Raw genomic sequence first — 131,511 nt, forward strand, 5'->3', positions numbered from 1 at the left:
TCAGGTGATAATGGCTGTTTTGAAATTTCAAGATTAACTCTTGCCTTGGATTCTAAACAGGGATTCCTGCCAAATACCTAAAGCACAATACACCAAGGTGGAAAAAAACAAAAACAATATAATAATTAAGCACTTTGAAAATCTAACATGGGTCTTTCACATTGTGCAAAAGCTGTGACGTGACAGACTACTCCTTTATATACTTATTTTTTGTCGCTGTAATCTATTTGGCCAAAAAGTGGCATTAGGCAACATTAAATCTAATATTCATGAACAGAAGGGTTGAGGGACCCAGGGAGCACTTTGTTGGTGAGTTTGAAAAACGTTTGCTCAGAAATCTCTTCATGTTCACAGTACTGTAGCTTAGTACAATTTGCATATTGTTCCTTCCTGAATGAACACTGGTTTCCTATCAGTCCTGGTGGCTCCAGAAATACAGTTCAAAGAAATATTTGATTTCTTTATATTTATTAACTTCTACAAATCTCTCTACAGCTGTGTGGGAGAGTCTGTTCTTGCTTCTCGCACCTCAAATGAAAAGTATAAATTCATGAAATTGAATCCAAAAATTGGCCTCAGCAGACCAATGTCTAATTTTAATATTAACCTAGGAGTGGGCAATATGGATGAAAAAAGATCATATCACAATTTTTTTCAGGCAGGATCACGATCGACAATCTTATTATATCTATCATTCTCTTAAAGCTATAGTGAGTAGTTTCTGTCGCCCCCATGAGGAATTCTAAGTAATGACAACAACACTGTCGTTGAATCAACATGAGGCAAGCCTTTCGTGATTGTGCCCCACTCCCACCACTCCTCCACACAGTTGCTACTTAGCCAAGGGGACACGGAGGATTAAAAAAAAAAAGAGGTAATTATCTTCACTCGAGCTTCTGTGCGCGAAAGTCGCTGGACGACACTAACAGCCATACTGAGGAATATAGAGAGAGCTTTGTGGAGTTGATAGTCTCATTTGGCAATGGCTTCAATGTAACGGACGTTGAATAATATACAATAGTTACGCACTATAGCTTTAAGACTATTTCTCTGAACAGTACAAACAAATTTCCCTATTTAAAAAAATATAGCCCTACAAGGTAATGGAACCAGTGTCTGAAATTAACTTTTTGACTCACCGGCCAAGTTGGTAGGTAGATGAAAAAATCCACAGGCCAAGCCTATTTCTTAACTGCTAATTAACTTGTTAGTCCTAACTTTGAACCAGCAAGTTGCGTTTTAAGCTCCTCTTTTTTCTGCTTGTGGAGAGCTACGTGACACATGTAACTATATTGATGAGGACGGGCGAGTTAAACCGGCCATCCGAGAGTATACCAGGCAGACACAAAGCTGACAACCTGCAGGTGGAGGCGCTGGAGACCGGCTCCGACATACACGCCACGGGCCTCTGTGGACTTGTGTCAGTCCTGCAAGCGGTTTCAGGAAAGTGGCTGCATGTGCATGTGCATCTGCACGACAATGCACAGAACATCAACATCGGTACAAGCCTACAGCTGTCCGCGGACACGGAGTGCAGAAAGTGTGTCAGAGCCTGTGTAAACGCTGTCTATCAGTAAACAGAAGACGTGGTGGCTGGCATCTGGTGTGTGCGCCGGTGTTCGTTAAGTTTCTTTAAATACTTCCAAATATTTATCATTACTTTTCGAAACCCACATGGTAAGATCCACTGTACAGCACTCATTTACTGTTACTCCCGTTATTTTCTTCTTCCAAAGCAAAGCCAGGAGTTGAGTTCAGCGCTGCTGCGATTAGTCAACTTATTCGACGTAATCGACCATTAAAATAAGTCGACGGCAATTTTTTTTAGTCGACGTCGTCGTTTTACTATTGACTGCCTATTTATTTTTGGTCTCCCGACTCAAACGGCTCGCTGTAATTCACCTCCACACTAGTCTGTGTGCTGTGCGCGCCCTGCTGGTTAATCGGCTCTCCTTTTTCTTCCCCCTCCACCCCGCCTGAAAAATGGCGGAGGCTGGTAAAAGAGTGGTCTGTAACTTCGCCGTACGAGTTGAGCAGAGGCTGCATAGTTTGACCAGCGGGCAGTGGCGCGGCCGCGGCACACCAGGCCGCCGGATGGTGCTGCTAAGAACTTGCAATGTATAACTATTATCAGACCGGCCCTTGTGGCCTCGAAACACTACCGGCCCACCGGGAAAAGTCCCGACTCCGCCTCTGAACGTAAGTATATGATTATTAATGAAACGGCGAGCAAGTCTGTACTGTTTATTAACTCTTGACAAGTACAATGAATATCTTTGGATGTTAAACAGGCTACTTAGACTTTTGCAGTAATGTTTTAAACCCTGCCATGCACGCAAGTGTAAACGCGAGCAGCTACACACCGGCTGCGTGGTGTTTCTGTTGTGTGGCTGCTGCGTGGATTTTTGTCTTTACACACCAGAAAGGTGTCTGATGCGGCGCTGCTGCTGCTAGCCTTGTCTGTACACATGTATGTTTCTTGATTTACTACACTCAAGCAGTAGTATACTTCATGTTAAACATAAATATATATGATTTGATTACAGCAAAGACAACGTCGGCAGTATTGACGGCAAAATAGGCTACATAATATTTTGTTCTGTATTGACAGGTGCAATATTTGAAAATCGATAATTATTATTATTTTTTTTAAATTACATTTATATCTGCATTTATGTCATTTTTTTATTTGGTAACATTTAAGTTATTTATATTGTTTATGGCACAAGTGACATTTTATGTTTTGGCCCTTCAGTTGAGTTCAAAATAAAACGGACGAAATAACAAACGATTTTTTTTCCACTTCATTTTTAAATTAGGCGTTAAGATTAGTCGACTAATCGAAAAATGAGTCGAAAGATTAATCATTAGAAAATTAGTCGTTAGTGGCAGCACTAGTTGAGTTCTCACAAAAACTTCATTAAGACTGGCATGTTAACTGCATGCCAAATTTATCAGAGCACACAAGGCCAAATTGCCTCCTAAGTTACCATCTGACCGGCTAAAAACAAACGATGTAGCATTTAAAAGGCTATTTTTTTTTTTTTTTTATGATTTTGGTGAGCACCAGTGCAGTGATCACTCAGCGCACCATGGTTACATTACATAACTTCCAGCAAACTTCACAGAGAACAATGAGGGCAAAACAGCATCACAGATCTGTTTTAACTGAATATTCTCTGGTCTAGCTCAGCTAAAAACACTGAATCGGTCAGCGTGTCGTTTTCCTCCAAGCCTGTTTGTATGTGCTCTCTCACGCGGATCTGTCTTCTTCTTTTTTTTTTTTTTTTTTTTTTTTTTTTTTTAAAAAGAGTCGGGAAGCAGACATCAACGCCTAACTTTATTTTTAATGTTATCAAATATGAGAGAACGGTTCTCTCGTCCTAAAATGGTCATAAATTGATACTAGAGTAGCATACTTCCTTGTTTAATGCTGTACCTGCAATGAATGAAATGCAGAGGAGAAAACTTTAACTGAGAACACCTGTCTCCAGAAAATCATCTGTTGAATAATTGATGGTTATTTATTTGTGTCTCAGAACGTAATCACTGTAAAACAATCAGGGAAAAAAGCTCTCAGCTCATCTTTCACAGCTCGTTTCGCTCTCTCTCTCTCTTCGCTTGCTGTAGGCAGAGAGCCTACTGTTCAATGACGAATTTAAGCACAAAACCAGGGTTGCGCCGTGGTTTTGTTTCGTTCTCCGCCGTGCATCATACCACGCCGGGAGCGCTTCAGAAGCAGAGTGTTTTGCCTGCTCGACTTGCAGGTTTTGGGGCATGCCCCTGGACCCCTCTAGTGGGATCGCATTGTCACCTTTTTCCCCCCTGATGTGTTTGCATCCCTGAAAACACTAGTTCTGGTGGTGTCCAGCTGACTGAAGTATGCGACAACATTAGCCGTTTCCTGAATATGACGAAAACCCCCCTACCCACTTCCAGCACGTGAGGTAGTTGGTTTGCATCGCTCCCGGGTTGTGAGCCAGGTCGCATTTGAATTGTCATGACAGGGGATCAAGCCTTGTTGACTGGTTTGGTTTGAATTGTTAAAAGAGAAGAGTTAAACAAGGGTCAGATAAACCTGGTCCGGCCCTGGTCATTATCGCATGAAGGAAGTATAAGTTGAAAAAAAAAAAAAAAAAAAAGAACGATAAAGTAGCACTCAATAAGTGAAGTTTGCCTTTCTCGTCGCATCCAATAGAAACCCATGTTAAATAGTGCACACGGCGAATGACGCATATCTATTCAGAATGCATGTCTTAACACATTTCTGAGCGGTTGTATCATCTCCTGATACCTACTCACAGATTTGTTCAGACCACTTTTTGGCTGGCACTGGCCTGAACCCGTACCTAATGTTAAAGGTCTTGAATTGCTTCTCGGTGGTGTGGGTCAGTGGAGACAGACAGCAACTAAGAATGTCCAAAAACATCACTTTCCTATACTTAATTTATTTCAGCCTGGCTGGTGCAGATGGCGTGTCTTCAGTGTCTGCGCTTACCCAGTTTGCAATGCAGCTTGGGCTGCAGTAGTTTGAAGACTGACATCCTGAGACTCTGTAGGTCCAGATTGGCCTTTTGCAGCACTTCATTTGGCACCCTCACAATGCCATCTAAACAGAAACAACACACACAAATGCATTGCATTATATTATTAAAACAAAAATGTTTCATCAGTAAATGAACTTAAAATGCTTTTTAGTCAATAGGATTTGCCATTTTGTTTTACTGATGTAAGAATTATTACAGTCAGACGGCACTAAGATATTTGTGCTCATCCGAAATATTTTCACTTCATGCAAACACATCAGGGTCAGTTCACCAAAATCACAAATGAAAAAAATCCATAACATGTTCTCATTTAACCCTTGTGGTATCTAGAAAGGCAGACTGTTTCACTTGTGCCCAGATATTGATGTATCAACCTGTCAAACCTCTGCTAACATCCCAGTACAATGGAGGAAAGTCATATTGCTGTAATATTTCAATGCTCAATGTTTTGTTTCAGTACAAGTACATCCATTATATTGAGGCAGAAGAAGAAATCTCAGTGATTATCTTAAAACCTCAAACGACAACAATCCGCATGACTAGATACCACAAGAGGTGCAGAAAAAGAGGAAAATATAGGTGACTTAGCAGTTTAAGTGGCATTTTAAGATTAGTGTATTTTTACAAACAAGAACAATAGAAGCATAGAGGATATTAAATATTACTAACGTTCTGCTGATTGTAGATGCACTACTACAAATTAAAAAAAATACCACACAGACTGTTGCAATATTACACTCACAGACATAGTGTAGATTATCTGTTTAACTTACCTCTGCCAGTCTGTTGATGGATTTGGATGGCAGTACAAATGTCTTCATATCCTGTCATCAGCTGCCAGACGGATGACCGCTGAGGCTCATCTTTATGTTTACACTTTCCCAAACTCTTACAGTTTACCAAAGCAACAAGCAGCGAGTCCAGCCAACACAAGTTGTCGCTGTTCCTCCAGAAAAGCCGATTCGGAACAGATACAAGCTTCTCCGACTCTGTTATCGTGGTAGTGGACAAACCCTCAGTTGCTGACTTAAAGCCTCCTATGTCCTTACATGTGGTGATGTCCGCAGACAGTGATTTCTGTTCCGTCCTTGCTGCTTGTTCGTTGTGCTGTGGCGATGAAATATTAATTTCAGTCGAATAGATGTCCCCATTTGTGAAAAAGGACTGACTGGAGTCCAGACGGCAGCGTCTGTTCAGCACCTCAGAAGAACTCACCACCTGCTTGAAGTCATCCTCTGCCTCTGATGTACCAAGAGCACCATGGTGAGGAGAAAGCTCAGGCTCATCCCCATCAGAGGTTAACAAGGCTTCTGATGAGCACTGCAGTTGTCCAGCTGGTGTCATGCATGTAGGAGATACAAAAGTATCTTTACAAGCAGCATTCTCTGGTTCCTGGTCCAAAGCATAACCCTTGTGTAGTGACTCCCATCCTGTTGTCTCTGTAACTGGAGAATCCCTGTATCCATTTACTTTTCCACCGTCTGTCTTGGGTGCTGCATGTTGGCCACTACTGACAACGTTTACAGCACCATGTTCTACTTGGCTGATAAGTGTGTCTGTAATACTTTGAGGCCCAAGACTGTCAAGTTCACTTGATCGCAAGCGTTTGTGTTCGGGTCTAATCAGCTCTTCCTTTTCCAGTGCAAAGGGATGTTTTCTTTTTTCCCCAACAGTGGGCTCCACAGGAGCCAAGCTCGCCAAAACATCCTCCAAGGACTGGCTGACAAGAGGGAAGAGGCACTATGGGAATGGATACAGAAAAGTTAGCATGGCACATAGCAAAAAAGACATGAAACACTGTTCATCTGTGTGTATGTGCCGCAGGGTTGTGCGGCAGTAGGAGTGTCAACTAAATGGTCCATTTGCATTTTTGTGTCGCCCTGTCATGTTTCTCCAAAAGTTGTATCTGTCTCATCTTCTTTTGCCGCAGGCTGCTGCTGTTTTTTTTTTTCCGGCACCCCCCCACTGTGGCCCCCATTGCTGCAGCCTTAACGCACTAGCCCAGTCAAAAGAATGCGTTTTTCGCCAGCCAGCCTGAGGGCCGCTGCAGGCTATGTAAACCGGGCCTTACCTGTGGGTTTGTGCAGAGCGTGATTGACTCCTGGAGGTTGATGCGGAAAGAGCGCAGAACATAGGTCAAGCCCTTCGAAGTACACCAGGGACAATACTCCAGTGAAGCAGCTCTTTGCTGAACCTTTAAAAAAACATTAAGATGATGTGGTATTAATAAAGACCACTGACCTCCACACAAAAGGCTGAGTTAAGTTATCAAACAGGTGAAAAACATGCAAAGCTGGGCAAAACAAATTTTCGCCATTCATGCAAACTTAAATTCTAACCTATATACATTTTCATCAGATGAATGGATTTTTTACTGCCACTTTTTAGCATCTCCATCTCTCCACCGCTGTCAGCAGCATTCATTATTAGATTCTTCCAAACACATTTAAATACTCATCTGTACACATGCATTCGAGTAACCAAAGACTTTAGGAAGGTTTTACTTGATTTACCTTGCAGAAGTGGAACATACAAGAGTAAGAACTGCTGAAAGTAATTGTTAGGTTTTAGTGTTTGCCTTTTTCCTCTCTAAACTTTAGCCTCAGGTTTCTGCTCATCAATATCAGTGTAAGTGACAGTTTAGTCAGGATGAATGTGGAGCAATTTTTTTCTATCAGTAGGTGTCAAGTACATATAAAAAGTAACTTTTCTATGTAGTACACAGTTTCTCACATAATGTACATAATATAACAATCTTTGATTCCACACATCATTATATGCTTCAAGACAACCAAAAACTTTCGCCTTTTACTACCAAAGATTTCCATTTGTGTTTTGTTTCTTTTGTTTGGATTGGTACTGCCCAGTCACAGTATTTTTCAAATATAATTCAGCTTTGCGCAAGTGACAACAGTTAGAGGAAAACATGAGCTCTACTGACTTTTCCCAAATACCCCACCAGTGGTGAGGCCAAAGCCCCCAAACCAGTGTCTTCACCAGTCATTGGTAAACCACTGCTGCTCTTCTGGTCCACAGCTGTCCGGTGCCATTCAAAACATATTACCATGTCACTGCAACCTGGCTCACCTCCAAAGGAGCTGAAGAGAACAATACAGCACCACATAGGGCAATGTTACTCAATGCTTACAAGTTATAGAGGTAAATGCAAATGCACTCTACTTTAGAGTAAGAACATAAGATTATACATACCGTGAGACTATAGAAATCTGTAAACCAAGCTTTTCTTTATTGTTTATACAGTGATAACTCACTTTAATAGCTCTAGTTATATTGGAGGCAATGCTAAAAAATAGGTATACATGCAGTTTAGTGTCCCAAATTCCCCATGCAATGTCCTTTGGGTTATGGTTAGGGCAACCTGTCTCAAATAAGACCCTCATCATTTGGGACACTCAGTTTTTGGAAAATAATTTGGGACACTAAACTGCACGTATACCACTACAACGTTATATTATGGTACAAGATTGTATTCATACTGTCTACCCCTACTCTACGTTTGTTCAAAAACGTTTTGGTCCAAATGTAGTTGTAATGGAGTTTAGGATTAACGTTACGTATGTTACATCAACAGTTTATGCTAATATCAACGATATTAGAGGAAATAATCCAGGACCAAAGCTGTTTTCCTATCCCTCTCCTATAGAAAGATGTTTGTAGGCACCACCTATGATAGAGCACAGGAGTCTATGGGTGTAACTGTTGAAAAGCACACTCGTAATATACGTACGTTTTAAGGGCAAAATGTTAAGATGCATCTGCAATGGCAAATAAAGTTACATTATTCACTCAATTTTAAGTCCATTGACAACCCTAACGTTACATGCAATAACTAGCTAACGTTAAACTATCAGCCTCTGCACCTGGCGGCTAGCATGCTAACATATTAGCCTAAGCCGGGCATTCATTTCAGTCGTTGGTCTCATTTTCAGCTTTCGTGAATAAAAACGTATACGTACCGACACCAAATTTAAATTATATTTTATATTACGATGCTGATCCGCGAAATTCATCCACACAGAGTTGTATTTGTTAATCCCTGCATGCAGAGTGAGTCCATGTGCATCCCTTTGCCAGTTCGTGTTAGAAACGTTCTGTTCAGATCGCTACCGCTTGTGTAGCGGTCTTTGTCTTCCCCCTCTGACGGACAATGGTTCCGCTGGCCCCCACTTGGTACTTCAAGGAAACTGCAATGGACTGCGCTCAAGTTATTGTTCATGTTGGTAGGCTACTGTAGGTTTGTGAAGCACTGCCCATGAGACGGGGATTAATCGGTGTACATGAACACGGACGCGATAAAAGATATGCTGCATTTAATCTCGTTATTAATTATCATAAATAGCAATAGGTCTAGGCAATTAGCATAATTATTTCTAGTCTTTTAAAGCATAATTTTAGAAGGGAAATATGAATCGTGAATTCCATGTTTTTATGAGTGAAATATAAACTACTTAAAAGTAGTCTTAAAATACGTAAATTTAATTGCAATTCTAATTTTCAATATCATTGTCAACGATATTATCACTATTATTATTATTGTTACTACTATTTTAATAGTAGTAGTAGTAGTAGTAGTAGTAGTAGTAGTAGTAGTAGTAGGCCTACTTGTTAATAGATAATCATTAAACTGGCTTAGATTGAGTTAATTGGGAACAGCAGAACTGGTATATTTTCTACTGATATGAAACAGAAGAGCAAGAAACCTTTCACATTTAACAAATTGATGGATTGACTCAAACTGATTAGCCTAATTTTCTGTTCTATTTCAGATGTAATTGCAGCAATAAGTGACCTGAGATACTTCTGTTTTGAAATACTAGTATACACTTATCCTTCATCAAGTCTGTAGTTTACTTATCTAGTTTTGTAAATAAGGCTGATATTATTTATTTATTTGAGAGGTAGAAGGGTGGAGTTGGTTAGGTGGGGATGTGATGGGGATTACATCCCCCTCACTCTGGTATTATAATACAGTCCAAGTCTCACACCTCCTGCTCTTGTACTCCCCCAACCCACATACACATTTACAGACGTGCACACACGTATTCCTCAACCCAATCCCGCCTCTTGCATGTGCCCTCCTCCCTTAAGCCCCTCCTGTATCTGCTGCTCTCCTGTCCTCTATTTTCCTCTTGATGACAAAATTAATTTGCATTTCTTTCTCAGGGAGTGCTCATTAGAATGCATGAACCGGCCGCCTCCTAGCCTCATAGCTTTCTGCCATGGCATCTTCTGATGCAAAATGAGACACAGACAGGCAGCATCACAGGCAGACATGTGGCCTGAGTCTGGGTTGTGATTGGCATTTGGAATCAGTTCACCCTTCCCATTCTTAATTCAAGGAATAAACTCTGTCAGCCATTTTTCTTTGTTTCTTTATTAGCTGCTAAGCAAACGGATATTTATTAGACTATTCATTAAATGCATATAGAACAATGCATAAAAACAATTAATAATTTCTTCAGCATGTATGATTATAATATTACCTTCAGTGAGCATATGCTGCAAATCATAATGAACATGGACATTTTCTTTATTTTAGCACCCCACCCTCCACCATCACATTTAAACACACAGACAAGCATTTAAAGTCAGATAATTGCATTATCTCCACTTTGGGTGAAATAAGCAAGTCATCTTGAGAAAGGCCCCTTTCACAGTCAGAAAGCATTGTCCTGAAATTTTTGCAGGCTGCTTGCTCAATGCACGCCCTTTTCTCCTCTGTTTATATGTGACATTTTACCTATGGTGGCGCTAAAGCTCAGGTCACTAGGTCACAAAAATCAGTATCCTACCTACAGGAAACATGAATTTAAACAGCAAAATACATGTGCACAATTCCTATATAAAATGTAAGTTATTGCCCCTAGTTAGGATATGTTCAATTAGTGCACAGCAAGTGTGGCCGTACATATTACGGGTCCGGAGATAACGACAGTTAAAGAAGAAAACAAATTAAATCAATTCTAGTCTTTGTCTGATGGTGGTGCTAGAGCAAGGTCACAGGGTCATCAAACACATCACAGTAGTTTCTTTGAATAGCACGAATGTGCACAGCAAAATGAATATCTATGCAACCTTTTGTTGATCAGACAAACAAGCAAATACACAATCGTATGACCTCTTGACATCTCTTGACTGAGCTAATGAGCCAAATTGTTCAACAGCAGCACAACAAAATGTAGTTTTAGAGTGTTGTTGAATTTGTATAAGATACATATGAGAGCAAAACAGGTGGAACAACTGTGAAAACCTTATGAGAGAAGATAGCTAGTATAAATAATGTAGGCAAATCTGTATGAAATTATCAAAAAGGAGGATATTGTTAGTGTTAAGTAAAATATTAGTTTTTAATCTTGTCCAACATGTAATTTCATAAAAAAAAGTCTAATCCATGAACTGTTTTAAAAGCCCTGATCTGTTTATATAATATGGCTTGGAACAATGGGTTGCATTAAAATGAATGGATTTTCACTATTGTCTTTTTCAATTTAAATATATTGTTATATTTAGGGCTTTAACCATTTCATTGCACAGAACAATGCATCTGGGGTTGGGAGTGAAAAGCCTACTGCTATGCTATCATACAGACCTGTTATTTCTATGGGACCTGCAATTGGCAAGTTTGAATATATTATTGCAAAACAACAGGCCTGCAAGCAATATGTCATTCTGTCTAATTGTTATAAAAGATAATAAAACATTCTGTAGCCCTAAATTATTGCCAAATTACTTCCTTCTAACTATAAACTGCTTTCTTCACTAATGTTGTCTTAAACTGTACAACAACTCTTTGATCTCATTAGTTTTAATTAGGGATGAGCACACTATCATCTTTCAATCAGCTACTGTATATGAAGCCCATACAAATTTGACTAAAAAGCATATTGTCCTGGGAAAAAATAAAAACAATTAATCTCAAGGCCTAGTATATACATATTTAATGTATTTATCATGATGTGATGCCTGCTGATACATTCATACTGTATATTAGAACACAGGCTAGAAGCAAACGTAGCACTGACTAAGTGCCAGCTAAAAGTAATTATTATGTATGCTATACTTGTCGGAAAGACTAAAACAAAGTGTGGTATAGTTAGCGTATTGACGTTTTCCTCAATAATGGCCTGGAAATGAAAATCGCGACTTATATTAAAAGGAGGCCATTAACTGAATCGTTATTGTGTTTTCATTCTAACTCGGAGCCAAATCATTTAAAATGTCATCTCCAGTGATTAACTATCCCATATGGGATGAGCAAACGCGTCTGCTATCTTTTACACGTGAATAAGCGAAGTTCACTTTATGCATTTATTAAGTCATAATTTGCAAATAAGATCACGTGTATTGAGGAGAATGTATGGAGCCGGTTGATGAAGAGGGGAACAGTCCATCTAACACAATCGCACAACTTTTACAGCTGACTCGTTCACTGACTACAAGCGCTCCACGTTGTCTCATTCATTTAACTTGCCTACTGTACACTGTGCTCAACGTAGTGAATTCAATACTATGGCAAACACACTACACTACTACCAGCTCCAGCATGCCGGGACAGGAATATTTTTGTATCCACGCGCCTCAGAAAACTTCAGTGACGTTTCACAAAAGGAAGCCAATGGGAACTCGTCTTCTATTAGGACAATGAAAAGCCTCTGTCCAATCGGATGAGCGCCAGACTGGGAGCCGGCCAATGGCGTGAGAGCCCCGCCGAGAGTAATGTTAGAGAGCTGAAGACTGAAGACACTGCGTATCGCCCTGTGTTCCCTCACACACAGCCATTGCAGAGCATTGAGATCCAGTGATAGTCCCTAGGTAAGTATCACATTCCGAAATGTTAAGTGTTCGTAATGATGATAATGAAGATAACATTTATACATATCTTACTTATGTGTTTTCTATGATCGAATGCGAAACCTGTTACTGTTTGTAAATGATTTGATTGCGGTGAAACGTCAAAAAACAACAAAATAGCGGCGCTAAGTAGGTAACGTTACATTGCCCTACCTGGGAGTGTGGACCAGACGCTCTATAAAAAAGAAGAAATGAATATTAACCTTGACGAAATTCGACGAAAAACGTTGATTTTGGTAAATGCTAATAATTTTGTATATTACTGTCGTATCATTTATACAAAATGGAGCCAAATCAAACAATAGATATCGCGTAAAAATTCAGGAATGTATAGCGGACAACACGGTTAGCGACAATGGTAGAAGACTCGCCGTTTGCTAGCCATTGCAGTGCATTGCGAAGCTGAACGCCTGTCATGTGAAGACTGGGAAGTGTCCGGGGTTTTGATACAAATTCAAATTTATAAAAACATAGGAAAAAGAAAGACCGTCTTAAAGTATACATGGTCATATGTTTGTTTGTCATAATTCGCGAGAGAAGACGGCGAAAAAATTACCTCACGATCTGCGCTTTACTGTAATGGCTGACTGTATTCGCATAGGAGGCAAGGCAGCGAGGCAAATGGGAAGCTAGTGACAGAGGCGCAGTTCAGTTCAACTTTTTCTAACCGTGTTTTCTAGAGAAACAAGCCCGTAACTATAAAATGTAACGACGGCAAAATAAAGTTCAATCTTTCGTGATTAGAACGACGCCATTGCGAGATTTTTCCGATGCTTTTAAAACCTTTTAATCGGGGGTTGAAATTAAGTGGTCGCCGCGGTCGCTCTGCCCTCTATTGCATGCAGTGCAATGGCTGTGCGTTGACACAAAGAGAAGGAGCCATATTCTCCATGTTAGTGGATGAAGACGAGCGGCCATTAGGAGCTCATAGAAACCAAGGCAGTAGCACAGCCCGCTCATAGACACAGCACAGACCCAATGTATTACTATACAAACCGGCTAGTGCAATAGGAATCAATCGGGGAAATATTTTGTCAAGATCGCCGGCTTTCCAGACATATTTGTCGTGTTGCAAAGCGAACTGAAGGGCGGGAGGAGACATTTGATGGGGACTTTCTTTCATGAAGAAGGCATTCTCACAAAATGGAAGAAGAAATATTGCTGTCGTTGTTGACCTCCTTTTCCTCAACGAAAGCCTATGCGCCATTACTACTTCGGTCGACACAGCTTAACTGGGAGTTACAGTAGCATTTAATAGGAACATGTATAGGGAAAATTGAGCAGTTTTAAACACTATTCGCAAATCTTGTGGAATTATTTCTAGATTAAGAGAAAATGAATACTGATAAAATAAGATTATCAAATCACATTGAATCGCAGTTTTTAAGTGTTATATTCAATAAATACGCCTTTATGTAAAATATGTGTCTTTTTTGTGTCAAAGTTATTTGTTTGATGAAACATGAACATTAATGAAACAGGGTGTCTCCAGAAGTCATATTAATATTGCTTATGAGGTTTTAGGTATTTTTTTTGTTGTCATTTTGTCTTAAGAGCCAGGTCCACTGTTATAGTCACACAGAGGGCTAAGGTGTATGTTATGCAGTTGCACTTGGGGAACTTTTGTAGTTTTCATGTGAAAGTGATACGGAAAGTGGGTCGTTGCATTGAAAAATATATTTATTTTATTTTTTGTGTTTTTTTTATTCTTGAATCCTTAGCGATGTGTTTAGCCATTTTCAAACCACCTCATTGGGAGTTGACCACTGCGTTTTATTTAAAGTCCACTGCGCAGATTACTTCAATAAATAAACTCCTTTTCATTGCATAGCCCCGTCTGTGCCGTACGGCTTTATTTCATCGGACTGTTTTTAACGGGTCCTAACTTAGTGCAGTTTGACAGCTAGGAGGGCGGGTCACCTAGGTAGCGTATCAATACTAGTGGTCAATAGAGAAAAATAAAAGAAGTGTCCATTGTTATGACATGCTAGTACATCTCACCTGCTATACAATGTATATTTAGAATTATGGATTTAAGATATAATTAATACACTTTTATTTATTTAAAAAAAAAAAAAAAAAAAATTTCGTCTATAAAGCTTTTAGGATACAGAATTTGGACCATTTAACACAACACCCCAGCCAGTTGTCCATCTGTTCATGTAAGCTAATTCTAAACCTTTGTTTTTAGATACTGCTGTCAAGCTGTCAAGATGGTGAGAGAGGCAGGAAAGCCAAGGGGCAAGATGTCCTCCTATGCATATTTTGTCCAGACCTGTCGGGAGGAGCACAAGAAGAAACACCCCGAAGCTTCGGTTAACTTTGCGGAGTTCTCCAAGAAGTGCTCTGAGCGATGGAAGGTAGGATGGATGATAAACTGTATAAATAAACTCTGTTTCTTAAATTTCAAATTTTATTCTTGAGATTGGAATCATTGCATCAAGATAATTCAGGTGCAGGATGTTGTTTGGTCATTTTACAGCTCTTGACTAGTTGCACTCAAGATGCCCACACAGTACCATCAGCAAGTAACCTCTTTGTTTTCAGCTGATGTCTGGCAAGGAGAAGGGCAAATTTGAGGATCTGGCCAAGCTGGACAAGGTACGCTATGAGAAGGAGATGATGAACTTTGTTCCAGCCCAGGGAAAAGGCAAGAAGAAGAAGTACAAGGACCCTAATGCCCCCAAGAGACCCCCGTAAGTACTGGAAGTCAACAGTTAATTTATTTGCTCTTGAAACAAAAACTGTTCAAATTCAAAACAATTTTGAATCACGAGCAGCTGTACAGTATGAAGCACATTTACATTGTATAAATGACAAGCTAATTTCTTTTTCTTCTTTTTTTCCAGATCTGCCTTCTTCATCTTTTGCTCAGAGTTTCGCCCTAAGGTGAAAGGCGAGACCCCTGGTCTGTCCATTGGAGATGTTGCCAAGAGGTTGGGTGAGATGTGGAATGGCACCGCTTTGGAGGACAAGCAGCCCTTTGAGAAAAAGGCAGCTAAACTGAAGGAGAAGTATGAGAAGGTAAAGACATGGTGATCTGTTGTATTAAGTCGTGTTTCCATTCACCTATTTTGATGCACGTTTTGTATCGCATTAGAAAAGCTGAATGCAAACTGCACAACTTAATAAACCTTCCTCAATTTTTATGCTTTTACTTCGTCGGAAAATAATTGATTCGCCAAATGGAATATGAAAACTCCTTTGCCATAAGTTCTAATATAGCGAACATGTAACTCACAGGACAAAACTTGCTCAATTGAACCAAATTCCTTAAGGCCTCTTCATTTTGTGGTTAGATGGCCAATGCGATGTTTTGTTTCCGATTAGCAACCTCTACTTCTTCTACTCCGTTTTCTGGCATGTTACAGCCATGCGTAGCCTATAGCACCAACCTCTGACCAAACTACGCTGTAGTCGAGTTCATTTGCGCCAAACCAGTTGATGATAAATGCACCTAATTCACTTTTTTTTTTTTTTTTGCAACGTTTCTAAAGTTCACTTGACAATTGAATGGAAACACAGCTATTGACTCTCACTTGTGAGCTATCATTAGAAATGACTGTATGGGTCTCTGTATTAGTTAAATAAAATGTCATTCCTCCATCGCAGGACGTCGCAGCATATCGCGCTAAGGGCAAAACGGGCGGTAGTGGCGGTCCAGCAGCAGCAAAAGCCCCGGCCAAGGTAGAGAAGAAGGTGGAAGATGACGATGATGACGATGATGATGATGATGAGGATGACTATGATGATGATGATGACGAGTAGATGCAGAGTGACATATGTAGTGGTCATTTTCTTGTTTATAAAGCATTTAACCCCCTTGTACACACTTCACTTATTGAAAGAAAATATGTTAGTATCCAAGGGGTAGGAAAAAAAACAACAAAAAAGGCTGTGTATATCGGTTGTTTTTATGCTGTACAGTTTTTTTCTCCTTTTTGTATAGTTGACACTACGCAAGTACTGTGTCTGTATCTTTCTGCCAGTCTTATTTTTTCAGTGATAGTTCCTAGACCACTATCTTGCCTGGTACAGTGTAAAGGGGTGGGCTTACAGTATTTACCCTAGCTAGAGGTGCACAGCACATAAAAAAAACTTTGAGTTAGATCTGAGTGTTTCTTCTTTTTTTTTTTTTTCTTCTCCTTGTGTGTTTTTATTTCAAATTACATGTTATCAAAATTGACGTATCACAGTTGTTTTACTGATCTTTATGTACCACTGTAATAGCAAGAATAAGAAAAGAAAACGCCTTGTTGAAATTTAAATTGCTTCTGATGTCAATAAACATTTTTTTTTTTAATAAATCTGTTTTGTATTGCTAATGTTTTGCAGGTTTCCTCCTCCCAATATTAAATGGGTCTTTTGGTGAGGGCAGACTGATTTTAGTATACATTAATACACAATTATTTTGAGTATAAACTATATGCGTGAAGAGTAGTGTTCAGATAAGAATGGGCTAAACAGAAGCCAAAACAAGCTGCTTTCTCCACTGGTATATCAGCATTGCCAAAATCAATGCAAACAAGTAAAACCTAGATGATAAAATATACAAGAATCTATACGTCTGCTTTTTTTCTTATAGAACAAGTGATTTTCATCTTTCTGGAGGTGAGTCTTGTGTGCTAACACCCATTGCTGTCTACTCATACAAGCACAATTTTATGTTACGTTATGATGTAGAGAGACAACTGAATAGAGTGGGGAAACGTCTAATGACGCAGGCCTCAATAAGCTGTTCCTATGAAGTGTGACTCGTCATCAAAACCGTTACCCATCATGCATGTTTTAGCCTACTCTGGTTGTATGCAAACAAGCAGTGTATTGAAGCTCCTTGGTGGAGGTACACTGAAAGTTGTAGCATGATTGCTCTACATGCATCACTGACTTCCTGTTTTATTTAGATACAGCTGCTTCATCTCTCACATACTCCTATTCAGGGTTAAAAAAAAAAGACCATTTATATAAGAAGGATTATGTGCTTTGAAAACCCAGTGACATAAGAATATGGCTGATGTGTACAAAGCACTGCAGTCTAAACCTAAAAGGCACACACATACTGTACATTGTGGTGTCAACAACACAGTTTTCCTCATGGGAGAGAGCTTCATTCAGACTGAGTTACCAACTGTCAGCCTGAGCACACACATAGAAATGAGCAGAGCAGCACAGACATATCTCTGATCTGTGGTGTAAATTACAAGGATGTGTCTTCTTCTGTGCTGCATATCTGCTCCGTCTCAGCACTAATGTCAGCCTTGGCCTGCTGAATGAGGCTTGGTATCAAGTAGGCTGGAGGACAGGCAGACACAGGGCAGCAGCTGACCTCTGCACTGCTCTGATAAAGCCCAGCCAGTCCCTGAAGGTGACATAGCCTCTTGCTATCCCTGATCATTCCTCGCACTTATTGATGATGCTTGCTTTTCCAATTAAATTTGAATCTAGCGGATGATGACAGCCATGGTGAAATTTCTTAAATCCCCAACCTTGAGTTATATCATGGATGTGTTGTCTACATCTGTTATTGTCCTGAAAAATAGAAAAGCTGCATGGAAAGCTAACTGGAGGCAATATACAATTACCAAACATGTGACAGCTGCAAGCTGCTGTCACTGCTGATTATTATTTCCCCACTGTTCCCGTGTGCAATGCCCTGCCTACAGTTACAACAGATTAAGGAAAGCAGTTAAAATGGTGAATGTTTACACTCACATCAACTGAATTGGCCATCAGATTGTCCTATTCATATCGCAGTGGATCATGCAGGATTCAGCAGGAAAAGGGGACACTATGCTGAAACAGTTGCAGCGCCTGGTGGCTGCACTCAGCTGTTGATCAGTGTCTGTATGGGCCTGAAGTGCGCATACAGTATAGCAGGTTTAGCTACACAGTGGCTCCAAAACCTTAATCCCAGCCACCTGGTGTCCACTGTACACACTGCGTTCAATCAATGGTCTCCGGTGACACCTAGTGGTCACATTACTGCAACAGCATCAAAACTGGCGATAAAGTCCATCATCAAAGAGGAGGTCAGAGTTGTTTCCAAACTGTAACTCATTTTCAATCCATATTTTACTTGAATAACAGGCCTTCGTTAAATTATCGGTCAGGGAATGACGTATTGAGATATTTTATATAAGTATAGTCCTGTACAAAAAGGGCCAAAGCCATCTCCCCCTATTGAGGAGGCTGAGGTCCTTTGGTGTGTGCAGGACTCTGTTAAAAACATTCTATGACTCTGTGGTTGCGTCTGCAATCTTTTATGCAGTAGCCTGCTGGGGAGCTGGGAGCACAGAGAGGGACAGGAAAAGGCTAAACAGACTGGTGAAGAGGGCTAGCTCTGTTCTGGTCTGCCCTCTGGACACCATAGAGGAGGTGGGGGAGAGGAGGATGTTAGCCAGGCTGGCATCAATCATGGGCAACACCTCTCACCCCCTACATGAGACAGTGAGTTCTCTGAGCAGCTCCTTCAGCAGCAGACTGCTGCACCCTCAGTGCAAGAAGGAGAGCTACCGCAGGTCCTTCGTTCCAGCAGCAGTCAGACTCTTTAATACAACATCATAATGTAGCACTGCTAGCTGTTTCTGCAATATGAGCCATCACTGGACACAGTTTATTATTTATTACTCTGTGTCACCTCCAACTGTGCAATGTGTCATGTCAATGTATTATATTACTATATATTAATATATTACTATTATATTATTATATATTATATTTTTTCGCCTATGTCTACTTAATATGTATTTGTGTTATTCTGATGTGTGTACATTTTTTCTTTTGAGCTGCTGTAGCACAGGAATTTCCCCAGTGCGGGATTAATAAAGTCTATCTTATCTTATCTTATCTTATGTTATGTTAGGGTTTTCTGGCACAACTTCACCTACTTCCAAGGCAAGTTGTTCTTTGTACTACGTGTTGCTGGAGTTTTTACCTCTTCGTATTTGACTTAAGTAAAAGTAGCAATACCAGATGAAAATAACCCATTAAAAATGTGTTGTTTTCACAATTCTACTAGAGTAAAAACACAAGAGCCTTAGTAGCAAAATGTACTTTACAAAAGTAAAAAGGCAGAACGGCTCCTGTATGAGAATAGTAGACTAATAGACTAGTATATGATATTACTGGATTATCATTAGTGTATTATTATGTAATCAGCATTTAAATGTTGTAGCAGGTGAAGGTGGAGCGTTATGCTTTACCTTACATATACACCTTTCAATCTATAACAATACACCATATTTTATAAGCTTAACAATTGTTTTGAGTGTAAAAGTTTAATCTGCAAAGTAACTATAGCTGTCAAATAAATTTAGTGAAGTAAAAGTACAATATTTCAACTAAAGTAGAGGTATAAAAGTACTGTGTAAGTTTGTTTTTTTTAAGTTTTCAAAGTTCGTCAAAATTGTAACTAAGTACGGTACTTGAGTAATTTTGTTCTATTTTCCACAGTTGATGTTAGGATCTACAGCTTTGGCTCTTCCCTTTGTTTTCCCCTCTATTTTGCCTGCCCCTCTTGTTCTGTGTATGTGTCTTGTCTCTCCTGTCTGTGCCAGTAAGAGAGGCTGGGCATGGCCAATCTAGTTCCACTCACCTGTCTGACCGACCGACCGACCGACCGACCGACCGACCCTCGCCAGTTTGTTGTTGAAACCTCAGTGATAACTACTCAGCCAACTAGCATTTTTGTATGTTGCTGCTTGTTTGAATTTTGTTCATTGCCTTTTTTCCTGCTTTGACTGACATTTTTGTTTTTTTTGTTCCCTCTAGCCCTGCCACGCCACGCTCAGCCTTATCTTTGTTTACTGCTGTCCTCACTCGGATCTCCGCTTAAATGTCTGACTGATTCTTTTGAGAAAACAGTTAGTTTTTAGAAATGTCTCATGATATATTGTCTCTAGAAGTGTACTATTCAACTTTTGTTTTTATTAAAGAAGGAAAAGAAAACCACAATACTCAATACCATCGAATCACAATACTTGAAATTGCAATATAAAACGATGTATTCATCATGTATCATGAACGAATTCAACCGGGACATAATTCATATACTCCCAGCCCTACAAATTAGAGTCAAAAAGCAGTGAAAGATCTGGGACATAATTCATATACTTCACAGCCCGATTTAATACTGATGAATAAAATAACCAACAATCAAAAATCACAAATTAAGTTTTTCTCCATTCATCAGTAAAGATAAAGTCAAGGCAAGTTTAGTTGCTTCAAGGTTAATGTTGATACTTAAAAATAACTAGTTTACAAGAATCTTAATATTTTTCAAATATTAAGATTCTTGTAAAATAGTTATTGATAAAAGCACGTTGAGAATCCTTTTTCAACAAGATGTATTATTGGTCATGAATTCTTGTATTCTATCACCACCTGGAGGTAATGTGAACTTTACAGATCATGCAAAACTGTCTTTATACTGAATCATTAAAAGTGATGTGTTTTCACTGTGTCCTTGATTTAGAGGGTATTTTTGTCAACAGAGCAATGCAATTATTATTCAGTCTTCCCAATCATATAACCCCATGTCTGTCACAACTCCAGCCAGATCACAACATTCATTCTGTTGCATTGCTCTGTTACTAACTCTCATGCTATTCCCGATCCAGCCATTCCTATCTGTCCTACAGAATCCCTGTCCCGCTGTAATCACCACCTGACTTCCCCACCCACTTACTCACCTGCGTCCCATTTCACCCAATCAACTACCGCTAGTAGGCCTATGTAGACCTATTTCCACTAGAACTCTGCCAGATTGTCTAGTAAGCATCCACCCTATTTTGCAGCCTTGATTGTCTGATTCTGTCTTCCTGAACCACTGCTTGTTTTTCAGATTGATGATTTACAGTCTGCCCTCTACCTGGTTAAGATTGTCTTTCAGGTTGATCTACTGGCTTTGACCTTTGCCTGTTTCTGTATTAAAGCTGACAAAATCTTTGCATTACTATGACTGTCTTTGTGTCGTGCTTTTGGGTTCTGGTCTGTTCTGTGCCACAAGCGTTACATTGTCACCTCCAGGAAAATGTGACGTTTATTGTAAACATCAGGCAATCATGCAAATGATTTGTAGCCCATTTCATATCTAACATCTGCTTTGTAAATGATATTGAGTCAAAGAAAATACTACACTTTCCCTCCTCCATGTTTAAAGTAGAATTATCATACATGTTCTGCCTTATTGTACATACTGGTGACTTGTTTTTGTTTTCTGTGTGCCATCAAATGAAGCCATTCTTTGTGTGTTGACACTTTTAGACCTCTGCCATACACCAATTTAGTTGTAACCTCCATGCTCCATCTCCTTCATATCGGCCTGCCCTGACAAGCAGCTATGCTGTACATTTGTCAACATTATTAAAACCATGTGCACATGTCATTCTCTCCACGTCTATCACCTTTTATTGGGACCAGGATTTAGTCCACTACAGATGATCAGAATTAGAATATTTAGAAAGTTATTATACAAATTATGATTAATACTAAACAAAAGAAAACATTATATTCCCTATTCCTGCCAGCTGTACTTGCCACACACACACACACACACACACACACACACACACACACACACACACAAATACACACTTTTGGTAACTGTTTGAGGTGTTTGAGGTTTCTCCTTTTGATTAGTTGTCATGTCTATTATTATAAAGATGTTGCTATTTCGTGTTGGGAATTTGATACCTGATGAAGGTCCATGACTGAAATGGAATTCAACTTTTCTTTCACATAAGCTGCACTGCTACTACTATTATTATTAGTCATAGTTCTATTATCTTTACTGTTACTATAATTGCCACTTTTCAACATGTCATTCCATTATACTCACTGCTATATGCCCACCAAGAGTCAGGTTCTGTCCAACGTTTCTGCCTATTACAAAAGAAGTTTTTCCTCGCCACTGTCGCACCAAATGCTTGCTCTTAGGGGGAATAGTTGGGTCTCTGTTAATTATAGTGTGGTCTAGACGTACTCTATCTGTAAATTGTCCTGAGATAACGTCTGTTATGTTATGATATGATAGAATGCAAATAGGCTCAGTTTGTAAGTGCAGAACCCTAAAGAGACCAACGCACTGATGATCAGTCATCCCCTAATGAAGACCCAGAACTGATGATAGTAATTTCTACTCAACAACAAATCTCTGGAAAACTACCACTTTTCTTAAAACACATTTTGCACAGCCAGGAGTCTGCAGCCAGCATGAGAAGCACACCATAACCCTGTGCCTATCCAGTTTGTGTTCACTGAAGTGAGCATATCAAAACTCTACAGAAGTATGGCACAATGCTTTGATTAATTGCTTTTTTTCTGGATAAGAGAAGCGAAGTCCCATTGGATTGTGAGTCAGTGAGTTTTTTCTTTCTTTTTATCATTTTTATTTTCTATGGCAAGTCCTCGTTATAACAATGTGTGGTTTTATCTCATAATAATAATGTGTGCATGCATGTGTCTTGGAGCAATGTTAAAATTATCCACATATTCCATATTAAATATTGGTATTATTAATATAGAGAAAAGGCCCACACACTGACTGAGTACTAGATAAGGCTTTTCAGATTTAAAAAAAATAGGACATTTTATTTACATTTTTAGATCTAAAAGGTGACACAGTGTAAAATATCTATATTTTTTTTACCCAATCTGACAGAATACTTGCAATGTATTTTTTTATTTTTCATTTTTTTATTCATTTCATTTTGTCAAATTGCAGTTTTAGTTTGTGTGTGTGTGTGTGTGTGTGTGTGTGTGTGTGTGTGTGTGTGTGTGTGTGTGTGTGCATGAGTCATCAGTATCTCCAATTAAAAAAGCATTTCAGTCATACTACTGTCTACATGTCAACGATTCGAAATGAGGGACCAATCAGGTTCTTCTTCTGAGTACCAGCCCACCTCTGCACCAATCATGTAAGGGCTGGTTCCCTCAGGCCTGGAGCACTGAGGGTGGACACTCGTTGACTGTCTTTGCAGAGAAACAACAGTTTTTATTTTAAAGAAATGTGCATGAGGAAATTATTTTACTGGACACAGTGTTCTGATTTGAAGGAATCAGCCTTTTAAAGATGGTTCTGCACCATCAATTTACTATAGACCATCAACTGTTATAAACCTCTTCCTCCACTGGGTGATGCTATTGGAAAAGAAAAGACTACCCTGTGTTTATATGAACCTTACACACCATAGTCACAGCCTCTCTAACGAATAAAAGGGTCTCACTTAGATTATGTAAATCTTCACTGTATTTATTTTCTTTCTCCTCAGAAGCACTAGAAATTTTTGTTTCTGTATTTATTGTCATATTAATGTTTACGTATGCACCAATCAAGTACACATAGAGATGGTTTACATTTATATCCTACAACAGGTGTAACAAATCAGCTTCTTTAATCAGTTCATACCCTCCGCAGAGAGGCAGAAAATTTAACAAAGGTTTCTTAGTGCGAGACAAGTCTAAGTTCATCTATGTTTGTCTATGAAAGACAGTGTGTTTGCATGTTCCTCTGTTTTTAAGTGGAGAAAGTGTTCCAAACACTTAAGTAGGCAGCTACACCAATGTTGAGTTCTTGTGAAATCAGATTTGTCATCCTGAACTCATGGTTGTATTTTCATGAGTCATCTTGCGCCTCTTTTCTCTGTGTGTGTGTGTGTGTGTGTGTGTGTGTGTGTGTGTGTGTGTGTGTGTGTGTGTGTGTGTGCGCGCGTGTGTGTGTCTTTTGTATGAGACAGTATGGGTATTGTTGCAGTGAATGTAGAGGTGTGCTTGTGTTATTATGTTGAACTATGTACGTACAAACTGAACTATGTGTACAAACTGTATGTTGACTTGTAGGCGGTAGGCAGGCGTAGGCAGAAAGACAAAGAAAGTGACTAACACCATGTGGAACAACACTTACCATGAAGTGTCTTCTGTTGAAGTAAAGTCACATAAATTACAGAAAAATACACTCTAATACAGAATTAACATACAGATGAGTAACAAATTTGTCACCATTCGTAGAATAAAAGTGATCACTCAGGCTTTTGGTTTTCAGTGGCCTTTCTCTTTAAGAGGACAAGTAGACCCTACTAACTAGGGATTGACCAATACTGGTTTTTCAAGGCAATACCGATTATTAATAGTTAATAAAATTGATAACCGATAATCGGTCTATCCCTACTACTCACCTTGCACGGCAGCTGGATTACCGTACTATCACGAGATCACACGGGATCACATATCACACAAAAACCTGTTCTGTGTTAACAAACCATCTGACGTGTCAGGTTAGGACCCAACCATACCATGGCACCGCCACTATAAACGTAAATATGGGTAGTAGTTGCTGCTAGAACAAACAACTTATGGGGGCGTTTTTCGGGGGACGACAAAAAACGCCATGGTGTAGTAACACAGCAGCTCAAGAGTGAAGCTAAACCAATGAGACAAAAGTGTTCTGCAATCTCCATTTTCAGTAGGCTGTATAGTTAAAATAATAACTTTGTCATCAGTTTCTTGCACTGTGCCTTTATGAATCTGTTCTTCTGCGTGTATCTAAGCCCCCTCTACAGATCTAAGCTTGGACCAAGGTCGTACCCCATTAACCATGAATCAATTCAACCTTAAGTCAGTAAGCTTTAGCAGACATGGAGAAATACAAGTCCTGGATTGATAGGTTTACATTTATACAAAGAAAATAAAAAATTTCAGAAGTAAGCATTACATTTTTGATGACAGACGCACAATAAAACATCTTATAAAACATCTGCACAAGTGTTGACAGACATGTCGAGCATTGTTTGTGGGATCAAATGTGAATAGTACAGCCTCATGCTTCATATCTGTCAAAGAAACAGATAGAAGTATTTACTGACTGGGTGTTATTTGTGTAGGTTTTGAGTTATATGCCAAGAACAATAATGACAACAAAGCTCAACTGTGACATTTTATAATGATGATGATAAACACTGTGAATAAAATGGGAGTGCTGTGATTATCACTGAAAAACTGGAGAACAGATTGGAAACATTGAAAAAGAAAGAAACAAAGAAATGTGCTCCTAACAGCAGTGTCAAACATCTGTTTATTGATACATAATCACTACCTTTGTCTGTTATATTCTCCACTGAGTCTCTACATCAGTTTGTATTTTGTGTGTGAGTGCTGCTGTTTCATTATTCAGACAAAAAATCAAGCTTGAGATGAAACTGAAATGTCAAAGGAGTTGCTCTGTATTGTCTTAATTTAATTTTGAGAGAACCATAAAAGATTACATTAACAGAAAGATGTGCAGGGAGAAAAAAAGTTGGAGAGGGAGGAGGGGAAACAGGATGTGAATACAAAAAACAAACTAGAGACCATCTTCCAATGGGATCACACGCAGCCGCAATGCCAAATTCAGGCTAGGCGCCCTTCCTCGGACCAAACCCATCTTCTAACTTGGCCTAGATTTTGATGTTAACTACTCACCTGTAGCGTTTCATGACTGCATCTTGCACGGTTGTGACCCTATCGTGTTGACAAAATCTGGCTTCAGAGATATAAACTCTTAATTTCACTTTTTTTTTATTACGAATTGCGACAGCAACAAACAAGTATGAGTGAAATTAGCTTTTGTTTGCTGCCGCCTCAGTTTGTGGAGAATGTTGAGACCGGAAAGGTTCAATAAGGTAATCGTAATCAGGTCATCAACATATTACAGGTTTGATTTACACTGATTATACTGTAATCACAGAGACAACATACAAATATTTCCCAGTTGGGAATTGCAAATAAGGCATTTTTTTTCTAGCTCAGCACTCAAAGTACTGGCTTTACCATACTGAACAAACAAGCCATCATGAGAAACCTTTTTATTGTGCCACTCTTCCATACAAAATCTTGCAAGAAATGTACGTTTAGACCAGGCAGTATAACCATTTACTGCACAGTACAAAGTGAATAGTAACACTACAAATTAAACATTGCAAAGACTTTATACACCATAAACCTGCATTAATTACAATGTTTGATACTAACACTGAAAGACAATGTATAATATGAAAGGGGTGTCTCGTTGTAACAGACCCACAGAGAATTATTGCCAAGCTCTGCAGCTCTACGAAACTTTGAAGCTTTTAGCTCTGACAAACACACTGTACGCTACCTTCCCAGCCCCAAACAGGAGGCCAAGAAGAGAGTTACAAAAGTGAGAGAAGAAAGTTATTGTTAGATTAAATATAGCATGCATATAGACCTTTTTGGCAGCAGATATTTTGTGTTCTCATAGTAGTTAACGTTACTACATTAATGACAGCTCTGTTCTATGTGCTGGCATCTGTCAGCTTGTTTTGATGTTGTACCGCCCCCTGGTGGCCAAAAATCAATTAATTGACTTTAAGGCCGCGTTGAGAACGCAGCCTCATTCATTTGAATGCAGCCACTCTTTTATACTCTCATGCTCATTGTTTACTGTGTGATCATCAAAATGAAAAATAGAATTACTCTTACAATGATAACTTTTCAGAATTGTAAAATCCTGTCTATTATAAACCACTGTGCTTTGTTTTGGTGTCTGATAAGCCTTCAAACGTGTGGATCTATTCCTCAAACCAACCTGGTTTCATTGTTTCACCACTACACAACTCCCACCAATGCAGATTTTTTTTTTTTTAACACAGGGATGCTTCCGGTCTACCAACTTCATGCCAGGCTGAAAAGCAGTTTTAACTGCCCTCTCTGGTTGAAAGTTTGAAAGCCTGTTGTACCTCTGAGCTCAACCAGCATCTGTTAAGTTGCTCTTTAAAGATGTAGTGACTGATTTTGTTGTAGTGCCTCAGGGAAACTTTCCTCCCAACTCACTGATGGTGGTGTTTTGAAACTTAACACAATTCACAGTTTAGTCCTAAACCCTCCAAAGTGAGCTGGGAGGAAGATTGAGGATTTGGGCACTCTAACAAAATCAAAGTGTGTACTTTCAAAGGGATTTCATGAGTAAATGTGCCAGTGGGTTTTTATTATCAGATTCTCATAACCCAATGTCTTCTTTGTAGGATTAGGACACAGATTTTTGGCACATTCATTAATGGAATGGTTATCAGCTAAAATCATCATACTGATTAAAATGTACAACATTTCCTGTACTTTTTGTCTTCAGGAAGTAATCATGTAGTAGAAGTAGTCATGAGGAAGTAATCATTTAATTCAGGATCTCTTTCATTAGTTCAACTCAAAAACCCTGAATCACACATAATTTTAGGCCATTGCGGCCTTATCAACTTTGTGAGTGTGTGTGTGTGTGTGTGTGTGTGTGTGTGTGTGTGTGTGTGTGTGTGTGTGTGTGTGTGTGTGTGTGTGTGTGTGTGAATTTCAGCTGATGGAAACCAAAGGAGGAAGTGAGGTGCAAACAGCAGAGGGAACACACACAACCCTCCCCATGCATAGAGAACTTATTGAAGGGGATTTAATGTAACGTATCGTGAGAATGTTTGTGCTATGTATTTAAATACATGTTTATGATACTGCTGTTTTATAGTGTAGTATACAGCATATAGGCAGAGAGAAGAAGGAAAAATAAAAGAAGTACCTGCATCAAATGTTTAAAAAAAACGCCCTAAATCACAGTTGTGTGACTGTAGACTAGTTTTTCAATACATGAACCAGGAGTTTGTTGACATACTGAACTCCCCTTGTATTACCCTTCAGATTATGTCCTTGTCACTGTTTGTGAGTCAGGCATGGATTTGTTAGTCATTCTCTGTGTTTTTTATTTTCAGCTTTGCAAACACTGTTCTGTTCTGTCGAAAAACAAAACCATGCAACAACACTCCCCCTCCCCCATGTGGCACAAAGCGACATCCTGGCACAAACACCAATCAAGTGACCACCTGAAAATCAACAGCTACTTGAGGACTGAGCCCAGCAAAAATAACATGTAAACATTACACATGCTCATTGAATGAAGACCAAATGAGGGAACTGCCATGGTCCTTGTATGATATAGAATATATTGAATGTGAGAATCTATTTTTCTGTTGTATCACAAATTTACATGACCAAACAGGATACCTAACCATGCGGAAGAGAAACTGCCACCGTCGATGCTGCTTCGCAGTCTTCTTGTTTTTGTTTTGAGCTCTAGGGAAGGCCGCTGCTCATCTAATCACAGCTACTGTATTTTGTTTCATAATAACTGCCTGACATCCACATCGTAGCTATAACACCATTCGTGCACTGCTGAAAACGCTGCCTCACCCTCTACTTTATACCTGCCTAGTCAGTATGAGAGAGGGAGGAATGGAAGAGAAACAAAAAAAAACAAAAGAGGGGGAGGTGAAGAAGGAACTGGAGGCTGACTCAGGTACACTGAGGTTGGCACTGCCGCTGCCTGAGGTTTGCTCTAAAAATGTGTTTGTGTGCCAACAATGTCTGACTATAATTACTGACGTGAAAAGGGTTGAGACATAATCACAAATGATACTGTGTTTTTGTTTAGTAGGCAGGTAGGGTGATAATAGTCAGTGCAAATATGTACTGGCTTGACGGTGTCACAGTGACAACTGCATTTCTTTTTTTACAATGTAATTTTAAAGGTTTAGTGCCTTCTTGATGCCATATGCCTATTCTATTCTGCTATATTTTGTTAGTCTCTGCAGAAAGAAAGAAAGACTGTCTGAACCTTTTTATAGATGAGACAACTCCTGTGGAGTAACTCTCATTAAGACAAAACTAAAATACATAACATAACATGAAAAGTTAAGGGAATCACTGTCTCCAGCCATGTTAGCAGCTGTGAGGCTGTATTGTTCATTGTTAAAAAAAAACAGAAATGGAAGTCGTGGTGAAATTAAGGTATAAATTGGCCAGAGGGTGCTGTCAGAGAAAAGGTCTTTGGTAACCTATATGTAAAGGGTTTATGCATAAAAGTGTCAAGAAAAATGTGTGACAGTATCACATTGTGTGAGGATGGTGCAGGCATTTGTGAGATTTTATGATCCTATCACCAAAGTTATTACAATTCATCCTGTGGGGAACATTAATGTCTGTACCAAATTTCTGCCAGTTTTTCTAAAGTGTTGAAATATTTCACACTGAACCAAAAACACAACAACCTCACGGTGGGAATAGATGAGATGACAGAGGATCATCATTAGAGAATACGTCATTTGGGAACCACGAATGTCTATAAAATATCACGGCAATCCATCAAGTAGTTATTGACCTACCCATCCGACCTGTTAAAGCAGCTAAAAAAACTCTCTCTCTTACACACACACACACACACACACACACACACACACACACACACACACACACACACACACACACACACACACACCATCCTTTATTAAAAAGACAATGACTGAAAAGACTAATACATCAATACATTTGTTTCATGTTCATATTAATGTAACCTATTATAGTACTAGTAGTCAGTGATTGTAAACATTATTAATTCACTATTTATAAGCACCGACAAGTAAGTCTTGTCTGAAAGTGGCGAAACATGTATTTTAGTAATTTCACCACGAATGTCTATAAAATATCACGGCAATCCATCAAGTAGTTATTGACCTACCCATCCGACCTGTTAAAGCAGCTAAAAAAACTCTCTCTTACACACACACACACACACACACACACACACACACACACACACACACACACACACACACACACACACACACACACACACACACACACACACAAACTAAAACTGCAATTTTAGTTAACTGCAAAGTTGTAAAGAGCCAGCTAATGTAGACTGAATAGAACATTCATGGAACATATTGTACAAACACAAACAGAGAGACACATAACATACTAAATGGATCCCACTAACAAGTAAACAGGAAGAGAACTATAAGTATCTACACTCTCAGGTGTGCACAGGGATGTACAAGCCTGTACTTTCCCCTTCTGTGTCAGACAGACAGATGGCAAGAATGTGAGATGATGACAAACTGTTTTCACAGCAGAGGAGAGGAGGCTTTTAACATTTTGTGAGTGCTGTTTCTCTGCTTGTATATTGCCCAACAAACCACCAACTGCTTTCAACAGTGATTCAAAAACACAAACACTCCAACGCAGTGACTTGGAATCACAGATACATCTTGTATCTCAGATTTAGCCTCCAGCTAAAGGTCTATCAGAGGGATCTCAGGACAAATCCCTGTGTATATTTACCACTGAGTGTGTTGACAGGTGGGCAGATTAGTGGAGCACCCACCTCCTCCTGATCCCAGCAATAACAGTTCGTTGTAGATAAGCTCAGGCTTAGGCTGTCTCCTGGTAAATCTAAACCAAATCCAACTCAGGTTTAGACTGTTGCTTTTGAGAGGGATGTGATCCTGAGTAATAGAGGCAGCTCTCTGAGGATTGGTGACATTGTACCAGAGCTGTCAGTCATAGAAAAGAATGGGTTCATGAGAGCTGAAGGTTGGACCCCTCTAGCTGATGATGGTAGATTAGCAATGTGGATAAGGATATTATTCAGACATTATTCGTGATAGCTTTGAGAGAAAGTAATGCTAGCTAGGTTAGTATTTACACCTAATTCATATCAATGTAATGGTAAAAGACAACAAATGCTAATGCTTGCCCATTACTACACTTTATAAATGGCCAGGAAGTGAAATCATTCCCATAGACTAGATAAGATTGACCTTCTTATACACCTCAGAGGAAATTTGTCTGTAACATTACTAGATGTGTATGCAAGTGAGATGCCACAGCAGTAATAGCAGCTTGTTTACTTCCCGTTACAGACCAGATTCCTCTATAGCTAAAAACAAGAGTCTACAGCCATGCTAGTGCTCTGTGATGTCGTACTTAGGCACAGCAGTGCTTTCAGCTAAATGCTAATGTTAGCATGCTAACATGCTCACAGTGGCTATGCTAACACAATGATGTTAAGCAGGTGTAATGTTTACCATGTTCACCATCTAAGTTTAGTGTGTTAGCATGCTAACATTTGTTAATTAGCACTAAACACAAAGCACAGCCGAGGCTGAAAGGAATGTCATTAGTTTTGCAGGTATTTGGTCACAAACCAAGGTAGCCTCTCTGACAATTTGAAAATGTGATGCGATGATGGCACTAGATTTAAAGTTTGTGGGTCCCCAAAGTCCTTACAATTCATCCCAAGAGGGACATAAATGTCTAAACCAAATTTCAAGACAACCAATACTTTTAAGACATTTCAATCGCTTTATAGAAGAAATAGTCCCAATTTCATTGACTTCTTGGGGTGATCGCAGAGATAATATTGCACACATAAAACCCAAACTCTCTGCATGGTTGTTTTCCACTAGAGAAAAGTGAGATTTTGTTTATTATTTGGGTGACCTTACCATTTCAGAATAATACTGCCAGTGTTCCTAATGATCTCTGCAGGGTAGACAAGCAGGAAGGGGACATAAAACAGTACTGTGGTTATGATGGGGAAATAATTGCTCACATCTCCTCTGGGAGAGGTGAACTGAATTGTCCTCTCAGTTGGGGGGTGTAAAGCATCACGCTGGGTGTTGTGTTTTGCGTCAGTGGCTACCAACACCAACCTTTGGGCTGTAGTCTGAGCTCAAAGTCTGCTGCAGGATCTCAGAATAGCTAATGGCATACACTGCATGTTAATAATCTGTGGGAAACATGGGGAGGCAGTGGAAGCAAAGCAGTGGAATGTTCGAGTACTGCTGTGCTGAGCGTCAGTGTTTATATATGGAGCAGTGGTAACCACCAAGGGTGTCGGGCACGCTGCCCTTCAAAGCCAAAAAGCAGCTTGTTTTGTAGTGACACTGGAAACAGAAATAGATCAGAGTTTATCTCTGCTCTGACAGCGTGTGCAAGTGGATACAATATACTGGTTAAACTCTAATCATGCCCTTTGAACTTTCAAACACTAAAACTCCTTTTCATGATCAATTTCTATATATGTGTTTCATTTGTACTATATGGCTGTGTGTGGTCTGAGCGAGACAGCTGGTGCTCAGATGAAAATCTAAATGAGAACATAGTCAAGAGGCTTAGAGGATTACAGAGTTGTACTGTCTTTACACAAAATGTAACATTTATATTTGATCAGCAGACCTTAAAGAGAGGAACTAAGGGACTGTAAAGGTGACCTGGTAGTTCATATTACACAGACCTGCACTGTCGAACAAGTACAGGCAAGTGCTGAGGAGGGAAACACACACACACACACACACACACACACACACACACACACACACTCACACACTCACACACACACACACACACACACACACACACACACACACACACACACACACACACACACCATCCTTTATTAAAAAGACAATGACTGAAAAGACGAGAGTCTAATACATCAATACATTTGTTTCATGTTCATATTAATTCACTATTTATAAGCACCGACAAGTAAGTCTTGTCTGAAAGTGGCGAAACATGTATTTTAGTAATTTCATATATGGCATGATAGAATAATACTGTATACAGAATATTGTTTCCACCTTTCATTCTTGTGTCACTTGAAATTGTATTTTATCAAAAGTCACAATTTGCTCTTATGTAATTTCTGTTTTACACCATCATTTGACTCATCATAAGAATGGCGCCCGTATACAGAGGTTTACTCCTCGACGCAGCGGGCCCGGGTTCGACTCCGACCTGCGGCCCTTTGCTGCATGACATTCCCCCTCTCTCTCCCCTTTCATGTCTTCAGCTGTCCTGTCAAAAATAAAGGCTGAAAATGCCCATAAAAATAATCTTTAAAAAATTGAAAAGTATCAAGAGATTATTTAATAATGACAATAGTCATTATTAAAAATCATACACTGACCTTAATTAATTACTTTAAAAAATAATGTTAAAAATACAGCCATCAAAAACACATTCACACCTCACTTTTGTTTGTGCAGGCATGCTTATGCTCTTGTGTGTGTGTGTGTGTGTGTGTGTGTGTGTGTGTGTGTGTGTGTGTGTGTGTGTGTGTGTCAGACTCACTACCCCCTCTCCACTCTCCCTTTATGGTGGGGAGATTAGGTAGTTAATCCTACAGATCTCAGAGAAAAAGCCACTCCTGATGCCACAATGTATTTCACTCAATCCACCAGAGAGAGGACAGACTTGCTGCCGATACGCATCTCGACCTCTGACGGAAGGGCCCACACACACACACACACACACACACACACACACAAGGCAGAGCACTTCACCAAGGACAGGATATTATATTGCATATGTATTAGATGCATGCTATAAATAACCCCACAACCATATTGAACTAATATTATGAAACTGTCACGTCTTTTTCCAACTCTTTATAATCTTAGCCATTATGTATGTATGTAATACTTATACTGTATGTAATAGGCTATATGTATTACTTATGCTACTACTTACATACATTAAATCCAGTATTTTGCCACTAAAAGTCTCTCAGGCTACTTAACAAAGGCCATTATTGTATAATTTTAACTCTGTAAGACATTCCTCACTCTCCATGACAGCACATGCAATCCTGGATACTGAATGGCTGATTTATTGATTAAGTTATTACAGAAGGATGAACATATGAACAGCCTTGTCCCCTTGTCTATCCTCTAAGTCACTGATCACTTCTAATAGACCAACTGCCACCATGCATGACTGCAAATATAACTGTAAACAGGTCAGTGTTGAGCACTACTAGAAATCCAAGATGGGTTGAAAGACATTAAATCCAGCTCTAGCAGTGCTATTCCGCAGCTGACCCTGACCTTTAACCTTCCCATACGTGACAGGCAGAAAATTAGTTTTCCCTTTTGTGGTCAATAAAGTAAAATGTTCTTACTTGTTAGAAAAGGTTTGATTTAGATTTTTCTACAGCAGCAAAACAGACAATAAAGCTTAATGATTGTGTTTAGATGAGGTGTAGCATATGTTAGAATATATTTTGTGAAAGTGTTGAGAAAAGGTTTTAGAGTTCATGGGGCTGACCTCAATGTCTCTGTTTCCCTGGGTCAAAGGAAGGGTGAGAAAGAAACTCTGATCAGGGGAGGGAACGAGGCAAAACAATGGTCAGCACTATACAAGCGCGGGATTTGTGACACTGTATGAAAATGACCTGGCTCTCATGAAAACTCCTTAAAGTTTGCTGGAGATTAAAACACAGGTGTTCAGAATCCAACAATAGCGGCTGGCTTCTTCTGAGCTGAGAATTGGAAGTCAAGGTCATGTTTTTTATACAGTGTTACAAATTAGTCAGGAGCCGGCTGGAGCCAGAAGATCTGGACTGGATCCAAACTGATGAGGGCACCACCAGGGATGGGACAGAAATGGATAAATAGACAGCATTTTAACTTAGCAGCACCTGATGCTAGGGGAAACGCTGTCGGTCCGTTAGGAGATAGACTTTGCCTTGTATCAGATCCATGTACATGTACTTGTATTTCTGCAATATCATTCACTAAACTTGTTATTAACTTTAACTGGACGAATCCTGGTCTTGATTTGATTCCTGAGTTTTATTTCTCTGATCTACCAGTAAACGAACACAAATAGTGACCAAAGAATTGGAGTCAGGTTAAGTCTGGCCTTTTTAGGGCCAGACCGGTCAAATCGGTCACATTTTAGATTAAAATCCTTCACATACTACCATCAGTGTGTCATGAATTTTCTATTTTCCCAGAAAGGAACCATTGATTATGCACACACCTTCTCCTCTCTGCGTGTCTTTCTACAAGAAGGAAACAATCGTCCATGCTTGTTTCTCAGGAGGTGTGTGCAGTCATTCCTCCACCCAAACTGTACTCTCTCCCATTCATGCTCCCACTACTTCCAGCACTCTCTCCCCCATCTGGGGACTACCGCCATGTTCTTAAAGGGGATGCATCAAGTGGTACGTTAAGAATCATTAAACCCGGATATAAAGTAATTCAGACTTCAAAATAAAACATAAACTTGACATGAAACATAAATAAACCTTAAACACGATGCCATTTAACAAAGTGTATTGGACATTTTGGAATACATTGCATTTTGTCCACCATGACAAACTAAAACATTCAAGTACAGTTTACATGTTAATCCCAATACATCAATAATAATTATTCAATAATATAATAATGTAAAACTGACAGAGGCCATTCTGCATACTTAAACTTTTGATACTTTAAGTACATTTTGCTACTAATACTTTTATATATATAAAATGTAATTTTGAATGCAGGACTTTTACTTGTAATGGTGTCACCTGGCTCTTGAGCCATGACAAATATGGTAGACACACTTCAATAGTTTAACTCTTTTCGTTGAGTTCTATAGCTTCAGCCCCTCAGCTGAGTCTGAAACCGGGTGAGCTGTGTTTTCCCCCCCCTCTATTTTTAATGGTTTAACAAAAGCAATTTATTTAACAAAAGTAAATTATTATTATTATAATTTTATATTAATATTGACAAGGCTTGGAGTGTGTGTCAGTAAAATCAGTAGTGTAAGGTGTGCATGAGGTGGTGTGTGAGTGTTGTATGGTGCACAAAAGGAACCAAAGGAAAACTGAGGTAACACTGTTGTCCTCACACGACTGTGTCAGTGTGCCTGCAGGAGAGAAGAAGGAGAAGGATTTTGAGACAGGGGTGAGCAGACCGTGTATTTATAGTGTGGTATTGCTACTTTCATTTAAACAAATGATCTGAATACTTCCTCCATCACTGTGAGGCTGTCACATGCAAGCCAAGTACTTCTCACTTTGCTTGTTAGAGACTTTTTTTCAGGATACAGCCATACAAAAGGCTATAGAGAACTTACTGATTTTAGATATTGTGATCATTTGATGAATATGATGATGAATATTTACTTTTGAGGATCCAGAGTTGGATTAATGCAACCCAATTTTCCTCATTGAACCACTCTGTTGTAAAAATGCACACATACCTGTTATGTGTTCAGACATAGAGTCTCTACTTTTTTGGTACATCTTTGTTATTATGGGAAGCACGGTAACCAATTTCATCATATTATTTGCTAAGATTGATATAAATGTATGCGGAAGTAGCATTCTTTTTTTTGGAAATGCATCTGATCTGCGGTTTATTCTGTAGTCTTACTATTGCCATTACTTATACTTGTACTATATATATATATATATATTGTGTCTACTGCAGCTGCTGGGCATGTTCATATGTCCATACTATATATATTTAAGGGTATTCATATTTATCCTTACTGTTTATTCTACATATTCTATTTATTCTATATAATCTTCTCTTTACTGCTTTTATGTCCTTGTTGCAAAATGACCAAAAAGAAATGCGCATACTGCGTACGTGAAGGATTAAAGTGTTTTTTTTGTTTCTTTTTTAGTACTTAACCGGAAGTCCAATGTCTGTTTCCGTTGCTAACTTGACGTTAGTTTTCAAAGGCAGGATGGCAGCTGAACGGGTCGTAAAGGTACAGCAACGCAGTTTGTAACATTACCAACAATCATCACAAACTCCCGTTTTAAAGAGAAGGACCGACAGATTTCGCAAAGGGACGCGTTTTGTACCAACCGGCGGAAGTGTTTGAGTTAATCGGCGGACGGTATTAACCTTGCGGATATTTTGTGTTCTTTTTCACCAAGAGAGAAAAAGATCCGTGTCCGGATGTGCCAGCAGTAACGTTATTGGGTTTTTCGCATGGCGTAGGCACCTTTTCTAAAGCAGGATATTCTTGATGTTTGGAGGATCGGAGGAGGCCCTCGGGTCGACAGCTTATCCCGCTAACATTAACTATACCTCAAAATTTCCCAATTTGTGTGGAAAATGATCAACGAAATGATTGTGCAATAGAGAGAAGGAAGCGTCGTAAAACGTCTTGACTACCTCGGTGTAGTGACTGTGGAGAGAGCAAGTCACCGGGATACATTGTGTTTTTGTTTCCTGCTCTAAACCATAAAAACGACGTTTGTTGAGCTCCGACAAGGAAGACGAAAAGAGGATATTTGTGTTCTCATCTTGTGTTGTGTGTGTGTGAACCCCGAGGACCGACAAAACCTTCACGATGACGGGCAGCACCCCAGCAGACATGGTGAGAGAATTTACTGTCTGTTTTTCACACTTAACCATTTACATCCATTTATTTCCTCAAGGTTTTGACCCCCATAAAATGCGGATGAGAGCAGCGAGAGTGTTCTTCAAGAGCTACTTCTGGTTTCATTTGACTTGAGAACGTCGCTGTATCTATTCCAACTTTGGTAATCACTAGGATGTATAGTTTATAGCCTGATCAAAATATCATACAGTATGATATTTTGATCAGGCTATAAACTATACATCCTAGTGACTTTATTCTTATCAGTGTTTGCAAGTTTTACCTCCTTAACTTAAACTCATGTACCTTTACATTTTTGCTGATCTTTTTTTTTTTTTTAATACATTTTCCTATAGTTCCAGGCAGCCATTGTCTCCCATTGATTTCTCCACAGTATGAAACTCTTTGAGCACACTCCCAACACTTCTTAATGTCCTGTAATCTAGCACAGTGAACATCAAGTCTGCATTATTTTGTGTGTGTAACATTATCTTTATGTGGTAGTAGCATTTATCCCCGGATAGATTTGAAAAGTTTGCACTAAATTGTGGTAATGGAAGCCTGACAAAGATGAATGTACACTTGATGTTCATTAGAGCAGTAGTGATCAAATGGTGAAATGATATATCAACTGGGAAAATGAATTGCCAATTTTGATAACTGACCAGTTAGTTATCAAGCATAAAGAAGGCATCAACTTTTTCTCTGGGAAATTGGGATGGGCTTCAGTTAGTATTTTCTAACATTTCGTGGACTAAATGAGTCATTGGAAAAATAATAGACAGTTTGATTAGTAATGAAAACAATAGTTAGACGCTGTCCTGATGCCCACTGCAACGGATTACAAAATTTGTGAACCTCCAGCATCACAGAAAGCAGGGTTGGAAATGAGTAATTACATCGCTGCTACAACCCTATTATGTCCACAGTACTGATGTAGTGGTGCTTTAAAAGGAGACTAAACTATAACCTATGAAGTCTGTGGTCATCATCAGGTGACTTTATTAGCTAACCCCCACCCTCTCAAGACACTATCCTCTTATGACTTATTCTACTCTAGTGTACTGACTGACTGCGGTGTGTGTTATGAACTCTCATCATAAAGATTTATGTCAGCATCTCGTGGGTAAGCTATTCCACAAATTAAAAGGCGTATAAAATGCGTTCAGTTGGGTTCACCCAGTCTTAGACATTATATTTCCCCTCTGTCTGGCAGCTTTATGTCTGTCATCTTTACGGCTAGTGCGTGGTGGCTCTAAAAATATTTCCAGGTCTATGTATAGAAAGGATAAACCACATAATGTGCCCCTCCACGCATAGATCAGCTGTGCCTGTACTCCTGCTGTTGAAGTTCAGCTGATCCCCTGAACAGCAGGTCCATTATGTTGTTGGGATAACACTGTCAGGAAGTTAGAGGTGAACAGGCTTCTATGTTTATGTCCGGTCAAAGCTAAAACATCTAAATATAGCAGAATTTCCATGGATTATAGATGTAATCATGAGCCAAATCTTTAATTTTATGACCTCTTATGACTGGTAGCTAAATCTAAATAACATTTATAGAAGGTCTTGTGTTATGTCACCATCTGTGTGGATGTGTGTGGCTTCGTATGAACTTCAGTTGCGGTGTTATGCAGGGTCAGTTTACATTTGTAATAGTGTTATTCTTGTGCATTATAGGATTATCATTCTTTGAAGAACTTTGGCTAAAGCCCCCAGATACCCTGCTGAAGTGTCTTTAAGCAACACACTGAATCCATGCCAGCTGGTTTATAGCTCAATCTGATATTTGTTGTGAGAATTTCCCTGTAGGGGAAGTATCAAATTATTTTCACAACATTTATTGCCAGTTTCGGGCATAAAGTTCAATGGAAAAGTAATAATATTTTTTACAACTGCCAACTCTCAAGCATTGTTTTAAATGGATTTTATTCCTGCCAGAGATGCTGTCTTCACGCTCATGTTATTAATATGCCTGCAGCAGGAACATAAAGGTCAAATTCTGCACATAAGTAAGACGTTTCAGGATTTCTGCCAGTGAAAATCTTAAGAGCAATTGCTTCCTTTTGTGGGTTAGCTCAATCTGTACACCAAACTACCTTATTGTGTTCCCCAAGGAAATTTGGGGAAATATCAGCTTTCTGCATTTAACTCATCCTGTGTGGTTGAAATCAGCAGCAGATGCACCCTTCGTTTTCCCCCTACCCTCTCTTAGTCTGGGGAAGGAGCAAGTGTATGCACACACACACACACACACACACACACACACACACACACACACACACACACACACACACACACACACACACTTATAAAGGCTGTGTAGAGTGGGAGTGAGAGTAGGAGAGGAGATTGTCGATGCCAAACATTGTGGGTGAATGAATCTGAGAGAAAGAATAGGAGAAGGAATAGTCATGCCCCCTTGATAATGGAGAATGGGATTTCTTTTCCATCTTGGAAAGGAAAAAAGGAGGAGGGGTGGAGGGCTAGGAAGAGTGAAGGATGAGGAGGGGGCAAATTGCCTCGCTCCAGGAAAACCTCAGAAGTGCTGACAGGGCTGAAATGGTCCCCATGGCAACAGTGGGACGCTTGTATCTGAGGTTTGGATGCCGGTGTGAGTATGTGGAAGGATTGGGCCGGGGCGCACTGCAGGTATGTGGGTGTTTGTAACAACAAGCAGACGAGAGAGAGTAGTACAGAAGCAGGACAAAAGCAGGACAAGAATAAACACACATATTTCTTTAAGCAATTCAAAAAACCCTTGGTTAGTAATCAGCTGAACCATTAATTAGTCAATTAATTAGCAACTATTTTAAAACAAAAATGCCCAAAAAAATGAAATGGTTCCAGCTTCTCAAAGGTGAATATGCACGTTTTGTCTACTTTTATTGATTTATAGTAAGCTGAATATTTTTGTAGTTTTGGACTGTTGGTCAGACAAAACAAGTCATTTGAAGACGTCCCCTTGAACTTGTGATTGATATTTTTTACAATTTCACTTGTTTCAAGTTTTTCACTTTTCTAAAATCACTTTTCCTAATTCTTACAGAGCAATTTTCTTTATTCTTTCTTGTGTCACGCTTCAGAAACAAGAAACTGTCAGAACAAACTCTTTGTTCTTATAACTGATGTATAATAGCAGTATAAATCATTTATTAACCATTAGCTAAAGCCCAAAGTGGTAACAACATGACTGTGTGGCTTCTCCTCCTGGTTGGAAGTGCTTACTAAAGGCACACACATCTGATCCTGATACCATATGAAGAAATAAACACTATTACCACACATACACACTCATACACACACTCAGTGTGTAGACACCCTGTCATTTGTGCAGTGAAGAGTATGTGTTAATTTGTGTTGGAGGTGGCCATCACAGCACTTATACTCACCCAGACCAGGACGTTCGATAGAAACGTCAGGTGAAATTACATATGAATTTTCTTGCACACCATAAGGTCTTATTGACAAGTGTGTAGGATCATAAACTCCTGACTGATAAGGAACCAAAAAATAGCATTGTTAAAAAAGTTAGATAACAATAATTATTGTGATATGTAGGTTGTTATTTAGGGCTGCAACCAAGACTTTTTTTTTCGGATTATCGATTAATCTGCAGATTATTTTCTTGATGAATTGATTAATCATTTAGTCTATAAAATGTCAGAAAATAGTAAAAAAAAAAAAAGTCCTGTTGCAAATTTCTTAAGCCCAAGTCTTTAAATGTCTTGTTTTGTCCGACAAAAACCCAAAGATATTCAGAAACCAGCAGAAATGTACATGCAGTGAATTGTTGACATTTATGCTTAAAAAAATTTCTGTCAATTGACTAATCTATGACTTATCATTTCTACTTTATTGTTATCTTTTAATTGGCAAATTAGGACCACAGTTAATAAATGTATCAATATATCTATAAACAAAACATCTATTTTGTGTTACTGTATCAGTATGTGGCTAAAAGCTAGATACCCCTGCTACCCTGCGTTTGGCTAATTGTAATTTTGATGCGTTGAAAGCAGTTTGTTGTTCATTCCCACATTTTTAAAGAGGCCCCTTGAGGCACACCCACAGAAACACAGACACACACCCGCAAACACACAAAAAGGAGTCAAAGGTTAGGGTCAAAGGTCAGTGGTGTGTTGGTCACGGATGAAAGAACAATAGTTGGGGAATCCTTGCTGCTGAAAACTGCAGTCTCTGTCCCATGTCTTACTCGAGCTTAGCTCAGCACTTATGACACCGAGTAGCTATAGACGGAGAGAGGTCCGCAGGCAGTCTTCAGCCTCGGGCAGGAGCTGCTGACGGGGCTTTGATTGACACATTCAGAGGAAAAAAGAACACTATTAAATATCCTGACAGTTGGATGAAGCATGTCAGTGAATATGTGTGTGGTTGCCGATGCCATGTTTTGTGAGTCTGAGTCACAAATCAGGATTACATCATCCTGCCTGGGTGCAGGAGTTGATATATCGACTCTGACATTGTCACATGTTGGCCTCGCAGCACCACGGAAAGTTCTGACAGCAGTTCTGAAGGTGCATGAGTTGTGCTCCATTCATATTCATTTCAAGCATTTCAGGAAATTGATGACTCAGAGTTGCAAGACTGACAGATAAAAAAATAAATTATCTGTTCGACTTCTAAGAATGACGTGAATACTTGATGGTATTACTGTACACCGTGGTTAATAATAATAGAGAAGTGAATGGTTGTTTAACGCCATTTTTTTTGATTGGCTGTGAGACCGTGCTTATGATTATAAAGCATTTTGTATTTGTATTGACACTTGCTCATATTAGCAAAGCTTTTGTGAATGTGTATGTGTCTCTGATTGTGTAGAATTAATTCAATTGTATTGATGCATGTCTGCCACACAGGAAGTCCTATTGAGAACCTCGCACCCATTGATTTCTTATGTAACTGTTTTTGTTTATCTGTGTATTCTTCCCATGTGTCTGTGCATGTGCATCCTATGTGATGCCCTCTATGAATAATGATACCTACTGTACCTATCAACACTACTGCTTTCCTCTTTTCCATTTTTTCCCCATGTCTGTTCCAGCTGATCATATATTTATAATATTCCAGTGATCTCAGTGGTGAAAAATATCAAATCTGAAATATCATATTTTCAGGAGGCAATAAATATAACCTTTTTTGCTTGACAGCCAATTCATTTTTGATCTTCTGAACCTGCACAGTGTGTGTATATTTTACCTGCACTAGGGTTATAATCAGGGTGGGAAATAAAAAGTGATGTGAAAAAAACCCTGCGAGACCATGGTAAAATTGTTTGGTCATATTCTACAGTAATTGTAAGCCTACATGTTTAATTAACAAAAAAAATATTGACTCATCTCTCAGTAACATAGCATTAATCAGTCTCTCCAGGATTTTGCAGCCTTTTTTTTAGATTGTTGCGGCCCAAAATGCCTGATTTTTGCGGGAGCTTTTGTAAAAAATGGCGTTTTTTGCAATTTGTTGCAATGAAGTTGCGAGAGACAGTGAAAGTTGCTTTTTTGTATAGTTCTTTTAAAAATAAAAAGGAAACGTATTTTGGGGAGAATAAAATTACTCTGGGCTGAGTTTTCCTAGTAACCTTACCAAAAAGGCTCAGGATGCTGCAAATGTTGGTATAATATGTAAATGGCTGGTGGATTTAAGACAAAAAATAATAATTTATTGAATGAATCAAATTGAACATACAGTATGTGTCAGTGGCTTGTTGATCTTTACATTGTAAGTTAATTTCCTATCCTGGCCTGGGACACACATTCATACGGTTTGATAAAGTACTTATTGGACTTTAACTTATCATTGCACTTGTAACGACCGTAGCTGTCTCATCTCCGTTTTTTCCTGCATCCACCGTGTGGGGGTGTGGGTGTGGGTGTGTGTGGGAGTGTGGCGGTGTGGGTGTGGGTGTGGGGGTGTGTGTGTGTGTGTGGAACTGAGCAGCAGAGAGCAGACAGGATTAAAACAGCAGCAGCTTTCAGCAACTGAAAAATCGTTACAGCGTACATTGATGTTTAATACAGGTTGGCAGGACGATCTGAAATGTTTTGCACGGTCTTTCTCTGTACGTTTTGTCATTGCGTCACTTGTTCGAAAAGTAGGCTACCTTCTCTTTTTCTTTACTTCACCCTCAACAGTTTGTACATTCATAGCTAATGCTGACTCCGCAGCGGGCCTCTTAACACCGGGGATATGTCGCCACATGTTTTTAACCGATAATTTTCGTTTCGCCTGTACCTCAGCTCAGCTACATGGTGTCACGGACGATCGCTGAAAACTACTGGACAAAAGTCTGGAGTTCATGAAAATATGCGAGGTCAAAGCCCCAGCTGTGAATGGTTTCATTTCCTATAAGTTCTTCACAATAAAAGTCCTCCATTATTTTGGTATTTGAATGTTTTTAGTATGAAGCAGCAAAATCCGGAAATGTTGGGCATTCATTAGCAGTAACGTAACGCAACTCCTATAAGCATTGTGCATTGTTTCTTAGCAACAGCATTCTTTGACAAAAGCTGTCCAATCCGTTACAAGGAATATTTTACAATCGACCCGCCACTGTGGCTGGTATACAAGGCAAAGTCACCCGCCACTTTGAAAAAGTACCCGCCATTGGCTGGTGGCGGGTGCTAATTTCCCACCCTGGTTGTAATCATAGTAGAGTTAGGCTACTATACTGTGTATGTATCCAGCCTAACCTGGTTGCATTTGCTGTTCTGTACATGTTTCCCTGTCGTCTGGAGCCTACTGCACACACTCTCAGACATTAACTAATACCTAAATGTGTTTGCAGTGGTTAACCAAGTTAAAACTTCAAGTTTACTAAAGTTAAGAGGTTTTTGTTGGCTGTAATGCTTATTATAATTTAGGCTAGAGACACACTTCACAGAGCCAACTGTAATAATCACCAAGATTAAATCTTCAGGATAGATTTCACTCGCCAGGCTTGAAAGTGAGACGCTATCTTCTTTGTTGTTGGTTTGTATTTCTGATCAGCCCAGCTTGAAGACTGAATTAGTTCTGTAAGTAACCCAGAGGGTTTCTAAGAAGAAGTCAGTGTGTGTGTGTGTTGGGATAAGAGCTTATTTTGCTGGAAAATCCCCCTATTTTCAGTCGTCACTGTTGGCAGGTATGGCTTTGCTCAGGAATGTGTTGAACTACTTCACTGTTTTGGGGGCTCCCGGGGTCCCGGTTTCAGAGGAGACTTCTGGTCTACACTATTGATTCTAGTCCTGATCTTTCTTGCCAGTGAATAGGCACTTGTTGTATGCTGCATGCCTTCATGTCCTTGAATATTATCATATCATATCATTATCATAGGAGCAGAGATAGCGACGTAATGTTCATAATATTAATTACCAGTTCCTGAGCACTGAGCTCACTGCAAAACAGTTATCTACAGTACATGCTGGACACCTCAGGACAAAGTAAGGACACACTTCAGCTTTTATGCTAAGTGTTACCGAGTCAGAGCATGACATAAATAAGTGGGTGTGAGTAATGTGCGAGATCTCAGATGGAGCTAACACGACAAAGTCCTAACTACTAACTACTCTGGATGTCTGCAGCCACTTTTGAAGTATAAGTGCATGTATTTTGTTTATGCATGAGCATATTTGCATGGTGAAACCAGCTAAAGCAGAACCTGTTCTTCCTGTTAAGTGTGACATGTTTGCTGTTGGCTTTGTCAATGGAGTAACACCCACTTCACAGTTCACTTTTGCTCCAGAGAACAGCGCAAATAGAGCTGCGCCTAAAGGCCATTGTTTGCATGTAGTGGTGTTGTGGCGTTGTGCCATTTGGTCCCTTATCTCTCGTTTAAGTCTGACTAGCCATCACAAAGTCAAGGTAATTCTCTGACTTTTTGTTTATTTGTTTCAAATTGTATTCGTCCAGTGATCCCTGACATGATGCTGCTGAAAGCCTTCTCCACAATGGCAGGGATATAATTCTGGTGGCCAGTGGTGGGCAAATACTAAATTCAAATGCAATTGTCTTTTTGCTTTAAGACACCCACCAAGTGTAGCTTGTGTATGAATGTAGAATGTTAAATCCTCACGTCATTAAAAAACTTAAATACTAGGGGTGTCACGATTCTCCAAATCCTCGATTACATTACATTTTCGATTCTAAGGTCACGATTCGATTCTCGATTTTTAAATTTTTTTTTTTTTAAAGCACAGGTTGCTATGCCATTTTTAGACTAGACTTTTATGCAATATAATATCTGACCTTTGTTCGCAATGTACCACACTACATTGTCAAATTTAAAACATTTATTGACAACATAATGTAACAATAACTTATATCTTCAGTCAATTGGAAATGTAAGCAAAATAGTCTGCCATCTAGTTTCTCTTTTGTAACTGCAGTCTTCTTCACAGAAGATGACATTCAAGTTCACAACAAAACAAACAAAAAACAATAAAACAGCCATGTCCATAGTCTTCTCTGAACAATTAAGTGTCTTAACAAATTATTTCCGAACGGTTGAACATATACCACACAGATTAACTGCCATGTTATTCGTGCTGCCAGTGGAAGAATATGGTACACGCACATAGCAGAGCTTGCAAACTGTGGCTTTTTTGTCGACAACACGAACGTTGTCAACATAACTCACTGGAAATCCAAAATACTTCCACACTGACGACTTCAGTGAAAGAGGAGGGGGTTCAAGTTCTGTCGATGGGTCTCCTGCATCTGCAGTTGCCATGCTATCTTTTGACTGGCTGTAGCTAAATTAGAGGAGGTTGACTGACTCGCAGCACTTCAACACTAGTGTTGACGAACTGATTGAAGAGCCGGTTAATTAACCCGAGTCTGTCACTGAACCGGCAGAATGAACCGACTCGCTCCTGTTTTTTTACCTCATTCGTGCCGGCAGCGCTTCGCTCAAGCTGAGTGCGATCGGTGTATGCTCTGTTGTGTGTAGCTGGTCTTCTTCTGCTACTGTGTGTGTAGTAATCTAGCTCATTAGCGCCTCCACTGGAGTGGTGATAGAATCAATCAGGAAATGGGCTACCTCGAGCAGGCTACACATGTTTTTTTTCCCCGCTTGGCAAGCTGACCGGACGTGACATGGGAGCGTGGCAGCATCGACGATTCCATTTTTTTATTCGAAATTCGAGATTGTGAATTAATTTCGGTCGACACCCTTATTAAATACTATACCAACAACATGACCCGATGTCCTCTGTGGTAGCTATAACCCTGACTTTAAGTTAAACCAAATGAGCAAAACAACAGCTTTTTGGTTAAAAGAAAAAGGAGAAAATGAGTTACTGCCTTCTGATACTAAAGAAAATGAAATTCATAGGATGCTGTGGGCTGGCTGAATTGAGAAACTGAAAGGAGGAAGAGAAACTTGAGTTGAGAAGAATGTGTCACTCTGTGACACGCAGAGAGGAAGAAGAACAGCCAACAAAAACTTATTTTACTTCAGAAAGATCTTATTTTACTGAATGCAACAGTGTGAAAAACCTTTTGCTCATTTCTCACATCAACTGAGGCAGTTGTGTGAAGCGGCATGTTAGCCTCATTTAAATATTCTACTCACAGACATTTTTTGCCAATCAGTAATGTGAACTAATGTGACTCATTAATGGAGACTTGGAGTTGCTTGCTTATGTGTTCCTTTTTAGATAATAAATTTCTAATTGAAATTTTGCATAAATAACGTGCATGCATACTGTATTGATTTCAGGAATTGATTGCACTGACAAACTCAGGGATCATGATGCAGTCTTTTGTTTTAATGTTATTGTGTTACAGGAGTAACAGGAGGGACTTTCCATTAGCTGTAATTGTTCCAAATTTAATTTAAACAGATGTAAAACAAAAGCTCTCGAGTGAGAAAAACACACTGTACTTGTGTGTGTGTGTGTGTGTGTGTGTGTGTGTGTGTGTGTAATAAGGGATGAGGAGGGGTAGTGTTTGACTAGCTCAATAAAAGGAGCCTTTCAGCTGCACTGGAAACAATTTCCAGCTGAGGGAACATTTATATTGAAGCTTCGCCTTTGCCAGCACAGACTGTTTGTGTATGTGCATCAGCTAGCTAGCAAGAATCAACTGTCACTTTTCCCTTACATTTTAGGACAGGCTGCCATTTCTAAATCAGTGCTTAAATCTGTCCAGATATTTGAACGTCCTGAGCCAGTGCAGTCAGACAGACTATACGTACTGAGGGAATTAGAGGGTCAGTATTGAGACTCATCGGGTCTCAGACAGGGCTGACATAGTCAAAGAGCAGTCATCCAAAGGTCAAGCCTCATCTACTGGATGTGCCAACAGGATCAGCTGGCCTCTAGTCCTCACACATATGCCTTTAAACCAACTTTTACTCTGTTGTGGCTGTCTGTAATTAAAGAATCACTTTCGCATGCTTTTAAAATGTAAAATAAACCGACAAGCTTTGTACTCAAACCCAACTCAGCAATGCGGCATATTTGTCTTCATGTTATCATAGCTAATAGGGGCAGCAACTTGTGATTGTTTTCATAATCAATTCATCTGTTAATTTCTGTGGTTAATTGATTAATTGTTTAGTCTTTCAAATGTCAGAAAATAATAACAAATCTCCACACTAATGGCTGACTTTCTCAGATTGCCTGTTTTGTCCGATCAACAGTCCAAAACCCAAAGATATTTAATTTTGTGCGATATAAAACAAACAAAAAAACGCAAATCATGACATTTGAGGAGCTGGATCCAGATAATTTTTGCTTGATAAATAACAATGGGTTAATTCAAAACCATGGGTATTTTAGTATTTAGAGCAGTCCACATGAGCCATAACATAAACCTATAGGCTCGTTTCAGCTTGCGGTAGAGTCCTGTGTTCATGTAAAGTGACATTGAGGACAAAAATTCGAGGATTAAGGCTCTAATTTAGTTCGTGCTTGGTATTTGTGACACACAAGCACGAACTAAATTAGAGCCTTAATCCTCAGCTGATTCTGTGAGCCAGCTTTAGTATCGAGGCTATCAGGGGTTTGCCACTATGTGAACAGTCTGTATAGACAGCTATTGTCCTGCTAATTTTTAATATTGATATTATATCTAAACCTTTTGTTTGTCTCAACCACTTTAAATCCTTTTCTACAACTTCAGTGTAAATACACTACTTTTGGTGTCCTTGTACTAAACTTACAAAGACAAACTCCTGTGTGTTTATTGTACACTGGATAGTGATTCTGAGCCTGATGCTGAAAGATTGTCAAGTTTATGTTGAACAGGACGTAACAGCAGTTCATTGATTGTGTACTTATGTATTTGAATTTGTGAGCTGTAATGGCAAGAGTGAAAGACAATTAGCAGGACATGTTTTTGGCTTGTTGCTTAAAGGTTGTTGTGATGTCAGATAAAACAATAGGGGAGCCTTTTTTGTGTATCTTTTCAGATTTTCTGATATTCACACAGACGCGCATAGAGAGATATGTCAGTGGGAAATAGTCACAGAAGAGTTAAAGATAGAGGTGTGTGTGTGTGTGTGTGTGTGTTTTTGTTTAACTATATTCGTGGGGTCCAAAAACCGTGAATACAGTATACTGGGGTCCGGACAGCTTTGTGGGGCCAAAATGCTGGACCCCACAACTTTAAAGGGCTATTTGAGGGTTAAGACTTGGTTTTAGGATTATGGTTAGAATTAGGTTATGGTTAGGGTAAGGGTTAAGGTTAGGCATTTAGTTGTGATGGTTAAGGTTAGGGTAAGGGGCTAGGGAATGCATTATGTCAATGACGAGTCCCCACAAAGATAGTGAGACGCACTTGTGTGTGTGTGTGTGTGTGTGAATGCTGTAGAGAGAGAGTGAGCATTGAGATAGGGTATATTTGGCCTTCATGCTATCTTGCACAAATTTGTCATTGCATGCTGGATGCTATGGAGTACTCTGACTATGAATATCTCTAATGATCCCAGCGTGTGTGTGTGTGTGTGTGTGTGTGTGCGCTATTGGAATGTGCTAGCAGTAATGAAGCATTGGACCTTGCACTAGAATGATTGAGAGCCTTTCATCTACTTTTTTCTCTCAGTTTCTTGTAATGAGGAAGCATTGGTTTATCTGGAGAGAAGCAGCAGAACTTTGACTCACACAGATGAAATTAGATATCAACCTATTGTTTAGTTTAATTACACATTTTAGTGAAGTGGCTACTCTGTGCAAGATATAATTTGGCTAAGCGTAGGGTTACCAGCGAAACAGCAGTGCTCACTGACTCTTAAATCTGTATTCTGGGCTAGTTGGTTTGAAAGCTCGGATGTTTGTGTGTGAGTAAAGCTGGAATGTTTTGGCTAAGTTTAGCTGACTTCCATTTAGCTTGCAACAGAATAGCTGAGTCAGCTGAACTTGGTACAGTTACAGTTCATAGTACAGTGTGGTTTAAGGCTCACTAGAACCATTAAGACTCAGAGAAGGCAGGTACAGTAATCCTGTTTAATTTTTAATCTAAATGTCACAGTGTTGAATAAACAGGGCAATATCTGTGAAGCCAAAGTGTGCTTTATTCTCAAAATGGCCTTGTGGAGTCAGGTGGATATATGAGGAGCAAATTCTTTATTATACTAACTAGCATGGTGGTAAACATCCTAATTATGGTCATGTAACAGTCAGCAAAACATCCCCTAAACCGCACCCCTTGGCTGATTATGTCATCCTTATTCATATTTTTTTTCTGCCTTGCGGTGGAACGATGTTTGTCAGAGATCTTGATTGGGTCCCCAGCCACCGCCACCCCATCCCTCCTCCCTGCTGCCCTGTTCCTTCCTGTTGTTGCTTGTGTAAGCGGTTGTCTCCACTGTCTCCCCTCTGAGGCTGCCTTTTTGCTGTAGTGCACAACACAAACATAACCAGTGGCTCAGATCTCTAACCAGACAACAGTGAAAAAGAAAACAAAAAGGAAACCCCTATAGATGCATCTCTTAAACACTGCAAACACAGACAGTCGCACACTTTTTGTAGTTTTGTATGTTTACTATAACACATGCTCACTTTAAGATATTATAAATGGCCTTTTCATTGCATGTAAACCTGCATCTATTCCTGTCACTGCATGCTTCTTTCCTGTGTGTGTGTGTGTGTGTGTGTGTGTGTGTGTGTGTGGTAGTAATACCCCTGGTTGTTTCTGTCTAGTGCCATCTGGTAAATTCCAGCACAGAGGGCATTTTAGCTTGCCAGCAGTCTCTATCTGTGTGCCTCTCTCTCTCATGCACACACACACACACACACACACACACACACCTATAGACACATTCTCTGCCACACACACATGGCATCACGTGAGTTGTGACTGCAGGCAGAACTCTTTTTCTGGGGGAGCAAAAGAAAACGCAGTGTGGTGGATGTAACTGCAGTCTCCCAACCGTCTCTCCTCTCCACTCTGATGTTTCTCCTTTAAATGACTGCTAAGCTTTTATAGTATCTGAGTATCTGATTAATCTCGATTAATCGATTAGTTGTTTGATCTATAAAAATGTCAAAACATGGTGAAAAATGTGAATCAGTGTTTCCCAAAGCCTAAGAGAACGTCCTCAAATGATATTCAGTTTACTGTCACAAAGGAGAGAAGAAACTAGAAGATATTCACATTTAACAAGCTGGAATCAGAGAAATCTTATTTCTTTTAATTAAAAAATGATTCAAACGATTAATCGATTATCAAAATAGTTGGCGATTAATTTAATGGTTGACAACTAATCGATTAATCGATTCATCGTTGCACCTCTAAAAGATAGTAATAGAAAGATAATTAGATTTGTCAATGGGGGTGAAAACCATCTACAAAAACAACAACAGGATTTGAGATACAGAATTGTATTTACCTGCCAATCATTCACTTTGATTTTTTTTTGTTATGAAAGGTTTTCTCAACTGACAGCCTTTAATTTCAGGCTGAAAACTCAACACTACATTTTCACCTGGCAGCAGCAGTAAACACAGGGTCATGACAGATGATAAAAAAAATGTTACTGGACCGAGTTACATTTATCTGTCTTCATCCAAACCCTTACCTGTAAATACCCATGTAGACAAAGAGGAAAACCAGCAAATGTTTGTTGATTTTAAAGCTGCAACTAATGATTATTCTCATTATTGATAAATCTGTTGACTATTTTACTGATTAATAATGAAACCTGTCCATCACCATTTCCCAGAGGACAAGGTGACCTCTCCAGATTGCTAATTTTGTATGACCAATGGTCCAAATCCCACATATAAATAATAATTACCATAAATAAACAGAGCAAAAAAACACATTTTCACATTTTAGAAGCTGGAACCAGTGAGTGTTTTTTGCTAAGTAAATGGCTTATCCGATTAATCAACTATCAAAATCATTTTCTGTCAATTGATTTTGATTAATAAATAATAATCATTTCAGTACTGTTTCACAAGACTGACTTATTTTTAAATTTCATGGGGGGCAGTTGTGAATGTAAAAAATTTTAAAATCAATGAATGTGTAAAGAAAAAAAGAGATTCCAAATATCCTAAACCTTCATGTTAGATGCACACAGGAAAGTGCTTAGAAAGAACAACCTGAAAGGTTACATGTCATGTAAATCCTGACTGCAGGGCATCGGCTACACACGGCTGGGGAGACCACCTAGGAAATAGGAGGGAGGAAGGGGGGAGACAGGGGAAGGCAGAGGTCACCATTTAGTTCTCTTGGGAGGGGGAGAACAGCATGGGGATGCTTTACTTGACTCCAGGGTTTTCACATAGCAGGGGGTTGTGAAAACACGGGGGAGGAAGTCACATTAGTGAGACACCCTGAGATGGAAGTGATGGAGAGTGAGAGGAGGAGGAGGAGGGAGCAGACAGGGCTGCTGCAGAGCAAATGGTAGGACGAAGGAAGTAAAGGACAGGAGGTCCTTTCATCACAGTCATCAGGGATCATCAACCCTCTGTGTGGTCCCTTCACACCAGCAGCATGACGACATGTGGCATGTTGGCCTTTGGGTTTGTGTCTCTGCTGGTAGCTGTTTTTTTTCCTCCAGTGCTTAAACAGACAGAATGTAGACACAAAGGCTGGACACATAATGTCCATTTTAGGAAACAGAGATGCACAGAAATTGAAAACAAAAAACAAAATCCATTCCAGTGCTAATTTAAACTAACAACACTTAATACAGATTAAACAGCTTCCAGCTTAACAGTATTTCATTGTACTTTTAGTATTTTCCTTGAAACACAAAAAAATAAAGAAGTTGCCACGGTGGCCTGCAAAGCTGAATACAATATAAAGCAACAATGAATGTTTCCAAAGTGGTTATGTATGACCAATTACCTCAAACTATTATTGTATTATCAACTTTGTATTATCAAATCGTTTTTGCTGAACATATTCTTGCTTCCTGAAGTAGTTAGTATTCTTTCTTTCTGCTTCCCAACAATCACTTGCACCTCCATTTGCCACATAGACCGGAAGTAACTATTCATTGTGCTCATAAATAAGAGACCTCCTCAGAGGGCATCATGTAAGTCTGCATTGAATGTCAGAAGAAAATGAGTTAAGAATGCATGCAAAAGAAAAGTAGTGCTGTCGGGCCGTAACAGAGGAGGGAATATGCAATGTTTATTATATCTGGGAATAACAGCACACACTTTTACATTTGCAGTGTTGCACTTGGCTGTACACACGAAAAGTGACAGAAATAATTCTGTAAAGAATGAAAAACTTGAGAGAGAAACCCAGTTTACTTTCTCACCCCCACACAGACGGTGTCAAAATGTACGCTGGGAAAGGTGTGCAACTGTCTCGTAAAAGTTTTAAAATAGCTGTTGCTTTCCTTTGCTTTCACACAGTTTGTATACGGAGAAGCAGGGTGATGTTATTAGCTGATATACCGCCCCTAAAATGGAGCATGTGGGTTTAAATCTCCATGTTGGCAAACATCTACCTTGCTGCAATCCTTATCAGCTCCAGATGTGCTTTCTCTTGCTAACCTTCAGACTTCTTGATCAACCAACAAGAGAAAACATTTCACTACCTGTATCACATTGTCAACTAATAATGACAACCACAGATACATCTTTATGTCACTGTCATCCAATTCTCTGTCTCATCTCTTGCCTTGTGTTGCGGAGAGAGGGACAGACGGTCTAGACGCTGACAGAGAGATGAGAGCGAAATCGATTGAAGCATACAAGAGCAATTTCACGTCTCGGCCCACAGCTTCAAAAGCAGAGCCTCAGCAGTCCTTCCCCCAGCAGGCATTTTGAGTGTGCACGCAAAGTGCATGTGTGTTCATATATGAGCAAATGTGTGTGAATGCAAAACACCAAATAGTTAGTGGATGACCAAAGGAACTAAGTGGATTTCACGTTCACGCTTCCTCTTCTCGCCGCCTTTCTCTGACCTTCGTTGTTCCCTCTTTGAATCCTCCTTGAGTTCCCTCTCTCGCTCTCTCATTTCCTCCCTCGGTCCCACAGGTTTGCCTCCAAAAGTGTCAGCGTTTCCTCTGTCCTCCTATAGTCTCAGACCTCGCCATCACTATCATGGCGTCTGTACAGCAACAGCACTTTGGAGGTGGTGTGTGATAGCACTCCACTTCTTTTTTTCTTTTGGTATCATGCCACTGTCTTTGCCTTGTGTTATGTTTCCTCTCTCCCTCTGAAAGTATTTATTGGAGTTTTGTTCTCTCTGATGAGATGAGGACAGCGGAGCTCCCCCAGCTGAGATCTGACGTGGGAAAGTAAAGCTGTCATCTTTTTTTCTGCCAAGTGACATCTCACTTTACTACATGTCCATCTACTTCTCATTCTCTCTGGCCAATTATGAAGCGTCTTTACTCCTTGTGTTGAGTCGGTAAAGATGTGGTGAAACTTGTGGTGTGTGGACGATTGTTGGACCTCAAATGTCAGAGCCCTGACACTAATCAAAGTCAAACCAAAAAGTCAGAAATAACCAGTGTCTGTGAAGCAGACATGATCTTTTCCGTTCTTGTTGCTCCTGATTTTCCCTTGAATATCTCCATAAATGGTTGTTATGCAGCTTGCATGGTTTTCCTGTTGTTCTGGTTTTTGCCATGAAAAAGGGAAGTAGCATTGGAATGAGGTCATGCTTTTGTGTAAATATTTAGCTGGGCTTGTTCCTTAACATCTCTTCACCAGGCTAGCTAACACTGCAGCGTGTGGTGTGTTCCTTCAGCTCTTGCACCATCTTCATCACAACTTCCACACACAGTGTCCCATTAGTGTGTGGGTTGCCAGTAGTTAATGTACAGTAATTTACTTCAGTTTTCTTACAGTTCTCATAGAGTTGGCATGCTAACTTATTTGTCCCTGGGTTGTTGAACAGCCATTTTGAAATCCTAGACGTAGAGTTGAGAGAGAGATAGACAGGAGGCAGCCATGCGAAGTAAACCTGCGTCGACCTCTTTGTGACAGCTCTGATCACAGAGACGCAGAGCGTGTGATCAAAGGCACCTACCTGGCGTCTGTCAGGAGAGAGGAATGCAGCCCTGGGTGTGTGCACGAGTTAAGCAAGGAGGGGAGATGACAGCATGAAAGGGAGCTCTACCTGTTTCTAGAGACGGGAGAAGCAGCTGATGGATTAAAGGGTTATCTGTTCGTAAACGGGGAGAAGGGAGGGATGAAGAGAGTGGACAGAGAGCGGAGAGCTATCAGGTACAGTGCCTGCTGGAGAGCAGGAAACTGCCTATCATGCTGGTGACAGGACGGAGAGGGAGGGAAAAGAGGACGTCCGTGTATCAAAGGATAGGTCTTTTTGAATGACAGTACAAGAGGACAAGGGCTTGGAAAGATATATGAGGTATGATGGGGTAACTGTGTAATGAGACATATGACTGATAGTTGTGAGAGCAACTAAAGGGAGATCGGAGTTTTGTCGCTCATTCTCTCCTGGATCCAAAACCAAGAGTTATAGATGCATCAGTGGATAAAAATGTTCATAGCTGCAGATCCACTATGCAAAAACACTTTTAGGGTCAGAGTTAAAGTCTGAAAAAGAACACGTTAAAAAACAAAAATCTTCAATGTCAAATAATGAGTTTTCCCTTAATAATTATAGAATATAATGTATTTTTAGTGTTTGCAGAGGAGCCGTAAGTTGAGGGTTTCTTTGCATTGTGCAATTAAACTGCCACATAATGTGTGATGCTATAATAAAGGAAATAAACCTTCATTTTATGACACTATTAGAATTGTAATGTAGCCATTAGCCGCCTCTGCCGAAGGAAGTTAGCATGATGCACCATAAAGTGCATCTGATAATGGTCTGTGTTGTTGGCCTTTACAATCTCTCTTACAGTAGAGCCTATCTTTAATGATTAATGGCCTTAATACAGTCCAACAGGAAGGAGGTCTGTGTTTTATGTCCAGTGCACAGGCTGCTCACTTTATACACAAACAGGGACATAAATGAAAAGAAAACTTTACTGGAAATTGATCCAAGGCCAGCAGGATCACATGAATGGCTTCAGAGTTAACCAAGGTTCAAGGTTCTTTATTAGTCATGTGCAAAACAATAACAGAAGTAGTCGATTAGGCCTCAGGCACCTCCAACAATGTTTATTAAATAAGTAAAAGAAAACACAAATAAATGCAAAATCTAAATCTAAGACACAAAAAATAGTGCAAGTTGATATAGGGCTAAAATGGATACAACATAGAATGCAACAAAGGCTTACGGAGCCGGACCCAAACGCAACACACTGTTGTTTATGCGACAGCGGCAGTGACCATGCTGTCTCAAAGTCTCCTCTGTGTCTTCAGCTGCAGACTGTTGTAACGTTACGTCCCGGTGTTAGAAGCCCTTCCAGTGAAATACAGTCACACTTTACAATGTTTAACTGTCAGCATTTTAACCGTGTTTGAGCCAGCTAACGTTACCGCAATGAATTCTTTTTATCTCAACCGGTTGTAATCTTTACACATTTAAATTGATTTGAACTGATTCACCATGCATCGTTACATCCCTACTGTCTAGCAGTCTTTGGGATGGTGTCGGTGTGGTGAATCCAGGTCAGATCATCGCTAGTCTCGCTTTGCCAGCCCATCTACACGCTGCGGAGCGGAGGAGGGTTTGGCTAGTTCCCACAGCATTCCGGGATGGGAGAAAAACATGCTCTGGTTTATTGGCATTTCTTTAAACCAATCACAATCGTTATGGGCGGTGCTAAGCTCTGCACGGAGCCGCTGTAAAATAGTCGTGTGGGCATGTCTTTAAACCAATCACAATCGTTATGGGCGGTGCTAAGCTCCACACGGAGCTGCTGTAAAATAGTTGTGCGAGAGAAAACTCAGATTGGAGAGATAGTCTAGTTAGCCGTCTCAATTTACCATGCAGAGATCTGAGGAGCAGTCAACTGTTAGTCCTCATAAATCCACCAGAGTTTAAAATACCAACACAAAGAAAGCAGAAGGAAACGGACATACATGCATCCGGTGGAATTTCAATTTCACAATGGTGTTGAATGCTGAACTATAGTCTATGAACAGTGTTCTCACATACTGAATGTGTTCCTCTTTCTAGAATCAAGCCACAGCCTCTGTTGATGAAAGTAAAATTTGTGGTTATACTGTGGTAGAGTCAAAAGATTGCTTTTAATATTGTGTCTAGAGATAAAGACATATTATTGTACTGTAGTGATTATTCAGGCCCTGCTGCTACGCCTGAATGAATGCAGCAGAAGTACCAGCCTAGGGGTTATTTGCATTTTCTGCAACAGACACAAAAAACACAGTATCCTATTTGCTGTTAAGACCAGTTTGCTTGTTAGACACATTACTTTATCACCCTCAAATTAAAGCTGACATTTCAAGCTTCAGCCACGTAGCTGAAGCATTAACTTGTGAAAGGAATTGTTGTCAAAGTGAACAGCTTTATGAAACGTTTATCTGTGAATGATGTAATGTAAAGATATAAAATTCTATGTAGATTGAAATATTTTTTTGTCTGTTGCCAAGATGGAACGTCTGTGAATGCTTTGCTGAGCAATGTACTGTAGTGTAAGACCTGTTTGCCTTTAAGCAAACACTGTTCATTTTGTGCAATGATCAACTAAAAATACAAACATGGTTTGAGAGAGAATGAGCAAATCTCTGCTAACTTTTCATGGAAGTGCAAAAGTACATGGTGTGATATGAAGTTGTCCAACTACTTGGACTGTGGAATCCATCAAAACAGTTGAAGTTACTGTCAAGGAGCAAGATATTAACGAGGATAATCTGCTTTGGCTGAAATGGTTGCTAAGACATTTCTGGGCTGATGTTGCAAGAAGAATCAACTTTTGTTTTCGAGCTGAAAAGAGCACTATGTTTAGCGCGTGTGTCACATTTAACCTCCAGCTTTGAGTAACGCACAGTTTTCTGACAAATGATAAAATGCTTTGAGGAAACTCTACTATTAATGGTGTTTTCCCAATGTAATATTGCCTGCTGGTACTGAGTTACTGTAGCTAATCAGGTTAGACATGTTTAATCTTAACTGCACTGAAGCATGACCGAAGAATCTGTTCCAACACAAATGTGCATATGATATTAAATATACATAGAGCATAGAAATTAATATTGTAATCACAACTTAAAAGACGCTCCTCAAGCCTTAACAAAGTACCTGTAACCACACTAAAGATCAGATTGATTTGTTATAATATGGTGCATTATTATTTTGATTATAAGAGCACTGTCTAACAGGGCTTCCACATGGTGTACATGCATAAAGACAGAAAAACAGGACAAAACGGCACTGATGACTAACTAGCACCCTGGTTACCACAAGTTGGCATGACAACCAGCAGAGCATGACTGTAGGCATAATCGGCAGTGTTGGAACAAATCTTGACCAGTCAGATTACAGTTAAAAATTAGCCGGCTGGCTAACACTGGCACATTTACAGAAATGTTGATTAATGTGTTGTCCTTTTATAAAATAAATAAAGAAAAGATTGCCTGGCTGGAGCTTTCTTTATGCTTCTGTGACAGTAAAAAAAGACAATTTGTCTCAAGAACAGGAGTTTTTTTCCCTCTCAGTCAGGCACCTGTTGTAAAGATTCTCACTGTGCCGCTTTTCCGTCGTTTGTTTGGCTTGACATGTGGTCTATATCCAGTATTGATTTGATTTTGGAATAGCTCACTTGTTGCCTTACTCTATTTCACAGTTTATATATTTGTTAAATGTTCTCGTCAACCTTTGTCCTTCATGGAAACAACAGATAGGCTAACTAATGTTTTGCATATTGTGCGTGTTGTGTAATACAAGCGGTCAGTTGAGTAGGTCAAAACAAACCATGACACACTAGCCATTATAGATAAGTGCCCTATAAAGATGGAAAAGTTAATAATAAAAAAACTTCAGCTGGGTCAAGGGTCTACTGTTTATTTCTAGATCTTTAGTGCAGTGTTGCATCCCTTAGCTGACTACAGTGACGCAGATGTTTGTGCTAAGCACATACAGCATGGATATGTGCCTTGACATCAAAGCTATATTTTGGTAGCCTACAAGCTTATCCTAACTTTGCTTTAAAATATAAACAATTCAAATGAATTACATGCAAGAAAAGAGCATAGTTATGATATGACAGCACTTAAAGAAATTATAATCGGTACAAAAGCATAGACATAGCCTCACCCACAAGTTTCTAAAGTGAAGATTTGAAGTGTCATACATTTGTTGATATATTCTGAAATAAGAAAAATATCTTTCTGTGTCTCTGAAGTTCTGTCAAACTTTCTTTGTAACTGCAATCAAACCTTCACTGATTTTATTTTGAAGATGCTGTCCTCTGCATATAATGTGGTGTATTTCTGCCCCTTGTCAGGATGAAAATAGCCAGCTGGTAGTCTCAGCTGGTATGGTTATCTCCAGTTAGTTATGTGTTAGCTCTTGAAGTAACATAAAAGAGAACACACTTTGAGGAAGGAAAAAGCACTGTGTGCATGGGTCTGTGGGTTTGTGGGTGGGTAGGGGAATTAAGGAGAATTGACATACTGTTTTGACAATGTTTCGTTCGCCATGGCCTCTGTTGTATGTCGTTTGGTGTGTAAATAATAATAATAATAAAAAAAAAATGTTTAAGAAAATAGCTTAAAACTGATTGCAGTAATGCTCTACCCCCAACACTGTAAAACACATACTCACAGATGCACTGAGATTATAAATCCTTGCCTTGCGTTATCTTTTTTCACAGTATCATCAGTCAGCCGCTGTTACGTAACTGCTCTGTCTGTGTTTTTGTGCACACACAAAGGAGAGAACTCACACAAAGAAGAAAAACTTTATTTATAATATTGTATAAAATATGTCAAACTCTAAATGAGCCTATTTGACAAATCAAAAGAGTTTATTTTCCTGTGAGCTCGCTTGCTATTGTAACATCTGAGGAAGCTGCATTCAGCCTGCTGTTCCATCATGTACTGAAAACACCCTTTTCAGTGTGTTTTTAATTAAAGAAAACAATAGCTCCATGATAGAATTTGTGTGCTAATAATTGCAGTAGCTCTTTATGTGTTTACAAAATCACTAAAAGCTTGCAAAGCTGTTTTATTTACTCAGTTTGGGCTAATTAAAAAAAAAAGTGACAAGTGTCTTTCAGGCTGCTCTTTTTCTTTGTATTCTTTAGGCTTGTTCACATTCAGTCCAACAAGCCGCAACATAGCCTATTATGTCTCCTATTTTGTAGCTGTTAATATTCATTAAAGTTTGTTGACAGCCGGGCCAGAAAGAAAAGCGCCTACCGGTAATTATCAATAAACTCATTCATACAGTTAGGAATCCACACTGACAGCAGCGGCTAACCTTACTGTGCAGACTACATATAAAGTTACTCTAATATATTCCCACAGGAAGGCTTGCCACTCTATAATTTTAAAACTGCTGCAGAGGGTCTAAAGAGCAGTGAGCCCCTGTGTAGTTTTTTTCTCTCCTCCTCCCTGTTTTCCCCCCCCCCCCCCCCCCACTTCCTTGCAGTCATGCTGTGTCCACACAGTGACATAAATACAACTATTCTTCTGGTACACGCACGCATGCGCGCACGCACACACACACACACACACACACACACACACACACACACACACACACACACACACTATTGCCTTGAAAAAGAGTTGAGAGTGATACTAGGAATAATTATAGATGGCATTGCATTGCATTCCCTGCTCTCCACCATGTGCAAACAGTGTTTACCCAAGAGGGTTTGCTTACTTCAAATGTTTACACCATGGCACTACTTGGCAGCAGGGTCACATTATTGCAATGTGTCTGAATGTCGGCAGTGAAGGCAGGCTTGACAATCAGGGAGCTGTGTCACAGAAATAGCCAGGAATAGAAGTCACTGTGCCAGGATGTTTCAGCATTACAAATACTTTCATGTGCTCACATTGAAGAAGTGAGATACTCACTAGTATCTTCCAGTTCTCCACAAGCTCTGCAAACTGCTGAAGCCTTCATACAGCTGATTTCTGATTTCTGTTAAGACCTTGATTCCGGTAAATTCATAATCAAAATAATAAGGGTGATGTGAGTAAAAAAGAAGAACAATGGGCAACTGTAGAGATACAGTTGGGTGTGAAAAATTCAAGGAGGAAACAACACAAAGTGTCCTAGTAAGGTTGTGCCCCACCATGAGCCGCCAGAACAGCTCCGGTGTTACTTGGCATTGATCCTGGATGTCCCTGAACTCTACTTGAGGTTTTAATGCTGGTGGAGAGCGCTGATTAGTAGCATGTTCTAAAATGTTCTGTAGGTGTCAAATATGGTGACTGCTAAGGCCATAGCATTTGATTCGCATCATTTTAATACTCATTAACCATTCAATGACCTTTCTAATTTGTATGGAAGCATATCTGCATCTGTTATGTATCATTCTATTTAGGTTGTTCTTTTGTTTTGTCACCTTTTTCTATTTTTAAAATAGAAAGTGACTTCTAAGAATTCTTAGAGTGACTTCTTCTAAGAAAGAAGGATGGAGAGGGGGAGAGAAGCAAGTGAAGAGATTGAAAGTTGTGCCGGTTGATGATAAGAGGAGACAGGTTGGGTTAATGTTAATGTTGTTGAATTGAAGCTAGCTTAGTGCCTCTTGTTATTCTGGCCTTTTGCATTCCTTTACTGTATGCTGTGCAAAGCGAGAGATTGGCAGAGTGGTGGAGAGAGACAGAGTCAAACAGAGCGATGGAGGGAAGGGATGCAGTCATTGCTCCAAGGAGAGGAAGACAATATGATGTGACACTGTAGGAAATGGGCAGGATAGAGAAGGGAGGAGGGGTAACGCTATCTTGTAGGTGTTATCAGGTTAAGCCACCCACCACTCGCTGTCGCCATGGTGACACCATGGTAACGATCAGGTGTTCAGCCAGGATGGAGCAAGACCTTGCTTATGTAAAGGGTATCCCTCTGTGTTTCTTCCTCATTATTTCCATCTTCGTCTGTCTCATTTAGAGTCATTCTCAGGTATTGTTTGTCTTCAGGGTGTATTTATTTGTAAAAAAACAACAACAAAAAAACCTGCAGATGTAATAACTTACATTTCCTATTCAGCCAGTCACTCATCAGCATTCTGCAAATTCTTACTTTATTATCTGTATTTCATCGGTATAGTTGAAACTGTCCCTTGTGAATCACAGCAGGGAATTCCAGTTTATTGTTGCTGGCGTTTTTTTCAGTAAAAATCCAGTACGATAAGTCCATACATATGAAGGAGCATTTGTATGTCTCTGTCTGGCTGCTTGTGTTTGCATACAGTGTATTTTTATGGCCCAGGGTATTCTGCATACATAAAAAAACAGAAGCTGAAAACTATATATATGAATGTTGTGTTTTGTATACAGTATTTGTACAGGATGTGTGTGGCCTATATGTCTCTGTATGCCTCTTCCATTCTTAAACCTATAAGCTGATTTGATAACGTGCTTACAGAGATCTCTGTTTCAATCCGCTGATGTCAGCTCTGTTACATCACTGCAGCCGGTTCTGTGTGTGTGTGTTGCTCAGCAGAGTGGGTTTGGTGGGGCAGGGGGAGTATAGAGGGCTAACACACACTAGAAACAATGACACACACGTGCTTTTGCCCTGCATGTACTGCAGGCCAGACACTCAAAAATAGAAAGCAAACACACACCACAGACCTTTTGCTCTGGCTCTTAAAGGCATACTGTACCACTGCTAAACACACATAATGCCAGTTAAGAGTTAAACTCGAATCTGCATAGTTCACCTCTGCATTTGGGTCATTTAAGGTGAGAGAGCACAAAGAGATGAGGCACTTAGCAACACACATCACACACAACACGTATTTAGTTTCAGCAAAGTTGCACCAATCAATGTAAACAATGAATTGGTCTCTCAGTCTTAATTATTTGTTGGCACATGATTAGCAGGGTAGTACAGTAAATAACATGAATGTTTGAAAGGTCGATAATTGTTATGATTTGGTGTTTGGAATAATTTGGAAATTCAGATTGATGTGTTGATACTCATACAGTGTGAGGCGTTTAATAATCAAGTCGCTGCTCATCGTTTATTCACTGTATTTTGTAAAATGTTTGTTTTTTCAACTGTTGTCAGGACCATTATCATTATGTGTGAGCAATAATAATAAAACAACTGTCAGTGAAGAATCAGTAAAAAAGGTGTTCTGTGAGTGATACTAATCCAGTTCCAACGGGTTTCAGTACACAGCCACAGCCAAGCTGAAGTTCACTCACCTACCACTCTCACTGAAGAGTTTACAGTCCTCCATGCCCTCATCTCTCCATCCACCATCTTATTTAAACTCTTTCCGATGGATGTCCCTTTCTGTTTTGGTACAGGACTCTGTGTTCTATCAAGATTTGGGGGGATTTTGACCATATTATACAATAGCCAGCAGGTTGTTGTCCTCTGTATTTTCTGTTCTGACTGTTGTGTTTCAGTAATCTAAATAACCTTTAAGACCTCTCCCCATCTTATAAATCATGTAGTAGACCCCATAATGAGTTGACAATTCCACACCATCTCTAGAGGTGCTGTTCAGTATCTGACAGGAAAGAGGACTTGCACACTATAGTAATTTATTATTATACTTGGCAGTCACCACTGACTACTGGGATAAGCTATTTTTGTGGGCTGTTTTACACAGTGAGAGCCAAGTTTGGTTGTGTTGAAATTACCCACAGTCTCATTCATAAATGATAACAATAAATGAAATGGCAATGAAAATGTCATTGGAAAATGCAGTTGGCTCTCTGAGTATAAATGGAGAAAAGTAATTGACAAAATATGCGTAGTAGTGCCTCCAACTTGCAGTTAAATGTGTAAACCTCGATTTTAGTCTTACAAGGAATATCATAATAAAACGTGTTTAAACAATTACCACATGGGGTTTGAACTCCAGCTAAAGGAACACGGTAAAGAAAAACAACTGACTTGTGAGTGCGAAAGTTGAGAGGTGACAAACTGTCAGTAAGTGACAGAATTGGGATCCAAAGACGAAGAAACAGAGTTAGAGGGATGAGAGAAAAGTGAGGAGGAAGTTGGAGAGACAGATGGGAGTTAATCCTGCGGAAGGACACTCCTCAGGGTCCTCATATCCTTCTCCTGTTTCCTATTAAATTACGTACTTACTTCACTTGAACCTGTGCGCTTCCTGTTTAATGTGACATATGGTATGGTTTCTTGTGTTATGTTCCATTTGATGTTTCTCATATACTGTTCTAATGTACATACTGTATCTTGTTTTTTTTAATCTCTGTTGCAGATAAACCTGCGGCTTATTTTAGTCAGCGGAAAGACGAAAGAATTCTTCTTCTCTCCCAATGACTCAGCAGCGGACATTGCCAAACACGTCTATGACAACTGGCCGATGGGTGAGTAGCTCCATTGAGATGCCTCAGTGATTGTTACTGGCAATGGCAGTTGATGAAGATGTAGCATAAGTTACATCTATATGTGTAGTCTCAAGGCAATAAAATCATCCTGAGGTGATTCAGCCATTTATTTTTCTTCACTCAGACATTGACTTCATATGTGACTATATTCACTATTATTTTATTTTGAGTCTGAAGTCACATAACCATACCTTTGGCAAACATCCAATTCAAATGGATCAGGGGAGAAAACTGTTCTGTATGTTTGTTTGGGCTTTGATGGCTCTGTATCTCTCTACTGATGGAAAAGGGACACACAGACTGTGACCTGGGTGGGTTGGGTCCTTAATGATGTTGCTAGCCTTTTTGTGTAGACGGCTAGCATACACTGTGTGCAAGTTTGGGAGCACAGAAACTATGTGATCTAACTAATCCTGGCTGTTTTTTCTATAACAAAGATAATGGCAGCTAAGGAGCTATACTGTGCATCCAGGGAGCTGAGATCACATTCAAACCCACTGCTAATTACTTGCATGTAGGTCTATATAGTAGTGTGGGAACGTGCCGATCTTTGGTGTAGGGTAATTAGAGTGCGCTCCTCCTTTCAGCCTGATTATCATTGCATACAGGAATGTGGGATCGCAGTACAGCCACCTCCTTTCTGTAATCTACCCACTCCCTAACTACTGCTACACTACTGTTAGAATTCATTTGATACTGCCGACCATACACCACTTTCAAATCTGAACACCTTTTCCCACGGTGCTGTGAATGTAGTCCAGCTTTGGAGAAGCCTACAGTGCATAGAAAACTATAAATTATACTTAAAGGACTCAGATTCTCCTTGACAAGAGCAGTTTTGCTTTCAGTCCTGTCAGTTTTGGAAGCGCCCAGTGTTCCTCCCAGACAACAGATCTGAACCCTGTGAAACCAAGAGCAGGCTCTCAGTCAGCACCAACACCCTCCGCTTAGCTGGAGACAAACATCTGGTGGCCAGACGCTGCTGCTGTGCAACTCCCGCCGCTCTTTTCTCTCTCATTTAATGCCTTCACTTTTGTCTGTAGCTCATCCCATGCCACACCTCATATTCTTCTCTCGCTTTCCTTCTTTCTCACATTCTGTAGTGCATCCCACAGAGCCCACATATTATACATTGTGCATATAATGATCTAAAATAAAGGCCCTAAATGTCTTAAAATATCTTCAGTGCGGTTGTTGGTGGGCTCTTTCTTTCACCATGCAATGATGATGATTTCTTCTCACTACATTGTTTACAGTATTTAGTCAGAACCTCCTAACAATTAGATTCCTTGTGTCCTTTTCTAAGTTGCTAAACTAAAACCTGGGAACTTTCTATGTTCAATAAAGAACTGACTTATTATCGACTTTATTGTGGTTTTTAAAGCATATTCAACCTCAGGTAGCATTAAAAAAAGGTTGTGAAATGTCGTTATTGAACCTGTTTGTTCTCAGATTATAGATTATACAATGATGATGTTTCATGGGAAAGAGATAAAATAATGTGGCAAAGAATTACAAACTTTCAATGACAATGAAGATGAAAACAAAGAAGAGATAAGCAGGAAAAGGAAAATATATGAAGCTCGTCCTCTGTTTATCTCTATGTTAATTTCTCTCTTTAACTCTCTCTTTCCATCTGCCTCTGCCCTTTTTTTCTTTCAGACTGGGAGGAAGAGCAGGTCAGCAGTCCTAACATCCTGAGGCTGATCTACCAGGGCCGGTTTCTACATGGCAACGTAACACTAGGAGGTGAGAAAACACAGAAAGTACACCTCCCAAAAAAAAAGTATTGCGTGCTCATAGACATGCATATGAAATCACAGCAGTGTGTTGCTGGAAAGTTCTTTGCGGTTCTCATCTTTTTCCTGAGCCACAGAACAGAGGTACCTCAGTGCTCCGGACAAGCCTGCTTTGATGGAGAGAGGGAGGAGAGAGGAAATACAGAAAGAGAGGGGAAAGAGACTGGTCAGGAAAGGGCAAGACTGGCATTAGAGTAGACCTTAAGCAGCACAATGAAGAGACAGGAAGGGAGGGGGGCGTGAAAATGAAAAGCGAAGAGAGAAAGAGGATGGCAGCCCACTTCACTTCTCCCTGCCTTTCAGGCTTTTTTGTCTACTTAACCCAATTTTGATTGGACTGGTGTTTTGTGTGGCTAATAGGGTCATGCTATTCCTAACCCTTTTACTCATCCAATCACTGCCATCTATCTGATAATTCCCTGATCATTGGTTTAACGTGTTTTCAAGCCGACACAGAATCGTCTACAAGTCGAGCCAAAACTCGCAGTTCATTTTATAAGGTCAAAGGTCAACTCCACTGTGACATCATAATGTTCTGGCCATTATTCAATGTCGGGGGTGGGGGGGGATTGTGACCATATTCCTCATTTGGTCAGATACTGAATAGGTGACAGTAATCTTGAGTGCCCACCTTGAAACTGGTGATTGTATAGAGCTTATGTGCTGCAGCTGTATAGATCTTCTTTTTGAAGCAACATCCATATTTGAAGCAGCGTCTACTGTCATAGCTACAATTTTTATTTTTTTTATCAGAATACTCTTTATTGGCCAAGCATGTGAACAGATACAAGGAATTTGACTTTGGTTTTATTGATTTGGACCCCAAGGTACTTATTGTTATTATATGAGTCCACCCTCTTCGCTTTCTCTCTCTGAATGTCAACCAGGAAAGGGGATCTCCTGTTCCTCTGGTAGTCCAACACAAGCTCATTGGTTTTGTTGATATTGAGCTTCAGGTGATTGGCGTTGCACTCTGTAAAAATAGTCTCTAAGTGAAGACAGCATGTTTCTCACTGGAAATTATTCACTGGAATCATACATGTCAATATTACATTCCTTCAAAGTCTTCACTACATATATTATGAGTCTGGACAGACATGGATATAAACTGCAACTCACCTGGTGGGCTGAGGCATACAGCCACGAGGCTGTAATTCTAGTTTCATCAAATATCACAGTAGGACTAGTGTTACTTGTTATATTACAAAGCATATAATATATGAGTAGAATGCATTTTACCTATTTTCCTGGCAGCCATTGATTTTCATTAATTTTGGTATAAGAATCAACTGCTAAATAGCTTCAAATAGGTAGGTAATCCTTCATAGTGACGATTATGTTGTTGTTATTTTTTTTTAAATCAAAGTTACAATATTTTTTGCATTGTAATGGAGTTGATAGTAGGACATGACGATGTATTTGAAATAGGATATTTTCTGATATGCTGCATATAAAAATCACAAATGATCAAAGCAATTGCTGTGTTTCAATTGTATTCTTTACATGAGATCAAACTCTTCCTGTGTGTGAAATAAAACTGTCAATACCTGATTCTGATAACCATTGATTGGGACATTGGACAACGAAAATAATGTATGATCACATACTGTATACATATTATTTTGCTCCCAGTCCTGTTGAAAGTAAATGTATTTGAAACTTTTCTTTTCTCTCAAGAGTGATTTTATTAGTGAATTGAGCAGGTGACAAATCAGCTACTCAGAGGGAAAAAGAAACATTTAGATTTTCTCTCTTATATAGCTTAACTCTTTCCAGTGTAGCATGATTTGTACTCTACAAGTTTAAAAAGCTGTTAAAGATGATATGATGGCGAGTGACTTTGTAAAGTCAGATATGTTGTAGCTCACTGAATAACCTTTGCATCCTCTCTAACTCTCTGTCTTTCTCTCTCTTTCTCACTTCTCCCCTGCTAGCTCTCAAACTGCCCTTGGGGAAGACCACAGTGATGCATTTAGTTGCCAGAGAGACTTTGCCTGAGCCAAATTCCCAAGGTAACCAGCCCCTTCTTTCCTTTCAATAGGCCTTTTCACACACTGAACAACTCCAAACGTTCTGCTCCCAGCCATTATTTATCTATACATGGCTTCTGTTTTAGGAACAGCCACTGGTGCAAATAATTGGCTCCCTTAAGTGTATCCCCAAGATACAGCACATTGTGTAGAATAAACAGCTGATATAAATCATATTAGGTGACAGGTCTCCTTTTTGTGACTGTGTAGTGGAAGGTATGTATGTATGTACTGTATTTATGTATGTATGTACAGTATGTATGTAGAGACAGAGGCTGATTTCAACCGAACAAATAGTCAGAGTTCAGATGAATATCTAAGTAGACCTGCAAAAATATGAATCACAATTTTTTAGCTTAGAATTGATATCACGATTCTCTGCCACGATTTTTTTCTGACAAAGTGTAATGTTTATTGGACACATGAACCATGACAAAACAAAACAAATTGGCAGTACCAAACATAGATTTTTTTATTTGGCACCTATAGCACATTGCGCATCACCACAAGCCTGTAAACATAGAGGCTTCAATGAATAAAGAAAATAAAATACATACTGGCCATTTAAGTACAGTAGGCTACCAAAAATAGTGACATATAACACATTGAACTAAATATGGCCCAGATACAGGCTCTATCTGAACCCCTTGAACATGTCTTTACATAATTAAAACATGTCAATCAACATGCTGCAGCTACAGCTTCAGTCTCTAGAGAAATGAAGTTTGTCAATTGCCAATTTAAATACAGCATCAAAAACAGAATGATTTCTTAGCACACTCTTTTAACTGCTTGCCTTTCATGTCTTCACCTGTCCTATCAAAATAAAGGCCGAAAATGCCCGATAATAATAAAAAAAAAAATTCAAAGTAATTTAAAAATTAAATTGTGAACAGGGGTGAATCGAGATTCTGATTTTATAACGATTAATCGTGAAGGCCTACACCTAAGGTCGCACAAACTCTAGTTATTGACTGTGCTCAATTTGCTATGCATTCTGGGTAAAATAAGCCCAAGGAAACGGTCCGACTGTTTGTTTTGTTGCTGATGTTGTTTTTGTAAAAGCCTGACTAGGGACAAGGACTGCAAATTAGCAGAGGCTAGACATCCTAAACACCTTTCATATCTGGATGTGATAATGTTATAGGTATTGTTCCTGATAAATAAACATTAAAAAGAAGAAAAAAAAGGTAAAATAAACAATTACCTTAGTTTACTTCAGAAGAAAATCTGTGCATTGTGGAAGAACAATTACACAGCAAAGTTTAGTTATAAGTACGGAAAAATCAAAAAAAAAAAATTCAAATGGTTACTGTGTTCTAGAAAAACACAAGACAATCAACATTGCTAGCACACCACAAATACAGCCATATTTTCCCTCTTTTGTCAGTAGCAAGGAAGTGACAATGTTAAACACACCTCTAAATTCTGAGATTACCTGGATGTTTAGTGGTAGAGTTTTTGTTATCTTTATATTTCTGAAACCGTCTTAGACAAGTCTAACAGAACAACTAAGTTGGCGTGTTGCTTCAGGTATCGGTGAGACATGAAATTCAATCCAGGAAGTCCAGTTTGAAGGCTCATCAGACACCAGAATGCTGTACCGATACGATACTCTGAGAGCTATTTTGTCTTTCAATCGCGAGCTAAACAGTAGAAATAAAGCATTCACGTTACAAAGTAATCTACCAGGAATGTGTACTTGAATGTATTTGATTGGCCAACATAGCCACTTGTTGGATGATGACCTTGTCTGAATGTGTAGAATCAGTTTTTGAAGATGATGATGATTTTGTGTGTGTGTGTGTGTGTGTGTGTGTGTGTGTGTTTTCAGGTCAGAGGAATAGAGAGAAGACCGGGGAGAGTAACTGCTGTGTCATTCTGTAAATACACACCACCGCCACCTGCCCTCCATCTTTCTCATCCATTCTCACCCTCAACATCCTGGACCGAATGAGCTTGTCCCCTGTCCTGGAACCTGTCCACAATGCATATGGACGAACTCATACTCTTCGCTTATTTTTAAAAATTTTTTTTTCCCTCTCTCACACACACACCTAGAAAGACAGCAGGCTCAACCTGATTTAAGGCACAGAGTTGGGAGCAGGAAATTGATTAATGATAGCGTTGATTTCTTTGTTTTACTTGATTTGTTGTCATAACTGAAAATTAGTGGAAGGAACTGGATTTGCATGTGGGTATTTTTTTTTTTTTTCTTAATGCGTACCTTTTTAAGCCTTCTGCCACACACACATACTGTACAATAGACACACACCTTATCTAGCTATCCTCAGCCAGTCTGTTAAAAGACAGTTTCTAACTGCCTCCCTATTCTAGCTAGTTGTCATATTAATGCAGTGCCCAAGTTTGTGTGTGTGGCCTTGTTTTCTAATACAGACCGCTGATCATTTTAACCACTAACGACTCACCTCCACACACACACACACACACACACACACACACACATACACACTACGACATCTTGTCCACACATCCAACCATATGTGCTTGTGGGATCTCCCTCGGTGCAGTAGACAAAGCTTAAACGTGCCTGATCATAGAACTGAAAGCAGGACACACAAAAAACACACACACACACACACACACACATACATATATATATATATATATATATATATATATATATATACCTACCTGTGTCCTTTTTACTGCCCTCCTCTGTATGTGCCCTTAAAGGTCACAAGAGAGAAATTATTATTTTATGTCTGCAGAGCGCTGTAGAGACCGAACTCGTCCTACTCTCAGTCGACACATTCTTAGCCAATCAAAGCCTAACAAACAAACAAATAGACAAACAACCAGTGTTGGTGGTTTTGTTTTGGTTATTTGTTTGTCCACGACATTTGTGACTGTGTTTTGACAGTCCACGCATATTACTGACCGACCAGTGTTGTGATTAATAAAACGTCATGTCAGTTTTCTTCCCTCCCTGGTGCACCATATGCTCATTGTGCTTTTTTTTTTTAACAGTGTTGTGCAGGATCTCTCTGACTGATTGCTGTCCAAGCAGAGAAATGAACTATTTGTCTTAATTTGCTTCCTACTCTCTCCTTAATTCTCTCTCTCTCTCTGCATTAATAAATCCATTTTGCACAACTGAAGCATGTGGTCCCTTATCAGATTTAAAAAAAAAAAAAATGTATAAAACGTATTATTGTTTTATTTTATATTTTTCCAATGGAAGTAATGCTCCAAACTAAGGTAACGTGTAGAATATATTTAATATGAATCTTATATAGAACATGATGACTCTAGATTCTGTTGATATACAGTATATTGGTGTTTAGTCTATGATTGTGTGTACGGTTAGCTTCTAGCCAGTTCACAGTCACTCGCTGACAATGTCTTGTGCTTAACAGCAGCAAAACCTCCCTCATCATCGACAGACTATTTTTATTCTCGCTCTTTTATTATTATTTTTTCATTTGTTTATAATTTCATGTAATCCTTTTTTCCCTTTGCTTTAAAGAATCGCTTTGTAACAGCACTAGGTCTTAAAAGAAATATTGTTTATATTGATCAGGGTTCAAATCTGTACAGAGATAAACGTTTTCAAACCAATTGTAAATAGCACTAATGCTCCCTCCCCCCTTCAAACTTCAAAATGGAATACATCTGTAAACTAAATAAAGGTTATTGAAGTGCACTGCCTTTTTGTCATGACTTAAATTGAAAAACTCTCGAGCATCACCTGATTTTGACAAGATTTTTAGTAGACAGCTAAATCAGATGCCATTGAATGGTAACACCTGGGTTTTCTCTACAAGTACGTCAAAATGTGTGCTGTGAAATAGGCCTATCATATTTTAACTTGTCTGGGACACGTCCTGTCATATAATAATATTAACAGTTGCATTGGTCTTGTTCATTTGCCAGAAATACTTCATAAAAGCCCCCTTAAAAGAGCCTCAGAGAACCTCAAAATATACAGTGACGGCGATGCAAATTTGTATATGTGCATGTGCTTGCAATCTCTCACAAACAGAGGAAGTAGCAGGCTTGTTTGCAACTCTCTGTATTAAGCCAGAGCATCATTTACATAAAGAGGAAGCCACAAACGAATGTGTATGTAGAATGGAGGTGGGATGGGGGAGTACATGATGTCATAGAGGGAGAGATCAGGCTTATGTTCTACAAGCTGACAGTAAAGACACGTTGAAGTATTCCTGCTGAAATAATTCTTGATATTCTTCTGGGACGCTGTCAGCAGATGAGGTCAGGAAATAAGCTGTTTGAAGTTAGAATTAAGGCTGCGTTTGATTTTATACACACGTAAAACCCCTTGTTACAGTTACAGTACAGACTTATTGACCAGTGATGCATTTGAAATCATTTGATTTCATTTGATTTGAAGTTATAAAGTACTTGGATATTTTTCTTAACTTAAAGCAGAACCACTATATAAAAATACTCAATCACAAGTGAAAGTACTGTAAACCGTTAAAACTATCAAAAGTAAAGTACTAACTATGCAAAATTATCCATTTTAGAGTGGTCAATTATATTTATTGTATTATTCATGCACTAACATGTATCATTCTAATGTACCTGGTTGTGGTGGGGCTTATTTTTTTGTCCTGTTAAGTGTGCTACCTGTATACCACAATTATTTTGGTTCTCCTTTTACATCTACAGGAACAAGGGAACTGATAGCTGCTGGGTAGCTATAACAATGCACCATATTTTATAAGATTAGTGGTAAAAATGTAACAAAGTTCATACCCAGTTACTGTACTTGTATATATTTTTAGAGGTGCATTTTAGAGTTTTTTTGTTAGTTTTTTTTTTTTTTAGTTTCCATTTTATGTTACTTTATACTGTACTTCTGCTCCAGTACATGTTAGGAAATATTCTACTTTTTTTATATCACTACATTTATCTGACAGCTGTAGATTCTAGTTACTTTTCAGACTAAGAATTTGCATACAAAACATTGCATGACCTTATGAAATGTAATGTACTGTCAAAGATTAGTGGCTCTCAACCTTTTTGGATGTGATCCCTTATTAGAAAGCAGTGACTGGTTGTCATGTTTCTCATTAGCAGTTCCACCAAAGACACATTTCCCCTTCAAGCTCCTCAGATAGCTTCATTTAAGTAGCTGTTCAAAGTCCAAAAAGGTTAAAATATCCAATATATTCCACAAAAGGAATTTGAGAAAAGTCCCAAAAAAATTTAAATTAATACAAAACATTGTTTCTTTTCTTCTTTCTTGCCCAAATAATCATCTCACAACCCCCAGATTTACTCCTATTGGGAACCACTTTTTAATCTTAATCTAGAAGTAGTTAAAACTAGCTCAGAAAAATTATGCTTATCCCTTAATGTATCAGTATTGTAACAATAACAATGTATTAACTTTCTGCAAAAAGAGCACTTTTACTTTTGATGCCATTACCGTACATTTTACTAATAATACTTCTGTACTTTTACTTGAGTAGAATTTTGAATGGACTTTTTAAGTTGTTGTATTAGTACTTTTACTTGAGTAAAGGATCCTTTAACAAAGTTGAAACTGTCAGTTAAGACTTGTTGACAGTCAATTTACAGGAAAGAATCAGACTTACCAATGTTTGTCTAAAGAGGAAGACATTGCTTACTTTCCGCTCACTCAACATTCAGTAAAGATGATAGACTGGTAAAGTCTTAATGCAAGAAAGAATAAAATAAAATTGCATACTTTTTCTGTGACAACCATGTGATGCTGTTAAGTCACTTGTCCAGTTTGCACAACAGCCAGTAGGCCAAAGTGCAGCAGGAAGAACAGAGTGGAACATACTGTATCTTGAGAGCACTTTTTCAGATGTGTTTTGCCTCACACACTTTCACTGAACAAACAAAATATGTTACATTACTGTGGGGACAGTTTCAGATTAAAGAAATCAAATATTAAAGTTTTGGTAGCATCGTATGAGGGGCGTTCTGATTTGCTTTAAAAAAAACAACTTTATTTTAATAAAAGATGATGACTGGACTTCTGTTGCCTGTGTAGTTTTTTCCTCTCCTCCCTGTTTTTATCCCCCCCCGCCCCTCTTCTCTCCTTGTAGTCATGCTGTGTCCACACAGTGACATGAATACAACTATTCTTCTGGTATATATATATATATACACACACACACACACACACACACACACACACTGCTGCTTGGCCTCTGAACAATACTCCAGTCTCTTTATACAGACAAATTATTGTTTCAAAGGTAGTGCGACAGTCTGCATGAACAAACATCTTTGCAGTGTCATTTAAATAGATGTGACATTTACAACAGTTTACAAAACCTCTTTACAAAGCCCATACTGTTTCATGCGTCTGACTACAACAACTGGCTGTAAAAGAATAGGACAGGCAGGGTGGGCATGTATGGGGAACCCCTTTCATAGAGCTACGCTCACACATTCATTATTCATCTTTGGATGGATTATATAGGCACAAATATAATTATGGGTTAACATCTACCAAACATAAGCCAAACAGCACAGAGGCAAAACTTTTCTTTGCTCAGTGTGTGACCCATGACAGGCCGCTGTAAGGTTTGAGGATGTCGCCATCTTCTGGCAAAATATTTGTATAGCAACATTTTAAAACCACCAGTGCTAGATGCACAGTAGAGGGTTGCTTTGGATAAAATCTTCCACCAAGTGGCGTGTGTTATTTTAGGTGGATGATTCTGACAAAGTACTTAGTTGTTTTTGTTGAGGGGAAAGTAAAGTTCTTTCTTTTTGTCCCTAAATAGCTGGAGATCTTTACCCTTTTGTTTCGCAATATTTGTATGTATATGTGCAATTTTTATAAATCTACTTTCTGTTGTTTTGGTTTTGACAGGCTGTATCTAATATGTCTGCAGCTTCTCTCTTTCTCTGTGTTCTGATTAATAAGGATTAAAATATTGTCTGTCTCTTACAGTATGTCCAACCACAGCAAGCATATTTTGCTACAAAATTATGACTCAGACAAAATGGTGCTTCCAACTATGTAAATGTCATCTGTGACTATTAGTCCAAAAATGCCCAAACTTTCACCCTCGCCACATCTTAACAGTTGAGTTTGCAATAATAGGACTTATAGAGGATCATGTTGTTTTTGTTGTGGCATATATTCACATTTTTAACACAAGGACTTGACACTAGTAAATGCAGAATGACTTTCTATTTTGGAATTAAAGCACTATTGGTACACATACAGATTAGGTGAGTAAAAGCAGGACAAAACAAAGGTACACAAATGTATGCCTTGGTTTTTCCACTGAAACAATTTCTTTTGTATAAGTATGTCTACTTAACCTATTTTCATACATATTATCATATTGAATCATAAATTATAATGCAAGCGTTTATAAACAACAAAATCATGGATCACTTGTCAGTGTGGTTTGGTGACAGCTGCAATTTGGCCATGCTTTGAAGAAATAATGCTCTTACATCTCCGGACCCAGTCTGTTAATATTCGCCTGATCGCCTTGGTTCTCAGACAGTAGATGAACGGGTTGATCAGTGGAGGGAAAAGACTGTAGAAGAGGGTGGTCACTATACTCTTGTCAGGGGTCATCTTCAGGTTAGGAAAGAAAGGTGTAGAGTAGACGAAGAAACGTGGTAGGTAGTAGATACAAATGATACAGCCCTGGGTGGCACAGGTAGAGAATGTCTTCATTCTGCCCTGAGAAGAACAGCAGATGAGGGTTAAAAAGAGAGAAGATAAAAAGACAGAAATAACTTTCAAATTTAAAATGAACATGTGAAAGTATCTGTTAGTCTGACAAATGTACTAGATGTAAAAATACACCATTATTTTAGAATAAAAAGAGATGAACCACACCTGTCCACTAGCCATGTGCAATACTGAGATGATGATGCAAATGTAGGAAAAGATGATGAAAGCTAAAGGAACATAAAGAATAAACATCGCTGAAGCATAGGCGGCGTTGAATTGTTGGCTGGGGTTCCCACACACTAGAGCTGTAAGAGACAAGGTGTCGCAGAAGACCTGTATGATTTTGTTGGGCCCACAAAACGGCATCATGGTAAAGTTGATGGTGCTGATGACAGTAAAGATGTGTGCCACCGCCCAGCAGAAGAGCGTGAGGCCTGTCATGGTTTGGTTTGTCATCCACATCGGGTATCTGAGGGGAGAGAGGGAGGTAGAAAGAGGAGGAAAGAAAAAAAGAGAATCATTTGTTTTTAGTCTTATTCCAGAGCTTAGAGGGGAAATTAATCAAATTGCTTGTTTTTCACCTAAAGGGAAAACAGATGGCCAGATATCGGTCCAGGGCCATTGTCAGTAAAATTAGTGAGTTCAAGGAGCCAAAATAGTGGAGCATGTGCTTTTGGAAGAGGCATGTATGAAAGCCAAGACTCCCATCATTCCACCAGTAGCGAGCGATTAGTTTGGGTAAAGCCACTGTGGTAAAGCCTGTAGGAAAAAAGACAGACAGTGGAAAAAAAAAAAAAAAAAGACAAGACAAAACAGGTCATGACAGCTGCTGTTCTATATGAATAACTATATGTAGAAGACTCATGCAATTTCAGGATCACATTCATTTCAAATCTATGATTTATTGTCACACTTAATGCATTAATTAAAAATAAAGGGCAGACATACATACTTTTGAGTATACACTCTTTTTGTGTATTGTCTCTACTATACTCAATGTCAACAACAATAATGTGTACCATGAATGTCTGTTTACCTGTAAACAACCATTCATGGTACAAAATAGCCATAGTTGTAAAAAACTACCTTAAAACTAGCTACTGAAATACTGGCCCGCTGTAGGGTGTCCGGTAAGAACTGGAATTAGATGTCTGACTTGAGATCCAGGAAGATTTATTTATCGTTTGAACATGAAGTTAAGTTGGATGTGGTTGTTCTGGGCTACACACATCACTCAACAAGTCCGAAAACTGAAAGAAAAGATAAAGAAAAAGTCCGTTTCACAGCCGTTGCGGTCTGTGCCCTTCTCCTGCCTGAGTGCGAGTGTGAGAGATCAAAGCGATGACTCTCGTCACTGATTGGTCGATCATCTCAGGAGAGAGAGCAAGTGTTACTATGGCCTTTTTACAATAGTAGTAATACTTTTTATGAAAGCAGTAGCAAATACACTAGGCCCTGAAAGCAGATGATGTCTGGCTGGCCACATAAACGATAAAATAGGGAGTTGAAACAGTTGAAACACTTTTTAATTAAACGTAATTTACAAAGCGATCGTATCGCACTGAAACAGCTGTTTCAATCGTCCCGACATAGATGTAATTGTTGCAATAGACATTATGCCATTATAGCTTGTTTTGCTTTCCATGTAAACAAGCATGCAATATGAAAGTCTGGGATTGTGGAGAACACTAAATGGTCTACTGAATAAGCATGTAATCGAACCTTTAAATGAAAGGCGGGGACGAGGCAGCCGGCAGCTGCCTTCAACCTCCTACCTAACAGTCGGCTCTATCGCCTAGTTTTTATTATACTAATAAAGTGTTTTTAAAAAAAACCAAAGATACATTTTTACGTGTAAGTAAGTATTAGCCTCACGCTAATTTATCAAGACTAGGCCTACCGGCTAAACTAACGCTAGCTTCATGGCAACCTCTACACCTGGCGAGTCCCCACTCCCCCTCAGGATTTCCTCGTTGTTCAATAATACAAACAAAGAAATTGCTGACCTCAAGGAAGATGTTCGTCGGCTTTCCGAGGACTTAAAAACCAAAGATGCTTTGTTAACCGCCTGCTTGGACGTGGCTCATAATCAGTCGCTCCGGATCTCATCTCTCTCGGCGGCCTTCCAGGATACCGCGCCATGGGACCCAGCTGCCTGCCCACGCCCATCGTCCTGCTCGACACCGGTTATCAAGCCACCCTGGACTGAGGTGGTTTGCGGCCGAAAGAGAGCCTCGGGTAGGGCTCCATCGCCTCCTGCCCTCAGCCTCTGCAACCGCTTCAATGCCTTGTCGGAGTCTGAGCTGGTGGCGGCCAATGCGGCTCGCCCCGCTTCAAAGCAGACTGACCAGCCGTCGTCACGGAAGACGATTGCTACCGCGCGGCGAAAGCTTAGGGATGCGGTAGTCAGACGGTCCGGTGGCCTACACTGCCTGGATCGGCCAAATGACAACGTTCCTCAAAAACAATCCCCACAACCGAACGGTAAGCAATCTTCCTCTTCTTTTCCCTGCCCATCTGAAACCGACACTGACTGTTTTGCTCCTGTCACCGGCTATCCACACCCCCCCACTCCTCGTCCGCTCTTCCCCCTAACCACAGTAATTATTGGGGACTCCATCACTAGAGACCTACGGTTTCATAATGCTGTCACACACTGTTTTCCCGGAGCCAAAGTTGCAGACATCCTGGCTAAAGTTATGGACCTGATACCCTCATTTCCGATCTCTATCAAACGCATCGTGGTCCATTGTGGACATAACGACATGTCCACTCGGATTCAGGAGTGTGAGCGCACAAGGCGAGACTTTACCACTCTCATTGAGGCTTTAAAAAGCACTGGGAAGTCGGTTTTTATTTCGGGCCCACTTCCATCTCTAGGTCGCGGATCATGCCTCTTTAGTAGACTACTCTCCCTTAACACCTGGCTCCAGCTCACATGCAGCATTCACAAGATAGGTTTTATTGACAACTTCAATCTGTTTTGGGAACGTGACTCCCTGTTCAGCAGGGATGGGATTCATCCCAATACACGCGGAAGCCAGATGCTACGTGGAAATTTGCATCACGCCCTGCATACTGTTTACATCCCGTAAACACTCCCACAAGCACACTGACCAGACACACTCTCCCAAAGTCAATAATCAGAGATACAGCGCTACACGCCCCTCTGTGCTCCCTTCAGAGCAATCACCCATTCATAATCCCATAACCACCGTGTCTGTCCCCCGACTGAGACCGTTTAAACAAAACACTAACAAAAGAGGTGCTATACTAAACAACCTAATTGGAATTAAAACAACCACTGCAACGATAGAACAGAATAGGAAAATCAAATGTGGACTATTAAATATTAGATCTCTGTCATCGAAAGCATTATTGGTAAACGAATTGATATCAGATAACCACATTGATTTATTCTGCCTCACCGAAACCTGGCTGGGCCATGACGAATATGTTAGTTTAAACGAAGCCACTTATCCCAGTCATAATAATACTCAAATTCCACGAGGCTCAGGCCGAGGAGGGGGAGTTGCAGCCATATTTGACTCAAGCCTGTTAATTAATCCTAAACCTAAACTAAATTATAACTCGTTTGAAAGCCTTGTTCTTAATCTTCAACACCCAACATGGAAAACAGTACAGCCAATTATATTCGTTGTTGTTTACCGAGCACCAGGTCCATATTCTGAGTTTTTATCATGTGTAGTCCTTCAATCAGACAAAGTACTTATTGTAGGTGATTTTAATATCCATGTGGACGTTGACAGCAATAGCCTTAGTACTGCTTTCAATTCACTGCTAGATTCAATTGGTTTCAGTCAGAGGGTGCATAAGGCCATGCACTGTTTTAACCACACCCTCGACCTTGTGCTAGAATATGGCATCAAAATTGACGATTTAATAGTATTTCCGCAGAATCCTTTATTATCAGACCATTTTTTAATAACTTTCGAATTCCTACTACCAGACTATACGAAATGAAATAAAAGTTTCTACACTAGATGCTTATCTGACAGTGCTATAGCTAAATCTAAGGAAGATATTCCAACAGCACTTAACTCAATGTCATGCCTTAATATAACAGAGGACCGTTATGTTAACTTTAGTCCCTCCCAACTTGATAACTTTGTAGACGCTGCTACGGCCTGCCTACGGACTACTTTAGACTTGGTTGCTCCTATCAAAAAGAAGATGATGAAGGAAAGGAAACTAGCACCTTGGTATAACTCCCAAACTCGCAAATTAAAACAAATCTCACGAAAACTTGAAAGTAAATGGCGTTCCACCAAACTGGAAGAATCTCGTGTGGATTGACAAGATAGTCTAAAAAATTATAGGCGGGCCCTCAGAAATGCCAGATCAGACTACTACTCAATACTAATAGAAGAAAATAAGAACAACCCAAGGTTTCTTTTCAGCACTGTAGCCAGGCTGACAAAGAGTCACAGCTCTGTTGAGCCATCTATTCCTATAGCTCTGAGCAGTGATGACTTCATGACCTTTTTTCATGATAAAATTATAACAATTAGAGAAAAAATTCATCACCTTCTGCCCACAGCTTCTAACGACTCACCATTGGGCGCAGGAGGGCTAGAGAGAGCGATAAGACCTGATACTTATTTAGACGGCTTTTATCCTTTAGACCTCCAACAATTAATGTTAAAGGTCTCTTCAGCTAAGCCAACTACCTGTCTCTTAGACCCCATTCCAACGAGGCTACTTAAAGAAGCACTACCCGTGGTCAATACCACATTACTAGATACGATCAATATGTCCTTATTAACGGGTCACGTACCGCAGTCTTTTAAAGTAGTTGTGATAAAACCTATTCTGAAAAAACCCACCCTCGATCCTGAGGTCTTAGCAAACTATAGACCTATATCTAACCTCCCGTTTCTCTCCAAAATCCTTGAGAAGGTAGTCGCTAATCAATTGTGTGACTTTCTGCATAGAAATAGTCTATTTGAAGACTTTCAGTCAGGATTTAGAAAGCATCATAGCACAGAGACGGCACTGGTGAAAATTACTAACGACCTTCTAACTGCTGCTGACAAAGGACTTGTCTCCGTACTTGTCTTATTAGATCTTAGTGCTGCATTCGACACTATTGACCATACCATCCTCTTACAGAGACTGGAACATTTAGTTGGCATTAAAGGAATCGCACTAAGCTGGTTTAAGTCCTATTTTTCTGAGCGATCCCAATTTGTTAATATTAACGATAAACCATCCAAATACGCTAAAGTTAGCCATGGCGTTCCTCAAGGCTCAGTGCTTGGACCAATTCTATTCTCTTTATATATGCTTCCTCTAGGCAATATTATTAGGAAACACTCAATTAACTTTCACTGTTACGCAGACGACACCCAATTATATCTGTCAATTAAGCCAGATGAAAGCGGTCAGTTAGCTAAACTTCAAGCGTGCATTAAAGATATAAAATCCTGGATGACCCACAATTTTCTGATGTTAAACTCAAACAAAACGGAAGTTATTGTGCTGGGAGCCAAGCACCACTGAACTTCATTATCTAAAGATATAGCTACCCTAGATGGTATTGCCCTGGCCTCCAGCACTACTGTCAGAAATCTAGGAATCATTTTTGACCAGGGTCTATCCTTTAACGCCCACTTAAAACAAACCTCAAGAACAGCCTTTTTCCACCTTCGTAACATTGCCAAAATCAGGAACATCCTCTCGCAAAACGATGCTGAAAAACTAGTCCATGCATTCGTTACTTCCCGGCTGGACTACTGTAATTCCTTATTATCAGGCTGCTCAAATAATTCCCTCAAGACCCTCCAGCTGATCCAGAATGCTGCAGCACGTGTTCTGACAAGAACTAACAAAAGAGATCACATTTCTCCTGTATTAGCTTCTCTGCATTGGCTTCCTGTAAAATCCAGGATTGAATTTAAAATCCTTCTCCTGACCTACAAAGCACTAAATGGTCAAGCACCATCATACATACCTTATTGTCCCACTAGAGCACTGCGCTCCCAGAACTCAGAGCTACTTGTGGTTCCTAGAGTCTCTAAAAGTAGAATGGGAGCCAGAGCCTTCAGCTACCAGGCTCCTCTCCTGTGGAACCAGCTCCCAACTTGGGTTCGGGGGGCTGACACCGTCGCCACATTTAAGAATAAACTGAAAACCATCATCTTTGATAAAGCTTATAGTTAGGGAGTGAGCAGTTGCAGCATAGTAGAGTAGAGTAGAGGGAGGCAGGAAGTACAAGCCCGTTCCGGCAGGGGAGAGTACGAGCCCGGTCCAGGGCCCCTCTCTTTAGCCTGCCTCTCTTAGTTATGCTATTATAACTCTAGACTGCTGTGGGAAGCTCCTTCCAAGGACACAATGAGCCGCTCCCTCTTCTCTCTTTTCACTTGTCTCCTTTTGTGTGCATCTTAGTCCCAGAAATGCCTGTTACTAACCTAGCTCTGGGGAGTTTTCTCCCCGGAGTCCCTATGCTTCTTCTTCACCCAGAACATCGCCTTGGAATTGGGTGGCACCTACACCGGGGTCCTGGGTGCAGCTGACGCTATGGACTTACTACACCCTGCTACGCTCTGCGATTCCCCGCAGTGTCCGATTGCGTCCTGCCGCGTCCAACCGCGTCCACCCAGGCTGCTGTGCCACACTACACCCCGTAACGCCCTGCTGTACCCTACTATGACATGAACTACTACAACTACCATTGTGATCACTGTTTCACTATATTTATTATGACTATTATTGCCACCATTCACCACTCCCCCAACTGGTGCCGTCAGACACCACCTACCAAGAGTCTGGGTCTGTCCGAGGTTTCTTCCTAACAAAAAAGGGAGTTTTTCCTTGCCACTGTCGCAATAGCTACTGCTAATGCTTGCTCTTGAGGCAACCACTGTAATAGTTGGGGCTTCGTAAACTACAGAGTTTGGTCTAGACCTACTCTATCTGTAAAGTGTCTCGAGATAACTCTTGTTATGATTTGATACTATAAATAAAATTGAATTGAATTGAAAAACACTCAATAATCGAAAAAATGTAACCGCTAATGAAGTTTACTTTCGACCATCAAAACTTGTTTATCGTCTGTAACTCCGTGTTAAAATTAAATGACAGGAATATATTTGGCTGATAGAGGGAGGTTAACATGCTCTATGTTTTGACCTAAGGAAGTCTGTCATCATTGCACTCAGAGAAAACTGGAATGTTTAATTCGTCCTGCGTTTCAATCGTCCCGGCTCTCCCTACCAGAGGTGTATAAAGTACTAGAGACCCATACTTGAGTAAAAGTACAAGTGCTCTATCAAAAAAGTGACTTGAGTAGAAGTAGAAGTGCTCTTTAAGCACAACACTTAATAGAAGTACTAAGGTATTCAACATTTTTTGTACTTAAGTATTGCAAGTAGTTTATTTTAAAATGTACTACTCAAGTACTGAAAGTAAAAGTACAAGTATTGTGTTATTTAGTTATTGAAAGCAGTCAAAAGTTTGAATACCATATTGTTTATATTATGTCAAATGTTAAGCCTAAGGCTGTAGCCAAAGGAATTAACAAATATTAAATATATTATATTAAAAATAACAAATATTAACAAATACTGAAATAAAATGTACAATTATCACTGTGCAAGTAAAATGATCCTCTCCAGCACAGTGACGATTTAAGCCCCCAAAAAACGTATCACACACTAGCTAGTAACGTGTGATGAACAGGAAAGTTAGCAAGCTAGCAAAGTACAGATATAACAACTTCACATCACAGGGTCAAACGGTTAACATTCAGGACTCACTGCAGACTCAAACAACTCAGGAACAGCTTCATCTGCTGCAACAATAGCTCAATAGAAAGAGTACAAACTTACATCGTCTCTGACTTCTGAACGGGCAACCGTAATGAAAAGAAACACGACGCGATCTCGGGGATTTCTTACGTGAATTAGTAATTAGCGTACGTAACTAACGTACACACACTGTAACCTACACAGTCTCCGTAGCGTGAGGAATTCACAACAGTAACGAGTAACGATGCAGCCCTATGGATGCAGCACATAAAAAAATCTATCGGGAGTAAAAGTATTTCATTAATCGAAAATATGTACTCAAGTAAAAGTGGAAGTAGGAGAACAAAATAATACTCCAATAGAGTACAGATACAGCCTTTTAGTAGTTAAGTAGAGTAGCGAAGTAGTTATACTTCGTTACTATACAGCTCTGCTCCCTACTTACCAATGTCTGAGAGGGCCAGGCTGACCATGATGATGTACATGGGCTTCTGGAGACTGTGCTCCAAAGAAAACAACACCACCAGCAGAAGGTTGCCCACCACTGTGGTCACATAAAGGAAGAAGAAAAACCACGCCACTAGGTCAAAATACTGCGGTTGGAGACTTGGGAAGCCCACTATAACAAACTCTGACACTCGCGTGTAGTTCTCATCCACTTGAAACATACTGAAGGCAGAGTTATTAGGCAGATAATACAACTGGTACAGTACAGCACACAATTGAGAGCAGTTGTGATTGCTATGTGTTATAAAATGAGTAGTGGACATGCATATCAGTCATTACCTCCCTGACAGCCTTGACAGTGTGACTTAAGCAGCAGCCGCTCAGTTTTATAAATGTTGCGCTGTGCTGTTGTCATTACCACTCCCATGGCACCATAAACTGTAACCATCATGATATGGTAGACACAACATGAAAATGCAGGGTAGGCTCTACTTTATCTACTTTATATTTAGCATCTACAAAAAGTAAACACAGGAACATCTGTGGAAAAGTTATGAGATATTGCTTTAAGTACAATGGGCAGGGTGAGGAAATGTTTCTACATTTCATTTGGATAAAAACAAACAAAAATCCAACTACAAACAAATACACAGAGCAGGATTTACATAGTGAGTGCAGCACAAAATACACAGTATATATATGCATACAGACAGTGGGCTATAGTGTGGACAAAATATACTGTGACAGTAATAAACTGAAGGTAGGCCTACACTGCAAATGTGGGCACACACTAGTACTGTTAAAAAAAGTATATTATATTGTTAAATATGTCAGTCTAAGTTCAAGTTCAGTGTGCCTGTGTCTTCCCATATAGTAAAAACATAAGAATATATACATACAGTGTCATGGAATAATAGCATATGCTACAAAAGATTCCGACAACAAAATGTCAGATGGTAACGTTTTTTGGTCAGGGAACCTTTTCGACCGTTGGACAGGATAACATAAAAGTAAGTACGGGACTGAATCAATCAATCAATCACTCAATTAAAAATACTTTGATTGCTGGGGAATTTGATTCGTTACATTTGCTTTATTCTAGAGTATAGGAATATATAGAGAAATTATCATAACAAATAGAAATAAAATAGAAATATTTAAACAGAATAAGAAATAGGCTAAACAAATATAGAAGACATGTATGCACATTATACTAAAATGTATAGATGTGTGTAAAAATAGAGGTATGAAATATGTAAAAAATATGAATAGGCTTCTATAGCTATACAACTGACAGTGTAAACTTGAATTATTAATTATCCAAGTGTCTTTCACTGAGGGTGGATGAAAAACAGAGTTAAGGAGTGCCGGCTTGCTGACATTAACATTACTAGCAGCATAAAGAACATACTCGGAGACACAAAAAAGGTCTCCAAAAATGCTTCAATGATTAGAACTGACAATGTTGTCAAATGTAGCTAACGTTACTAGGCTAACTTAATGCTCTCATACTGCTAGCCTAGCCTAGCGTTACGTTTTGCCTTAAAGCATCCAGAACTGATGGGGCTAACTTTAAAGTATTCCCTGTGCAGTTATTTAACTGTAAGCTCTTTGTAAATCACCAATTAGCTGATAACCAGGTGGTTTCTGACTGAACTAGCTAAGATACTTTTTTGTGATTTAGGTAGTTAACCAACTTTATGCAGATAAAAAAACAAAAACTTAATTTTGAGGCTGAAGTTGTGCTGCATTCAGTGGTGTCGGAATAATCGGAAGAAAGAGTTCCTGACTGGGAAAATCCACGCGAATCAAACCGGTCGGAACAACAACTGCGCGGTATATTACGCAGAAACATGGCGGGCGAAATGGCAAGAAACTTTTTTTTAATCAGTTCACGTATTGCATATACATCTTTTTGCTCATATGTAATTTGTAATATGGTATAAGGTTGTAAGAGTTAGTTGCTGTCCAGAGTGATCTAAATTAGTTAGAAAACCTATTTACGTTATTAGCATTAACCCTGATAACAAGTCAGGTAAGTTAAAGCAATATTTTAGTGGTTTGAGGGAATGTAACGTCAACGTTACTGGTGCAGCAACAAGGGAAAAAGCACTTATAACGTTTTAAACTGGAAATAAAGTCTCCGTAGAAAACAGATATAAACGTGCTGTTTTAAAAGCTCTGAGCAATAAAATACATCACATCTTGTAGCGTCCATGTTGTTTCCACATGTCGACTTAGAGCTCACGAACAACCGAAAGAACGATCAGTCCATTAAACAATTAGCTAGTCAATCAATAGAAAAATTATCGGCAACTATTTTGATAATCAACAAATCATTTAAATATTTTTTCAAACAAATATGTCCAACTTAAACTTGTTTTAGCTACTCTGTTGTGAAGATGTCAAATATGGCATTTGGCTTGATATTTGACAATAGCATACTGTGATAAATGCACAGGTGGTGGTATGTTCCACTCAAGTGCAAAGTGCACAATAGGAACAGAACAGAGTCATCATTTATGTTAATATTAAACCTGTGCTTTTCATGTAATGACAAGTCAAAATGTCAAAATGTAATGGGAAAGGCCATTACCACATCACATGCATACAGCCAGTCATGACTTAATAAGCTGGCATTATACTGTGACTATCTGTAAGCTATTTCCTGATATATTTCTTTCCCCTTGTGGTCAAGATTTTATTCACCGTTTAATAAATTAAGGCATTTTTGAACAGCAGGGTTCTGACACAGTGAACTGTTAAATTGTTTAAGCCTATTTGAGTCAGACCAACACACTGAAGAAAATAAAAAAGGCCAAGCTGTGTCATCAAACATTCAGTCAAGGTGAGTTGTGATTTCCAACTTTTCAGTGTCACCTGGAGTTCTCCATGAATGACCACTAGAAATACTAAAAACTGCTACTTTTGATTATTCACTTAAACTGGCTGACTGATGTATCACATTGTCTTTGGTTGAACTAGAATGCATTAATTTTGTCCTCCATTTCTTACAGTGGGCTCGGGTTGGGGAGTCTGTAGGACCAGAATGGAGACGTGGATCGATCACTGTGACCAAAGACCTCCTGAAGCACATATTGGCAGTGAGTACAAAATCAAGATATACTTAAGTAATTGCAAACCTATTCTTGAAGTCTGTGACAACTTTAAGGGGATTTTGCAAAATCTGCTTCATTTAAATTTCAGGTTTGTTTGTAGTGTCAGCAATAGCTCATGTTCACTGTTAACAAAAGCTAAGGTTTGGTTGCCTAAATTAAAAATGAAATCACTAAATGAATTTAAAACATTTGCTCCATATTCAACAGTATCAAGAATACCCAAAGGCCGTTACGTAATGATGTCTTGTGGATTTCCGACATCTAACTGGCAGATCATTTGTCATTTGACGTTAATTTTTTTTTGGGGGGGGGGTTGCCTGAAGGATCAACAATCCAATGAATTTCTGGCGTGCCAGTTGTTTGTGTAATACGACTTGCTGTGAACATGGATATAGATGTATATGGCACAAGCCTACCAACATTTGATAAATACCAACTTTGTTTTTAGAGTTGCGTTTTCTTCTAGAAGTTTATTGATGTCCTTTGCCAAACAGTGTTAAGGGGCCCTGTTTCAGGGCTTTCATGTAAATGCTAACCACTGAGACACAATGTCTCCTGTCGTAGAATTTTGGAGAGCCAAAATTCAGAGACTTGAAGAAGTTTCAGGAGTCTTGATGACTTACATAGAAGCATTTAATGACTCTCGATCAAGGAGAATTGGGATTAAGTAGTACAATTTAACCACAGTGTAGGTAGTATCATGTAGTGTCATGCTGTAGGTGTTAAATTAAGCTGTTTACCAAATACGGCTTTCTCTGACCTTTAATGCAAACAAAGATATTACTGTTGCCGTAAAGACATATGCTTACCTAAATCATGAACCCAAACACCTCAGCACTGAAACCAATGTCAGCCTGACTATACTGGCCTATATCCTTAGGTGTGGCGTTTATTCAACTGTGTCTTCCCTGTGTTATCTAATACCGGGGACCTTGGTAAACAGAATCACAGGCTCAAGCCTTTTTGTTATCATGCAGCTGCTGAACATCCCTCATCTCTGCAGACAGAGAGTTGTCCTACTGCCTGGCTTATGTAAAACAGGTTAGAATGAAGGGTTGCCAAATTGGTCATGATGGGCCTGGAACTGTAGGTGACCTGAATGTGACCTAGGGTACCACTGTCTCAATTTAGCAGCATGAGTTTATAAGCTGGAAACTCCACCACCTCACCCATTTTATTACCATACAGAAGCTACACTAAGTTCTCCCTTGCAAAAAAGGACACAAGCTGCTATATTATGGCACAGTAAAAAATGTCCACTAAATTTCCAAATTGAATTTCCACTATAGACTGAATCAAGATAATGAAGAAAATACAGCTCTATCAAAGGCCAGAAATGTCAGAACGCATAGTGTAAGGAAAACCCTGTGGAAACTCCTGTACGTCTTACATAAGGCTTACAAAAACAAAAGTACTTTAACAACAATAAGCTGCATCATTTGTGTGATAAATATTTGTGTCTCTCTGTGTTGGAGGCTAAACCCTCTCAGGATCAATTAATCAGTTTGGTCATAACATGTTTAAGCAAGACTGTTGTCCTCTGGGAAACAGCCGGGTTTGTGGAGAAAAACAGATCAGGTCTCTCCTGAGGGCAAATGTGAAGGTACAGTAGCATTGTGATGGGATTCCCCTGGGCCACCCTGCTAGAGGGCTGACAGACCTGTTTGTAATAGAGGAAAGTCAAGCTTACTCTATAATTCATGATGATTGTTTTAGGATCTCTTTACTTTTGAAAGTATTCAAGCAACATAGGAAATGTAATGTGCTAGCAACACCTATTACCAATACTACTTCCACAGCACTGTTACTTTTACTGTTACAACTACTACTACCACTACTGTGCTATTACTGCTACTATTGCTAATACGATTATGACAACTGACAACGCTCTACTTTGTTATGCTAATCTATATAGACCGAATAACAGTGACATCTCGCTAACACAAAAATCACTTTAGGGTAGACAAATGATAGTTGATTTGTAAGAATTTACACAATAAAGTTGTGAAAAAATAAATATAAATACTGGGAACCAAGCGATCGACCCGTTCCGAACAGGCACACGCTCCAAACGGGCACTGCACTAGTTTCACCAAAATGAATGAAATTTCATCAAATGAAATTGTATGAGGTACAATTTCAGTGAAATGTTATCCCATCAGCATGATTCATCATAAAGCAGAATGTGGCCGCCAGATCGGCACAAAGAAAAAGAGTCACCTGCTTGAATGGCGCCGGTGTTGCACCGAAATCTGTGACCCGTCGTGATCTGTGTCCCTCCTGTTAAAAGCGTAGCGCCCCCTTCCGTGGTTAAGGTTAGGGACAGGGGTTTGGTTCAGGTTGAGGTAGGGGGACACCGATCTCGATGGGTCACAGATTTCGGTGTAACACCGGCACTCCAGGATCCAGCTAAGTCTCAGCGAAAGGACACCACTTCTACCGATATCCCGCTGGAAACCGACGCCTGCACACTGGCTAGCAGGATGGCCAGCAGAGAAGTCGCAGTCAGTGTTCAATTCCTCCATGCTTGCCTTGGTGCCTCCTCTGATGTAGAGCAGGGGAAATGGTCTTGCTTGTCCACGTAGTTGGGATCGGAGTCATAGGTCGTAGCTGATAGCCATCTTCACCTTTTCCTTTGTTTACTCCGATGTTTACATTTGAAAACCTGAAGCGGCCAGGCTAGAAGAGTCAGCAGGACTGGTGAGTTGATTTCCCTATCCTGGTGAGCAACTCGTAAATGACTCATGATATAGCTGCAGAGATGGTCTTGCTAGCTTGAGCTCTTCTTCTCCACCTTTTCTTTGGTGTTTACTCTGATGTTTACATTTGGAGAAAAAAATGGCAAGCTGGCCAGCTAGCCCAGGCTAGCAGAGTCGGCAGGAGACTGGCAAGTTGATTTCCCTATTCTGGTGAGGGACTCATACCCACGTCATCACCATCCAATGTCAACCACATAAAGCACAACTAATATTTGTAAAATAGGCAGTTCAGCATAATTTTTTTGGAGCTGATGGAGAGGCGGGGTCCGCGCCTTCTAGAACAGATAATTGGTTGAGTGACAGAAAATTACTAATCAATTGTCTTGTGTAATTTCTAAAATAAAAATGCCAAGCATTTGTAGGTTTCAGCTTGAGGTGTGTGCATTTTCTTTCTTTTCTTATTTACTTATGAGAATAATTACTTGTTTTCTGACATCTTGTAGAAGAAACAGTCAATTGATTTGTTGAACATATTAACTGAAAGATAAATTGATAAAGAATAAAAGCATTAGTTGCAGCCCTACTGTATATATTGGTGGTTGATTCCCCCAAGAGGCTAATTTGTGAGCTTTTCTTTTGCAGAATGTAAAATAGTGTAATGAACCGTTCCCTGCAGGCAGTGGATGGATCTCGCCATTTTGCCCTCTGTTATTTATTTTCAGAGGAGATCTGTCTCTGTGGGAGATTCTAAAACACCTGTAATATACCCAGGGAGCTAATGTCATTAATTTGGCGACCGTCTTATTATATCTTAATAGTAAATCCCTGTGGATAATACTCCATGTAATCGTTTGAGTTTATATATCTCGTTACCCTGGAGCTTCAATAGTCTCTTGAGTAGGTTCTGATATTGTTTTAGTTAATTAAATAATAATAAGAATTATGAATGTGTGTGTCACAGGAATTTAGAATGCACTTTCTCAAAGGCAGGAGTTAGGATTTAGTCTATCTCCCTCTTGCTTTTACCTGACTTGAGTGCAGTTGTATTGCATATAAAGATATTATGTCAGAATTGTCTAGTTTTTATTATAAATAGCTAAAGGATCATTGGTGCATACAGACAGAAGGACTTATTTTGGATTTGAATTAAAACACATTTTAGGGATAAACAGCTGAATATACTTTCAATGTATTTATTTTTGCCAATTCATTTCTGGCTTATTTATCCATCAAAATACAATATGGAACTTAAAATATATTGTTTTCATAGAATATTAAAATTGATAGAGAAGATTTTTCTATCAGTTCATGGACTGAATTCAGTTGTGTTGTGACACCTGGGGAATAGAATAAGTGTACATTTTACAATTTCTTCTAAATAAATGTTTGCTCCATTGATGAAGATTTAATGCAGTGCTGTCTTCTTATGATTCTGATTAGTTTAACAAACAAGTAATGCAGTTGCTCAACTAAACAAGCATTTATTATATGCTTGTTGTTAAAATAATCCAGGTCATGGAAAGTTCCTAACATACCCCTCACCCCACCCTTTCTCTCGTGGGTGTCCCCTGCAGTTTGGGACAAAGTCTCTACCTAACTGTTTTGGATGTGTCATCATCCTGCAAGAGCAGTGTCAACAAACAACTCATTAACAGCCTCATTAGGCAGAGTTGTTTCAACTTTTAACAGGGGAGTAAAGAACAGTTCAGCGGTTGACTTCTTACTCATAATGACTGCAAGAATCAAACAGTCATAATTAAAGTACAAAAAAGCAAACAAAGACTTTATGAACATATAGTATTTATTAGAGAGGAACCCTCTGGGCCTTCAAGATGTTCAGTGAAGGCCTAAGAAAAAATTATAAAAACTAATTTTTGTACTCACATTATTTATTTATGTATTTATTCACTGAAATAATATTAATAATGTATAGATTATTGTTAACTTGGACTCACTTATTTTTGGCAAATAGTGGTTCAATATAACGGTCAGGGAAATAGACCAATCACAATTTTTGTGATTCCCCCTAGCGAGGCAGGGCCTTCAGTAGCTGGACTGAATGCCCGTGTTATGCAAGTGAATGGGGGCATGCATTTGATAGTGACATGTGTCTTTAGTAGAGCAGATAAGCATAACAATTGTGCATTTTATGAGAAAAGCATGACATTTCTAACATAGTTAGAGCATACCATAAGGATTATTTTCAGATTTGGAGGGAAGTGAGATTTGACCTCTGAGGGCCATTAGAGGTCAAAACCAAGATGGCCGCCAGTCCCTCAGGTTTAATGTTCAAAAGCGTCTAATTTTGGAACCAGTGTAGATAAACATTTAAGGTGTCATTTTCAACTAAGTTGGGGGTGCCCATTCATTTGGTGATACTTTTGAGATCACCAGAATTTAAGAAAATGCATTTAATATCAAGGTCAAGGTCAAATTACGTTAAAAACGTCACTTCACAATCTTTTGTTACCACGTTTATTTTACCTTGGACATTGGACTGGAACTATGCAATATAGTGAAACTTCACCTCCAGTTTAACACTATAGAGATAAAACAAAACAATGAAGGATTAGCCAATCATATTGTGATGTGTGTGAGTTGTGGGTGGGATGATTTCCCCAGATCTTCCGGGCATTCGCGTATACCTTCCACATGGGTCCTAGTTGAAACGGCTCGCTAAAGTTGTCAGCGAGTGAGAAAGGAGACTTCAGTTCCTTCAACGATAGGAACAACAACAAACGAGTATTGATTAACAGTTAGAGCAGTAGATGACGGCAGTTAGCGAAGAAGACTGTGTGGCTGGATTGACTTAATTTTCAAGATCGCCTTTTCAGGAAAAACTTGAAATCATCCAGAAAGGCCAACAATCACCCACTTTGCCAGGATTAATACAAACTAGCAAGAGCTACGAGAGGCATTTTCAAGCTAGCAGCTAATCTTACAGTCGCTATCCGCTGTGCTGTTTTGTATTGCTTATATTTCTTTGTTATATTGTGTACTTGTAGAGAGAGAGTAACATTTGTTACGTTTTGCCTATTTGATGAATTTTGCATGATTCTTGTAATTTTTGAGTGGCATCTTCATGGTTGAATGCACTTATTGTAAGCAGCTTTGTAAAAAGCGTCAGCTGAAAAATGAAATGTAAAGTAAATGATAGTATTTTAACAGATATTAGTGGGTCATACAATTCTGCTTACAGCTGTAACTGTTTTTGCATATGACTGTTAAGCTGTGGTCTTTGTAATTAATAAGCTACGTGTTAAATTACATGACGATGATGATGATAATTTTCATCCCAGAAACCTAAAGGATTCCACAGCAGACAGTGTTGTTGAGTATGGTGTTGAATTAGCTTAACTATGTGTTAGCAAGCCAAGGCACTTGCAAACATAATACTGCATAGAGCGCAACAGTCCCGCCCACAGCGGGTTCCGGAAGTAAAAATACAATGCAATTTCTCCATTGATAGTTGCAGTATAAGCCATGAAATCGTAACCGTCGATGGTAGACTTAAAACCAGCTTGCCGACATGACTAAGCGATTTTATATGCTCATATAGACGCCAAAAATCATGGGGCACTAACCTTGTTTTGAGATAAATGTCTTTTATTCGTGATGTCTTGGATAAGTACTTCATTACCCACAATCCTGAACAATCCCACAATCCCACAGTGATGCCTCTGATTGGTGGAACTCATGCTGGTGAGGAGGGGGAGGAGGGGGAGCTGCCTGCACGATCCGTCAGCCTCCACCGGGAAGCTAACGTTAGTTTAGCTAACAGCTAATTCAGCTAACCGCTAGCTGACAGCTTGATTCAGTCTAAAATAACGTTAACTCAAACTTAACACTGGGTAAAGCAGGCTACAGCTGACGTAACAGCCGTTATATATGTTAACGGTTATTTTCAGGTTTATTTTGAGGGTCTTTTAAAGTTATTACATGCTGTCTCAGCTAGCAGTTAGCCGAATTAGCTGTTAGCTAAACTAACGTTAGCTTCCTTTGTTCAGTGGTGCGCGGTGGTTTATGGGATGAGTAGTTCCTTCGCTCTGAGATGACGATATGTACACAGTGTTGTACCTTTGACTTTTTTTGAATTTTCTGAATGATACGTTGTATGTTTATGAGTCACGTCCCATCTGGTTAGCCTAAAGCATGGTCTAAAACTCTTTATATACGGATCTTTCCAGACGCCTATGGGAAAAATGAATGGGAATTTTACTTCCGGAACCCAAGGTCTCTCGGACGAGGGGCGGGACTGTTGAGGTCTATTGCTTTCTGATTTATCCACATTCCACTATAACACAAGTTGTATACTGTCAAAAGGCTTTAGCTTAACATACAGAAATATAGCAAGCCTAAAACCAGTCTGGATCAAAAGAAGTACATTTCCAGAATAATTGCGGGCCATGCGTCGGATGTGCCTCCGCTTCCGCTCTCTGTGTGTTGCCGTTCTCAAAATCTCTTCGCTTCGGGAAGCAACAGCAAACTTCGAGCTAGCAAGCTACACGCTGAAAATGGCATGTTTTGAAGAAAATGTGTTTAATAAGGCAGGCCTACTTGGTTTTTTTGGGGAATGATTGTAAAGATTTACAAAGAATTTGTTTATTTACTATCTAACTTGGACGTTTTGGGAGCTATTGGCGGGGATTACTATGGACGAAGTACACACGGCAATACACTGGTAAAAGAAAATACGTTTAAACAAGTATCCAGCTAATTTAAATAACAGTTAACTTCATTTAATATTGTATGTGGCGTTTTCTTTACCAGGGTGTAAATGTTCCTTCCCGAGACTATTTTGTAGAGTCACCGTCGCTGCGTCCGTAGCTTAGCATCGCCAAAGACGATTGTGATTGGTTTAAAGAAATGCAAACAGACCAGAGCGTTTTTTTCTCCTATCCTAGAATGTATGTGTGGAGGGGCCAGACCTTACTTCACAGTGCTGTGGAGATAGGTCTGGCAGTGCGAGACTAGTCTAAAACTGACACATGTGATGACAAATGTCAGTGCACACATAATTTTAGGCATACAGAGTGTCAGGATCTCATCCTGCTGATGCCACACGTTTTATTGCCTGTATTCAATTTTTGTCTTCCTAAAAGCTCCGTTTTTTAGTTCGGCAGCTTATAAAAACTTTGTTATGGTTCTTTACCCTGTTGTTAGTGCATTCAACCACACCGCAGCTTTTAGGCATTTTTCTGTTGTTTGTTAGACGGAATTGACAAGGAGGCACCTTCACACATTACAAAGTCAAGGTAAAGTGATGAATTGTTTTCTCCATGTGTGGGCAGGACTTAAATGCGCTCTGTCTCTATGGATTGAAAATGTTTTTTTTATGCTTACATACAATAGACTCAATGGATCGACTGCCAGAACAGTTAAAGCTTGTCAGAGCTTCATCATCAGAAAGAGCGCTAGAAAGAAGAGCTTACCTCTGTCTACATAACAGAACACAGTGCTGACGTGGAGTACGGTTCTCTACATTAAACACTGTGTTTAAGACAATATAAGTTTGAGATTATTTTTACAATGGACTTTTTCAACTCCGCTCTTGGAAAAAACATCACTTTTGTGCGTCCCGCATACTTCATAATAAGTGGATTTATTGGCATACCATATATTACGTATATATATGTCTTTCTCTTTTTTGTTTATCTTGTTTCAGTGCTGGGAAACACAGTTGTAATGGCCGTAATATACTTGGATCATAATCTGAGAACTCCAAAATATGTTGCTGTTTTTAATTTAGCTTTTGTGGACCTTTGTGGTAGTTCTGCTCTGGTGCCAAAGCTTCTTGACATCTTTCTGTTGAACCATCCCTACATCCCCTACAACGACTGCTTGGCATTCCTATTTTTCTGCTACACCTGCCTTTCTATGCAGTCATTTAATCTGGTTGCACTTTCCTATGACAGACTGATAGCTATCATCTTCCCACTGCACTATCAAGTGAAGGTGACCCACAGGTTTATGCTGTCGTTGATTGCCTCATTCTGGGTCTTTGTTATTATTGTTGTACTTATTGCAGTTGGCCTTCTTACAAGACTTTCCTTCTGTAAGTCTGTGGTTATTAACAGCTATTTCTGTGACCATGGCCAGATATACAAGCTGGCCTGCAATGACACAACTCCCAACTCTGTCATTGGTGTGTTGTTGCCACTTCTTATTATTTGGCTGCCACTGACATTTATCTTGTTTAGTTATTCATATATTGGCTATGCATTGTCTAAAGTAGCCACAGTTCAGGAAAGAGTAAAGGCCTTTAAAACCTGCACAGCTCATCTTTCATTAGTGACAATTTATTTTCTCCCAATAATAATCACATTTACTATGAGTTCAAAAATAGATCCAAATGCCAGGATCATAAACTTGGCTCTGAGCTCTGTCTTTCCTCCCATGCTGAACCCAATCATTTATGTTCTGCAGACGCGAGAAATCAAAGAATCTGTAAAAAAAATATTAAAAATCAGAAAGAAATCCCAAATTACGGTGAAGAAATGAATCCTAAAGTGACCATTTGTGTATCTATTTTAGGCTTTGTGTTTAGGACATTATGTACATTAAAGTAAAACTTGTTGATAAAATTCAAATAAGCAACAGCTATTGTACATACTAGATATTTTTTTATGACATCCCACAAATATTAACATAAATTCATTTATTTCATAAAATTTAAATTACAGTAATTTATCTTGAAATAAAATAACTATTTTAAAGATAACACAATACAGTAATAACTCCAGTTTACAGTATGACACACCTGCAATAAGAGTTTTCTGCTAATTGGTTTAATTTATGCTTATATGCTTGTGTAATGCAAACAAGTTCTTGTGATCAAAGTTTGTCTCTGCACATGTCTTGATGGAGTCTGCTGTATATATATAGAGTGTTCATTTTCATCTTTTGGTGCAAAATCAAAAAAAAAATTGTTATTATTATTATTATTATTAAAGATTTATTGCAATCGAATGTTGTAATATTTTGCTTCTTTATGTTCGTCATATTGAAAAAGAAATGAGACCCATCTTGTTTTCTTGTTTTTTTTTCTGAATTAATCAACTGATTTCTAACTCAGCACTACTTAAACCTCTCTGGTCATTCAGGGACATACCGACTTTTCCTGAAAAACTTTTTTGTAGAGCAGCTACAGAAAAAAATTGCTTCTGTGCAGCTGAATGCTTGAATTTCAAAATGTTGTGAGATAAACAATGCAGATTTGAAAAAGAAGTGTTTGGGCATGTTTATCCAGAGTGAGGTTATCATAGGTCCAATTTAGGCCACTTAAACCAATCCTGAGGCTCTGTGTCTTTTTGAATGTCATTGCAGCATGCCTTAATGCATATTATTATGGTTTTAAAGACACCAGACTTTTATAAAACTTTTTCGTTGCTGTTCATGTCGTTTGTGTTATATGTATACAGGTATAATGTTAGGGCTGCACGATTATGGCCAAAATGATAATCCCGATTATTTTGATCAATATTGAGATCACGATTAATTATCACAATTATTTGTTAATTTTTAACCAAAAGAAATGTATTGTCACATAGACTAATTATAACTGCTTTCACATCCATATTGTGCTACTTTCCTGCTAATGTACAAATATGTGCATCACCACGGTAAGATTTTCTCTGGCTGTTTGCATTTTTAGATGGTGTAATATCTCCATGACAACGCCTCGTACTTCCGTTCTACTTACGACTTCCAGGCTTTTTGTAGCTGGACATATAATTTGTTTCGTCTATGTATGAATGTGGATAACGTTAGTGATACTAAGATGCTTGCTACAGTTACACTACTATTGATGAATCGTCGAAAACACGTCACGGCTTTGTTCTAACATTATTTTTTTATTAACGAATTTCTTGGCCTTCATACATTCATTGTATTGAACTTTATGGTGTTTTTTGAAGTGGTTAAAGAGGTTCGTTGTGTTGCTTTGTGGCGCCAACACAACTTTACGGCACTCTTTGCATATGACCTGTTCTTGTTTTGTGTCACTTGCCTTGAACCCAAAATGCTTCCACACAATGGATGACAATCCGATTCTTGGGACAAGCCCCTCGGCCTCGCCCTCTGCTACATTAGACATTTTTTTATTTTCTTTGTTAAGGGACTGTTCGTTACTTAATTAAGGGGCCACCGGAGTTTTGTGGCCTCTTACCTAAAAAGACTTGACCCTCCCCTCGTCAGTAATAATTTTCCTATGACCCTCCAAAACGATTTGAAAAAAAGGCATGACCCTCCCCTTGCGTGCAAGTTTGCACTTGGCAAAGTACAGATACCATTTGGTTTTTATAGCCATGATGTATAGGAGTTAACCTCTGCATTCTCATCTTACACATCACACTCCTCTGTTATGGTGTGGTGGCCATTTCAGTAGATTTACTTACTAACATTGTTGTGGAAACACAATAAGCATGGAAACTAAATGCACACTTCATGCATTACTGCATTACTTCAAATACTAAGTTATTCCTCTTGTAAACTAGTATTCACATGAAATAAAACAATAAACCATTGAGACCATTCAGCAAAGGACGCTGGGAAATCACCAATTCAACACTGGTTGCTATGGACGTCACTATCGTCATTGTATATTTTAGCACATAGGTAAAGCTGCCGAAGCTGAACATTATATTCCAAAACACATATGTTTATTTTTAAAGTTTTTAAGTTACATTGTAACAATTTAACAATTCGCCCTTATGAAATCCAATCGCGGCACGGCTGTTCAATAGACAGACGCTTAAATTCAACTAAAATGTAACAGTGAACAATCAGTGTTGGACCTACAGTCTGTTGAGATGCCTCTCCAAACACAGAAACCAAGCGCAGTCACACCATAAAACGTTAAGACACGTTGAGAAAAAAGATCCGCATTTTGCCGTAATCCAATGACACGGAAAAAAAGTAATCCACAGCGATCAGTAGATCCACAAAAAGGTAAATGATACGGTGTATCCAGCAAGGCCGATACGAGCGTCACATACGAGGCCTCTCCACTTCGCCGTTTAAACAAAGTGGAATAAACTTATAAAAGTCCAAATCTACACAAAACCCGCAATCAATTAGTATGCTGACATCACATTTATATACATGGCATTTAGGAAACCTTTATTGCAAGGTTGGCACAGCAAGATGTCCAGACTAGTGCAACAGTAATTTTCGTTTTTTTGCGTCCTGCTGCTCCCATCGTCAGCCAGGTAATAATTTTTTTTACTAAAGCAGTATATGAAATCAGATGTATATGTATCACCATTTAGTTGTTTTGTGTTATTTAAGATATTTATTTAATATCTGGTCATGCCAGATGTAATTATTCCACGAATTTTTTAAACAATGCAATTACCCGTTTGAGCCACCAGGGGGGCAGTGCTCCTCCTGCCCCCCCCCCCCCCCCCCAGCAAACTCCGCGTATGCGGTCAGACCATCTGCTAGGGGGCCGAGACTGAGAGCTACATGGATAAATATGCACCAAACAAGCCACTTTGAAATTTTTCTCTTTTCATGAATAAAAATGTTGGGTGACCCCCCCACCCAGACTAAAAAATGTTGGATGACCCTCCCTCAGCAGAAAATAAAAAGACATGACCGAACGGTCCCTAAGACAGTTTATAACCTTATGACCGACTGCTATCTGTTGTGGAACTTTCCTCACGTTACTCTGTTTTCTGTGACTGTCTACATCAGGGGTCACCAACACGGTGCCCGTGGGCACCAGGTAGCCCCCAAGGACCACATGAGTAGCCCTCAGGCCTGTTCTAAAAATGAAAATTGAATATTGATATTATCTGTTTCCCACCTTGTTAAGTCATTGTTGATAATTATTGATAATGAAAAATCATTAACGTGATCAGTGTCTTCACATAGATGACTATCATTAATCAATAATCATATATAACTAAAGGCAAACTGAGCAAATTTGTTATTTCAGAAGAGTGTATCAAACTGGTAGCCCTTCGTATGACTCAGTACCCATGAAGTAGCTCTCACTTTCAAAAAGGTTGGTGACCCCTGGTCTACATCTAGAAACTAAGCTGCGCGGTGCAGGGAACAACTCTGATTGGCTCATGGAGGCACGTGATCAGACAGTGGTTTACGGAGTGCTAGATTGGCTTTGCAAAAAGTTTGATACGGAGACGGAGTTCTATGAACGGAATGGGGCATTTTACAGTCCCTCCAGGATTTCGCAATGTTGCGATAGCAACAATTCACTCAAATTCAACCAATTGCCGTGAATTTTCCGCAAATTTGACTAAAAGTTTCCCGTGACTTCAACCAATCCCAGCAGTCCCACGTGACAGACTTTGTATCAGTATGTGACTCTGAGAGCCACTGACCAAGCGAGAGTAAGAGCTGGGTTGACGTAACGTCACCAAATTAATTTCTTTGTTTCTGATATGAAGACGAGACGTGTGTGACTCGAACATCTCACATTACCAACAAAACGTACAGCGAAAGACCGTGTAAAACATTTCAGACCGTCCTGCCAACCTGTATACATTTTAACATCAATGTACGCTGTAATGTTTTTTCACTCTAAAGTCGATAAAAGCTGCTGCTGTTTCAATCCTGTTGGCTCTCTGCAGCGGGTGGGGCACACACACACACACACACACACACACACACACACACAAACACACACGGTGGATGCAGGAAAAACCGCAGATGTGACGTACAGGATGACCTAAATTGAGGACAGCTGTGCTCGTTATTTAAGTGCAATGATAAGTTAAAGTCCAATATGTACTTTATCAAACCGTATTAATGTGTGTCCCAGGCCAGGTTAGGAAATTGACTAACAATGTAAAGATCAACAAGCCACTGACACATACTGTATGTTCAAATTTGATTCATTCAATAAATTATTTTTTGTCATAAATCCACTTGCCATTTACATATTATACCAACATTTGCAGCATCCTGAGCCTTTTTGGTAAGGTTAGTAGGAAAACTCAGCCCAGAGTAATTTTATTCTCCCCAAAACAAGTTTCCTTTTTATTTTTAAAGAACTACACCAACAACAAAAAAATCGCAACTTTTTTTTTCAACTTTCACTGTCTCTCGCAACTTGACATTGCAATCTTTAATATTTTGGTTATTTTTAGGCCTTTATTGACAAGACTGCTGAAGAAATAAAGGGAGAGAGAGGGGGGAATGACATGCAGCAAAGGGCTGCAGGTCGGAGTCGAACCCAGGCCCACTGCGTCGAGGAGTAAACTTCTATATATGGGCGCCTGCTCTACCAACTGAGCTATCCAGGTACCCGGACATTGCAACTTTTATCGCAATTTTTTTACAAAAGCTCCCGCAAAATCAGGCATTTTTGGCCGCAACAATTTCAAAAAAAGGCAGCGAAATCCTGGAGGGACTGATTTTAAATATCGCTCGATCACACGAATTTGATCGTGGGAAGCCAAAATAGTGATCGTGATTAAAATTCGATTAATTGTGCAGCCCTATATAATGTGATGTGATTAAAGATGTGAAAGAGGCAGCATAACAATAACAAGATTGTGGTAGAAAATGACTGAAGTTGTACATGTACATTGCTGAATAACTGCTAAAGTTAATCGTCTGTTGAATAACTCAAGAGGGGCGTAGCGACCTTTGACATCAGAGGAGGTTCAGACTGTCTATTTGTAAAGATTAGAAGAACTTGGGGTTTCTAAATTTCTTGAGATATGCTTGTTTTGGTAACTGGTTCGGACTGGATATTGGTGTTCAGAGCAAATGACAAGATGTAGCTAAGAAGAGTCATACACACCCCTCTGTGTCACCTTGTTTTGTTTTATATCTAGCTGAATGACTGTAATCTATGCAGCAACTGTTGTGTTTATTTTATTCATTAAAGATTAAGCACAACCCTGTGAGACCCAACAGAGGACCTAGAGTTACCATGGCCTATAGTGAAAGTCCTGCCAGAGGTATAACTTAAATCAGTAGAAATCTGTTCCGGTTACAGCCAGCCAATGCTCAGGTTAGCTCTGAAGTGTGTCAAATTCTGTTTTCAAATAAGAGGCAGAATGGAACGGTGAATGTGTGTATCACAGGAATTTAGAATGCACTTTCTCCAAGGCAGGAGTTAGGATTTAGATCTCCCTCTTGCTTTTACCTGACTTGAATGCAGTTTTATTTCATATAAATTTATTATGTCAGAATTGTCTAGTTTTTATTATAAATAGCTAAAGGATCATTGGTGCATACAGACAGAAGGACTTATTTTGGATTTGAATTAAAACACATTTTAGGGATAAACAGCTGAATATACTTTCAATGTATTTATTTTTGCCAATTCATTTCTGGCTTATTTATCCATCAAAATACAATATGGAACTTAAAATATATTGTTTTCATAGAATATTAAAATTGATAGAGAAGATTTTTCTATCAGTTCATGGACTGAATTCAGTTGTGTTGTGACACCTGGGGAATAGAATAAGTGTACATTTTACAATTTCTTCTAAATAAATGTTTGCTCCATTGATGAAGATTTAATGCAGTGCTGTCTTCTTATGATTCTGATTAGTTTAACAAACAAGTAATGCAGTTGCTCAACTAAACAAGCATTTATTATATGCTTGTTGTTAAAATAATCCAGGTCATGGAAAGTTCCTAACATACCCCCCACCCCTCACCCCACCCTTTCTCTCGTGGGTGTCCCCTGCAGTTTGGGACAAAGTCTCTACCTAACTGTTTTGGATGTGTCATCATCCTGCAAGAGCAGTGTCAACAAACAACTCATTAACAGCCTCATTAGGCAGAGTTGTTTCAACTTTTAACAGGGGAGTAAAGAACAGTTCAGCGGTTGACTTCTTACTCATAATGACTGCAAGAATCAAACAGTCATAATTAAAGTACAAAAAAGCAAACAAAGACTTTATGAACATATAGTATTTATTAGAGAGGAACCCTCTGGGCCTTCAAGATGTTCAGTGAAGGCCTAAGAAAAAATTATAAAAACTAATTTTTGTACTCACATTATTTATTTATGTATTTATTCACTGAAATAATATTAATAATGTATAGATTATTGTTAACTTGGACTCACTTATTTTTGGCAAATAGTGGTTCAATATAACGGTCGGGGAAATAGACCAATCACAATTTTTGTGATTCCCCCTAGCGAGGCAGGGCCTTCAGTAGCTGGACTGAATGCCCGTGTAATGCAAGTGAATGGGGGCATGCATTTGATAGTGACATGTGTCTTTAGTAGAGCAGATAAGCATAACAATTGTGCATTTTATGAGAAAAGCATGACATTTCTAACATAGTTAGAGCATACCATAAGGATTATTTTCAGATTTGGAGGGAAGTGAGATTTGACCTCTGAGGGCCATTAGAGGTCAAAACCAAGATGGCCGCCAGTCCCTCAGGTTTAATGTTCAAAAGCGTCTAATTTTGGAACCAGTGTAGATAAACATTTAAGGTGTCATTTTCAACTAAGTTGGGGGTGCCCATTCATTTGGTGATACTTTTGAGATCACCAGAATTTAAGAAAATGCATTTAATATCAAGGTCAAGGTCAAATTACGTTAAAAACGTCACTTCACAATCTTTTGTTACCACGTTTATTTTACCTTGGACATTGGACTGGAACTATGCAATATAGTGAAACTTCACCTCCAGTTTAACACTATAGAGATAAAACAAAACAATGAAGGATTAGCCAATCATATTGTGATGTGTGTGAGTTGTGGGTGGGATGATTTCCCCAGATCTTCCGGGCATTCGCGTATACCTTCCACATGGGTCCTAGTTGAAACGGCTCGCTAAAGTTGTCAGCGAGTGAGAAAGGAGACTTCAGTTCCTTCAACGATAGGAACAACAACAAACGAGTATTGATTAACAGTTAGAGCAGTAGATGACGGCAGTTAGCGAAGAAGACTGTGTGGCTGGATTGACTTAATTTTCAAGATCGCCTTTTCAGGAAAAACTTGAAATCATCCAGAAAGGCCAACAATCACCCACTTTGCCAGGATTAATACAAACTAGCAAGAGCTACGAGAGGCATTTTCAAGCTAGCAGCTAATCTTACAGTCGCTATCCGCTGTGCTGTTTTGTATTGCTTATATTTCTTTGTTATATTGTGTACTTGTAGAGAGAGAGTAACATTTGTTACGTTTTGCCTATTTGATGAATTTTGCATGATTCTTGTAATTTTTGAGTGGCATCTTCATGGTTGAATGCACTTATTGTAAGCGGCTTTGTAAAAAGCGTCAGCTGAAAAATGAAATGTAAAGTAAATGATAGTATTTTAACAGATATTAGTGGGTCATACAATTCTGCTAACAGCTGTAACTGTTTTTGCATATGACTGTTAAGCTGTGGTCTTTGTAATTAATAAGCTACGTGTTAAATTACATGACGATGATGATGATAATTTTCATCCCAGAAACCTAAAGGATTCCACAGCAGACAGTGTTGTTGAGTATGGTGTTGAATTAGCTTAACTATGTGTTAGCAAGCCAAGGCACTTGCAAACATAATACTGCATAGAGCGCAACAGTCCCGCCCACAGCGGGTTCTGGAAGTAAAAATACAATGCAATTTCTCCATTGATAGTTGCAGTATAAGCCATGAAATCGTAACCGTCGATGGTAGACTTAAAACCAGCTTGCCGACATGACTAAGCGATTGTATATGCTCATATAGACGCCAAAAATCATGGGGCACTAACCTTGTTTTGAGATAAATGTCTTTTATTCGTGATGTCTTGGATAAGTACTTCATTACCCACAATCCTGAACAATCCCACAATCCCACAGTGATGCCTCTGATTGGTGGAACTCATGCTGGTGAGGAGGGAGAGGAGGGGGAGCTGCCTGCACGATCCTTCAGCCTCCACCGGGAAGCTAATGTTAGTTTAGCTAACAGCTAATTCGGCTAACCGCTAGCTGACAGCTTGATTCAGTCTAAAATAACGTTAACTCAAACTTAACACTGGGTAAAGCAGGCTACAGCTGACGTAACAGCCGTTATATATGTTAACGGTTATTTTCAGGTTTATTTTGAGGGTCTTTTAAAGTTATTACATGCTGTCTCAACTAGCAGTTAGCCGAATTAGCTGTTAGCTAAACTAACGTTAGCTTCCTTTGTTCAGTGGTGCGCGGTGGTTTATGGGATGAGTAGTTCCTTCGCTCTGAGATGACGATATGTACACAGTGTTGTACCTTTGACTTTTTTTGAATTTTCTGTTCGTTTTTTCACTCAAAATGATACGTTGTATGTTTATGAGTCACGTCCCATCTGGTTAGCCTAAGGCATGGTCTAAAACTCTTTATATACGGATCTTTGCAGACGTCTATGGCAAAAATGAATGGGAATTTTACTTCCGGAACCCAAGGTCTCTCGGACGAGGGGCGGGACTGTTGAGGTCTATTGCTTTATGATTTATCCACATTCCACTATAACACAAGTTGTATACTGTCAAAAGGCTTTAGCTTAACATACAGAAATATAGCAAGCCTAAAACCAGTCTGGATCAAAAGAAGTACATTTCCAGAATAATTGCGGGCCATGCGTCGGATGTGCCTCCGCTTCCGCTCTCTGTGTGTTGCCGTTCTCAAAATCTCTTCGCTTCGGGAAGCAACAGCAAACTTCGAGCTAGCAAGCTACACGCTGAAAATGGCATGTTTTGAAGAAAATGTGTTTAATAAGGCAGGCCTACTTGGTTTTTTTGGGGAATGATTGTAAAGATTTACAAAGAATTTGTTTATTTACTATCTAACTTGGACGTTTTGGGAGCTATTGGCGGGGATTACTATGGACGAAGTACACACGGCAATACACTGGTAAAAGAAAATACGTTTAAACAAGTATCCAGCTAATTTAAATAACAGTTAACTTCATTTAATATTGTATGTGGCGTTTTCTTTACCAGGGTGTAAATGTTCCTTCCCGAGACTATTTTGTAGAGTCACCGTCGCTGCGTCCGTAGCTTAGCATCGCCAAAGACGATTGTGATTGGTTTAAAGAAATGCAAACAGACCAGAGCGTTTTTTTCTCCTATCCTAGAATGTATGTGTGGAGGGGCCAAACCTTACTTCACAGTGCTGTGGAGATAGGTCTGGCAGTGCGAGACTAGTCTAAAACTGACACATGTAATGACAAATGTCAGTGCACACATAATGTTAGGCATACGGAGTGTCAGGATCTCATCCTGCTGATGCCACACGTTTTATTGCCTGTATTCAATTTTTGTCTTCCTAAAAGCTCCGTTTTTTAGTTCGGCAGCTTATAAAAACTTTGTTATGGTTCTTTACCCTGTTGTTAGTGCATTCAACCACACCGCAGCTTTTAGGCATTTTTCTGTTGTTTGTTAGATGGAATTGACAAGGAGGCACCTTCACACATTACAAAGTCAAGGTAGAGCGATGAATTGTTTTCTCCATGTGTGGGCAGGACTTAAATGCGCTCTGTCTCTATGGATTGAAAATGTTTTTTTTATGCTTACATACAATAGACTCAATGGATCGACTGCCAGAACAGTTAAAGCTTGTCAGAGCTTCATCATCAGAAAGAGCGCTAGAAAGAAGAGCTTACCTCTGTCTACATAACAGAACACAGTGCTGACGTGGAGTACGGTTCTCTACATTAAACACTGTGTTTAAGACAATATAAGTTTGAGATTATTTTTACAATGGACTTTTTCAACTCCGCTCTTGGAAAAAACATCACTTTTGTGCGTCCCGCATACTTCATAATAAGTGGATTTATTGGCATACCATATATTAAGTATATATATGTCTTTCTCTTTTTTGTTTATCTTGTTTCAGTGCTGGGAAACACAGTTGTAATGGCCGTAATATACTTGGATCATAATCTGAGAACTCCAAAATATGTTGCTGTTTTTAATTTAGCTTTTGTGGACCTTTGTGGTAGTTCTGCTCTGGTGCCAAAGCTTCTTGACATCTTTCTGTTGAACCATCCCTACATCCCCTACAACGACTGCTTGGCATTCCTATTTTTCTGCTACACCTGCCTTTCTATGCAGTCATTTAATCTGGTTACACTTTCCTATGACAGACTGATAGCTATCATCTTCCCACTGCACTATCAAGTGAAGGTGACCCACAGGTTTATGCTGTCGTTGATTGCCTCATTCTGGGTCTTTGTTATTATTGTTGTACTTATTGCAGTTGGCCTTCTTACAAGACTTTCCTTCTGTAAGTCTGTGGTTATTAACAGCTATTTCTGTGACCATGGCCAGATATACAAGCTGGCCTGCAATGACACAACTCCCAACTCTGTCATTACTGTGTTGTTGCCGCTTCTTATTCTTTGGCTGCCACTGACATTTATCTTGTTTAGTTATTCATATATTGGCTATGCATTGTCTAAAGTAGCCACAGTTCAGGAAAGAGTAAAGGCCTTTAAAACCTGCACAGCTCATCTTTCATTAGTGACAATTTATTTTCTCCCAATAATAATCACATTTACTATGAGTTCAAAAATAGATCCAAATGCCAGGATCATAAACCTGGCTCTGACCTCCGTCTTTCCTCCCATGCTGAACCCAATCATTTATGTTCTGCAGACGCGAGAAATCAAAGAATCTGTAAAAAAAATATTAAAAATCAGAAAGAAATCCCAAATTACGGTGAAGAAATGAATCCTAAAGTGACCATTTGTGTATCTATTTTAGGCTTTGTGTTTAGGACATTATGTACATTAAAGTAAAACTTGTTGATAAAATTCAAATAAGCAACAGCTATTGTACATACTAGATACTTTTTTTTTGACATCCCACAAATATTAACATAAATTCATTTATTTCATAAAATTTAAATTACAGTAATTTATCTTGAAATAAAATAACTATTTTAAAGATAACACAATACAGTAATAACTCCAGTTTACAGTATGACACACCTGCAATAAGAGTTTTCTGCTAATTGGTTTAATTTATGCTTATATGCTTGTGTAATGCAAACAAGTTCTTGTGATCAAAGTTTGTCTCTGCACATGTCTTGATGGAGTCTGCTGTATATATATAGAGTGTTCATTTTCATCTTTTGGTGCAAAATCAAAAAAAAAATTGTTATTATTATTATTATTATTAAAGATTTATTGCAATCGAATGTTGTAATATTTTGCTTCTTTATGTTCGTGGATATGTCATATTGAAAAAGAAATGAGACCCATCTTGTTTTCTTGTTTTTTTTCTGAATTAATCAACTGATTTCTAACTCAGCACTACTTAAACCTCTCTGGTCATTCAGGGACATACCGACTTTTCCTGAAAAACTTTTTTGTAGAGCAGCTACAGAAAAAAATTGCTTCTGTGCAGCTGAATGCTTGAATTTCAAAATGTTGTGAGATAAACAATGCAGATTTGAAAAAGAAGTGTTTGGGCATGTTTATCCAGAGTGAGGTTATCATAGGTCCAATTTAGGCTACTTAAACCAATCCTGAGGCTCTGTGTCTTTTTGAATGTCATTGCAGCATGCCTTAATGCATATTATTATGGTTTTAAAGACACCAGACTTTTATAAAACGTTTTCGTTGCTGTTCATGTCGTTTGTGTTATATGTATACAGGTATAATGTTAGGGCTGCACGATTATGGCCAAAATGATAATCCCGATCATTTTGATCAATATTGAGATCACGATTAATTATCACAATTATTTGTTGATTTTAACCAAAACAAATGTATTGTCACATAGGCTAATTATCTAGAAACTAAGCTGTGCGGTGCATTGAACAGCTCTGATTAGCTCATGGAGGCACGTGATCAGACAGTGGTTTACGGAGCGCTAGATTGGCTTTGCAAAAAAAAAAGTTCTATGAACGGAATGACGCATTTTACAGTCCCTCCAGGATTTTGCAATGTCGCAATAGCAACAATTCACGCAAATTCAACCAATCACCGCGAATTTTGTGCAACTCGCAATTTTGACCAATTACCGCAACTTTTCCGCCAATAGTTTCACGCGACTTCAACCAATCCCAGCAGTCCCACGTGACAGACTTTGTATCAGTATGTGACTCTGAGAGCCACTGACCAAGCGAGAGTAAGAGCTGGGTTGACGTAACGTCACCAAATTCATTTCTTTGTTTCTGATATGAAGACGAGACGTGTGTGACTCGAGCATCTCACATTACCAACAAAACGTACAGCGAAAGACCGTGTAAAACATTTCAGACCGTCCTGCTAACCTGTATACATTTTAACATCAACGTTTTTTCACTCTAAAGTCGATAAAAGCTGCTGCTGTTTCAATCCTGTTGGCTCTCTGCAGCGGGTGGGGCTGTTGCCCAGTTCCCCCTGCGAATGACGGGCGCGCACACACACAGACACACACACACACACACACACAAACACACACGGTGGATGCAGGAAAAACCGGAGATGTGACGTACAGGATAACCTAAATTGAGGACAGATGTGCTCGTTGTTGTAAGTGCAATGATAAGTTAAAGTCCAATAAGTACTTTATCAAACCGTATGAATGTGTGTCCCAGGCCAGGATAGGAAATTAACTAACAATGTAAAGATCAACAAACCACTGACACATACTGTATGTTCAATTTGATTCATTCAATAAATTATTATTTTTTTGTCTTAAATCCACTTTCCATTTACATATTATACCAACATTTGCACCATGCTGAGCCTTTTTGGTCAGCTCAGAGTAATTTTATTCTCCCCAAAACAAGTTTCCTTTTTATTTTTAAAGAACTACACACAAAAATAAATTGCAACTTTCACTGTCTCTCGCAACTTCATTGCAACAAAAATACAAAAGACATTGCAACTTTTATTGCAATTTTTTACAAAAGCTCCCGCAAAATCAGGCATTCTGGGCCGCAACAATCTCAAAAAAAGGCAGCGAAATCCTGGAGGGACTGATTTTAAATATCGCTCGATCACGCAAATTTGATCGTGGGAAGCCAAAATAGTGATCGTGATTAAAATTCAATTAATTGTGCAGCCCTATATAATGTGATGTGATTAAAGATGTGAAAGAGGCAACATAACAATAACAAGATTGTGGTAGAAAATGACTGAAGTTGTACATGTACATTGCTGAATAACTGCTAAAGTTAATCGTCTGTTGAATAACTCAAGAGGGGCGTAGCGACCTTTGACATCAGAGGAGGTTCAGACTGTCTATTTGTAAAGATTAGAAGAACTTGGGGTTTCTAAATTTCTTGAGATATGCTTGTTTTGGTAACTGGTTCGGACTGGATATTGGTGTTCAGAGCAAATGACAAGATGTAGCTAAGAAGAGTCATACACTCCCCTCTGTGTCACCTTGTTTTGTTTTATATCTAGCTGAATGACTGTAATCTATGCAGCAACTGTTGTGTGGAGTTTTGGCATCCTGGTGCCAGATCTGTAATAAAGTACTTTCTTGTAAGACAACAGAGACTGACCACGGTGTTTATTTTATTCATTAAAGATTAAGCACAACCCTGTGAGACCCAACAGAGGACCTAGAGTTACCATGGCCTATAGTGAAAGTCCTGCCAGAGGTATAACTTAAATCAGTAGAAATCTGTTCCGGTTACAGCCAGCCAATGCTCAGGTTAGCTCTGAAGTGTGTCAAATTCTGTTTTCAAATAAGAGGCAAACCAGAATGGAAAGGTTCACATTATTAGCTGATAAAAGTAGGTTATTAGGGCCTTAGAACCTGACTGAAATCTCTCATACATACCACTGTCATTCGTAACAACCACAGGCTAATCCGATGGATGTTTTTTTTTCTTCCAAAACCATAGCTAGAAACTAACTTTAGTACTAACTTTTTAATCATATAGACCTAGAGCTAGCTTTTTCAGCAATGGTTGAATTATAGGACATTTACAAAATTTGAATTGTGCCACTGGCCAGTAAACTATCTATGTTCAAAACAAAAGGCTGTTTTTGTTTAAAAAACAAACAAATCCAACCCAATTTTGACCTCCAAGCTACTTCAGACTGCACCTAGCAGTCTCCGAAATACAAATGCTAGCTGGGATTTTAGCTCAGTCTGTCTTTTAAGGATATCACTGATCAAGACAGTAGTCCAGTGTTCAGACCTAATATTTGACAGTTCCTGAATAGTTGCTAATGCTTTAAGCTGTGTGCCTCTGCCTCGCCCAGTAAGTGAGCGCCCAGCAAGCTGTGTGCAACAATAGGGGCCTTAGCGTTCTTATAAAATAAACAGAATCAACAAATGCCAACATTGTAATATTCACAAAAATAGCCTTTGGTAGATTGTTATGTATTTTAACGAACAATTGTGCAACATTGCATTTGTATATTTGAGTTGCTGAGAGAACAGCTTTACAGTTGTGTTGCTGGTGTGGAGTATTATTTCATATTAAACTGAATTGTACTGTGAGGTAATGGAGTGTAAAAGCGTAAAAGTTTTAACCTTATATATTAAATCGTGCTCAGTTTTGACTGTTTTCAGTGCAAGTGTTTTCTTACTTTTAGAGTCGACTAGTTTAATAACTTCCGATTAAACATTAGGAAAATTAGTCTTTAGTAACAGTCTATAGTAATATTATATGTGCTGTTTTCTTTTATCAGGATGCAAATGTTCCACCAAAAAAAGTTCCTTCCTGAGACCATTTTGCAGAGCCAGCATCGCTGTGCCTGGAACTTAGCGCCGGGAATGTATGTATGGTAGAGCCATACCTTACTCCACAGCGCTGTGGAGATAGCTCTGGCAACGCAAGACTACAGTGGGTTTTTAAACCAGTTTGAATGAAAACAGTTGCCTGCTGCGGCCAAAAACGATGCTTTGAAAGCCAGGAAAGTGACCCAAAACAGTAAAGTTGAAACCCATTATAAAGTTCCGTAAAGCTGAGTAGAGCTGTAGATTCAGGTTCTCTGTATGTTCATCACTATAAGCGGCTTCTTTCACATTGTCATTTGATACATTATTGTTATAAATATATTAATATATTGATTAAAGTCACTTTAAACAAAAAGGTAATTGAAAGGTCACTCACTGAAATACTATATTACAGATAAAATATGTTATACTGTAGATGCTCTGTAGATTTGTGCTTAGTAAATGTGAGTCAGTAAGATTCATTGAAATGGGTTTGTCTGATGATGAGTGGCTCATCAAAAGACACAGGGGAATAGACATTGATCTTATTTGACAGAAAGGCAGAGGGCTGCTTCTCTTAGTAGTCAAAACAGGTAAACCTTGACAGAGTTCTGTCACCAGAAAGAGAGAGAGCACCTCATACATAAAACAACACAGTGCGGATGCTGAAGCACAGAAAAGGACACTTCTTTACATAAATCACTGCGGTGTGGTTTTTTTTAATGGAGTTATTCAACTCAGCTCTTGAGAAAAACATCACTTTTGTGCATCCTGCATATTTCATAATAAGTGGTTTATCTGGCTTCCCAAATATTAACCATTACTATGTCTTTCTGTTTTTTGTTTTTATTGTCTCAGTGCTGGGAAACACAGTTGTAATGGCCGTAATATACTTGGATCATAATCTGAGAACTCCAAAATATGTTGCAGTTTTTAATTTGGCATTTGTGGACCTGTTTGGTAACTCTGCTTTGGTGCCGAAGCTTCTTGACATCTTTCTGTTGAACCATTCCTACATCTCCTACAACGACTGCTTGGCATTCCTATTTTTCTGCTACACCTGCCTTTCTATGCAGTCATTTAATCTGGTTGCACTTTACTATGACAGACTGATAGCTATCATCTTCCCACTGCACTATCAAGTGAAGGTGACCCACAGGTTTATGCTGTCGTTGATTGCCTCATTCTGGGTCTTTGTTATTATTGCTGTACTCATTGCAGTTGGCAGACTTTCCTTCTGTAAATCTGTTGTTATTAACAGCTATTTCTGTGACCATGGCCAGATATACAGGCTTGCATGCAATGACCATTTCCCCAATTATATCGTCAGCTGTTTGTATCCTGTTCTTATTTTTTGGCTTCCGTTCATTTTTATCCTGTTAAGTTACCTATATATTGGCTGTACTTTGGCTAAAGTGGCCACACTACAACAAGGACTCAAGGCCTTTAAAACGTGCATAGCTCATCTCTCATTGGTAGCAATATATTTCATTCCACTGTTAATCACATTTACCCTGATGGAAAAAATACATCCAAATGCCAGGATCATAAACTTGTCTCTGACCTCCGTCTTTCCTCCCATGTTGAACCCAATCATTTATGTTCTGCAGACACAAGAAATCAAAGAGTCTGTGAAAAGGTTATTAAAAATCAGGGGGAAATCCAAAATAACAATACAAAAATTAACGATAATGTGACCATTTGTCTATGCTATACACCATGTATTTTGGTGTTTTATTTTCCTGTAAATGATCCTTTCTAACATCACACAAATGTTTGTTACATTGCGTTGTGTATAAATCTACAAATCTATAAATCAAATAGATCTTTTGTAACAAAAAGTAATAAAATCAAACAATGTAAACTATAATGTAAACTATAATTTTCCTCCCCCAAAGGTAGAGATGGTCCTGATTTTTTTCTTCCTGATACCGATTCTGATACCTGAACTTGCGTATCGGCCGATACCGAGTACCGATCCGATACCAGTGTGACATATATTTTATTATGTTTTAACAACTGTATACTGCTATCCTTGTATGGATGTGATATGATTTCTATCTTTGTTGTCAGTCTGGCTCAGGTTAAAGTCTTTGTGAAACATGAACAATGAATGCCACGGAACTTTCTTTTACCATGCAGTTTGACAGTCAGTTATAACGGAAAAACTACTAAATAAACTACTTTAATGTAGATTTTCTTTAGGGCTTTATTACGTGGTATCGGATCGGTGCATAAACTCCAGTACTTCCCGATACCGATACCAGCGTTTTAGGTAGTATCGGAGCCGATACCGATATCGGAACATCTCTACCCAAAGGTTTAGTAGAAGCCCAACATGCCAAATGAATGGTATTTTTTCATAATAAGCATATGAATTACATTTTTTTTCTACTGCGTTTGTGTTGAGTAGGATCTACAGGAACATGAAAGTTATTTAAAGGGAGAACTTATTTTAGTAAAGAATTTGTGTGGTGTGTGCATTACAATTTTAATTGCGAAATTCAACTGAAAATGTAGCCAATACTGTTGCCTACAACAGCCAACCCAGCTTACATTTTGTGAAACAATGTAATAATAGCAAAAGGTTTTGTGAAATTATGTCATTTCAAAAAATCAAAACAAATTGTATACTATAATATAGTTATGAACATCTAAAATCAGTGAATAAACTATTTATTGTGACCAAAGAGTTTTTGTCATTTGTTATTAGGGGTGCCCCCAACTAATTATTTTCATAGTCGAATCAGAATTGTTAAGTCTTGACTATCGTCGACTGATCGTCGAATTATGTGGGTGGGGGGCCGTGGGGTCGAGGGGTGGTGGGGACGGCCGTCAGTCACGGATCATGAAAGTGAATCTTAAATCTGTCTTTGGGCAGTTGGATTTTTTCAATCACTTTAAAAAGTATTATTAAAATATTCTTTCTTTACATATTTTTATTTACAGCAATCTGTTGATATTTATATCATGATAGGCTGTATATTAACTTATTGGGAGTTATGTAAAATCTAACATTGAGCACCCCCATATAGCCAAAATGGCATGTACCTTGTTTCATAAAGCCCAGTTCAAAGTCAGATCAAAGATTTGCGACGGGACAGAACTGTTTTAGAACGTTGCAGGGAAAAGTTGCAGCTGTCAGAACCGGCCCAGAGGCTCAACGAGCGCCGCGAGCATGGTATGTGGTTGAGTGAGCTAGAGAGTGGTCTATATCCACAAAATTCCACTTCTGGGATTGCTCTGGTGCCGCTGGTAATTCCGATGTCTTTTCGGCCCGGAAAGCTGTGTGGACAAGCCAGACCCTCCTCCACAACGCTGTGTAGGAAGGTCTGGCAATGTGAGACTAGCTAGAGAGTGACTGAAGAGCGCGAGCATCCTTAGAACAAATCAGGGAATCAGAGAAATTAAATGTTGTTTTCGCCATTTTAGCTCCACTAGAAAAGCAGCTGTAGCAAGTATCTCACTATCACTAACATTATCCACATTCATATTTAGACGCAACAGATGATATCCAGCTACAAAAAAGCATGAAAGTCGGAAGTTAGAAAAGAAGTACAAAGAGTCGTTGCTATGGAGATGATACACCGCATTGTCTCATCGCATTGGTGTGAACTGAACTCAGAGCGTTGCAGACCGCCGCGTTGCAAGTAGCTGCAAGTTTCAACTCGTCTCACCGCGAATCTTTGGTCTGAACTTTACGCCTCTGAGAAGATTTGACTGTTAGACTTTCAGTCGAATCAGCCTAGTTGCCGCTGACCTTCCGAAAGCGCAACCAATGAGATAACAGCATGTCGTTACCTAGCCACGGGAAATAGCTTCCTTGCCACCCATGATGACAGTTACCTGCACTTTGCTCTCTGCGATTTGCTCTGCGCCCTACCTAGCGGTGCGCAGAAAGTAAATTGCATATCATGTGTAGGTGGCTTTACCCACCCTCTCTGTCCGATTCCCTCTAGCCCCACAATTTTAATGTTTTTTTTTTGTTCCCTGCTTCATGATTGCCTGTGCTTGGTGCTTTTCATGTTTCACTGTTTTTACCTTACCTTACCTGTTTTCTATGTTTTACCTGTATGGTTACTGTTTTTAATGCACTGTAAGGCGGCCTTGGGTGTCCTGAAAGTTTCCCTAAAAAAAAAGTATTATTGTTATTATAAATGTACATGCTGGTCTCACCAAACATCACCATAAGTTATCCAGGACAATAAATGGCAACATATGAAATGTTTAAACATCTATCCCTTTCAATTAACCCATACTATGTGTTTCTTTATTTTACAGATTGGCTTTTGTGGCACTTTAATTTCCCTACACATTATCCTATATCTACTTTGAATAGTCTTTGCTAATATTGCTCTGTGGAGGCAAAAAGTGCAACTGTTTTTAAGGCGGCAGTCACACTACACTTTTGTCTTCCATTCACTTCCATTCAAATCCATGCAGAGTGTAACCATTTCCATATGTGCAGAGTTTTTGCAAAGTTCAAGCTTGGTTAGATAATGACTGATAAGTTGATATGATGTAAACAGTCTTAACCAAAAAGGGAATGAAGATCTACAGGCTGATGATAAAACATGGTGTCTACAATTCTAGTAGGCTTGCACCATCTAGTGGTTTTCACTTGTATTTTCCTGGATTCCTGCATTACAGTTGAAATATGAAAAACCATAATAGAGGCAGGATGGCTTGCTGTGTCTACTATGTCAGTATTTTAGCATCAACAGCTATATAGCTAACTAGTAATATTTTAGTCTCCTGCCTATATATTCAAATTTGAGTGACTACTGTAAAGCTAACGAGCTAAACATCAGCAATGTTTTGTATTAAAAGGGCTGTAGAACAGCTAGTGTCAAGATCAAGAGAGAGATTGCTTACATTTTCAGACGGATGAAAATAAAACCAGGAGTAATGCTTTCATTGTGGCCGTGATCTGTGTCATAGTAATTGGGAACTCACATTTTTCCTCATCCCATAAACAAGTGCTTGCCTTTTTAGTCAACAAAAGCTGATCACAAATCAGTGGAATCTTAAAGGTTTAAGGGTGTATTGTGGTTTCAAATGCAGAAAACAACAGCAGGGTGAATATGAGAATGTGAGGTTTCCTGATGCTGGACAGGATCTCATGATTTAACTCTTGATTTAACTCTTGATTTACTTACTCTGATTTAACTTTAAGTCTAACATCAGAGATTCCATTTTGATCCGTTATCATCTCTCAGCACAGTGTTGATGTTTTCAAAACTCTCACAGATCACAGTTAAGTTTCGAAACATCAGCAGTGAGGTGGAAGGATGTTTTGGGATGTTGGAGCTATACTAGGTGCTTAAACTGAGTGTACTGAGGCTAATAAATAAAGAACAAGTAAAACTGATTAAAATTCAGAAGTAAGCACGTCCTCTTGAAATGAGCACAATAAACAAATGATAATGTTTTAGGAACAACCATTAGTAGACCATATAGGACATCACAGAATTATTATTCTATTGGGTCCATTTGTGATGCTATCACCAGAGTGGTGGTTAATGACTTTTTTTTTTAACAATGTCTTTATTGATTTTTTTTGTTTACTTACTGTACATGTAAGCAAACATGTACTTACATGACCCAACCCACAACAAACTCTTCCTAACATCTGTTATACTATAAGAGCCAAAAAAAAAAAAAAACAGAAATCAAATTACATGACAGTATCACATGTACAGAACAATGGTACCTCTGCTAAGTCATGATATGCATAAATACAAAAACAAAAGGAGTTGCATGTTTGCTATCACCCTCCAAGACATGCCTCAGTCCTTTCCCCTTCTGGGGTTCACCACCTGCCTGAACCTAGGTATCCTGTCCTACATATTCCCTCTGTAGAAGCTCCCCTGTCTCCCCCCTTCACAATTTTTTTTAAACATATACAGTATGTTAATCTCTCCATGGACATACATTGCGCCATATTCTTGATCCAAGCACCAACAGTAGGTGCCTCCATTTTCTTCCAGATGAGAGCTACAGTCCTTTTTGCCTGTAGTATAGCGAAATCAATACATTTATATTGTTGGGGTTTCAGATTTAGATTTGTTGGATACAGGTGCAGCAATGTCACCTTAGGGTCAAGTGGAATGTTCAGACAAGATGAGTTTTATTGATCACCTCCCTCAAGAATGTTTTAATTTTGTCACACTCCCCAAGTTCCTTTAGCCTAATTGCATTTAAAACAAAGTTCAGGTATATTGCTGTTGTATTATTTAATTGGACAGGATTAAATGTACGTCTGCATCAGCCAATTATATTAGAGTAGCTTTAAATCTTTGTTTCTGAGATGCGTCACAGGTTTTTTTTTCAATTGTTTTCTGAAATGTCCTCCTTTAAGTCCGTCCTCCATGTCTCCAGTCTGGTTATCGATGTTTCTTTAGAGTCAGATGCAAGCCAGTTATATATTGATAAAATCAAACACCTCTCATTGCAATTATTTGTTATAACTTCATCTAAGGTCCCGACTGATTGGTTTTGCATAGAAGAAGTGACGTTCCTCACATGGGGATATTTAAAAAAAATGTTTCCTTGGGATGTCATATGTTAGAGAGATTTCTTCAAAGGTCATTAGAATCCCTTCTTTAAAGAGGTCACCTACCTTCCTCTTTCCTTTCTTTACCTGTATCAGGAATCCTGCATCCAGCTTGCCTGGTTTAAATGAAACATTTCCACACACTGGGGGTGGTTAATGACTTTGACTTTAAGGGTGCTGTAGGTAGGATTGTGAAGATCTAGGACTTAGCCAAAACATTTGAACGTCGACAACTTCTCAGTCCCTCCCCCCTTTCCGCTAAAGCCCAAAACGGTCTCCTAAGCCCCTCCCCCCACAAGGGAGAATGAATGCGTGTGCATGAGCAGTGATTGACACGCAGTTAGACATCCCCCCTGGCCCTGATTGGTGAATCTGAACAGGGAGCTGTGGATTTTTGCAAATCGCACTACAGGCTGTAGGTGGTGCCAGAGGAGCCAGATTACTGAGCCATAATTACCTGCTTAATGTAGTTCTACTCGAACATAGGGTCAGTTTCAGCAAATATGACAGAAAGTTGGTTTTATAAGGCTTACCTACTGCACCCTTAACAACCAAACCTTTTACTATTTAAAAGTCATCCTAATTAATCTCAGTTGCAATTACTGTAAGTTTAAAAACAATTCAAACTTGAGGGAAATAGGTGGTGTGCATTCATATTGTTTTTGTGAAGCTGTTTTCATTGAAAGTACACTGTCTTTGAAAGGGCCACAAGAGAAAAGCCACTAGTTTTAGCTTGGCAAGCTCCCACTCATTTCAAATGAGAGATGTGTTTATTTCTTTTCCCAACAAAAGTTAACATCTTGTTTTGTTAATCAAACTGATTGAAATTCACAAGTAAGCATGTCCTCTTGAACTGAGCACAATAAACAAGTGATAATACAGTTTTAGGAACAACCATAGTAGACTATAGTGCTGTCACAGAATAATAACTGAGTGTCATTAATGGTACAGCTTGCACTGCACACAAAAACCCATTAGAGGGCAGGCACTCATCATATTACCATTCTCTAGTCTATGTCCTCCATTAGCTTAAAGTACAGTGTAATGTGTTGTTATACTATATCTTAATTGTATGAGAGTACAGGCTAAATAAGATATCACCTATATCTATTTAATATCAATGGCTACAAGATGTGTAAGAGTTATCTACTGTAGTACATGGTGCCACACTATTCTCAAAGATATACAGTAAACACACAAGGCTATTCTGCCTTTCCTATAGGCATGTTGTGAAAATGTCCCCATGTTCAAGTACATAGGACATTATGTTTATTTAAATACCATATCAATTTAAATGTTATAATGCTTGAGGTTAACATATACAGTACAGTATATTGTTAAAACTAGAGAGAATGTGTTATCTGAGATAAGCTAATGACCAATATGAGTGTAAATTTTGTGATTTGATTAATATATATATATTAAAAAAAAAACTCAAGTGGTAAATTGCTTCAATAACCACCCTATCATGTGTCAATGATTGCATTTCCATTGAGAAACACGGTTTTGTGGAGATTTTATTTAACTGGTAAACTCCTGTTTAGTGCTCTATTTTTGATGACAACAACAACAACTGATGATTGTCTGGAGGGACACATATAAGCTTATAAAATTCATGAAATGAAACAGGGTAGCTGCTAATATTATTTCTAAATTATGAACGGGGTCGTGGTGTTGTAGTGAAAGCTGAGTCAGGCAGGCCATTATGCAAAGTTAAAAAAAAGACTGACAAGAACTCAAAATAAGTCAACTTTGGTAACACTAATGTTTTAATTGTTTTTGTGAAGTTGTTTTCATTGAAAGTGCACCGTCATTGAAAGGGCCACAAGAGAAAAGCCAGTAGTTTTAGCTTGGTTAGCTCCCACTCCTTTCAAATGAGAGATGCTTTTAATTCTTTTCTCAACAAAAGTGAACATCTTGTTTTATTAGTCTCTCAAACAATAGAGCTGAAACTGATTTGCTGTAGCCATTTAAGTATGGAGTAAGTATGGCAGGAATTTCATCTTTTTAAAAGAAATAGAGCACACAAGCCTTAACAGTGCAGACAATTGATTCATTAAATCTTCAAAAGGCAAGACAAAAACATGTAAAGTAGTAATTAATATATATAATTTAGGTTTGGCCTACTGGGGAAGCTCTTTTTACAGTCAACAATATATTAAATTTTGAAATGAGCCAATGTTTCTGACCAGTTCCGGCGCTCTGGTTTTCCAAAGTATTTTTTTTTCTTCTGCAAAATCAGGTTTTTTTTAAGAAAAAGTCCCAGCTCTTGACTTTTTAACCTTCTACACAAACTACCCTCAAAGTCTAACCATATTTTTTCTTACCAGTGCAAAGGCTCTGATTTTGATATCTTTCGTTTTCAAAGAATATACAATAGGATTGATGCAGGGTGGGATGCAAGAGGCCAGCGACAGGCTCAGCACACGCTGGTCTGGGTCAACCTGACGCAGATAAAATCCGATAGTAAAAATGGTAAAGAGAGGAATGTAAAATACAGCAACCAGGATGATATGCTCAACACAAGTGGCCAAAGCTTTCACCCGACTGTCTAAAGATTTCATCCTAAACACGGTCACCAGGATGCTGACATAAGACAGAAGAATAAAAGTAAAGGGTCCTCCAAGGAGCAAAACAGTGAGAAAAGAAGCTGCAGACCACTGCATTGTGTAATCATTACAGGCGAGTCTAAACACAGGTGCATAGTCACAGAAATAGCTGAACACTCTGACAGAATTGCAAAAAGACAGTCGAGTCATTATAGATGTTGAAAATGTGGTTACTCCCAGAGCAAAAGACCAAGTCAGGCCGATAATACAAGACATGCTCCGCAATGTGTTGATTGAGTTGTGACGCAGAGGGAAACATATTGCAATCAACCTGTCGTAGGCAAGTATAGCGAGTGCACATGACTCCAGAGATACTATAGCATAGTAGACAAACATTTGTAACAGACAGAGGTTGAATGGAATAAAGTTATCCTTAACGAGGAATATCTTTAGCATGCTGGGAATAGTGCACGTGTTTAGGATTACATCAACTACTGCCAGGTTAACCACAGCCAGAAATTTTGGAGTGTGTAAACAATGATTAAAGGCAATTACATAGATCACCAAACTATTGAACAGCACTGTAACCACATAAACAAATGCTAGAAAGATGAAGTAAACACTGATGAAGGGAAATGTCTCAAATCCGATGATATAGAAGCCTGGAGGATGAATAATGAGAGAGTAATTTAAAACAGCCCTGAGAGAAGACATAGTTGAGCTCCACAGGCTGCGTTGGAGGACGACCACTGCTTAAAAACTCCAGTCTAAAGAACAGAGAAATCATGTCATATTGTACATTATACCTCTAAAGACGCTATAAACCACATGTATAATTTACATGCCGGTTCAATAAGCACATTTAAACATAGTAGTATATAGTATAACACATATTTTCAGTAAGTTCAAATGTGTACATATGCTAAAAAAATCAATGAATGCGGCTTACCAGATATTCTCTAAATGATTGTTTAGCAGCAGCTCTATTTGATGCTGCATCCAAAAGCAGCAATTGGATGACTGTGTGTCTGACTTGTGTGGCCAGCGGTAGATTTCCACATTGATCTCTTGAGATAAAACTCACAGCTGTTACTGAGGACGTCATGTAGCATTAGCCTATTAATGACATTCATTTGATCCATAAACAGCAGGATTGTCGCTTACTCTGATTAAACTTCTTATGCGCTCAAAACAAACATCTGATTATTGTTTTGAGTGATGATGATGATGATTTTGGGCCTCTTACAACACGCCTTTTAAAAAAGCTGATACGATGTGTCCCAAAATAAATTAAAGTAGGTCAGTTGCCCACATGAGTTTTGGATCATGGACATGATGTTGCAGTAACACTGCTCTGCAATACTTTAATTTTTATAAATATGACAACTTCATAACTTTCTTTGTACAAACTGCTGCATAAATCAGAGTCCAGTCAAATAGCACTATTGTGCCAACCTGGTCACAATGACTTCAGTGACTTCTTGTGACAGAAGATATAAAAGTATAAGAACTTACAAAATATAAGAACTTACATAAGGTTTTGGGAAGAGGGTTTGTACAAAGTGAGTAAACAGCATAGTGTTCCCTAAAGGTACATTTACCGTTAAACAGGCCGTGGTTTTAGTGGATAGATGGGTTAGGGTTAGGAAATCATTATGGCATGTCATAGCCGTACTGACGAAGATGTAAAAAAAAAATACTTTTGTAACACTGTCATGATACGCTCTATACAAGTGTAGGTACTTACAAGACATTTTGTGAACAGTGTTTGTACAAAGTGAATACACAGTGACAAACACAGGTAATGACTTGTATGTTGCAAAATATTCCTAGAGGGTGCATTCATCATTAAACAGGCCATGGTGAGTCAAAACAAAGTAGTTTTAATCGGCCCAGTTTATGATGCCATCCCCAGAGAATGCTGGTTAATGACCTTTGTGGTAACAAACAAACCTTTAACTGTTTCAACTTGAGACTAATTAATCTCTTATACACCTATTAACAATTTTAATCATCAAAACTTCAAAGCAAACTTTCTAACCTGCCAAAGGCCAGTCTGACTCAACACTCCACTGTCCTCTGTCCTCCTTTTGTTTAATTAGGTGACAAGTCTAAGCTCAACATCCTTATCATACTGACTACATCTATTTTTTGTTGTCCCAAAGTTTGTAATTTTAAACATCACTGAAAAACTAACAAGTAAAATGTTTACTGAAACAAAAATACTTGCTGTGCTTTGAAGTCCCTAGCTTATGTTGTTTATGGTAAAGCTTTGATTTCTTGCACTGTAGCTCACAGACTCCTCACAGTGTTGCTCAGACAATATTTTTAGCTGTTGAGTTTTTGGTGTGATAGATTTTTTAAACCTGGTCCACCCAGTCACTAAGCCTATGGCTTACTTATACTGGAATGGAGTCAGTAAATGTTTTATTCACTAGTATAAGCAATTAGTATCTACCTTAAAGCTTTAGTGCATAATGTTTTGATATTAAAGGTCCTATGGCATATTTATGAGGTTTTTTAACATTAATATGAGTTCCCCCAGCTTGCCTATCATAGGCCGAATTTCGGAAAAGAGACTTCAGATACAGTATTAGGGGGCCACTAAGGCTATATACTATATAAAAGGATCCAAAAAGCAGCATGTCATAGGACCTTTAATGAACGTCCGTTACATTCAAGCCATTGCCAAATGAGTTGCTACAATGCTAATTAAGACTATCAGCTCCACACAACTCTCTCTGTATTTCTCAGTATGGCTATGTTCAGAAGATTGTGTCGTCCGGTGACTTTCCTGCACAGAAGCTCGGTTGAAGATAATTACTTCTTCTGAAGAGTCCATCATGTTTTTTTAATCCTCCATGTCCTTCTTGGCTATTCGCAACTGCGCGGAGGACGGGTGGGGGCGCTTGTGCGATCACGGAAGGCTGCATCATGTGGACGCGCCGACAGTGTTGTTGTCATGACTTAGAATTCCTCATGGGGGCGACAGAAACTATGCACTATCAGAGCCGTATATTAGAGAGAGTTTGGCCAACTCAAATCATGGGCGCCATATTGGATACTATCGTCAGATGACTCTACAGTGTAACCCTATGGGGCGAATATGCTATCTTCAAATAAATCGCTTATTTTCACCATAAACAGGTATATACATGTTATTATCAACATTTGTCAATATGTAAAAGGCCCTTACGGAAATATTCCAGTGTATATTTACCTTCTATATCGTAAATAGGCCTCTAAAAAATGCCCATTGTAGTGAGTGACCATGTCGCCTAATAAGTCTCTGACCAGTGTTTACCTTTCTTTTTCTCTTCAGTCCTCCCGAGTCCTGACTAGCAACTGAACTCTTAAAGTTACTCAGTCTTTTAACAAAATACACAATAAAACAATGATAATGCGACCGGCAGCATACAGGTAAAAAGTGTGTTTTGGTCAGGTGTAAATCGCGGAAGGACAGGACCATAACGTTATCACGCTAGCAATAATAACTTAGTAGTAACCGAGGCAAAGTTATGTATTAATATTTGGTGATCTAAATCAACATAAATGACATGCCTGCGTGGTCACAGTATATTACATCTGAGTTACAGATGACAATTAAAGTCAGACTAGCTTAAATTCAAGTCATGACTATGGCAAGATCACAAGCATTTCTAAGCATTTAGGTACATGGAGTGCTAGCGAAAAAACTAACGCTAGCATGAGGCTTGGCTAACTTCAGACTTCATTCATTTCTAAAGCAGTGTTAGAACTTTTTTGAAAGCATGGTACACATTAACGATGGTATTACTATATTTGTCCTATGTAATTTGTTATAAGTCAAAGAGAGAAATTTACATTTACCTCACACACTAATGAGTAGTCACTTTTCGCCTTTTTGGTTCACGGGGGAACTTGTGAAATCTTTTGCCGCTTCGCTGTCTTTCATTGCAGCCAAATGCACAACAGTAGGGCATTTTTCAGTGATTTATGCCACTTTTTAAATAATTTATTAAATTGTTCCACTATTCCCTGCACTATGTCAATGGGAATCAGATGAACGTTGATAACCAACATGGAGTCCACGAAACACGTGACCACCTCGGAACCAATCGCATAACGGGATAGCTCAGAACATTCGATTTCCTAGTTGGCCAAACTCTCTCTAATATATGGCTCTGCGCACTATAGCTTTAAATCCTAAAAATCAACAGAGATTCCTTTGAGGTCAGTTATCTGCTTTTGTTTGAAGTAGTGTAAGATCTGAATTGTTGATGAAATATTTCCTACTGACACAATTAAGCCCCATAACACAAATAATCAATATATTTTATATAATATGCTGTTTACTAGATTTAGTTTACTTTACTTTATTTCTTTATATTTGATGAAATATAAAAATGAAATAAAAAGTAAGTGAATGCTGGATCAATACTGTAATTCAATATTACAATTTTTTTTTAAAGTGATATATAATGTGATAATTTCTTAAAAATCATAAACATAACAAACTAACCCTTAAGGATCCCTTAAAGCAGCCATATTATGCTCATTTTCAGGTTCATATTGTATTTTAAGGTTGTACCAGAATAGGTTTACATGGTTTAATTTTCAAAAAACACCATATTTTTGTTGTACTGCACCGCTCTCTCTCACTGCTGCAGATCCTCTTTTCAGCTGGTCTCTGTTTTAGCTACAGAGTGAGACCTCTTTTCTTCTTCTTCTTCTTCTGTACTATCTTTGATTGCACTGCACATGTGCAGTAGCTCAGATGTAGATCATGTCAGCTAGCTAGCTCCATAGACAGTAAAAGAAAGGCTGTTTCTACAACTTCGGTCAGTTACAAGGCAGGATTAGCTGGGAGACTTCTAAATGAGGGCGCACATGTAAGTAGTTCTTTTGTAGATTATGGTGAACTTGTGTGTGTTGTAGCAGTGCTTTGCTATTGAGAACGAGGTAGCATGGTAGCATGCTAGCGTTAGCATTAGCATGTTACGAGCTAATGGTTGCGGTTAGCCTGCTCGTTTCGGCTTGTGACGTCACAAGCCGTGCCGATTTTGAACAGCTCACCCAGAGACTGAAGGCAGGACACATTCAGAAACTGTATCTCACTCTAAACAGCATGGATGGATTTTTTTCAAAGTTTGTATGTGTGTGGAAGCACCAGAGACACAACATAACACCCCAAATCCCAGAAAAAGTGATTTTTTCATAATATGGGCACTTTAAATTTGTTTTTAAACAATACAATAGTGACCGAGATGTGTAAATGACTTCAAACATGTCTTTGGCTTTTCTGTACACCCAATTCTTGTTACTTATAAACCAACATATAAACCGATATTGTGCTTTTCTCGGTTAGGCTCTCCACCACAAACACTTGAAAATCCAGATTTTTTTGTAGCTTTATTTTCATTAACAATAATTAAATTAGGTACAGTCTTTCCACCTCAAGCACATGTTGTCAACACATCCCAGCCAGTGTGTGTGTGTGTGTGTGTGTGTGTGTGTGTGTGTGGTGTTGTGAGTTCAGCTGGGTGCAGACTCAGTGGAGGTTAGCTGCTTCATGAGCTGTTCTTTCCGGGCGATTTGGAAATTCATCATGCAGTCTTTGAAAGTCTGGACCTGGCTCTGGCACACACGCCAGTCCTGGTGTTCAGCCATGCACTCCTGCACAGCATAGTGTAGCTCAGCACAGCCAGTGCGGGATATCATCCGTTCAACAGGGTCATCATCATCATCATTGTCTTTACGGCTGCGGTCATGGGGTGAAGAGGATGCCATCCTGTTTAAATGCACAGTGCTGACCCAGGGGGTCTGCTGAGAACAACACATGATGCTATTAATAAACAAGTGATAATACATTCCAGCTGTTCCTTTAGCATACATCTGTTTTTCAGGCCTCTTTACAGTGAAATATATCTCGAAATCTCCGGCTATAAAATCTGTTGTAATTTTGAGAGGGCCTATTTAAACACTTAATAAGGTACTGCTCCGTTTTATCAGTAATGTTCTATTACATTTCAGTATTAATCATAATTTCTCATCTTTTGAATCGTTATGGTTGGTTATGTTGGTTGAGTGTGTTGTAAATCTACCCTGCATCATAATGCACTTTGCATCTATATATCAGACATGGTTGTGAGACTTTTATTGTTCATCAACAATGATATCATTTGTGCAATGTAACACATCTTTATGCAACAATAGTAAAGTAAGTACACTTGAGTACACTCAAGTAGTGTAACGTTACTATATGTAAATATAAATGTTGAGGTACTTGTACTTAACGTGAGTATTTCCATTTTATGCAACTTCACACTTTCACTAGACAGACTCAGAACATATTACGATGGCGTGAACATTTGAAATGAGCTCCGCTCGACCAGTTGCTACATGTAGCTAAGTGTTTAACGTTACATGTTAATGCATCAATAATAACCCAATACATAGCATTTTGCACAGTGAGTAATTTGATAGTAAAGTAAGGTTGACTTTTACCTCTGTAACGTACATTTAATTGAGTGTAATTTTGAAACCAGGACTTTTACTTGTAATTAATTCTTTTTAAATTGTTGCATTTGCTACATTTACTTAAGTACAGGAACGATGAGAATACTTCCACGACTTGAAAATACTCGTCGGTGTCAAACTACCGTGGTCATTTAACGTTAGCTGCTGTTAACATTAACACCATAACATTAACGTTACCCTCCTTAACGTTGACGTTACCTAATGTCGCATCGGTTAACGTTTGCTAACATGATCGAGAACGGAGCTAGCTAACACAAATTTCCACATAACCCTCTCTTGTTTTTACCTGTTTATTTTCTTTTTGGGGAGGTCTGTCCGTCGAGACACGGAAATTAAGTTTCCATAACCTGCAACTATCTTTTATATATGTCAATGATAACTATGGACCAAACACATTCGATTCAACGCTGTTGTTTACCGTGGAAGACGCATTTGAGCGGAGGACGAAAGTGTAACCGTAAAATAGTACCGTCGATGCATACATCAGTTCCGCTTCATACCGAGAAAACAACTAACAATGAAGTCATTTGGTGATTAAATTGAAGTTTACCTATAAACGGATATATGAATGAACATATTGTTCATAGTGCAATTATTAAATGGCGCAAATGCTGTGTAGATACACATTAAAGCCACTACGCCTAACCTCAACCAATCGAGCTGCTTCGTAGGGCAGGACTTGCCTAGAAGTTACGTGTGATTTGGTGTGATCCTGTCTATGATAATAACGCAGGCAGGCCACCTCACCATTTTGTAGTCCATGTCCTCTCACTTACTGAGAGCTTATTATGTTGAAGGCAGCCTATTCTGTTCTATGTATACATGTATAATGTGCCTGTAGTTCATGTAGCCTGACTATAAATGCTTAAAGCCTGTTACAAATGTTGTGGTATTTAGGTGGGCCTATACTCATTAAAACATTATTTGATAGCCTATTTTATAATGGTTTGAGTTGTTTAATAATTAGAAACTAACCAAAAAAACATTGTGGGTAGGCCTATTATCTCAGATAATGTGAATACCAATGGGCTATGATGTGACTGATGGATCTTGCTTAGGAGTGGGTTATTGATTGATAAACCTTAAAGAAAAATGTGACAATATAGCCCTAACTATTTTTAAATGGGGAATAATTTAAGCAAGCATCTTGTTTGATTGGGTTCCCTTATAGACCAAACTGAGCCATTAAAACTTCGAAAGGAAAAAAAAAGAGAAAGACAGTTGCAGTCGTAGACTCATTTGTTTTTATTTTAAACATTTCAACCATTTGATTAAAAAAAAAATGAAATTACTCAAATCATACAGGAGTTTGACACATGAAGACCAGGGTTTACGTCCATGCCTGCCATATGATGATGTGTTTAGTCTACTAAAACCTCACAAAACAATGTAGTTAGATATTGAAAAAGTCAGCACGTCTCTTTCCCATGCTTCAATATCAATGTTGACTTAAAATGACCAAATTGATTGCCACAAGCGTGTAAAGCATTGACAGTGAAAAAAATATTTAAAGCTTTTGTAGGGGTCTGTTAAGAAACTAAAGTAGACCATTTTAATTCATTTTTAAGTTGTTGATGTTACTAGCCAGTCTTGTGTCAGAGTCAGAGCCAAAACAAAATAGTTCTAATGAGCCCCGTTTGTGTTGCCATCACCAGAGAATTTGGTTAATGACCTCAACTTTAACAAACAAACCTTTCACTGTACAGTATATAAATCAGACTAATTAATCTCAGTTGCACCTATTAGGAATAAAAACAATTAAAATTGGAGAGACAACTTCACACAAACACTGAATGTATACCCAAACATTTCATTTAACTTACACCTGCTTTTACCAAGTGTCCTCAGACTACCTTTTTATTTGTTTAATCAAATAACATTGTTAAGCTCTAACCTACTAAACACTAACTTCCATTCAGACATTTACCAGTCCTTGCTGTACATTAATTGTTATATTTTTAGGCAAATTGCCTCTTGTGACTATATAACTTTAAAGCCAGGTTTAAATTGCATGTCTCATTTCAGTAAATATTCTATTTGTAATTGTTGTATTCAGTCTAACATGTTGCACATTTGAATAATTGACAGATAGATAGATAGATAGATTCTCCTTCTAGTATACATACAAAATCAGGTACAATTATACATTTCAATTTTGCCTCTGCCCTTTTTATACAATTTTTAAATGTCAAAAAGCTAAAATATTTGTTCTAGAAAGTTTGTAATGTAATGGACGTTCACATATTTGAGCCAAAATACAGTTATTTCTCTACATACACCTTTCTTTCCTGCAAGGCTTTAATGATTTTAAAACAACCAGAAATCAACAAAAGAACGAAACAACTAAGTCAACCTTTGTCTTTGTTGTGCAATGAACCCTGGGAGCTAGCTTAGCCAAACTTAGTTCAATATGACTAATACATGCATGCATTTCTGACATGGAACAAGCAGCACACTGAATTTAAAGCTCTGTAAGTCTCTTTCAAATCTTTCAGGTAACCGATAGTAAAAGCCATTTGGTAGCAGTCAAATGTACAAATGTCATACAATTACATTCAAATACAGCCAGGTATATTTTATGTCTAAATAAGTCAGCAACTTGTATTTTGTTCACTTGTTTAATTTGGTGAGAATATGTAATAAAAAACAAAATTAAGAAACAATCTACCTGTACCATCCCTGCTTTATCTGTTCCACAATGACGGATATGTAAAAAGACCCCTTTTGGTCTCTCTCTCTCTCACACGCACGCACGCACACACACACACACCACAGTATTGACTGTTGAGTGTTAAAACCCTCCACAGATTGCTTTTGGATAGGAAAGAAAGTTGTCATGGGCTTGTTTTCATCCTATGGACCAGTGCCAGGGCTCTGGTTTTAATCTCTTTGGTTTTTAAAGAATATACAATAGGATTGATGCAGGGTGGGATGCATGAGGCCAGGGACAGGCTCAGCACACGCTGGTCTGGGTCAATGGCTCGCACATATAGCCCTATTAAGAAAATGCTGAATATAGGAATGTAGAATACAGCAACAAGGACTATGTGCTCAATGCAAGTGGCGAGAGCTTTCATCCTACTGCTTACTGATTTCATCCTGAACACAGTAATCAGGATGCTGATATATGTCAGAATAATAAAAGTAAATGGGGCCATCAGATTCACCATACTACTAGCTGAAGCTACCGACCACTGCAATGTGTAATCATTACAAGCGAGTCTAAATACAGGTGCATAGTCACAGAAATAGCTGTACACTCTCACAGAGCTGCAAAAAGACAGATGAGTCATGATCGCTGTGCTATAAGCTACTCGTCCCAGACTGTAAACCCAAGTCACGCCTACAATACAAGACATGATTGGCAGTGTGTTGAATAAGTTCTGACGCAGAGGGAAACATATTGCAATAAACCTGTCATAGGCAAGTATAGCGAGTGCATATGACTCCAGAGATGCAGTAGCATAGTAGACATACATTTGTAACAGACATATATTGAATGGAACAAAGTTGTCCATAAAGAGGAATGTCTTTAGCATGCTGGGAATAGTGCTTGTGTTTAACATTATATCAATTACTGCGAGGTTGACAACAGCCAGAAATTTTGGAGTATGTAAGCAGTGGTCACGGGCAATTATGTAGATCAATAAAATATTGAACACTAGTGTAACCACATAGACAAACGCAAGAAAGATAATGTAGACACTGATGTAGGGAAATGTCTCAAATCCGATGATATAGAAGCCTGGAGGATGAATGATGACAGAGTCATTTGAAACAGTTCTGAGAGAAGACATAGTTGAAGTCCACAGGCTGCGTGCTAACGGGCTGTGTCTGGTCCACAGTGCGTAAAAGCTCTCTGGTCAGAAATAGAGGGTGAAAAAAAAAGCATCTTATCCTTTCCCTTCAAATGGACACAAATACACTTATGCGTTTGGCATTGAAACCATATGTTTTCCTCCTGAGTGATGAATATACCATGCGACAGAATACAGTGTACTTTTGGCTCACCTGTTCGTTGATGATCGTTTTACACAATGTGCTCCATATGATGCTGACTCCAATAGTGGCCATTGAATATCTGCATGTCTGACTTGTATACAGTGGAAATTATACCCTACTCATCATTTGTTGATCTCCAGAGATAACAAACAGTCTTCTAACTAACAAGAATATAGATCAACAATACAATAATGAGCCGTGCCCTTTTACTGAAATTAAAGGTTAACCCGTGGAGAGTACTGTAATGTCTTCTAACTTATCTTGCAGGCAAAACAAACATGTTATTATTGTTTCATGATTCTTAGCACCTCATTTATCTTTATCTCAAGAGCAGGAAACATGCTGATTATAATTAATAACACTTTATAACACTGAAACCCCATCAGCAATGTTTGGAACAGTTGTATTTTTCTCTTTACAAATATCAGTTATTTAAACAAACGTTATTTCCATCAGACAGGCTAATAATGTGTATGTGTAAGAGTGTCAATCGATCTGGGAGTGGGTGTGACACATCTGTTTTCATTTGATTGGGTCTTTTA

General features: G+C 39.0%; 10 protein-coding genes and 1 long non-coding RNA gene across 15 annotated transcripts in view; 6 read left to right on the forward strand and 5 right to left on the reverse strand.

Annotated features, from left to right (window-relative positions):
- The window catches only part of LOC116036914 (arachidonate 5-lipoxygenase-activating protein), a 23,145-nt gene extending 14,422 nt beyond the window's left edge, over positions 1–8,723 (reverse strand). For 2 of the 3 annotated variants that reach the window (XR_004101748.2, XM_031280572.2), the window contains exons 1-5: positions 8,525–8,723; positions 7,489–7,645; positions 6,619–6,741; positions 5,321–6,287; positions 4,499–4,609 (exon numbers count right to left, since the gene is read on the reverse strand). Coding sequence is in view for 2 of the 3 variants with exons in the window: in XM_031280572.2 (XP_031136432.1) it covers positions 4,499–4,609; positions 5,321–6,287; positions 6,619–6,741; positions 7,489–7,614 (1,327 nt within the window). In the remaining variant the exon portion in view is untranslated. Of the gene's footprint in view, positions 1–4,498; positions 4,610–5,320; positions 6,288–6,618; positions 6,742–7,488; positions 7,646–8,524 lie in introns of those variants that run through there. The other variant, XM_031280575.2, reaches the window with a different exon arrangement.
- A 3,469-nt stretch (positions 8,724–12,192) lies between these two features.
- On the forward strand, positions 12,193–16,517 carry hmgb1a (high mobility group box 1a). The gene is made up of 5 exons (XM_031280587.2): positions 12,193–12,380; positions 14,611–14,779; positions 14,967–15,115; positions 15,269–15,443; positions 16,032–16,517. The coding sequence occupies exons 2-5, from the start codon at positions 14,633–14,635 to the stop codon at positions 16,185–16,187; spliced, it is 627 nt and encodes a 208-aa protein (XP_031136447.1). The 5' UTR covers positions 12,193–12,380; positions 14,611–14,632; the 3' UTR covers positions 16,188–16,517.
- On the forward strand, positions 12,387–22,444 carry LOC118496610. Its single transcript, XR_004899215.1, has 3 exons — positions 12,387–14,508; positions 17,695–17,699; positions 22,356–22,444. It is a non-coding gene; the product is annotated as an uncharacterized LOC118496610 (long non-coding RNA).
- A 14,291-nt stretch (positions 22,445–36,735) lies between these two features.
- Positions 36,736–70,658, forward strand: ubl3a (ubiquitin-like 3a). Its single transcript, XM_031280588.2, has 5 exons — positions 36,736–37,406; positions 64,123–64,231; positions 65,915–66,001; positions 67,986–68,063; positions 69,916–70,658. The coding sequence occupies exons 1-5, from the start codon at positions 37,380–37,382 to the stop codon at positions 69,966–69,968; spliced, it is 354 nt and encodes a 117-aa protein (XP_031136448.1). The 5' UTR covers positions 36,736–37,379; the 3' UTR covers positions 69,969–70,658.
- Positions 70,659–74,652: 3,994 nt separating this feature from the next.
- or104-1 (odorant receptor, family C, subfamily 104, member 1) lies at positions 74,653–84,206 on the reverse strand. Of its 2 annotated transcripts, none has more exons than XM_031280667.2 (4): positions 83,965–84,206; positions 76,332–76,509; positions 75,916–76,219; positions 74,653–75,756 (listed from the first exon to the last, which is right to left on the reverse strand). In XM_031280667.2, the coding sequence occupies exons 1-4, from the start codon at positions 84,185–84,187 to the stop codon at positions 75,463–75,465; spliced, it is 999 nt and encodes a 332-aa protein (XP_031136527.1). In that variant the 5' UTR covers positions 84,188–84,206; the 3' UTR covers positions 74,653–75,462. The 2 variants fall into 2 exon arrangements, with proteins under 2 accessions (XP_031136527.1, XP_035864620.1); XM_036008727.1 differs by having other exon boundaries at positions 75,545–75,751.
- A 10,890-nt stretch (positions 84,207–95,096) lies between these two features.
- Positions 95,097–96,394, forward strand: LOC116036920 (olfactory receptor 1-like). Its single transcript, XM_031280583.2, has one exon. It carries the CDS (start codon positions 95,314–95,316, stop codon positions 96,283–96,285), a length of 972 nt encoding a protein of 323 aa, XP_031136443.2. The 5' UTR covers positions 95,097–95,313; the 3' UTR covers positions 96,286–96,394.
- A 9,496-nt stretch (positions 96,395–105,890) lies between these two features.
- Positions 105,891–107,500, forward strand: LOC116036919 (olfactory receptor 1-like). The gene has a single exon (XM_031280581.2). The coding sequence runs from the start codon at positions 106,433–106,435 to the stop codon at positions 107,402–107,404; it is 972 nt and encodes a 323-aa protein (XP_031136441.1). The 5' UTR covers positions 105,891–106,432; the 3' UTR covers positions 107,405–107,500.
- A 3,914-nt stretch (positions 107,501–111,414) lies between these two features.
- LOC116036918 (olfactory receptor 1361-like) lies at positions 111,415–113,237 on the forward strand. The gene has a single exon (XM_031280580.2). It carries the CDS (start codon positions 112,066–112,068, stop codon positions 113,038–113,040), a length of 975 nt encoding a protein of 324 aa, XP_031136440.1. The 5' UTR covers positions 111,415–112,065; the 3' UTR covers positions 113,041–113,237.
- A 6,788-nt stretch (positions 113,238–120,025) lies between these two features.
- Positions 120,026–121,594, reverse strand: LOC116036917 (olfactory receptor 1M1-like). The gene has a single exon (XM_031280579.2). The coding sequence runs from the start codon at positions 121,160–121,162 to the stop codon at positions 120,200–120,202; it is 963 nt and encodes a 320-aa protein (XP_031136439.1). The 5' UTR covers positions 121,163–121,594; the 3' UTR covers positions 120,026–120,199.
- A 4,226-nt stretch (positions 121,595–125,820) lies between these two features.
- Positions 125,821–127,319, reverse strand: LOC116037125 (cytochrome c oxidase assembly factor 4 homolog, mitochondrial). 2 transcript variants are annotated; one of them, XM_031280930.2, is made up of 2 exons: positions 127,254–127,319; positions 125,821–126,253 (listed from the first exon to the last, which is right to left on the reverse strand). In XM_031280930.2, the coding sequence occupies exon 2, from the start codon at positions 126,215–126,217 to the stop codon at positions 125,963–125,965; it is 255 nt and encodes an 84-aa protein (XP_031136790.1). In that variant the 5' UTR covers positions 126,218–126,253; positions 127,254–127,319; the 3' UTR covers positions 125,821–125,962. The 2 variants fall into 2 exon arrangements, with proteins under 2 accessions (XP_031136790.1, XP_031136791.1); XM_031280931.2 differs by having other exon boundaries at positions 125,821–126,250; positions 127,254–127,318.
- Positions 127,320–128,925: 1,606 nt separating this feature from the next.
- LOC116036973 (olfactory receptor 1F1-like) overlaps positions 128,926–131,511 on the reverse strand; it is a 2,737-nt gene continuing 151 nt past the window's right edge. Inside the window, exons 2-4 of the mRNA XM_035991007.1 lie at positions 130,458–130,712; positions 129,857–130,310; positions 128,926–128,977 (exon numbers count right to left, since the gene is read on the reverse strand). Of these exons, the coding sequence (XP_035846900.1) occupies positions 128,926–128,977; positions 129,857–130,310; positions 130,458–130,712 (761 nt within the window). The remainder of the gene's footprint in view (positions 128,978–129,856; positions 130,311–130,457; positions 130,713–131,511) is intronic.

The sequence above is a fragment of the Sander lucioperca genome, chromosome 13 (genome assembly GCF_008315115.2).
Source record: "Sander lucioperca isolate FBNREF2018 chromosome 13, SLUC_FBN_1.2, whole genome shotgun sequence".
In the NCBI taxonomy this organism is placed as follows: Eukaryota; Metazoa; Chordata; class Actinopteri; order Perciformes; family Percidae; genus Sander; species Sander lucioperca.

Bases quoted from the DNA above. Each gene is read 5' to 3' on its own strand.
- LOC116037125 (XM_031280930.2), bottom strand. From the start codon at position 126,217: ATGGCATCCTCTTCACCCCATGACCGCAGCCGTAAAGACAATGATGAT.
- LOC116036918 (XM_031280580.2), top strand. From the start codon at position 112,066: ATGGAGTTATTCAACTCAGCTCTTGAGAAAAACATCACTTTTGTGCAT.
- hmgb1a (XM_031280587.2), top strand. From the start codon at position 14,633: ATGGTGAGAGAGGCAGGAAAGCCAAGGGGCAAGATGTCCTCCTATGCA. The intron at 14,780-14,966 runs GTAGGATGGATG...CTTTGTTTTCAG, and splicing joins AGTGCTCTGAGCGATGGAAG to CTGATGTCTGGCAAGGAGAA. The intron at 15,444-16,031 runs GTAAAGACATGG...CCTCCATCGCAG, and splicing joins TGAAGGAGAAGTATGAGAAG to GACGTCGCAGCATATCGCGC.
- or104-1 (XM_031280667.2), bottom strand. From the start codon at position 84,187: ATGTTTCAAGTGGATGAGAACTACACGCGAGTGTCAGAGTTTGTTATA. The intron at 76,220-76,331 runs GTGAAAAACAAG...CTCTCCCCTCAG, and splicing joins GCCATCTGTTTTCCCTTTAG to ATACCCGATGTGGATGACAA. The intron at 75,757-75,915 runs GTGTGGTTCATC...TGTTCTTCTCAG, and splicing joins TGCACATGGCTAGTGGACAG to GGCAGAATGAAGACATTCTC.
- LOC116036917 (XM_031280579.2), bottom strand. From the start codon at position 121,162: ATGTCTTCTCTCAGGGCTGTTTTAAATTACTCTCTCATTATTCATCCT.
- LOC116036920 (XM_031280583.2), top strand. From the start codon at position 95,314: ATGGACTTTTTCAACTCCGCTCTTGGAAAAAACATCACTTTTGTGCGT.
- LOC116036919 (XM_031280581.2), top strand. From the start codon at position 106,433: ATGGACTTTTTCAACTCCGCTCTTGGAAAAAACATCACTTTTGTGCGT.
- ubl3a (XM_031280588.2), top strand. From the start codon at position 37,380: ATGACGGGCAGCACCCCAGCAGACATG. The intron at 37,407-64,122 runs GTGAGAGAATTT...TCTCTGTTGCAG, and splicing joins GCAGCACCCCAGCAGACATG to ATAAACCTGCGGCTTATTTT. The intron at 66,002-67,985 runs GTGAGAAAACAC...CTCCCCTGCTAG, and splicing joins TGGCAACGTAACACTAGGAG to CTCTCAAACTGCCCTTGGGG.